Source organism: Phacochoerus africanus, chromosome 11 (assembly GCF_016906955.1).
Source record: "Phacochoerus africanus isolate WHEZ1 chromosome 11, ROS_Pafr_v1, whole genome shotgun sequence".
NCBI lineage: Eukaryota > Metazoa > Chordata > Mammalia > Artiodactyla > Suidae > Phacochoerus > Phacochoerus africanus.
In genome coordinates, this window is record NC_062554.1 from 22583384 (window position 1) to 22726965 (window position 143582).

At 41.3% G+C, this 143582-nt stretch overlaps 5 protein-coding genes and 2 pseudogenes across 6 annotated transcripts; 4 read left to right on the plus strand and 3 right to left on the minus strand.

Annotated features, from left to right (window-relative positions):
* Positions 1 to 11765: 11765 nt before the first annotated feature.
* Positions 11766 to 13367, plus strand: LOC125111932 (E3 ubiquitin-protein ligase MYLIP-like; annotated as a pseudogene).
* Positions 13368 to 23958: 10591 nt separating this feature from the next.
* Positions 23959 to 82761, plus strand: LOC125111284 (Putative N-acetylated-alpha-linked acidic dipeptidase). 2 transcript variants are annotated; one of them, XM_047753193.1, is made up of 19 exons: positions 23959 to 24225; positions 26495 to 26603; positions 32001 to 32187; positions 40516 to 40617; positions 49569 to 49694; positions 50688 to 50874; positions 54498 to 54591; positions 56500 to 56598; positions 56963 to 57048; positions 59129 to 59248; positions 62483 to 62565; positions 65770 to 65833; positions 69627 to 69694; positions 72491 to 72582; positions 74083 to 74173; positions 76842 to 77106; positions 77366 to 77447; positions 80585 to 80677; positions 82453 to 82761. In XM_047753193.1, exons 1-19 carry the CDS (start codon positions 24108 to 24110, stop codon positions 82640 to 82642), a joined length of 2256 nt encoding a protein of 751 aa, XP_047609149.1. In that variant the 5' UTR covers positions 23959 to 24107; the 3' UTR covers positions 82643 to 82761. The 2 variants fall into 2 exon arrangements, with proteins under 2 accessions (XP_047609149.1, XP_047609150.1); XM_047753194.1 differs by lacking the exons at positions 80585 to 80677; positions 82453 to 82761 and having other exon boundaries at positions 76842 to 76952; positions 77366 to 77442.
* A 4450-nt stretch (positions 82762 to 87211) lies between these two features.
* Positions 87212 to 92980, minus strand: LOC125112082 (tripartite motif-containing protein 43B-like). The gene is made up of 6 exons (XM_047754336.1): positions 92570 to 92980; positions 91672 to 91767; positions 90179 to 90409; positions 89457 to 89479; positions 88848 to 88945; positions 87212 to 87711 (listed from the first exon to the last, which is right to left on the minus strand). Exons 1-6 carry the CDS (start codon positions 92978 to 92980, stop codon positions 87212 to 87214), a joined length of 1359 nt encoding a protein of 452 aa, XP_047610292.1.
* Positions 92981 to 99390: 6410 nt separating this feature from the next.
* LOC125111016 (upstream-binding factor 1-like protein 1) lies at positions 99391 to 103441 on the plus strand. The gene is made up of 2 exons (XM_047752763.1): positions 99391 to 100050; positions 101548 to 103441. The coding sequence occupies exon 2, from the start codon at positions 101666 to 101668 to the stop codon at positions 102872 to 102874; it is 1209 nt and encodes a 402-aa protein (XP_047608719.1). The 5' UTR covers positions 99391 to 100050; positions 101548 to 101665; the 3' UTR covers positions 102875 to 103441.
* Positions 103442 to 112985: 9544 nt separating this feature from the next.
* LOC125112083 (tripartite motif-containing protein 43-like) lies at positions 112986 to 120927 on the minus strand. The gene is made up of 8 exons (XM_047754337.1): positions 120523 to 120927; positions 119457 to 119552; positions 118659 to 118889; positions 118186 to 118208; positions 117256 to 117353; positions 115639 to 116030; positions 113599 to 113635; positions 112986 to 113206 (listed from the first exon to the last, which is right to left on the minus strand). The coding sequence occupies exons 1-8, from the start codon at positions 120925 to 120927 to the stop codon at positions 112986 to 112988; spliced, it is 1503 nt and encodes a 500-aa protein (XP_047610293.1).
* Positions 120928 to 130336: 9409 nt separating this feature from the next.
* On the plus strand, positions 130337 to 137145 carry LOC125112084 (tripartite motif-containing protein 64C-like). Its single transcript, XM_047754340.1, has 7 exons — positions 130337 to 130750; positions 131008 to 131010; positions 131265 to 131360; positions 132353 to 132583; positions 133973 to 133995; positions 135537 to 135634; positions 136643 to 137145. The coding sequence occupies exons 1-7, from the start codon at positions 130337 to 130339 to the stop codon at positions 137143 to 137145; spliced, it is 1368 nt and encodes a 455-aa protein (XP_047610296.1).
* Positions 137146 to 140982: 3837 nt separating this feature from the next.
* LOC125112085 (histone-lysine N-methyltransferase NSD2-like) overlaps positions 140983 to 143582 on the minus strand; it is a 3684-nt pseudogene continuing 1084 nt past the window's right edge.

Below are 143582 nucleotides of genomic sequence, written 5' to 3' on the forward strand. Positions count from 1 at the left end.
TATTTTATAGTATTTTCTTTTTATAATAACAGCGAATTAGTGCCAATATTGTGCCCCTTGAGCCTAAATGACATAGTCTCTTCTGTTGGAGACCACTGAACAGCTGACCTCTGCAGAAGGCAAGTGTCTGTGGACGCAGAGTTCTAAAGTGCAGGGTCTCCTTCGAAGACAAGGATTTATTCTATAAATCGCTTTACTGCTCCTAAGGGTACCCATTTCGATATCCCTAAGAAGATAACACGTCACTGCCTGTGCCTGTTCTTGCCCATCAATCTTGTCACCTTCCTTAATCCCACTATACTAATCTCCTTCCCCACTAACCTCAGCACCTTCCTTAATAAAAGGCATGTGGGCCAAAGCCTAGGCACCTTTGGTTCTGCAGAATGAGTGCCTCCTGATCTCCCACTTTCTAAACGTAAAGGAGTCTTGTGTGTTTCCTTATTCAGCGCTGACCCGCTTCCAGGATGCCCCGTTGCCCTGCAGCGCTGGACGCGGCGCTATTCAACAAAAGCTTGTGAGAACTACATGACAGAAACAGTTCCGGTGACAGGGCATGCTAAGATAGATATCTATTAGCCTTTTTTTTTTCAGGAACCTCACTGCCTAGCTGGAGAGAGAAACTCATCACAAGGAACTATAATACAGGTAATAAGTGTTAAAATTAAGATATGCTCCAAACATACTGAAAAAGGAGAAACTGACTGGGAAGCCAGGAAATCTTCAGAGGAGAATAAGACTTTTTTAACTTAATTTTTTAAAGGCTTTGGAATCCACTAGACTTTAAAAGCAAAAGGTCTTGGAGTTGCCCTCATGGCTCAGCAGAAACAAATCTGACTAGTATCCTTGTGGACGTAGGTTCCATCCCTGGCCTTGCTCAGTGGTTTAATGATTCGGTGTTGCCGTGAGCTGGGGTGTAGGTCGCAGACACAGCTCAGATCTTGCTGTGACTGTGGTGTAGGCTGGCAGCTACAGCGCCGATTTGATTTGACCCCTAGCCTGGGAACCTCCATATGCTGTGGCCGTAAAAAGGCAAAAAAAAAGTTCTCAATTCATTCTTTCTAAATATATTTTTATTAAATTTCATTTCATGAGTACAACTGTTATTGGTGTTTCTCTAGTATTGATCAGCTTGGTCCCTATAGAGAAAAAAGAGTATGTCACTGCTTCTAGTCAATAAAACAGGAGTGTGCCTAGTGGTCTCATTATTTCTTATTCCTATAGCAGGTGAGTCAGGGAGCTGGGGAGACAGAAACCAGAGTTGTGTGACTTTGAAATACTCAAGCATTATTCACTGAGTGCCTACTAGATATCAGATATTCTCACCAGTGCTGGAGATGAAACAGTAAGCAAAAGCCGTAGCCTCATTGTACTTATATTCTAGAGGGGAGGATAGTTGAAAAATAAATAAGTAAAATGTACAAGTCAGAGGCTATAAATATTATTAGGAAACAGATCAGGGCTAGAGGATATATAGTGATAAGAGGGGTTTAATTTTAAGTATAACGGTCAGGGAAAGCCTTCCCGAGAAACTAACATTTTAGCAAAGACCAGAAGGAGGTAATAGAGGGAGACAATGGGGTATCTGGGGACAAGTGCTCCCAGGAGTGGGGACAGTGAAACTCTGTGTTGGGTGCATGGGTTGAGTGTGAAGAACAAGGAGGACATGTGACTAATGAATGAGGCCTAGAAAGAGAATAAACTAGGTCTGCTAAAAAAGGGGGTGGTGAGGGGATCCGGATCACGCAGGGCTGTTGGCTGTTGTAGGGAGGATGGTGGGAAACTGTTGCAGAGTTGAGAGCTCTAGGGGGACCTGACCTAATCTGGCTTAGCTGCTATGTGCAGAACAGACCATAGGAAGGAGGCAAGTAGTGAATCAGAGACACAACTAGAGTTTTTTGTTTTTGTTTTTTGGGGTTTTTGTTTGTTTGTTTGTTTGCTTTTTTTGCTTTTTAGGGCCAGAACCACAGCATATGGAAGTTTCCAGGCTAGGGGTCAAATCGGAGCTACAGCTGCTGGTCTACGCCACAGCCACAGCAACCTGGGATCCAAGCCACATCTGCAACCTACACCACAGCTCGTGGCAACGCCGGATCCCCAACCCAGTGAGCGAGGCCAGGGATTGTACCCACATCCTCATGGATACTAGTCGGATTCATTTTTGCTGAGCTACAGTGGGAACTCCCACAAGTAGAGTTTTATATCTACCCAGGAAACGGATGAGGGCCATCTCAAGGTCTTAGCATTGGGAGAGGGATAACCAGGTGATTTATACCTTTTGAAGGTATAGTGAATACAACTGATTGATGGATCAAATATGCATAAGAAAAAAAGTCCCTTGGGGTGGTGACTCCAATTTGTTTAAGCAACTGAAAGAAGTTGATGTGAAATAGGATCAAGAAATGTGCAGGCAGGTCAGATTTGGAGGAGATGAGTATCAAGTCCAACTTAGAATACATTACATTTGAGATGTCTATTAGCTGTGCAAATGAGGATATTTGGGAGCTCGGTGGAAAGAACCTGTGAGCCTCATCAACATACAGATAATATTTAAAGCCATAAGATTGGGTGATATTGGGAATGAGTGTTGATTGAGAAGAAAAGTGATGCAAGAACTGAACCCTGGCGAAGCCCAGGGGAGACATGAGAAGCCAGATCACAGAGCATGCAAGTCCTAAATTTGTTATTGATATTTTTATTTCAATGGATATTTATTGGAATGCCAACTATATTCAGGTCAATAAATGAAGACCTCTTAAATAAGGGCTTTAGCACTATTTAATCCTGCTATTTATTGTAACATTTCATACCCTTCATATGTATCAGAATCCAGCATGTTTTAGAGAAGATGGGGGCACTTATATCTCTGTGTTCTAGCCAATTTCCAACTCAGAAAACTGTATTGTGCCTCCCTACAGATCCTCCTGCTATTTCAATGGGAAAAAAAAATTGTTCTCTGCTTCCTCTCTGTGGCATTTAGCAGAAAGAACACTGCCCTGCATGTTTCCAGAGCGGGAGGCTCTAATCAAGTGGTGCTTTATATTGTCTCCTAATGGTGACATAGTCTCTTCAAAGTGCTTTCAGACACAAAACCTGTTAGGAACTTCATCATGTACTCTAAGCAGCAGATCTCTCAAATATAATTGGCTAGAGATTTCACAGAATCGGTTTTTTGTTGGTCACAGGTAACCATCCCCGGACCCCACGTGTTCTCCCTCCCAGACTTACAAATTGTGTTTTCTTGAATTGGTTCTCTTTTTCGATTCATACAATCCTAATGATTCCTCTTTGACACGTCTTTCACTCCGACAGTTCAATTCAATTCATCCACATGCTTATTATGAGCAAGATCTTGTGTCCTAAGGGGAAAAGAAATGAAAAGATGAATGAATTCTGGTCCCTGCAGGCCCAAAGGTTGCTGCAAAGAAGGAATTTTGGTTCACATTGTTTCCCTGATCTTTTGGCTAAGTGAGACCTGAATATTGTCTCAAGCCTCCTACATTAGCAATTCCCTGGGGTAGTGCCTGGAAATAGGAATTATTAACAGGCACCTCGGATGCTTCTTGGCACACTAAGCCATCCTAATAATACACCTTTATATCTCATCTGAGTCTTCCCTTTTTTAAAGGCTAAGGGATTCTACATTCCCAATTTCTTCCTGCTTCAGTGTTTTGACACATATATACTGAAATGCATTTCAGGTCATGCAGCTGCTTTGCCAAAGTTCTACTTCTCCCTTTGTTTACTCTAAAGTAAACTTTACAGTCCTTGGCTAGGAATACAAAATATTCTACAATCTGCCTGCAACCTATCCTCTGACTCTATGGGTGGGGATCACCTTCTTTTACGGAAAAACCAGTTGGTTAGAGTCAGAGATGGCCTCCCAGATCACAGTGATTCCTGTGAATCACTCTTGGCAGTGTGTAGTATGGTATACTGACATGATTTCAAAGTAAATGTCGACATCCTCATCTGTAAATTGGGACAACTACAGGCCACCTCAAAAAAAAAATGTGAATGTAAATAAGATAGGTAAATCTTTATTTCAGTTCCTTTTAGGTCGTAAGGGTAAAACAATTATACTAGTGTAACTGAGCAGGACCTTGTAGGGCTCGTGACCACACAAGCCTTTCCGTGTCCTCCATTTCTTGTTCTTCAGCCTTCATGACCGTCCTTTAGTTCCAAAGGGTGGGTCCAAACAGTTGCTAATCACGGAAGGGAAGGAATGCAGAGACCAGGGAGAAGCAGTCCATCAACAATAGTGCAGCCTTGGGGCAGGGGCCTGGTTCTTCCTCAAGGAATGTATATAAAGATATCTTTGAGCCTTTCTGCAGAACAAAACCCCCAACAAATAGAAGAACTACCTGATGAAGCAGTCTTCATTTGGGGAAGAAGGAGGACCATCAGAACCAGTCCTGCGGCCACTAAACACAAGCTTTCTAAGACAATGCAAGCTTGCCTCTTCCCTGACCCTCATCTAGGGCTCTGTTTTCCACTCCCCCAACTATAAAACCACCTCCAAGTCTCTCCCAAAGGGAGTACAGTCTTTCAGGCATTGGCCTGCTGTGGCCCTCTTTACCTGGCAAAGCAATAAAACTACCCTTTTCTCCTTCACCCAAAACTGTCTCCATGTTTGAATTCGGCACTGGCAGACAGAGGCCAAGTTTTGGCAACAATAGGTATCATTACCATATCATTCTGCTTATTCTACTTCTCTATGCTCTGGACATATAACTACTAGTGACCCAGAAGTTCTTCCTTCTTCCTGTCTTGGGAATCAAGTGTAATCAAGTATACATCAAGTATAAATGGGCTCTGCTCCTACCCTCTCTCGAAATCAACTGCTCTTTGGAAGCCTAGCTCAAATGCCCTCCCTTGGAGGCCTTCCCAGAGCATCTCACAGCCAAGGGTGATCACTGTTCCCTTTTCCTTATACACAGCCTTTTCTACTTGGCAATTATCACATATTTGTATGTGTTACAAATTGAAATTGTATATGAAATTGCTATTATAAAAATACGGGACTTCCCATCGTGGCGCAGTGGTTAAAGAGTCCGACTAGGAACCATGAGGTTGCAGGTTCGGTCCCTGCCCTTGCTTAGTGGGTTAACGATCCGGCGTTGCCGTGAGCTGTGGTGTAGGTTGCAGACGCAGCTCGGATCCCGCGTTGCTGTGGCTCTGGCGTAGGCCGGTGGCTGCAGCTCCGATTTCGACCCCTAGCCTGGAAACCTCCATATGCCGCGGGAGCACCCCAAGAAATGGCAAAAGGACAAAAAAAAAAAATATATGGTTTGTCTTCTTTCCCTTCAAACTATTTATCATAATGTGTGATTATTTTATTTTTGTGTGTGTTCTTAATGCCTCACCCCATTGCCCTCTTCAGACTGTTTCTTCCATGAGGGTGGGGACCACCAGCTCTTGTGCTCACCACTGTGTGATCTGTACTCTGACTGAATGCCTGTTACATAACAATATCTGAAACCCAATAAATATTAACTAATTTCACATTTTAAGGCAGGAAGCATGTCTTATATTTTCCATCCTTGCAAAACTACCAAAGAATAAAGTATGTGACAGGTGACTTGACTTCCCTTGATGAATGCTACTCCAGTATGGAACAGAAATACCAAAGAAAAATCCTCTGTTAACCAGACAATTATTTTAATAGAGACACTGTATTAGTTTCCTAGGGCTGCTATAACAAAAAGCCCGCAATTGGGTGGCTTGAACAACAGAAATTTATTGACTCATAGTTTTTTTTTTTTCATTTGTTAAAGTTTTATTGATATATTGTTGATTTACAATGTTGTGATAATTTCTACTCTAATTTCAGTTATACATATACGCACATCCATTTTTTTTCAGATTCTTTTCCCATATAGATTATCATAGAATATTAGGTAGAAGGATGCACAGTTCTGGAGCTAGAAATCCAAAATCAAAGTGTTGGTAGAGTTGGTTCCTTTTAAGGGGTGTGACAGAAAAATCTGTTCCATGTTCCTGCTCCTGCTTCTGTTACTGATGGTCACTGGCATCCTTGGCATTAGAAGCATCGCCCCTACCTCTGCCATCTTCTTCATAAGGCATTCTCCCTCTATGAATGTCTTAAGTCCAAATTTCATCTTCTTGTAAGGACTGCAGTCATATTGGATTGGGCTCCCCTCTGAGGACTCATTTAAACTTGATTTCCTCCATAAAGACTCTCTCTCTCCAAACGAGGTCACATTCTTATGTACCGGGGGTTAGGACTTCAATACATAAATCCTAGGGAGACACATTCAACCTACAACAGGCACATACAAATTTGGCTGGAGCATAGAAGCAACACATTTCAAGACTTAGTCCAAAAAAAAAAAAGGTTTGAGGTGGCTTATAAGAATTCACAAAATACAATAGAATGAAAAATAAACAAGAAAAGGGGAAGTTGTGTTAATTTAACACGCTTCCCTAACTTGTTAAGGACCATAAAACAGTTAATCAATAATAATTCCAAGCTGTTTCAAGCAAAAGAAGATATTCAATGCTATTTTATTTATTTATTTATTTTTGCTTTTTAGGGCCACCTCTGCGCATATGGAGGTTTCCAGGCTAGGGGTCGAATCAGAGCTACAGCTGCCAGCCTATGCCACAGCCATAGCAATACCAAATCCTTGCTGGGTCTGTGACCTACACCATAGCTCACAGCAACGCTGATCCTTAACCCACTGAGCGAAGCCAGGGAATGTGGCTTCTAGTTGGATTTGTTTCCGCTGTGCCACGAGGGGAACTCCCCAATGCTATTTTATAGGAAAGTGCCAAGTTATTCACATTCTTGTCCAGTGGGAGGGACTTTTTCATGTGAGATGTCCATGAATAATACACTCTTCCTCTAAAGAGAACTGCATTTTAAATGGAGCAGGCAGAGCAGTGATCAACACACACAGGGAGAAACAGAGACAGATGGGGAAATAGAGGTACCCTGCACATAAACACCTGGATACGCACAGTGAATTCTGAAAACTGTGGTTACACATATGTACAGTGAATTTCAGTACAAGGATCATCTGAATGCAGAACAGACTGTGAAGACATACAGAAGAAGATTTTCAGCATGTAGGCCAAGCAAGAGAGAAGAATTCAATCAAATCAGAATAAAGAGGATTCTCCTAGCTACTTTTTGTTAAGGGATTACTAAAATGGAATTAAATATTTAAACCAAGCCAGGGGCCCAAGATGAATGGCTCCAGGGTGCACAGTCCACATTATCACCACGTGCGTCCCAAGGGCAGCTGTGCAAAGTCTGGCTCTGAAAGAATGCCATCATTTATCACTGGTAATGTATTGCCCATAATGATATTTAAACTAATGGTCTTAAAAAGTACATGACTTTTCTTCTTTTCTTCAAAGGAAAGGGATTCTTTAATTAGTCTTTTAAAACTGCTTTAATTGAGCTTCAACGTTCTGAGTTACAGAACTCCTCATTATTTGCAGTTGTGACAACCTCACCTTCCTCTTGCTGTCAAAAAAAAGTCAGAACCCTTGGAGTTCCCTGGTGGCCTAGCAGTTAAGGATCTGACACTGTTATTGCTGTGGCTCAGGTCACTGCTGTGGTGCTGGTTTGATCCCTGGTTGGGGAAATTTGCATGCTGCGGGTGCAGCCAAAAAATGAAAAAAAAAAAAAGAAAGAAAAATTCAGTACCCAGAAGGTACAAACCCAAAGCTATGATGATGATGATGGAGGGGTCCTACTACTGAAATGCGAGCTAGCACAAGCATCTGTCCCACTTCCTTATTAATCTAAATTACCTTCCTCTGAGCAGAGTTTTAATTGAAAGATAGAGTTTATCTGGGACGACAAAGTCCAGAAAGAGTCTTTTTGTCAATAATTTACTCCATGTTTATGTAAAGTCAATAATGAAAATGGGAAAGGAAAAAACCTTTATGACCTCAAGTCTCTTCAGTTGAAGGGAGGGAAAGAAAGAAACTTCAAAAATAAGAAAACTGGGAGTTCTCTTGTGGTGCAGTGGGTTAAGGATCTGGCATTGTCACTGTAGAAGCTTGGGTTGCTGCTGTGGCATAGGTTTGATTCCTTACCCAGGAACTTCAGGCACAATCAGATTTAAAAAAAACGAAAGAAAGAAAAGAAAAAGAAAACCATTCTGCCCTCTTAAAATATTGGATTCATATCCTTAAAGAAGTTATACTTGCTCTGTTCCTATTTTCCATTTCACCCCTTATACAAAGCCATTATGCAACTGGGGCTTCTGGAGATGGGTATGAGTCAGCTGTATTAATGAACCTATGATAGTAGATATACTGCTCTTGCATTCCCCAGGCTGCTTTCTAGTGGAAGAAAGACATTCAGCTGCTTCAGCCTGACAAAAATTAACAATAACAAGGCAGACTTCTCTTCTATTGAGTTACTTGGTTTGATCCTAAAAATTCTGTAAAACATTTCCCACTATGCCTAAATAAAAAGCACACTAATGATTAGATGTATCCCATCGATAATTATATCTTATACTTTGTAACCAAATGAGATATCATCACATATATCTAGTATGTTGCTCACTTAACATTTCACTTTTTTTCAACTGTCCATGGAAACCATTTATCACAGTCTTAGGAACATAGCAAATAAGTAGTAACTGTTAGTTATTATTACATTATTACTTCTTTTTAAATGAATCTTTATCATGATTATGTGCTGTCTTATTTACTCAAAGATGATTCCAGGATTTTTACAGCTTGTTAAAGTAATTAAGAAGGAACGTACTAAGAATAGTTTTATAGCTGTTCTAAATAATTTTAAAAGTTAAACAGTTACCAAATAAAGGAACTGGCATTGCTCTATTATTTTAAGTGAGCAAGTCCACAGGTCTTGATTCATGGTCTAGTGTTATTGCCATTAAATAGCAGAATCCAGTTGAATTATATATGGATAATACATTATAACAGGAAAATCATAAGTGCCCAGTATCCAGATAGAAATATAGATGGAGCTGGGCAGCTTCCCCAAGAATCAGGAAGGGTATCTAAGAGACAGGAAGGATGGTCTAAGCAGAAGCTAAGCTCTAGAAGGGTATTTTGGCAACCGATGGCAGGAACCCCCACCAATCTGAAACTATGTTGCCATTCTCACTTGTCCTTGTCCAGAGACTAAATATGTTCCCTCATGATTAGCTGGAAAATCCTCTGAACATTGTAAATAATAACTTTTTTTTTTTTAATGGGCAGAAGGGTAAAGCATTATTTTGCCAAGAAACTTCTGGTTTCTACTTCATATCAACTTACTTGTTACTGGGCTTTCCAAAAAGTTTCCTCCCCACTGGCTTGCCTTTTAGGGATAAGCTGTTTCCCATGAAGGTCTGAGATCTAGAAGCATTCCTTATCCTGTCTGTTCCGCTAGGACAAAGGGGGAGTGTTAAAATTTAATTTGTACTAAACACACGTTTTTAAAAGGAAACCTTTTAAAACCTGGAGCAAAAAGACATGGAAAAAGAAATTCTAATCCAAATTCAAGTTCAACATGAATTCCAGCTGGCTGGTATAACTCCTGTCTTTCTGGAGAATGTCACCTTGAAAACCTTCACTCTTAGGTCTTTGTCACTCTCCCCCACTGTTTCCTCCTCTCCTTTGACTTACCTGCTGTGAAGGGGAAGAGCTGGAACAGGAGAACAGATCAAGTTCCTCATGAGAAAGAGGAAGAAACAATGAACTGAATTCTAAAGCCTGCATTGATATTCCTTCATGTGATCATGCCAAAGTCACAGGCAGAGAAGCCAATTCTGAGGAACAGCTTGATTTTCCTGCTACTTCTGAAGGGTTAAGAGGTCTTTCTCCTCCCAAACCATTCTAGCTAGTAAACTCATACCACACAGAAAGTTTCTCTATATGTTATTGGCCCGTGGCTCAAAAAATATCTTGTTTTGTTCAGCTCTAAGCAGAAGAAAAGGTAGAAATTCATGAGGAGTTTCTTAACCAAGATACAGTACATACTGGAAATGGATATAATCATAGTATAGACATTTCTGAAGAACACTACGAAATATTTTACAGTAGGAGGATGTTGGGTACCCCAAATCAATCAGAAAAGTGTGAAATATCTCACAAACAACCTTTTCTAAGCCCTCAAACCATTGTTTGATAAACTCCTACTCCAACAACCACAAAAAAGTCCTTATCAACCTAAATAAACAACTTGCATTAGAGATATCATTGGCAAGAGACCCTTGCCCAATACCCACTGGACTTGTGAGCAAATCCAAAATCCTGAACTGACAGATGAACAGAGTTAAATTAACAAAACCAGGAAACCATAGACAGGTGTGGCCCTGATGCCATGGTGTAAGCAAATCAAAATCTAAGCTTACAGATGTTAGGAGATCAACATGCTAACAATAACTAATCACAAACAGCGAACTTGGCTTTAAACTATACCCAATCAATAACTTTCTTCTTTTCTCTAGAAAAACCTCTCCCCGTGCCCCTGTCAGTGGAATGTTTCTAACCACTTCTGGTTTGGGGCTGCCAGACTCTTAGTGATTTTTGCTCAAATAAATTTTAATATACCTCAATTTATCTTTTAATAGTTCTGCTGTCTGAAGAGGGAACCAAAGGAGACTCCTGCCACACCCCTCTTGTGGCCCCCAGGAGCAAGGAGCAACCAGGTAAATGCCCTCTGATTTCACAGTGCCTCTGGGTATAGTAGGTACATGCCTCTCACCTCCTAGCTCTGCAGCTTTTATATTATTAGCTTTCAGACTTTATCTGTGCATTTCCTTTTCTAGACTGGCTCTAGAAACTGACCAGAGTCAGACTAGGTTCGACTTTGACTCCGGACTTGGCCTGGGATTGGATGGAGTCCAGTGTAAGCTGGACTGGATCCAGTGTGAGGCCTCCAGTGAATAAAATTTCGTCTTAAGGCTGAACAAGCAGTTAACCTTAACAATGAAAATGCTGAATTATAGTGGCCACAGTGGAGACATTTTAAATTAGATAAGCTTATGCATTTATATGTCCCAGGGAAAAGGTGTGTCAGCCAAGCACTTATGGTAAAGGGTAGAGGAAAAATTATTTTTCCTCCTTTGCTCTTTCTGGTGACCAAGATGGGACCTGCTGGGACATCCTACTTGTTTCAGAACCTGCAGATAGGGTGGCGAGGAAAACTGGCAAAACTGTCAGGTTGGGGGCCCTCAATTAAGGCCAGACAGAAATGTGGGTTATACCCTATTTGAGGCTAGGTATGTATGAACAGAAATGTGGACTGTACCCCATTTGCAGTTAGGGTCTTATCACTGTTGTCAGCTCTCAGGATAATTGTCTAAGTCATTCTTTCCTTTGGAAGTGGCTCTGGATGTTGAGACAATAGTATCTTTTGCTTCCCTTTGGGTCATTGGGAGTTAGGAGGACATTGAAAAAGGTGGTTATAGAGTCCGGCTGCTGGAATGGGGCTGGCGAGGGCAGGGAGGGCGCAGGGGCTTTGGGGTGCAGGGCAGGGGTCTGCAAGGCTGCAGCCTTCTGAGGGCCAGCCTTGCCAAGCCAGGAGCTGGGTCTGTGCCCTGAGCACACCAAAGACGGGGTGGTTGTGACGGCGGCGGCAGCCCCAGCCATGCTGTGCTAAGTGATGAGGCTGGACCCGTGCTGGTGGAGGTAGAGGTGGAGTGAAAGCCAATGGCGAGGACTGCCTTAACCAGGTGTGCAGGCGATTGGGAATTACAGAAGTTGATTATCTTGGACTGCAATTTACGGGTAGCAAAGGTGAAAGTTTATGGCTAAATCTGAGAAATTGGATCTCCCAGCAGATGGATGGGCTAGCCCCTTACTGGCTTAAACTGAGAGTCAAGTTCTTAGTGGAGCCTCCTCTCATCTTACAGGAGCAGACTAGGGATATCTTTTTCTTGCATCTCAAGAAGACCCTCCTGGCGGGCCACCTCCAGTGTTCCCTAGAGTAGGCAGTGGAACTCAGTGCCCTCTTGGCCCAGACCAAGTTTGGGGACTAAAACCAGAACACGGCCAAGTACAGCTATGAGGAGCTATGTGCCAAGGAGTTCTCCAGTGCCACCTTGAACAACATTGTGGCAAAGCATAAAGAGTTGGAGGGTGAGTTCCTGTCTGGGAGCAGCCGAAATGAATCTGAGTAGGCACCATGAGGTTGCGGGTTCGATCCCTGGCCTCGCTCAGTGGGTTAAGGATCTGGTGTTGCTGTGGCTGTGGTGCAGGCTGGCAGCTGTAGTGATGATTAGACCCCTAGCCTGGGAACCTCCATATGCTGCAGGTGCTGCCCTAAAAAGCAAAATAAATAAATTAATTAATTAAAAAAAAAAAAAGAAAGAATTGGATGGGACCACCCAGGCGTCAGCTGAATACCAAGTTTTGCGGATTGTATTGGCGATGGAGAACTGTGGAATAGAGTGGCATTCCACGAGGGACAGCGAAGGGCAGAAACTCCTCTTTGGGGTTGGACCTGAAGGAATTTCAATTTGTGAAGATGACTTTAGCCCAATTAATAGGATTGTTTACCCTGTGGTGCAGAGGGCGACTCAGTCAGGAAAGCATGTGTACCTGACTGTCGCCAAGGAGTCTGGGAAGAGCATCGTGCTCTTGTTTGAGATGATCGGCACCAGGGCAGCCAGTGGGCTGTACCGAGCTATCACCGAGGCACAGGCTTTTCACAGGTGCGACCCGGGGACCAGTGATGTCATGATGCAGTACAGCTGAGACCTGAAGGGCCACCTGGCTTCTCTGTTTGCCAGGAGGGCTCTGTAGAACGAAGGCGTGATGGACCTCTTCTTTTTTTTTTTTTTGTCTTTTTTTGCCTTTTCTTGAGCTGCTCCTGCGGCATATGGAGGTTCCCAGGCTAGGGGTCCAATCAGAGCTGTAGCCGTCGGCCTACACCACAGCCACAGCAACGCGGGATCCGAGCCGCGTCTGGGACCCACACCACAGCTCACGGCAACACTGAGTCCTTAACCCACTGAGCAACGGCAAGGATTGAACCCGCAACCTCGTAGTTCCTAGTCGGATTCATTAACCACTGCGCCACAACGGGAACTCACGATGGACCGCTTAATGAGAAGCAACCACAGCCCCCCGAGCTTTTCCCTGAAGTCCTCTGAGAGCAGCAGGAACTGCGGCAGCTTCGAGGGTCTCAGCTGCCAGCAGACCCGGGCCCTCCTGGAGAAGCTGCTCAAGCCGAAGGAGGCCATGCTCTGCATGCTGTGCCCCGAGCGCGAGCTCAACTCAGCCTTCTGCCCCGCGGCCACACTGTGTGCTGCGAGGGCTGTGCCACCCAGCTCCAGTCGTGTCCCATTTGCAGGTCAGGAGTGGACCATGTCCGGCACGTCTACCTGCGGACCCACACCAATCTCCTGAACCTGACCGTGATCTGACCTGCTGTGCACTTACCAGACGTGCCCTGTTTACATGAACTATGAAACTATGAAAATGATAGACTGTGGAGAGAATAAATACTCCACCACCCATCTGCCATGCAACGTTTAGGGACAAAACAAAAGGAAGAATGGAAAGAATACAGTTATTCCTCACTGCCCACTCGTAGAATCAGCCCATCCAGGGTGACTACGAGCAAGAGCTCTGGGCCAGAGACACATTCCTTGAACTTTGCTTCTTTTTTTATGATTGAGCGAAGTAATCCGGATCAAGTTAAGGAACTGAGTCAGTTCAGAGGCACCACGGCCAAAGAGTGGGGACCTTTTAGAAAATAATGTTGTAAGTCTCTCTGTGTTAGAACATCCCCAGGTAAGTTTCCTACCTGCAAGCCAGTTTTGTAAGAGTTCGTTTTAAGAATTTACTTGGGTTTTTTAGTACGGGTTACGGAGTGCCAGACATTTTTAATAGGAACATTTTTCTTAACAAGATTGTCATCATTTTCATGTCATTTCTGTTTTTCTAACTTGTTCAAGAATAATTGGGAGGCAAACATTTAAAAATCGATTGGGGAACTTTTTAAAGGTGGACAAGTTGTCGGATTTAAACCAGTCTGGCTAGTAGAGAACAGATCACCACGTGGCTGGTTTTCTATCTCTTCTCCCTCTCCCCTCCCCCAAGCCTTTCACTAACCAGTTTGGTTAGATGAGTTCTATGGAGTAGTCAGCACTCCTTGAGCTTTTTGAGTTGGAGGAATATTTTACCTTTGGGGAAGGGAGCGTGTGTTTTTTGGGAAGAGAGAGCATTCCGTAGTATACAAACAAGGGTGGTTGGTGAGTTCTCCCATGCACCCTGCTCCAGCCTCACCCAGTGGGGTCGCTTTTGCTTGAGCCATCAAGCCTTTTACAGCCCTATCCTATATATATCTTACATATTGTATGCTTTTTTTAATATACTATATGCTTAAGTATTAACTTTGAGTTGTCCCTCCATACATTTTGGAGGGGTTTCAGGGTCTTCTTGTTTCTCTCTTCCTAATCATGTTCTCCATTCTCACTTGGGCATTTTGGATGCTGGTCAGCTTGTGGATTTCTAGGATGTCGGGAAACCTAGATGACCTGCTTGGGTACAATACTAGCTGAGTTAAAGCTAGAAACCTACATTGTCACTTTACTGAGATTTCTAAGTATACTTTTCATATTGCCTTAATGCAGCAGTAATGTGTTTATGCAGTTGTTTCTTTGCACAGACATTTTGTCAAATATTAAAATTCTACTTTTCAATGGCACATATTAGCATATAAGCCTTTATTTCAAGAGGTACTTATTTTTTCACTTGTAAAAAAAAAATAATGTTTCCACATAGAGAACTCTGTTATATCCTAAAGGACTTCTGTCTTTTATATTCAGGATAATAAAGACTTTAAAGCAAAAAAAAAAAACAAAAAAGAAAGAAAGAAAGAAAGAAAAAGGTAGTTAGAGGCTGGAAAACACTTGACACACTTAAGTTTTTGTCACAATCTTTTTTCCAATGTCCTGGATCTTTGCAAAAATAGCAGAAATTATGAGGTCTTTGGTTTTGTTTAGGTACCTTCATTTGCTGGAGCTGAAAATTAAGAAGGTTAACAGTCTTTCTTTTCGATGACTCATCCAGGGTGCAAGCAAGCTGATTTGCCAAATTAACTAAATCTGGAGTGGATATAATTTCTTATTCCACTCTAGTCCTTTTAACTAAAAGAGAAAGACACAGCACATTAACAAACATGGCGTTCAAGGCTACCCAAGTAGATTCAACATCTGAAGGACGACTAGAATTTTCTTTGAGAGAAATGTGAATTGATTATAATAGACATGAAGAGATCCTTCAGACTTTTGTGTGCAAGTCTGAATTTTGTTTTAATCAAGAGGCTTAAGAAAAGCTACTGTGAGTGCTGGGACAAGTTCTCCAGGGAGTGCTCTAGCCTCTTGCCAAAAAGTAAGAGGTCGGGTTTTTTTTCCCCCTCTTCCAGGAAGTTCCAATTATGCAAGTTTTAGCCAATGTTTGGTTTGACCCTCACCAACAAGCATGTGAACTAATTGATTTAGATCTGAAAGACCAGGCTGGGAAGTTTGAATAACTATGCTAAATTCTTCAGCAAACCTATTGGGGGAGGGAGGGCCTCAGGAAACTCTTTAACTAAGGCTCACAATTTGCCTTTAGCCCAGGAAACATAAAAAACTTGAGGTCAAGAAGACTTTAAAGGGACAGAGGAGGGAGTGAGGAGAGGTTTAGAAAAAAAGGGAAATATGGTGCGAGATTTGGAATGGAGAAACAGAGGGTACAGAGGAGGTGGAGTCAATGTAGAACAGAAGGAGGATGGCCATGGAAGTGGGGACCAAGCACAGGAAGGCTTTGCACATCTGGATAGAAAGACTTGGGGGGGGGAGGGGGGTGGGGGGTAGAAGCGAGGAGGGTCGGGGGAGAGGCCAGAAGCCATTTTGTCTTCAATTGTTTGTTTGTCTCAGTAAATTTAAATAATGTACGAGTTCCTTTCGTGGCTTGGAGTTCCCATTGTGGCTCAGTGGAAATGAATCTGACTAGCGTCCATGAGGATGTGGGTTTGATCCCTGACCTCATTCAGTGGGTTAAGGATCCAGCATTACCCTGCGATGTGGAATAGGTTGCAGACATGGCTCAGATCCCTCATGGCTGTGGCTGAGGTGTAGGCCAGTGGCTACCACTCTGATGCGATGACCTCTAGCCTGGGAACCTCCATATGCTGTGCGTGCGGCCCTAAAAAGACAAAAAAAAAAAAAAAAATGCTGTGAGAGGCAATTTTAGACTTCTGATAACATGTGGAATACCAATCAAAATAGGCATCCTGTTCAGTTTGGACAATTTCAGAGCCATGGCTGTCTAATTCAGTTTTAAGGAAAGTAAATTTGGGGAGTTCCAAAGTTCCCCATAATGGGCATCAGTGTTTTAAGTTCCTTTTGCTTATGTAGGTCCTTTTAGGTAGAAATGCGCATGAAGGGGGAGTGTGGTTTTTAAACGAAAAGCCAGCTGGGGTCTCTGAAGGGAGGCGGCTCCCTTGAAACATTTAGATAACTTGGATCTCATTTCTTAGAGGTTTTTCTCTAGAGAAAAGGAAAAAAAAAAATCCTAAACAGCACAATTTCAATAGAAACTGCCTGATTCCAAAAGAATCAGACCAAAAGCTTAGCCGCACATTTCCAAAAGGAGCAGTCTGATTTCAAAAGAGTCAGGCCAAAGTGCCAAATGAGTCCTCACAAGAAGGACAAAGCCCTTAACAGAAAGGACAAGTCTTAAAAAAGAAAGAAAGAAAGAAAGAAAGAAAGAAAGAAAGAAAGAAAGAAAGAAAGAAAGAAAGAAAGAAAGAAAGAAAGAAAGAAAGCAGATCGTGAATAAAGCCTGAAAAGCTTGAAAATGCAAAAAGAGCAGAGCTTGAATCCAAGAGAAAACTCACCCTTAAACTCTGGAGACTGCAAGAAAGCAGTGAGCTCAGTGTGCTCTGTGGGTACCAGAACCTGTTTGCTCACCAGCCTCAGAGTTACTGGGGGGTCTTCCCTGGATCCGACTTCTCTGACACTAAGTAATGTTGGCTTAAAACAAGAAAACAGTTATTTAATCTGTAAAATGAGTTTATTTGAGAACAGAAAAAAAACCTGCAATTTGGGACATACGATCTAGAGTGGTAAACCACAGGCAATTCTGGAGAACAGGAAAGTTCTCCAGAGAAAGAGCTAGGTGGGAGGAGCTGTTATAAATAAAGAATCTCATTAGAGGAACTGGGAGTTTTCATTGCTGAGCTATGACAGTATCTCATTGGTTGGACTGTTTCCAGGCAAGGAGAAATTCTATATTTCCTATGCTGGGTAGTAAAATAGTAATCTTGGAGCTCTCTTTTGGCTCAGCAGTTAAGGAACCCGACTAGGATCCATAAGGATGTGGGTTTGATCCCTGGCCTTGCTCAGTGGGTTAAGGATCTGGCTTTGCCCTGAGCTGTGGTGTAGGTTGCAGATGAGGCTCAGATCTGGCACTGCTGTGGCTCTGGTGCAGGCTGGCAACTGTAACTCGGATTAGACTCCTATCCTGGGAACCTCTTTATGCCATGGCTGTGGCCCTAGAATAGCTAAAAAAAAAAAAAGTGATCTTCTTGCTGTTGGATCTGTAATTGATTGTTCTTTTAAGACCATTATAATTAATAATCTGAGACCGATTCAAGGATAAGCATTATGGCACAGCTTAGATCAAAAAAGGGCTTAGGCCAAAAAATGGCTTGTCTTATGTCTTTTTTGTTTTGTTTTGTTTTTGTTTTTTTGTCCTCTTTAGGGCCGCACCTGCGGCACATGGAGGTTTCCAGGCTAGGGGTCTAATCCAAGCTGAGCTGTAGCTGCTGGCCTACACCACAGCCACAGCAACACCAGATCGGAGCTGTGTCTGTGACCTCCTCCACAGCTCAGGAAACGCCGTATCCTTAACCCACTGAGCGAGGCCAGGGATCGAACCCGCAACTTCATGGTTCCTAGTCGGATTCGTTTCCGCTGCACCACGACGGGAACTCCTGTCTTATGTTAGGAAAGCCATATCTGGTTCTCATTCTCTGTGGACCCCTTACCTTATCTGTATACAATACCTGATTTTTGGGTAAATTTTTAGAACTGTTAAGTTCTCTGATGGTGTCTCTCTGTATGTTTATTTATGTCTATGTATGTAAAAGTGTGTATTTTTCTACTTCCAGTCGTTTTGCCAAAGTTAACTTTTAAAGAACACTATTTAGTTTGCTTAAAGACAAACTAAGCATTTTCTTTCTTTCTTTCCTTCCTTCTTTCTTCCTTTCTTTTCTTTCTTTCTTTCTTTCTTTCTTTCTTTCTTTCTTTCTTTCTTTCTTTCTTTCTTTCTTCTATTTTGTTGGGACAAACTAAGCATTTCTATATATCAAGTATACTCTCAGAAATGTAGAAATAACCCAAATGTTTTTCAGAGTTAAAGATCGTTGCTGCACTTGAGTTTCGTCTAATGTAGAAGAAAATCTCTCACTAGTGATTGCATGTTCTGCATGCTGAAACATGTGTGTGAACGGAGTACTATGGCAAAACAGAAGATGAAAACATTTTCTTGCCAAAGTCCAGAAAACGTGAACTGCAGAGGTGATACTTGAGATGAACCTTAATACACAACTAGAATATTTCCAGAAAATTAAGTGGTAAGGGGGATTTGAGGCACGAGACATTTAACAAAAGCCTCATGCCACAACACAGCCAAGAGTGTTTCAGAAACCATTTGAAATTCCATGTAACAAGTTTTTATGATAGCTGATAGGAGCAGGGAATCGGACAGCAGTGCTGAACAAGAGATGAGGGTAGAGAGTTTAAATATTCAGGAGTCAGTGTTGCAAGTAAACTAAAGTTAGTTTAAACAAAAGGGAGAGTGGCGAGGGGACTGGAGTTTATTACAGGGACGTAAGACTGTCTCACAAAACCCAAGAGCAGGAATAACAGTGAGTGTCAAGAAAACCCAGAATCAAGATCTTGAAGGTCAAATACCATATGATATCACTTATATGTGGAATTTAAAATATGGCACAAATGAACCTACCTACAAAACAGAAATAGACTTATGGACATAGAGAACAGATTTATGTTTGCCAAGGGGGAGGGGAGAGAAAGTGGGATGGACTGGGCATTTGGGGTTGGTGGGTGCAAACTGTTACATTTAGAATGGATAAGCAAGGAGGTCCTGCTGTAGAGCACAGGGAACTATATTTAGTCTCTTGGGATAGATCATGATGGAAGATCATATAAGAAAGGGAATGTATGTGTGTGTAAAGCTGCGTCGCTTTGCTATATAGCAGAAATTTGCACAACACTGTACATCAACTATAATAATTTTTTTTTTAATTAAGGTAGTACTCCATTTCTAATACTGTCTGTGCTCTTCTCTGGACACCTGCTTTGCTCTACTTTCTGCTCAATCCTGGTTCTCCCTTATTGTATCCATTTGGAGGCAGAAGCTAATTGGCCCCATGTGTAACACTTCCATCCTCTTCCAGCTCCAACACCTCAGCAAGAAAGACTTTCCTCTAAGCTGAGTCAGGTATCTCTTCTTTATCCAATTAACTGTGCCCAGAGGCATGAGGTTTTCAAGTGAAATATCCACTGTAGGAATAGATTTGTATAAGACCTTGGGAATATGTGCATATCTTGATGAAAAAATGTAAACCATATTTTGTAGGGAGGGGGAAGAGTAAAGGCAAAGGTTATAGAAAAGAAAACTATTCAGAGTTTTACTTTAATTTTTATAATCAATATTTGGTTGATTGAAGTTAGATATTAAAACAAAAAACTTGTTCTTAACTTCTTAATGTCAGCATATATGTATTATTCTATTTATATATCTGATGAATTTTTTATTTAATAAATTTAAACACTGGGATCTTTTATAATTGGTCTCATTTTACATACTTAATTAAATATGGTTAAACATTTTAGACAGCATTTATACATTTAATGTATTCTGTTAATTTTTAGGCAATTCAATTGTCTAACAAACTTATTAAGTACTTAAAATAATTCTTAAGTCTAAAAAATTTAACATAATTTTGGGGTATCTTAACTTCTTTTACATGTATTTCAGTAAAACTGCATGTACGTGTGGTAATTTCAATTTAAAGCCCAAAAGATTAAGTGAATTACTCAATTATACGGCTTATATTAGAATCGAGGCTAATTGAATAGGCCAAATTCTCTTAAATATCACACGTCACAATTTTTTTTTTTTTTTTTTTTTGCTTCTCAGGGCTGCACCTGCAGCATAAGGAGGACCAGGACAGGGGTTGAATTGGAGCTATAGCTGCCCGCCACAGCCACAGCCACAGCCACAGCCACAGCAACACCACATCTGAGCCGCACCTGCAACCTACAACAAAGCTCATGGCAACGCCAAATCCCTAACCCGCTGAGTGAGGTGAGGGATCGAACCCGTTTGTTTTACCTGCGCCACAATTGGAACTCTTCACACTTCACACTTTTGAAATATTAATAATTAATGGCATAATAAATAATTTGATTACCTAAATATTCCTATGTTTAAATGTAAATATTCTAGGAGTTCCTGTTGTGGTTCAGTGGGTTAAGAACCCAACTAGTGGAGTTCCGGTCGTGGCACAGTGGTTAACGAATCCGACTGGGAACCATGAGGTTGCGGGTTTGATCCCTGGCCTTGCTCAGTGGGTTAAGGATCCGGCGTTGCCGTGAGCTGTGGTGTAGATCACAGATGAGGCTCGGATCCCTCGTTGCTGTGGCTCTGGCGTAGGCTGGCGGCTACAGCTCTGATTAGCCCCCTAGCCTGGGAACCTCCATTTGCCGCAGGAGCAGCCTAAGAAATGGCAAAGAGACCAAAAAAAAAAAAAAACCAAAACCCAACTAGTATCCATGACAATGTGGGTTCAGTCCCTGGCTTTGTTCAGTGGGTTAAGGATCTGTAGTTGTTGCAAGCTGTGGCATAGGTCACAGATGCGGCTCAGATCTGGCATTGCCATGGCTGTGGTATAGGTCCCAGCTACATCTCCTATTTAACCCCCAGCCTGGAAACTTCCACATGCCACAGGTACAGCCATAAAACAAAACAAAACAAAACAAAACAAAACACCCGGAGTTCCCATCATGGCTCACTGGAAACGAATCTGACTAGTGACCATGAGAACGCAGGTTCAATCCCTGGCCTTGCTTAGTGGGTTAAGGATCTGGCATTGCTGTGAGCTGTGGTGTAGGTCACAGATGCAGCTCAGATCTGGAGTTGCTGTGGCTGTGGTGTAGGCCAGTGGCTACAGCTCCAATTCGACCCCTGGCCTGGGAACCTCCGTATGCCACAGATGCAGCCCTAAAAAGTCAAGACAAACAAAACAATATTATGCAACAGATTTCTAGAACTTTCTCATCTTGCACATCTAACACAGCCTTGATCAGCAACTCCCTGGCAACCACCGTTCTAATCTATGCTTCTATGATTTTGACTGCTTTAGATACTTCATATAAATGGAAGCGGGCAGTATTTTCCCTTCTGTGACTGCCTATTTCACTTAGATAATGTCCCCAAGTTTCTTCAATGTTGTCACACATTGCAGGATTCCCTTCTTTTCTGAGGCTGAATAATATTCCATTTTGTGTATATACCGCATTAAAAAAAATCCTTTCACTGAGTGATGGACATTTAGGTTATTTCTACATCTAGTCTGCTGCGAATAGGGCTGTAACGAGTATGGAACTACTAGTATCTCTTTTAGATCCTGCTTTCAATCTTTCTGGATAAATATCCAGATTTGGGATTGCTGGATCACAAGGTAGTTCTTTTTAAATTTTTGAGGATCCTTCATGCTGTTTTCCAGACCGGCTGCACCATTTTGCACTCCTACCAAGAGTGTAAAAGATTTCCAATTATTTAAAAAACAAACAAAACCAAAAACACCCCAAAACAGACTTTTCTAGTTTGAAGTAAACAATGGAATCTCCCTCCAATCCACACCCCTCCCCTCTCCATTAAAATGTCATTTAATTTAATCTTTGGTTTACCATTCCCCATATTTTCTCAAGAGCTTTGAAGAGGCTATTTCTTTTAATTTTCTTTTTTTTTCTTTCTTTTCTTTTTTTTTAATGGACACACCTGTGGCATATGGACGTTCTCGGGTCAGGGATTGAATTCAGGCTGCAGCTGTAACCTAACTCGCAGCTGTAACCTAACTCACGGCTGTAGCAATGCTGGATCCTTTAACTCACTGTGCCAGGCTGGGGATCAAACCCAGAACTTCTCAGTAATCCAAGCTGCTGCAGTCAGATTCTTAACCCAGTGCACCACAACAGGAACTCTGAGGAAGATATTTCTTTAGACATGTGCTAACTCAATTCACTTTAGGTCTTAATAATTTTTTTTTTTTTTTTGCTCAGAGTTCTCATTACAGACCTTCAAAACTGTGACCTTTGCCAAATGTATTCCTGATCAGCTTCTGGCTGAGCTCATACTTTTATATTCCAAACAAATCTCAACAGTTTTCACTTTATCCCAAAGTGCCTCCTCTAGAATTAAGGGTTCAGGACGTATTATTTTTCCACAATTCCTGGTTAGATTTGACACCAGGCATATTAGGAGACATTTAATAAATATAGGACATTATTAGAAAGGGATTAAGAAACTCCCTCCTTGTCTGTTCTGGGCCATCCAGTAGCTGTCCTGGTTCACTGGTGACATTTTAATATTCCCACCTCTTCTCGCTTAGCTCAGAAATTCTTTATCAAAGTACTCAAGTTTCTCTACGATCTAGCCCTGCTCTCCTCACTTTCTCCCTGTGGCTTGACTACCCCTCCAGCTCCCAGAACCAAAGTTTCTTCTCATTCTCCCTGTTTCAAACTCTGCTGGTACTTTAAGGCTCTGTTAAATTTGATGCTTCCATAAGTCACTCCAAGTTAGAAATCTCCCTTATCTATTATAAGAATATCACTGATTTTATAAAGCATGTGATTATCACCCCACTTTAGGTATCATTGCTAAAAATTTTTAAGAATTGATAACAGGTAGAATTATGTATGATTGATTCTCCAGGGTAATTCACCAAAGACTGATTTGATACCTACAATGTAAGAGAGTGTGCCAAGTGCAGCTGGGTTATAGAAAGAGATGCTGTCTTTGCCTTCAGCAAGTGCCAGTGTTATTTCTTTTTCTTTCTTTCTTTTTCTTTTTCTTTTTTTTTGTCTTTTTCCCATTTCTTGGGCTGCTCCCATAGCATGGGAGGGAGGTTCCCAGCCTAGGGGTCAAATCGGACCTGTAGCCACCAGCCTACGCCAGAGCCACAGCAACGCGGGATCCGAGCCTTGTCTGCAAACTACACCACAGCTCACAGCAAGCCGGATCCTTAACCCACTGAGCAAGGCCAGGGATCGAACCCGCAACCTCGTGGTTCCTAGTCGGATTTGTTAACCACTGAGCCACTACAGGAACTCCGTGCCAGTGTTATTTCTTTAAAAATGGTTATGTTATGTAAAGGAGGGGAATAATTTCCTAAGAGTTTATTGGTAGAACTTCACTGGCAGAAAGAGCACAGTGCTAACTCACAATGACACCAAAATGCACTCCCTGACTTTCCAAAACAGTGCCAGAACCGGACACCACCGTTTTCTACTTGATTTTACTCATATAGAGCTACGACAGTATTTAATAGAATTTCAGATCTGAAAAATGTTCTTGAGAAATAATTTAATTCTAGCCTGGAATATGTATTTTCCTAGACAGACAAAAGAGGAGCATTCTAATGAATTACTCATGAAACAGAGTTTTTTGTTGTGTATGAAACGGATTGCGGTCTGGGAGTGGAGTAAGGAGGAGAGCTGGTTCTTTCCTTCTTTTCTCCCTTTCTTCCTTCTTTTCCTCTCATTTTTAAATACGATCTAGACATTTTCAAGCGAAGTTCTTTTTTGTGTTGGTTTTTTTAAAGCCCCTCTCCAAAGGGGCCGAGGAGTTTCTTCTCGTAGCTACAGTTACCGCCTCTCGCTCGCTGCGATTGGTCCAGAGTAAAGTAGAAATAGTTCCAGGGGCGGAGAAACTGGAGCCCTGGGCTGGGAGAGGACTCAAGGCTGCGTAAGTGATAAGCTCGGCACGAGAGGGAGCAAGTCTCTACCCGGCCGTCCGCTAGGCCGCAGTGGGGCCACCGCAGAGGCTCGGGTCCCCGGAAGCCCCGCGAGTCACACGCAGAAATGTGGAACCCCCTTCACGAAACCGACTCGACCTCTGTCGCCTGGCGCCGCCCGCGCTGGCTGTGCGCTGGGGCCCTGGTGCTGGCCGCCAGCCTCTTCGTCCTCGGCTTCCTCTTCGGTACGGGGCCCCTCACCACCCACTGCCCGGGACCTACCCGGTTCTGAGGCGGTTCGCGGGACTCCCGGGCTGGCTGCCTCGTGGGGTCCTGCTGCTGGTCTCCTGGGAGGCGCGGATGGGCTGGGGGACCAGCTCCCGCATGTTAGGCTGGAGGTGCTGGGGGCGGTGCACGGTTAGTTTTCGGGCAGGCTACTGCAGGACAGTCACCCAGGGTCAGGAGTAGAATGGAGAGACCCCGAAACTTTCACCCCTTGAGAAAGTTCCACCTGCTGGAGCCCTGAGAGAAACAAGTTCGTTTTAGCAGGAGCGACTTTTGCCAGGTCGTCCAAGGAGTTGTGCAAGATACGACTCGGGTCTTACCTTTTGGAGCTCTTTATCTAGTCTTGTGCCTGTGCCTGGAACTGCTGCGTGTCTAACAGTAGGTGGAACTCTGCCTGAGAGCCCTTTTCTCCTGTTTTGTCCTTGGAGTAAGTACTAGAGGACCATTCAGGAACTGACTGGCATTATTGTCAGTGGTCTAAACAAGTCTTTCCCAGCAGTTCTTGAGCGTTTTCGCCCGGGTACTGATTTGCTGACTTAACCCAATTCTCCGAGATACGCGGGGTGGGGGGGTGGGGTGGGCAGCACAGGTAATAAGCTCAAACTCTTTACATTTCCATTTTGATTCTGCAACTTCTTATTGGTTTTGAACAAGTTACCAAGTCTCTGTTAGCCTCAGTTTATCAGTCATCATGAGAATAATATCTGTAACTTACTGGGAATAGTAAATGGAACAGCATCTAAAGCTCTTGGCACAGTAGTGGGGTGTTGGAACTTTTCTTTTTTCTTTCCTCATGAAGAGATGCTTTAAATTGGACATTAAAGCACAGGACTAACCTAAGGTATTGCCGGATAGTTGGCCCCTATTCTGAATTCTGGGTTGCCCTTCTTAGATTTAGAAAACAGGGCATAACGAAGTTAGGTTGGCTCAGATTCAGTCTCTTCTTAATTGCTGTGTGACCTTTAGGTCAATAAAGCACTTTGAGCCGCACTCTGCTAGTAACTAACATGTGGATATTAGGACTGTTGTGGGGCTTAGATAAGTACTCTCACTAAGAACACACTTGAACTTGAGTTTCAATTTTCTCAACTGTCAACATGGGAAAAACACTTGGTAGGCTGGCATGAGGATTAAAAAATCTCATGTGTCTTTGAAAAACATTTTATTCTTGGTATTGCCCTCGGCCCCATCCTTATATTCATTGCTGAGTGACTGACACAGTGGGTTCTTTATTAATGTTTATTAATTTTTTTCCTAGGATGGAATTCTCTGTTCTCTTTTCCTTCCATAGTGTCCCCCCCATCCCGTTCATTTTTCAGATCTCAATTCAAGCATTTTATCCTCTCTTTATCCTTCCCTGATCCTACAGTCTAAGTTCCTTCATTTTAAGTATGGTGGAACTGTATTAACATTTACCACCTACCATTTATTTCAGTATGCATGTATATATGCTTGTATGTGTGCACATATGTGATTAATAGCTAGAAAGCTCCATGAAAGCTGACTGGGTGATTTTGATAACCATTTTATGCATAAATGATATCATTTCTCTAAATAAACCTTATAATGAAGCTAACTACAAGTGCTAGTGGCTCCATACCCATTGCCTCTAGGCTTTTATGTGCATTGGATGTCTTGCAAGAGATGTTGGGTGAATTGTAGCTTCATTGTCGCTATGTCAAGTTGAACGTCTTTGTAAGTCTGCTTCAACTGGAAAGACAAAAATCTCAGCACATTTTGTTAGTTTCAGAACCAGAACAAATTATAGGTCTGAATTGCCTTCACCTCTTTGAGATAGTTTATGTACTTGAAATATATTCATAATTCATTACAAATTTTTATGGAATGCTTATTCTGGATCAGCAGAGCACTGGTGATAGAAGCTTTAAAGAGAAGGAAGGTAGATCTCCTTTTGGCCTTCATTTGTGCCTTTAGTTCAACCATATTTCATTTCAGTGCTAATTTCATAAAAGCATTTCTTAGAATAACAGCAATACTTATTGAAATTGGATGAAAACATATGTTGCAATTGATTTGTCATTAAGTGTGTATGCATAATTTTTTTTTCCCCCAATGGAAGTAGGCAAGAGAAATTACACTTTGGAAAATCTCAGTTAATGCCAGGGATCATTGATAATTTATATTTTGTATATGATAAGTACAGCAATAAGGAAGATGAGACTGTCTGTAAGCTCATATTTCATTCTTTTATTTGTTTGTATTTTACAGGATGGTTTATAAAATCTCCCAATGAAGCTGCTAACATTAGTCCTCAGCATAATGTGAAGAAAGCATTTTTGGATGAGTTGAAAGCAGAGAACATCAAGACATTCTTATAGTAAGCATTGAAAGTATTGAATGTTTATATGGACAAGTTCTTGGAAAATTTTATTGTTCTATTTAGAAGTTCTAATCCAGTATTTTCTAAAGAGAAACTGACTTCTTAAAAAAAAAAGTTTTATTTGTTGAAGATCTTGTATCACATTTCATATGGAGAAGAGTATACCTTCACCTGAACTTTATTGTGATAGTTTTTTTTTTTTTTTTTGTCTTTTTGCTATTTCTTGGGGCCGCTCCCACGGCATATGGAGGTTCCCAGGCCAGGGGTCGAAACGGAGCTGTAGCCACCGGCCTACGCCAGAGCCACAGCAACGCGGGATCCGAGCCGCGTCTGCAACCTACACCACAGCTCACGGCAACGCCGGATCGTTAACCCACTGAGCAAGGGCAGGGACCGAACCCGCAACCTCATGGTTCCTAGTCTGATTCGTTAACCACTGCGCCACAACGGGAACTCCTGTGATAGATGTTTTAAAGTAGGTGTCAGCAATTTTTTTCTGTAAAGGGCCAGCTTTTGTGGACCAGCTGATCTTTGTCACAGCTATTCATTTCTGCTGTTGTAGCACCAAAGAAGTAGTAGAAAATGCATGAACAAGTAAGTGTATCAGTTCTGATAAAACTTTATTTATCGGCACTGAAATTTAAATTTCATATAAGTGGTAGGTTACAAAATATTATTCCTTTTGATTTTTTTCACCTATTTAAAATGTGATAACCATTCTTATCACATCTTATCTTTGGGTTGTACAAAAATAGGAAGTGAGCTGGATTTGGTCAGTGAAGCTCCTGTTTTAGAGGAAGATAGTATATTTTGGTCAAAAGAATATGTTTGGACTTTGAAGCCAGACATACCTGAGTTTAAATTACGTCCTTGTCTGTTGATATTAAAGTAACTTTGAGTGAATATTTAACCTTCCTAGCTCTCATTTCCACATCTATAAAAATGGGGATCATGACATTGTTGTGATGAGCATGAAATCAGAGAGCATATATTTGACCTAGTGTTGAAAACTAGCTCCCTGTTTCCTGAAATAGCTATCTCTGGTGTAGAGCAAAAGAGGTAAATGAGTAAATTTAAAAATTACTTGCAAAGCAACTAAAATGATTTTAATGAATAATTGATTAGAATACTTAGCGTTTTCAAAGAGAAATATTTGAAGTCCCTGACAATGATTTAAGGGATCCCTTAGTGAATACAAGATGTAATTTTATATAAAATAAATATATATGTATAGATGTGCATACACACAGTCATACAAACACATATGTCTATTTAATTATGATAGAATTAAAACTATGAATACAATTTGCTGGGGCTCCTATCAAATCTTTGGAAGGGGCATTTCAAATGAGAGATCCTGAAGCTTAAATTTTGTGGAAATCTATTTGCCACTTGCTATTTTTACTATAATTATGTACAATAGGTAAAAAAAGGGGGGGTCTGGCAAGATATAATTTACAATCCTAGACCGAAGGGCTATCTTGTCTTCCTTCTTCCTTTCCTACCCTGTTGCCTGGAGGGATCAGCACAGAAGAAAATTGAATGCCTTCCTTTATTTCACTCTGTGCCCTGAACAAGATAGAAACTATCAGCTTCTTGCCTGTTCTCCTTGGCCTTGGCCAAGCTCCTCTTAACTGTTTAGAACTCAAGGGTTTTCACCATTAACACGCAAAAGATTAACAGAGCCTCTGCTCTTACCCCCTAAGACTACAGAATCTCAGGAAGCCTCCTGAACTCTCCAGATTGCTAATTTGCCATTTATCCAACAGAGTGCTTTCACTCTAATTATATTCTTAGGTCAGGGATCATTAAAGCATCAGATCTTCTATCTTGAACTCCTTTATAATCCTTGATTTATTACTAAAGAGTCTCCATTACTTCTAATTTACCTGCCTCTCCACAGTGGCTGAGAGGATTAAGTAGGGTCTGCCTTTTTAGGCTCCCTTAGGGTATAGGTTTGTCCTCTGTTTTTCCTTTTGTTTTGTAACCTCTGGTTAAATTCTCTCATCTAGTCATTGTTTTGCTTGTCTTTAGAGGGCCTTCTCTACCCTGTTCTGAAAGTCAAGATAAGTTTTGATGGCTGTTTTAGAATCTCACTGATCTGCATTTGAATACCAGTTCCACCTTCCCCTGACTAAGTCCTCTTATGCCTCTAAGCACTGTTCATTTGTAAGTCAGTTGCAGTGTATTAAAATAGGAATACCAGAGTTCTCTGCAGGGCTCAGTGGTTAACAGCCTGACTAGTACCCTTGAGGACACAGGCCTTGCTCAGCGGGTTAAGGATCCGGTATTGGCATGAGTTGTGGTGTAGGTCATAGACATGGCTCAGATCCTGCGTTCCTGTGGCTGTGGTGTAGGCTGGCAGTTGTAACTGTGATTCCATTCCTAGCCTGGGAACCTCGGGATGCTGCAGGTGCGGCCCTAAAAAAAGACAAAAAAAAGAAATAGGAATACCAGTAGCTCCCTTTATGGAGATAATGTAATGATCCCTGGAACATATTTAAACTTCTGTAGGTGGACAGAGATACATGAGCTATATTTTTAAAATACGTGTTGTTGGCTCTTTTGGATAAATTTGCAAATGATTCGTCTTAAAAAAATAGTTTGACATTTTAATAGAATCAACACTTTGCTTGCAACATGCTTCCCAGTTGAACTGCTGTTTGATAGGTATTATCTAATTAAGCCTCAAATCTTTGCGAAGTAGTGAGATAGCAATATTCTCCCCATGTACAGATAAGAAATTTAAGACATGGCCAGGATTATACAAGTTGGTTTAAATATATATGTATATATATAAATACCATTTTTGGGATTAGCTTTGCTCCAAAAGAGTGGGTTCTAACCCTGATCATAGCACACTCTTGTATCCTAGTTGGTAATGACAAAACTTTTACCAGTAATTTCACTCGTAATGTTTCTGAACTGAACTTGGGTCTACTCACCTACTGGGCAGCAAAGCCCATCTGTGGGCACCTGGTTGTGCTGAAGGAGTACAGCGTTTATTGCAGAGCTCCAGAAAGGAGAACAGGAAGCCCATACTCTAAAGATTCAAAATTCCCTATGGCTTTTGGGGAAGGGATTTTAAAGGGAACGTTTGGATGAGGGTAGCAGCTCGTGGCCTTTCTTCTTCTGATTGGTTGGTGGTGAAGTAACAGGGTGATGTTTCAGGAATCTGAATCATCAACCTTCTGCTTTCAATCAGTATGAGTTCTACATGCTTGTGGTCCCTTTATAGCCACCTTTATCCACTTGGTGGCGGTCCTAGTTTTTGCCAAACGGCTCAAAGATGTGTATGTGTCAGATCGTTCTGTTATTTAAGCTATCACTACTTTGGCTTTTCCTTTGTTTTTGCATTCCCTCACTTCCCTAACTAGTAACTACTCTTGGGAATCTGTTCTTTGGAATTCAGGGAAGGCCTAGGAGGCTGAAGCATTTTTCTACAAGCAAGAAACTAGGGACTCTCTGAGAAGTTTTTTTGTACCTGGGAGGGTCCTACGAGGACCTGCTTGGCCTCAATACCCCGCCCCCTCTTCATACTCCTAGATATTCCTAATCCTGAGGGGAACAAGGGAAGGACGAGAAAGGGAAGAAAGCTTTGAACACAGAGGTTAATCATAAACTTGGCAAGGGAACTCGGTTATGGGGGACTCAGTTTCATAATAAGAAGAGTCTGATAATGATCTTGAGAGAGAGTGTGTGTGTGTGTGTGTGTGTGTGTGTGTGTATACGAGTGCGAGCAGGTTCAAGACTCCCTGTAACAATTCTTTCACACAGAAACAAAGTTACAGCTGTGAATTCAGGAAATATGCATAATCGGAATCTACTTTAGTTATGCTGCGATTTGGATTTGTGTAATATGGAAGAAAATAGCCATGTTGGCTGTTTCTGTTTTCTTTGCAAATATTCATTGACAAATGGATACATAGAATCCTTAAATTGTGCTATTTTCATGACTATGTTTTGCAAATACATATTAGAAATCCTACGTAAGGTGTTAAGCCCTAAACATTTACTGAATGAGGATTTTAATGGTATTTTTGTAAATTAAATTTAAATGATTTTAATATAATTTAAAATTAGTCACATGAATTCCATCCCTCTCTCTTTTTTTAAGATATACAATAGAGTCAAATATTTGAAATAAGGATCATCATAGCCATGTTGGTTATTAGTTGGAACTGTATTGAATTTAGAAAAAAACAAAAATTGGTGAAGTTCAGGAAGTTCATGAGCTAGAAACAAATAAGATACATGATGCTTTGTCATGTGGGACTTTTTTTTTTTTTTTTCTTGAAGAGATTTAAGTTGAAAACACCAATGAACTGAAATTACCAATGTTCTTTAGGGAAACAACAAATTTCCAAAGGAGAGAAATTTTAGAAAAGCAACCAAAAGCATCAATATCCAGACGTATTAAAGAGAAATCAGTCTATACATGAAAATATTAGTGGTAGCTAAAATTTTGGCCACATTATTTCAATTTGTTCGATATACTTGGTTAGATTAATTCTCATTATTGATTTTAAATATATTGTTTATACATGGTGAATGGGGTACAAGAAATTCAGTTTAAGCTCATGTAAGTATGTTCAGATTACTCCTTAATAAAGACACTTTATAAATGGATTCTAATGACAAGGTTTCTCACTTGTCTATAACTTTCAGAATTTAAAAACAAATGTAGGGGAGTTCCCATCATGGCACAGCGGAAATGAATCGGACTAGGAACCATAAGGTTGCAGGTTCGATCCCTGGCCTGGCTCAGTGGGTTAAGGATCTGGTATTGCCGTGACCTGTGGTGTAGGTCGCAGATGCGGCTCAGACCTGGCATTGCTGTGACTGTGGGGTAGAATGGCAGCTACAGCTCTGATTGGACCCCTAGCCTGGGAACTTCCGAATGCCGCTGGTGCGGCCCTAAAAAGAAAAACAAAAAAACCAACTCCCCCCCCCCACCAAATAAATGTAATTTTCAGTAGTGCTTGGCATGTCACAGCTTGATCTTTTGGATGGAAATATTTCTTATCTTCTAGTTATATTTTACTCTGTGAAGTAAATGGGTAAGTCTATGAAAGTTCCAAGAAGCATTGGTCTTAAGAATGATACTTTCCTCATCTACTATATAGGGTTATAGCTACAAGCTTGCACATAATGATTCTCTACAAAAATCAGTTTTTCTGATTTTTCTACTGAATGAGTGCAAATTAGAGCATGAAAATTTCAAGGAACATTTGAAAAGCTATTTGATGCAATAATAGTGCCACTTTACTTTTTTTAACATATCACATTTCAAAGTGTTTTTTTTTTCTTAATGTAAATCTGCTTTATTGGTTGTTGATTTGGCATAAAGGCTGACTAAACAATTTCTAACCGCTTTCAATTTTTGCTCAACAGTAATTTTACCCGGATACCACATTTAGCTGGAACAGAACAGAACTTTCAGCTTGCAAAGCAAATTCAATCTCAGTGGAAAGAATTTGGCCTGGATTCTGTTGAGTTAGCCCATTATGATGTGCTGTTGTCCTATCCAAATAAGACTCGCCCCAACTACATCTCAATAATTGATGAAGATGGAAATGAGGTAAAAAGAAAGAAAAAAGCACCCCTCCATCTGCTCTTTTCAAATACCTTCTGTGAAAGAATGCTCTATGCTGTCTCCAAATATTGATAGAAATCAATGTTGAAAATTACGAATGATACCCTTAATAATCTTACTACCAGGGCCACCTGAATTTAATGTGACAATAGAAACTGAGAAATTGATGCTTCATGACAGTTACTGTTTTCTATTATTTTAGCATTGCACACTGATATAAAATATGATATGAAGCAACTGAATTTGATACATTTTTGATAGGTTCAGACTACATAAGGTCATGCATAGATTTGCAGATGCTAGGAAATTCAGACAATGTTTGAGCTAGCAGGTTTTTATTGCTACGTACTATTTATATCTCATATATCATATGTTCAGCTCTTTGGCCCAGAACTTGGGTACGGGCATTTGGTGCGAAGAGAGTTTGGAGAGAAATTCTACAAAAAGGTAGATACTCTAAGGAATTTACAATCTTCTTTGTAAGTTAAAGAACATACTTAGGAAAGAAGATAATACAAGTAACTGAGATTTTTTTTTTATCGTGATACATATTCACTATGAAAAGTTCATGTTCATTCCTATTTGGCATATTTTTGTTTTAGAGTTACCATATCTAAAATAGCCCTTTTAACTCTAGGTAGCTCCCCTTGGTCCTTTAGTTAGTTGGAACTTCTAAATTGCTTATAGCTTCAAATATGTCCAGTTTGATCAGTCAACTGAAAATGCCATGTGATTTAAGTATATGTAAATTTTTAATTACCTCCTTTTACTGACTAGTGAATCAGCCTCTCATTAATGACTAATATGTTGTTTTGTAGTCAGTGATGTAATCTCATGCTAAATTTCCTAAACTGTGTTGGAATTTTCCGTATTAGTTATTTTAAATATAGTAGTTAACAGAGCTTAACTTTAAAAAAAATCAAACTATTTCAAAATTTAAAAATATTTTAAGGTAGGTATGGGGAACACCATACTTCATACGGTCCCATAACCTTTACTAAATAAGTGATGGTATATCTACATAATTAAGTGCTGATGGGTCTTTAAAAATATGTTTAGAAAAGTTATTTAATGACATTATAAAATATTGGTAATGTTAAAAAATATGCATACTTAAATCAAATATGCATACTCTATCAAAATTTGGCTACTGTGTACAATGAGGGAAGAAGCAAACTTTTGGAGTTCTCTTGTGGCACAGTAGGTTAAGGATTCACCATTGTCACTGCAGTGGCTTGGGTCAGTGCTGTGGTATGGGTTCGAGGGTTTGATTCCTGGCCTGGGAACTTCCACATGCTGCTCCTGCAGCAGAAAAAAAAAGAAGCACAACTTTGACTTCTCTTCTTTTTCACTTTCTTTTCACCTCCCAATTTTTATTATACCTTTGCTTTATTCCATTCATCATTTGTTTTTAGTAGCATTCAAAACGAAAGCATTTATGAAGTTTCTAAAGTCTATCACATAATAGAAACTTTTATCATGTAGAAGTTTCGTTTTGGAGAGTTTCCTGAATGGCATTGGCTGCCAAAAATTTACTAACTTTTTTGAAAGGGGTATCATTAATTCATTTTTATTTATATCCAAGTTATGCCTGCACGCAAAGAATCACACAGTTCTCCAAAGGTCCTTGCTTCCCCCTATTTCTCCCTTCCCTGAGGCAATCGCTATTCCACCTTGGGTAGATTTTTTGGATATTTACCTCTGTTTCTTTAAATCACATGCTTGTTTTGCTTGTGTTTCGGATCCAGGCATTATCTTTTGCTCTTGTATTCTCACCCCTCTGCATGAACTACAAATCCTTTCTTTTTGTGTCCCCATTTCCCAGTGTCGTTTAATTGTGATAACTTAGAATTTGTAGCCAAGCTATGGAGTAAACTGCAAACCTTTACTCTTCTCTATAATATTGACTAATTCCCCTTCCTGTAGGCAACAAATGTGAGGAGTAGGATTTCATAGATTCTGCCAGAAATATTTTAAATTATATATACATTATTTTACCTTTGTGTATGTAGGGATAATGTGCTATATCCGTTGAAGTGTGTATTGTCTTTTTTATTTCATGAAAATAGAAATTTGTAAACCGAGATTATTTTAGTTATACTTAGAACACATAATTTGAGGCTATATTAGCGAATTTTGGAGAGTGAGCAGTGCTCAATGGTGTATTGTCTGCCTTTGGTAGTCACCCAAAGGAGTCAATTCCTTGACCTTAAGAAACTTTACCTAGTTAGAAAAACTCATGAACTTGATGTAAAATCCATTTGCTCAGTGGTGCTGTAAAACTGAAGATTACCGTAAAGGCAAATCAAGTGAGACAAGCTTGAATACTCCCTTGGCTGAAAGACTTGCTGATATGATGACTGTTTCTGGATGGATTTTTTTTTTCTTTTTCTTTTCTTTTTTTTTTTTGCACTTTAGTTTTTCTTACAATCTTTCCCAGTGATTCAGTTGAGTTTGTATCCTATGTGGATCATAGATGGAAGATGGGAATTTTTGAAGAGTAGTTGTTGATTTTGGTTTCATTTTAGATTCTATCAGCATCAGAAGTAAGTAACTGGTGCTCTAGTTCGTACAATGGAATGTCAGCCCAGATTCACTCCCCATCTCCCACCACCCTTGCATTACTGCACTGGCCGGGACCTACAGTTGAATAGGAAATACAGGAGTTGCTGCTGTGGCTCAGCAGGTAACGAATCTGAGTAGCACCCATGAGGACACAGGTTCCATCCTTGGTCTTGCTCAGTGGGTTAAGAATCTGTCATTGCCGTGAGCTGTGGTATAGCCTGCAGACTTGTTTCAGATCCTGCGTTGCTGCATCTGGTGTAGGCCAGCAGCTGCAGCTCCAATTTGACCCCTAGCCTGGGAACCTCCATATGCCATGGGTGCAGCCCTGAAAAGCAAAAAAAAAAAAAAAAAGAGAGAGAGAGAAAGAAAAATGAGTGGTGCTGGCAGGTGTCCTTGATTTGAGAGTTTTTCATGTTGCACCATTAATTTTGATATTTATATTAGGTTACGTTAATTCACTTTCTCAGTTTACAAAGACTTTGTCATGGATTTATATTGAATTTTATAAACACTTTTTTGGATCTTTTGAGATGAGCATATAATTTTTCTTTTTCATAATGATAATTGTAATAAATGATATTCTATTATTGGACTCATTTTTGAATTGGTAATGTTAGTCTGTATTAGTTTTCAATTCAGATATTCATAATACATTTGACCTGTATTTTTGTACTTTGCTTATTGGGTTATAATTTCTAGATTATGTTTGCCTCGTAAAATGAATTGACTTTTTATTTATTTATTTATTTTTAAAATTTTTTTAGTCTTTTCTAGGGCTGCTTCCCTCAGCATATGGAGGTTCCCAGGCTAGGGGACTAATCAGAGCTGTTGATGTTGGCCTATGTCAGAGCCACAGCAACGCGGGATCTGAGCCGCATGTGCGGGCTACACCACAGCTCACGGCAATGCCGGATCCCTAACCCACTGAGCGAGGCCAGGGATCGAACCCGCAACCTCATGGTTCCTAGTCGGATTCGTTAACCACTGCGCCACAACGGGAACTCCAAAATGAATTGACTTTTTAATCTCAAATAGGTTGTGTTATCTTTTACTTTAATCTTTCAAACTCGAGAAAACTAGGTGATCTTTATGTTTTGTTTTTATGGGAGATTTTAAACTACTGATTTGATTTCTTTATTGTTACAGGACTATTTCGATTTTTAAAAATGCATTCTTAGGTCAGTTTTAATAAGTTTTTAAATGCATTTTTCCATTTCATCTAAGTTTTCAATTATTGGCATAGTTCTTCCTACTTTTTCTTATCTTTTTGAATCTGCACAGAATATATATAGATAAATACTTTTTCTCACTCCTAATATCACTTATTTGTGCTTTTCTTATATTTTTTCTTAATGATATTGACAAATATATGTCAATTTTATTGTATTTTCAAAGAATAAACTTTCAGCTCTGGCAATCATTTCTTGTATATCTGTTTTATGTCTCATTAATTCTATTCTTACTTTATAATTTCCTCTTTTACTTTCCTGGTGTTTTATTTTGCTGTTCTTTGTAGCATTTTCAGTTGGATACCTAATTTATTGATGGTCAATCTTTTCTAATATGAGTATTAAAACCAAAATTTCCTTCTAAGAACCACTTAAATAGATCTCACAAGTTTGGAAAAATATTTTAGTTCTCATGAATAAATAAATATCCTCTAATTTCTGTGTTTTTGTCTTGTTCTTGGAGCTATTTAGAGGTATTTTTAAATTTTTATTTATTTATTTATTTATTTACTTTTTTTATTACTCAAATGAACTTATCACATCTGTAGTTGTATAATGATCATAACAATCTGATTTCACGCTATTTCCATCCCACATCCCAAGCACATCCCCCCATGCCCCAAACTGTCTCCTCCGGAGACCATAAGTTTTTCAATGTCTATGAGTCAGCATGTGTTCTGCAAAGAGGTTCAGTCTGTCCTTTTTTCAGATTCCACATGTCAGTGAAAGCATTTGATGTTGGTGTCTTTGAAATTTTAAATGTAAAGCTTTTTCCTTTATCAGTCTCATCTGGTTTTGCAAATTAACTACATTATGATCAGATAATGTGGTTTGTATGGCACTAACCTGGTGGCAATTGCTGAGACTTCCTTTAAAAGCTATTAGGTGGTCAATTTTTATAAATGTTCTGTGCTCATTTGAAAAAATATATATTCTTCAGTTGTTGGGTTTAATAGTTTTGTATTTGTTCGTTAGTTCAAATTTTTTGTTTGGCTAAACCATACTTTATCCTTGATGTGTTCTAATTTTATGTGCTATCTTTTTTAATTACTGAGAAAAGAACTTTAGATTATCTGACTATAGTGGTGAATTATTTTTATTTCCCTTAGGAATTCCATCAGCTTCTACTTCTTATAGTTTGAAGTTCTCTTATTAGATGTAAACAGTGTTAGCTTGGCTTTTCTTTCTCAGCTTTGTGACTTTTCCAAACTTACTGTGACCTTGTGTATAAGTTGGCTGTGATAAAATGATACACAGCTGGAGTTCCTGTTGTGGCACAGCAGAAACAAATATGACTGGGAATCATGAAGTTGTGGGTTCGATCCCTGGCCTCGCTTCCTGGATTAGGAATCCAGCCTTGCTGTGAGCTGTTGTGTGGGATGCAGACGCGGCTTGGATCTGGTGTTGCTGTGGCTGTGGCCTAAGCTGTAGGCTACAGCTCCTATTAGACCCCTAGCCTGGGAACCTCCATATGCCATGGGTGTGGCCCTAAAAGGACAAAAAATACAAAAAAAAAATACACAGCTGACATATGCTTTTTAATCACAGTTTATTATTTTATTTTATATATTTATTTTTTTAGTTTATTATTTTAATTTGTTGTACTTATTTATAGTAATTAATTTTATTAGTTTTATTCTTTTAGTAGTTTGGAACCTAAAAAAAAAATTGATTCCTACTTAACAGTGTCATAATTTAATCAATATTTCTGCAATATAATAATCTCAGAACATTTTAACTTGTCATGCATTACCAATTTAGACCGATAATTCTAATTTAATCTTGTTTTATAAACTTAAAAAAATGCAATCTAACTGGGTCACCATGCTGTACAGTAGAAAAAAATTGTATTGGAGAAATAACAATTTAAAAAGTGCAATCTGCTATTATTATATACTATGTGTTTGTTAACTTTTCCTCACACATTTGCAATACCTTATAAGTCCCTCTTCCATCATCTTAGGGCTTCTTTTAGAGGTTTTATTTGATTTGTTAAATGATATCCTATAGAAGTTTTCTTTGTTTTAAGTGAACATCTCTTAACCCTAAGTTGTTAATTTTGGGTGGGACTTTATGGGACATAGATTTATATTTTGACAGTTATTGTATGTTAACATAGAGCAAAATATCCAACTGAATTGTGGCTTCCATTGTTAGTGTTGAGAAGTCATCTGTCAATCTAATTTTTATTCTGTTTGGATAGCTTGCATAATTTCTCTTTTTGCAACTTTTAACATTAAGTACTATATTGAATATTGCAGGGTCTTTTGTTATTATTTTTGATAGTTATTTTTGCAATGCAATATTTTTTTTCTACTGTATAGCATGGTGACCCAGTTACACATAACATGTATATATTCTATTTTCGTACATTATCATGCTCCATCGTAAGTGACTAGACATAGTTCCCAGTGCTACACAGCAGGATCTCATTGCTAATCCATTCCAAAGGCAATAGTTTGTATCCATTAACCCCAAGCTCCCCAACCACCCAACTCCCTCCCACTCCCCCTTGGCGAGCACAAATCTATTCTGCAAGTCCATGATTTTCTTTCCTGTGGAAAGGTTCATTTGTGCCATATATTAGATTCCAGATATAAGTGATATCATATGATATTTGTCTTTCTCTTCCTGACTTACTTCACTCAGTATGAGAGTCTCTAGTTCCATCCATGTTGCTGCAAATGGCATTATTTTGTTCTTTTTATGGCAGAGTAGCATTCCATTGTGTATATATACCACATCTTCCTAATCTAGTCATCTGTCGATGGACATTTGGGTTGTTTCCATGTCTTGGCTATTGTGAATAGTGCTACAATGAACATGTGTGTGCATGTGTCTTTTTTAAGGAAAGTTTTGTCTGGATATATGCCCAAGAGAGGGGTTGCTGGGTCATATGGTAGTTCTATGTATAGATTTCTAAGGTATCTCCATACTGTTTTCCATAGTGATTGTACCAGTTTACATTCCCACCAACAGGGCAGGAGGATTCCCTTTTCTCCACACCCCCTCCAGCATTTGTTATTTGTGGAGGGGCCATTCTGACTGGTGTGAGGTTGTATCTTATGGTAGCTTTGATTTGCATTTCTCTACTAATCAGTGATGTTGAGCATTTTTTCATGTGCTTGTTGGCCATCTGTACATCTTCCTTGGAAAAATGTCTATTCAGGTCTTTTGCCCATTTTTCAGTTGGGTTGTTGGCTTTCTTTTTGCTGTTGAGTTCTATAAGTTGCTTGCATATGCTAGAGATTAAGCCCTTGTCAGTTGCATCATTTGAAACTATTTTCTCCTATTCTGTAAGTTGTCTTTTTGTTTTCTTTTGATGATGGGTTTGCAAGTAAATTATTTTTTGTTTACCTTGGTCAGGGTTCATTGGACCTCCTGAATCAGAGTTCATAATTTCTATCAGTTTTGGAAAATTCTTAAGTCATTATATATTAAAAATTAGCTCTTTCACATTCTTTCTGTTAATTTCCTAATAGGTTTTCTGAACCTTCTTCCTTTATATTTTAGGTCTGTTAAAATTTCTTTTACATTTTTTTTTAAATTTCTATGAATCTGTGGGGCATTCTGAGTTAATTTCTTTAGCTCTATCTTCCGAACTGATTAATTTTCTGTGTTTCAGTCTGGTTTTATTCCCTGTTCTTTTGTCAACTCTTTTCCATTGTGCTTTGTGTGTATTTAGTAATGTGAGTTCTTCTTCCTCAGAACTTTGTGGGGATTGTTTAAGACCTGATTCCTCCCGGTAATTTCTTCTAGAACCCAGGGCAAACCAATAACCTGGTACCACTGTGAAATAAATTTTTAGCCTGAATCATTTGTATTGCATTGGTTGTGAGTGGAAAATTATAGACATGTGAATCCTCTGGGGGCAGTTGTTTCCTTCTACTCTAACCTATTGTTTTTTGAAGGGCAGTTTTTATTTCCGGCCTTTCTTTAACTATAAAGGATGTTGCTCCTTGGAGACTCTGCTTTATTCAGGGGTCTCCTGTCATCTGTATTGACTGTAGGCTTTGTCTTTTAATGCTTATACTTGTTTCAGGGGGCTCAGGGCTTTGATAGAGAAAACTGAGGCAAAAGCAGACTTTACTGTGACCTCTCAGGATTGCTGCTTTCTTGTTGGTTTTTTTTTTTTTTTTGCTGCGTATTCCTTAATTTTTTTTTTCTAATTCAGTGATATACTTAAAAAGATTATATTTGGTTCAAAGTGAATTTCACATTTAATTTGCTCCTAAGTAATTGTCTTAGCAATTATAAAAGTGACTAAGAATACTATACGATGTTATTTGCAAATTAAACTTTTCCTTCTAAATCAAAAGCTCATGTTTGTAAATCCTCTAAGGGCCTGCAGTTTATTTGTCTCATGAAATCCTCACAGTGATAGCTCTTTGATATGTATCTTCAAAATATCAAAAGCTTGATTAACTTCTACTGACAAAAGAGATTAATACTCCTTTCCTTGCTTGGGTCTAGTAATCAAACTTTAGCTGATTTGCTTCTTATTATTTTGTTTCTCTAGATTTTCAACACATCATTATTTGAACCACCTCCTCCTGGATATGAAAATGTTTCAGATGTTGTGCCACCTTTTAGTGCCTTCTCTCCACAAGGAATGCCAGAGGTAAATATGCATGCAATGTAATAAAAATAACAAACAGAACGCCCTTATACATGCAGGCAGTAACTAAGAGGTTTTGTGGTAATCCAAATTTATCTTTTTCAGCATTTAAGAAATAGAATTTCTCATGCTAATCTATATGGGAAAAAAAATCTAAAAAAGAATGGGTGTGTGTATATGTATAACTGAATCACTTTTTTGTACAGCAGAAATTACCACATTGTAAATCAACTGTACTTCAATAAAACTTTAAAAAATAAAGATAGAAATAGGATTTCTTAATAATAAAAGGAATAGACATTTATTTTGTATTTATAGTGTTTTTAAGATAAAATTTACTACATTAAGATGTAGAAATTGAAAATGTACATTTATTCTTTTGACAAATGCATATACTTATGTAATTCAAACCCCATCATCATATAGAATATTACTGTCACTTCAAAAATAGTAATGTGGCTCAGTGGGTTAAGAACTTGACTAGTATCCTTTATGCCCCTTCTCAATCAACTCCATGCATCCTCAAGGTAGTCATTCTCTTTTTTTTTCTTGCTTTTTTTTTAGGGCCTTACCTGCAGCATATGGAGGTTCCCAGGCTAGGGGTCGAATCAGAGTTACCACTGCCAGCCTACGCCAGAGCCACAGCAATGCCAGATCAAGCCACGTCTGCGACCTACACCATAGCTCATGGCAATGCTGGATCTTTAACCCACTGAGAAAGGCAAGGGATCGAACCCAAAACCTCATGATTCCTAGTCAGATTCATTTCCACTGTGCCATGATGGGGAGTTGCAAAGGTAGTCATTCTTTTGACTTTATTTTTGTCACTATTGATTATTTTTGCCTATACTAGAAATTAATATAAATGGAATTGTATAGCACGTAATCATTTCTGTTTAACTTCTTTCATTAAGCATAGTCTCTGAAATTTACATTTTTGCATTTATCAGTTCCTTATTGCCATGTAACTTCCACTGCTTGAAAATATTGTATCTTAATACCATTGTATAGCTTTGACTAATTTTCAAAGGACTTGAATGAGAATTTGAAATTGTTGCTGTTTTTAAGTGAAGAGTGTGAATATCCATAGAGTTCCTGTTGTGGCTCAGTGGATTAAGAACTCGACTAGTATCCATGGGGATGTGGGTTCAATCCCTGGCTTCACTCAGTGGGTTAAAGATCCATCATTGCTGCAGGCTGCAGCATAGGTCCACAGCTTAGATTTGACACTGCTGTGGCTGTGGTGTAGACCTCAGATGCAGCTCTAATTAGAACCCTAGCTCAGGAACTTACATATGCCACAAGTGTGGCCCTAAAAAAAAAAAAAAAAAAGAGTGGTTTAGTCAATAAATCAGCATGCAAAACTATCATCTGAAATTTTATAAGAAACCCTCAGATTCCTGCAAAGTACTTTTGTTTTTCCATAAAAAGATAAATTTTGAAAGTCAAATATAATTTATTAATATCTTTCTAAAAATATAAACATAACATGGAATAATATACACCAATGAAAAATAAACTACTCCGACATAAATCAACAGATTTAAAAAAAATCTGGTTGAAAACAGTAAGAGACCAACTTAAATCTAAAGTATAATACTATTTGTGTACATTTAAAATACACCAATTACAAAACAATTTGGCCATGTTTTTATACAAATATATCCATTGGTAAGGACATAAATAGATTAGAGAGGGTGCCAAATCCATATCCCTTATTTCTATGTGTGCCAAGTAATCACAATCATTATAGGCATTCTATGGATGTGCTAATTTATAGGGAGAATTTTTTTTTAATATTATACCATTGACTGATGCTAAGTACTCATTTGGAGGAAAAATTCATACAACCAAAAGAAAATATTCCAAGTTTGTGAGGGCTTTTAAATTATAAGTTAATAAATCAAATGCATTAGAAAATAATAAAAACAGTATGTTTCTTAACCTTACTTATTAAAAAATATGGCATTGCCTAATATTAAATCATCCGTATGTTCTTGCAGTAAATTTTAACTGGTGAAGACATGTATCTTTAAATATCAATTTAATGCTAAACATAAATTTTTTACTGAAGCTGCTTCCAAGGATAGTCAAGTCCTTACCTCTCTCTATTGTGTGATATTTTAATATGCCCAGTTGTCAATTAACAACTTCTTATAGCCAAAAATTTACATATCTTTTATCAAGTTCAAAGAGCTATTAATCTAGGTGAGAAGAATCTATTTCCGTTTACTACAGTAAAGTGAGAAGAAAGGCCGTGGTATTCACACCCTGCCAAACCAAATTCTTTGCTATTTACCTGAAGGATTTTTTTGGGTGTGTTGGCTCATCTCTCATGTTCAGAAACAATAATGAAGTTGTTGCCATTAAAACAGTTTCTGTGTGTGATATATGGATTAGCCTCCTCCTTGCCCTGCAAGTTCACTGACAGTTATTTTAATGTCCAAGCCTCACATATGTTTTGCAGTGTGTATTTTTATGTCAACTCACAATAGGGCAGAATAGAGAAAAGAGTGACAGGAGAAAAAACAAAACAAAACAAAAAAAACTTCTTGGGACTATATCCTGGGCCTCTCAAACCCAAAACTGAACCACTTGATATTAACTATTTTAGTAGGAAAGCTGTTTATTATGGCTGAGTAATACTCAATGGTATATATATGCCGTATCTTCTTTATCCATTCATCTGTTGGTGGGAGTTAAGGTTGCTTCCATATCTTGACCATTGTAGATACTGATGCAGTGAACAGAGGGGTACGTTTTTCCTTTGGAATTCGTGTTTTTGTTTTCCTTTGAGAAATACCATGGAAGTGGAAATGCTGGATCATACTGTAGTTCTATTTTTAATTTTGCAGGGAATCTCCATACTGTTTTCCATAGTAGCTGCACCAATTTACCTTCCCACTAACACTTCACCAGGGTTCCCTTTTCTCCACAGGGTTCCATGGCTTTGATGATAGCCATTCTGAGAGATGTGAGATGATACCTCATTGTGGTTTTGATTTGCTTTTTCCTGATGATGAGTGATGTTGAGCATCTTTTCATGTGCCCGTTGGCCATCTGTATGTCTTCTTTTGAAAACTGTCTATTCAGTTCTCTGTCCATTTTTTCAATTTTTTTTTATGTTCAGTTGTATGTATTCTTTGTATATTTTGAATATTACCCCTTATCAGATATATAATTTGCAAATATCTTCTCCCACTTAGTAGGCATCCTTTTAGCTGTGTTCAGTTTCCTTTGCTGCGCAAAACTTTTTAGTTTGATGTAAGCCATTTGTTTATTTTTGCTTTTGTTTCTCTTGCCCAAGGAAATATATCCCTCCCCAAAATATTTCTAAGACCAATGTCAAAGAAATGGCCTATTTTTTTTTTTCTAGAAGTTTTATGGCTTCAGATCTTATATTTTGTCTTTAGTCCATTTTTTAACTTTTGTGTATGGTGTGAGAAAGTAGTCCAGTTTGATTCTTTTGCATGTCCAATTTTGACAGATTTATTCTACTCTTAAGAAATTCATGGAGATTATTAACTCATTTCTTTCAAGTAGACTTAGACTTTTCCAGATTAATGAGAGGGTAGAAAGTGCATATGATTCTTCATGGAATTGTTTGTGTTCAAATATTAAATTAATTTGCTAACTGGTGTGTTTCATTGGATTACCTGTGATCCAGCAGTGGAGTATTAATTTTGTCTTTTTAGGGCCACACCTGCAGCATATGGAAGCTCCCAGGCTGGGGGTCTAATCGGAACTGTAGCTGCTTGCCTGTGCTACAGCCACGGCAATGCAGGATCCGAGCCGTGTCTACGACCTACACCACAGCTCACAGCAATGCCGGATCCTTAACCCACTGAGCAAGGCCAGGGATTGAACCTGTGTCCTCAAGGATGCTAGTCAGATTCATTTCCGCTGAGCCATGATGGAAACTCCTGTTTTGTCTTTTAATTACGTATGTCTGTATGTGTGCTTAAGCTAATTTCACTGTAAGTAATCTTTGGATCTATATCTGAATCTTCTGGAGTGTGAAAAATACTGACTTTTGCTTTAGGTTATTTGATTTCTTTCTTTCTTTTTCTTTTTTTTTTGGGGGGGGGCACTCCTGCGGCATGCAGAAATTCCCAGGCCAGGGATAGAACCCACACCACAGCTGCGACCCAAGCCACAGCAGTGATAATGTTGGGTCCTTCATCTCCTGGGCCACCAGGCAATTCCTTGCTTTATGGTATTTGAAATTAGCCATTTGAAAATGTCTGTAAAATATAGTTTAATCAAACTCAGCATCTATCACAGTAATCCAGAGAGCTTATAAAACAGATTTCAGTTCCTACCCCCTGAATTTCAGTAGGTCTTTTGTGAAGCTTGAAAATTTATTTCTAACAAGGTTCTAGCTGTTGATTCTGTTGTTTTTAACAAGGTTCTAGGTGTTGATTCTCAAAGAACCATGCTTTGTATTGGTCTTGGGCCTCAATTCTGTCTCTATTAACAATGGCAGGAAGATAGAAACTTGAAAGAAATGGAAAATTGTAGCCTGACAGTGCAAGATTGTGTTTACTCCCATTTATGGAACAATGGTGCAGTGTAAATTTTACAAAAAGTTCATTGTCTGAAAAGGCTTTTTTTTTTTTTCCTAACTAGCAATGACAACTTGCATTTGTGACGTGCCAAGAGGGCCTGTGTGTCACGCTTGTTTTCATTTTCAGAATTTACTGTCATTTTTAAACGAAGTCTTCTCCTATCCAATCTCCATCATAATTTGTTTCGTGAGAGATACAGATTTATCAAAAGATAACCACAACTTAAATACATTTAAAGAAGTAGTTAGTCTTCCTAAAGTTGATATTAGACAGGGATAAATTTCAAGTAGAACATTTACATTAAAACAAAATTCACTGAAACCAAGTTGGTTAATGACTCTGTGTTCACAGAGTGAGCTTTAGAGAAGACGGACAATTATAATGTACTGCCTTCGACAGAACATTGATATTGCATTGGTTTTAGGAAGAAATTATAAAAACTAAATGTAATCTTTTTATTGAAGCAAAGATTCAAATATTACCTTCTTAATAGACTTTCTCCTTTTTTTGAAAATTGTACCCAAATGAGTACTAGTTCCCTGCTTGCCTACTATATTTAAACTTTTTAAAGAGCTTATCCCCTTTTAATATAGTATACAGTTTACTTAGTTATCAATTTTAATATCTTCCTGCTCTCCACTTGAATGTAAGTTTCTTCACGGACAGGGATTTGCTGAATCCTTAATTTCTAGAACACTGTGGGCACATAATAATATGTCTTCAAGTTTGTCAAGTGAATCCTAGAATCAGCTTGGAAACAACTTTATTTCAATATGTTATATATTTGGGGGGAGGCACATGTTATAAGACATGTCATCAAAGAGGAAAACATAACCAAAATAAAATGATAGGATATTAGAAAGCATATAGGACAGGGACTTCAAACTAGGATGTGTGAAGACTTTCCAAAATCAGACATAGGATCATTTTAAAGAAATCATTTGCACCATAAATGTCTCAGTGTACTCTCTGATGCAATTGAGAACTTGCCTGTGGAGAGGTCCTTCTGGTACCCTGTCCCTACCTCCCTGTTTACAATGATTTTTCTCTTATGTATGAGAGCCATCACTCATCCATCCTAAAACAATATGAAGCATATCCCTGAGTTGTGGAAAAAAAAAAAAAACTCTGGGGCTCCAAACTAAGAGGTGATAGTGAAAGATTCTAATAGCCAGGTAACACAGATTTGGCAAGTCAGATGGTTTGCAGTTGAACAAAATTAAAGATGAGCCATGGAGTTCCCGTCGTGGTGCAGTGGTTAACGAATCCGACTAGGAACCATGAGGTTGCGGGTTCGGTCCCTGCCCTTGCTCAGTGGGTTAACGATCCGGTGTTGCCGTGAGCTGTGGTGTAGGTTGCAGATGCGGCTCGGATCCCGCGTTGCTGTGGCTCTGGCATAGGCCGGTGGCTACAGCTCTGATTCAACCCCTAGCCTGGGGACCTCCATATGCCGCGGGAGCGGCCCAAGAAATAGCAAAAAAAAAGACAAAAAAAAAAGAAGATGAGCCAAATTGAGTTTACAGCTACTATCATCAGATTTAACTTGGATAATGGGTCAGTGTGAGATTTAGGGGTTGTAACTTGGAAAGAGTTTAAATAATTTGGTGAAAATTTCATAACAAATATCTGTCGTTCCCATCCCAAGTTTTCTCAGAACTTATGTCTGAAAACAAGAAATGTGAATAGAACTCATACTGAGACCTGACCCTTCTGGAAATAATTTATTCATCCGTAGATCCATGACCTAATACTTTGGCATCCTATAGCACTAGGAGTTGTATTTGAAGTAAAGTTTTTTTGTTTCTTTAATACATTTTACTGGAGTTTAGTTGTGTTACAATGTAGTGTTAGTTTCAGGTGTACAGCATAGTCAGTTCTACATATACATATATCCATTCTTTTTTCCCATATAGGTTATTACAGAATATTGAGTAGCGTTCTCTGTGCTATACAGTAGGTTCTTGTTAGTTATCTATTTTATATATAGTATTGTGTATGTGTTAATCCCACCTTCCTAATTTATGCACACCCCCCCTGGCCATGGTTTCCCCTTAGATAATCATAAGTTTGATTTTGGAGTTTATGTTCTTTTGTATTATTTTTATTAGATTCCACATATAGGTGATATCATGTATTTGTTCTTGTCTGACTTTACTTAGTGTGAAAACTTCTAGATCCATCCATATTGCTGCAAATGGCATTATTTCATTCTTTTTTTTTTGTGGTCAAGTAAAGGTTTTTTTGTTTGTTTGTTTGTTTGTTTTTTGCACTTTAGAGCCACACCTGTGGCACATGGAGGTTCTCAGGCTAGGGATCTAATTCGAGCTGAGCTGCCAGCCTACGCCAGAGCCACAGCAATGTGGGATCTGAGCCGCGTCTGCGACCCACACCACAGCTCAAGGCAACGCCAGATCCTTAACCCACTGAGCAAGGGCAGGGATCGAACCCACAACCTCATGGTTCCTAGTCGGATTCATTAACCACTGCGCCACGACAGGCACTCCCACACACACATTCTTAATCAAGGCAGGTTTGGCAGTGATTAGTAAGAGACTTTCAACCATACCCAGATTCTAGGTAACAGACGCTGAGTGGAGTTCAGTGTGCTTGATGTTAATTAAGGAGTGTTCTCTTGGGACTAGTATCTGTGGCAGGGAGGGGAAGGACGTTAGAATAGGCAGAGGGAGAAGGTGCACCTCAAGTCAGCTCAAGGAGAGCCGCAGTCATCCTGCTCTGGAATTAGGATATCCCTCCAGGATTGTCCTCAGCTGGGCAGTGATGTCCAGGTCCTCACGTTCTCACGCGGATCAGTCATTGAATATGTGTATCCTGAGAATGGGCATGACCTTGAGCAGGGGCCTGGCACATAAAGGCTGTCTTCAGAAAAGCCTTTCCTGCACCTCCATTCAAGGGGAATCTCGGCAGTGCACCCTGGTGTCCAGTGCGGATATGTTTTACTTTAGAGTAAAAAATGCTTTAGGGGAGCAGGCCAAATACAAGTTCAAGAAGAAAAAGTGATGATGAAATTCTGACTAAAGAGAAGTGTGTGTTTCTTAAATGGATGATGCCGAATAATAAATCTGTACAGTATTTAAATTCCTTTGGATACATATGAAATGTGAGGTACAGTTTGCTTCAAAAAATGTTAATGTTTCTAATGTGCTGGAAATTTGCATTCTTTGTGGCCACTTAAAGATATACATTTCAGATGTTGACTGAAAGTATATATGAGGGGTATATTGCTTTTCTTTTTTAAAAAATTTTTAAAAATTTTACTTAATTTTTAAAATTATAGTTGATTTATAGTGTTGTGTCACTTTGTGTTGTAAGTAAGCATAGTGATCCAGTCATACACATAATATACGTTCTGTTTCGCACACTGTCTTCCATCATGGTCTGTCCCAGGAGATTGGATACAGTTCCCCGTGCTGTGTAGTAGGACCTCATTGCTTATCCATTCTAAATGCAATAGTTGGCATCTAGTAACCTGACACTCCCCGTCCATCCCACTCCCTCCCCCTTGGAAACCTTAATTGAAGGAGTAGGTAAGGGGAAAACAAAACAAAACTGTGAAGAACACTGATCTAATCTAACAGGCCATTTTACAAATGATAATGTTGGGACTTGGAGAGGTTGTAAGAGTCGCACATAATTTTACTAATGATACGAAGCCAGATCCGTAAAGCCTTGATATTACCTGTCTTGTCTTTACTTAGTGGTGTGAAGACTATTAAGCTACTATTTGTGGAGTTCCCGTCGTGGCGCAGTGGTTAACGAATCCGACTAGGAACCATGAGGTTGCGGGTTCGGTCCCTGCCCTTGCTCAGTGGGTTAACAATCCGGCGTTGCCATGAGCTGTGGTGTAGGTCGAAGACGTGGCTCGGATCCCGTGTGGCTGTGGCTCTGGCATAGGCCGGTGGCTACAGCTCCGCTTCGACCCCTAGCCTGGGAACCTCCATATGCCGCGAGAGCGGCCCAAGAAATAGCAAAAAGACAAAAAAAAAAAAAAATAAGCTACTATTTGTGAATGTACTTCCAAGAGATTAAAGTTCTCATCAAGGGCTTCTTTACCTTGGGTAGTAGGACCCTTCCAGATTGCATGCAGCAATGTGTATATTTATGTGCATTTTTCTGAGGAATGCTTCTATAATTTTATAGCCTCTACAGAGGAGACGTGGACATAAACAAAACTTACTGGTTAATTCATAGGGTCTCTAACCCAGCTAATTGCCTTATCAATTCAAGTTTTCATTTCTCTCTTGAATCTCATGTTGCTCATGCGCACTCTTGCCTCTTCTCTCTTTCAAAGATGTGAAACAGATCTCACGCAGAGAAGCCTCTCTGTATTAAATTTCATTTGTACTAAGTCATCTGTGATCCCAACAGGGTGACCTGGTGTATGTGAACTACGCACGAACCGAAGACTTCTTTAAATTAGAGCGGGACATGAAAATCAATTGCTCTGGGAAGATTCTGATCGCCAGATATGGGAAAATTTTCAGAGGAAATAAGGTAAAAATCATCCTTTTTTTCTTTCCTCAGGAATAAAAAGTTATATTGTATCTTACATGGGTGGAACCAACTCCTCAAAACTTTCTGAGGACTCTGATCTCATATTCTGTATCCTGCTCATCTAATAGGGAGAATATATTTACTAGTTTATAGATGAGGATTTTAAATTGGGTCATTTGCAGAACAGAAACGGACTCACAGACTTTGGAAAACTTATGGTTACCAAAGGGGACATGTGTGGGAGAGGCAGGGGTGGCCTGGGGGTTTGGGATGGGAAGTGTTCTAAAATTAGGTTGTGATGATGGGTGTACATTATACGTATAATAGCGTTCATTGAATAATTTAAAAATGATTAAAAAATAAATAAAAATAAAAAAATTAAAAGCCTTAAAAACAAACCAACCAACTGGGTCATTGGAATCTGGCCAGCGCGGAAGTTCAGGGAGAATAGAAGAGATGTTTTCCGTGCCTACAAAATATGCCTGTGGTGTACAAAGAAGCAGGCACTGGGTTTGTTGTTACTCTTCAGTATCTTTGTTAATATTTACTAAATTAAATTTTAGTGTGAATTTTTGTTATATAGGTAATAAGAGAAACCAACTTATACGTGGCAGTTTGCAAGTTATTGTCACTTGATTTGCTAATTTTTTTCCCCTCTTTTGTGGGAAATTAAAATTCAAAACTATTCCCTTTCCAACCAGAGAAGAAATGGGAATCCGGTCTATGTGTCCACTTGCTTATTGCGTTTCTAGACTAGAGGAAGGAAACAGCACGTCCTCACCACTGATAACATGTACATTTTCCAAATCTGCTGCTCTGAGGGCTGATCCATTCCTGCACACTCATTTTTAGGGCTTGCAGGAGGAAAAAGTAAAAGCCAATTCTCTGTGAGGGGTCCTTTGTTGGAGGTCCAGTGACTCAAAGGTTTGACTGCGTATTTAAGTGTGATTTTGAAAGACCGACTCGAACTAAGAAACACATTGCGTTTTCCAGGTTAAAAATGCCCAGCTGGCGGGGGCCAAAGGCATCATTTTGTACTCAGACCCTGCTGATTACTTTGCTCCTGGGGTGCAGTCCTATCCAGATGGTTGGAATCTTCCTGGAGGGGGTGTTCAGCGTGGAAATATCTTAAATCTTAATGGTGCAGGCGACCCTCTCACACCCGGTTACCCAGCAAATGGTAAGTGATCAGGCCTTAATCATCACAAAAACACTTCACATGTTTAAGGGATTTTATCAAAAGGTTTCCTTTGGCAAGAGTTTATCTTTTTCTTATTCTCTTTGCATCTTAGAAGTCAGTCAAAGCATTTCGGCAAGAGTTTTGAACCCTGGAAATTACCAATTCAGGTCCCTTATCCCTTATTTGGAACCCATGGGTGTGATAAGTTTTGAAATGCAGGCATATTCAGATATTTAAAAGTATTGTGATGCATATACCATTTCTTGCATCACATTTATGCAGAAGGCTGGAACAGAATATCGGAAGCAGGCATGTAAATATTTTTGTGGTAAAATGTATGAATAATCATATTAATTTGAAGTAGGTAAGTAATATAAGCAGCCTTGGGTTTGTGCCGCCAAATGAGTTTACATTAGATCACACATTCTGTTGCCAAGTAAATTCTCCCAAATTAATGGATTTCACTTTTTTTTTGTCTTTTTGCCTTTTCTAGGGCTACTCCCTTGGCATATGGAGATTCCTAGGCTAGGGGTCTAATCAGAGCTGTAGCCGCCAGCCTATGCCACAGCCACAGCAACGCTGGATCCGAGCCGCATCTGCAACCTACACCACAGCTCATGGCAATGCCGGATCCTTAACCCATTGAGCAAGGCCAGGAATCGAACCCACAACTTCATGGTTCCTAGTCAGATTCGTTAACCACTGCGCCACGATGGGAACTCCTTTTTTTTTTTTTTTTTTTTTTTTTAATTTCTAAGTTGTAGACAAGGGATGGTAGAACAGAAGAAGTTCTATAAATGTGAAATGGCACATTTAGAGTACAGAATCCAGAAAATGCTTATTGCAGCATTGTTATATAAAGACGGGGGTGATCACTTCCTTATTTACATGCGTTAACTACCCAGTAAGCTTCGTTGCATTATTATCTCTATTTGACAGAGGAGGAAAGTAAGATCTGAAGAAAGCAACCTGCCATAGACCATCACACCGCTCACTGAGGAACAGGGATTCAAATTCAGATGGTCTGGCTCCATCTGACCTTGTTTATCTCATGCTGCTGTAAAGCAGTAGCTCTGCTGTAAAAACAGTAAATCTTACAGCTCTGCTATAAAACAGTAGATCATTAACAGGGAGCTAAACTTGTTTTGAATGTACTCAGCTATGTAATGACATCTACAAAAGTCTATGATCGTTTAGTTCGCGTGGTTTAATGCTAACAAAGGTGTGTAACTTGGATATAGTAGGTTGTCAAAGTATCAGTGGCATTTCCATATTTACTTTTCATCTGCTTTTCCTATCAAATTGTAAACTCCTGTAAAGCTTATGTGTTTTGGCTTTATCAATCTTCTTGGAACACAGTATATGTAAACAGCTTTTTTTTTAAGCAAGACGAATATCTTATAATAAAATCACGTAACTCTACCTGAACTTTACTTTTTGTAGACTTTTTTCCCCCCAAGTTTTGAGAAAATGCAGTTTATCCTAAGCTCTGTTGGTTGTACAAAGCTAAAATTATGAACATAAAATCAGATTTGACAAGCCAAAAAATTTTTGGCTTGTGCCCGCGTCATACAGAAGTTTCCAGGCCAGGGATCAAGCCTGAGTGACAGCAGTGACCTGAGCCACTTCCTTGACAACGCCAGATCCTTAATCTGCGGAGCCACAAGGGAAATCCTATCCTCAAATTTAGAAGATGACATCGTAGAAAGAAAAATCATGTTATCTCTATGGGGCTTACACTTGCTGAATTCCCTTTTGTGCCCTATTTTATCTTTTCCTTGTAATTTTACTTTTTATTATGGAATAGTTCTACTGTAGACAAAAATAGAGATAATTATCACCATTTTGTCAATCCTCGCCTTTTTGATTATTACCCTAGAGAATTTTAAGACAAATCCCATACAAAATATCATTGTCATTTTAGCCATAAAAAGAATAGCTTTTGCAATAGCCAAAAGTTCCTATAATTTAAATATTTGGAGAAAAATGGGAAGAAGAAATGACAGAATGTGTTTTACCTGTAATTACAAGTAGAGTTTACATGTAATAAAATGCACAGATTTCAAGAGTTAATTCAATAAGTTTTTTAAAGTGCACACATCAGTGTCATTCAGAATAAGATATAGGACATTTCTATGATTCTAGAAAGTTCTCTGATGCCCCTTTCTCGTCACATTTTACCATACCTTCCTAGAAGCAACCACCTTCTGATCTCTATAGTCATGGATTAGTTCGGTTTTGAACTTTATGTAAATGGAATCAGGCAGTATCTATTCTTTTGTGTGTTGATGGCAAATCAAATAACAGTCAAGCCAAGAAGAAAGAAAATAATTTTAGGAGTTCCGTTGTGGCAACGCAGTGAAAATGAATCCGACGAGGAACCATGAGGTTGCGGGTGCCTGGCCTCGCTCAGTGGGTTAAGGATCTGATGTTGGTGTGAGCTGTGGTGTAGGTCGCAGATGGCAGCTTGGATCCTATGTTACTGTGATGTAGGCTGGCAGCTGTAGGTCTGATTCGACCCCTTGCGTGGGAACCACCATATGCCGCCGGTGCAGCCCTAAAAAAAAAAAAAAAATAATAATAATAATAATTGTTTTTAAGCCCAAATGAGGACTACAGCTTGGGAAGCAGATTCTCCAAAGCTCTAAGTGTTCCAGTGGTCAGGAGTTGGAGATGCTGTTCTGTACATTTTGAGACAAAGAATTTGTGTATTATATTGGCAAGTGAGCGGTGTACATAAAGCTGATCAAAGGTGTTTTGGACACAGTTGTGCATGTATAGAGCCAGCCTTTGGTCAACGTGATGCCCTGTATGGGGTGAAGAGGAAGTAGTAACCTTAGCATTGTAATGCTGGTGTCTGAAGCAAAGGGTCATTTTTCTCGAAGGCTGATTATATCCTCCTGTTTTGATGGGGTCTGGTTAGCGTGTAATGCAGGTGCACATTGTGCATTGGGAAAGGCCTACCTCAAAGAAGACATGTTATTTTTTTTTCTTTCTGTCTTAGTTTGATTTTTTCCCCTCATCCTTTGCCTGGCTGCTTTCACTCAGGATAATGAGTAGAGATTAGTCATGTCATTGTGTGTATTAACAGGTTTCTTATAGTTGCTGAGTGGAATTCTATGGTGGGATTGTTCTTCAGATTGTTTATTCATTCTCCTATTACAGACAGCTGGACTGTGTCCAATATCGGCTCCCCAGATTCGGCTGCTCTGAACAATTTTGTGCATGTCTTTGTGTGGACATAGGCTTTGCTCTTTCTTGTATGAATACCTCAGAGTATAATTGTGCCACCGGGCATAATTCTGTATAACATTACTTTTCAAAGAAGTTATCAGAATAACTGTGTAATTATCTACTCTTCTAAGAAATGTATGAAAGTTTCAGTTGCTCCACATTCTTGCTAACATTTAAAGTTGTCCTTCTTTTTCGGGGGGGGGGGGCTGTGTCCTCATCATGCAGAAGTTCCCAGGCCAGGGATCAAACTCACCAGAGAACTCCCTGTCCCTCTTTTTAATTTTACCAGTTCTAGTAGATACAGTTTAAGAGTGTGGTTAATGTGATCTATAGGGAAGGTTTTGAGGGGGACGCAATTTTTACTAGAAGTATGTTCAACCTTTTTTCAGAATACGCTTATAGACTTCAAATCGCAGAGGCTGTCGGTCTTCCAAGGATTCCTGTTCATCCGATTGGCTACTCTGATGCACAGAAGCTCCTGGAGTAAGTGTGTAAGAAACAAACAGATGGCTATATGTGTAATTCTCTTTATTGACAGTCTTCAACTTTCATGCTCTTATCTCCATTATTTCAAACTGAAGTTCTCTGTGGTAGATGGAGCATATAGTTTTATCATCATTTTCTAGAACAGTGATTCTAATCTGGAATTTGCTTTAGTACCTGTATCCAGTGTGTGACTTCCAGGAATGTGAGCCTTTTAGCTTATCAACTGCAGGTAACATAATTGATCCGTTGCTCCACTGTGCTTTGAAATCCATCACCCTATTGGTGTCAAGGCCATGCTTCTCACATAGATGCTCCCAGGCAATGACTGAATATAGCAAAGATGCTAGATGAGGCCTATCACTGGGAGGCATGGGGCTCCTCTGATGAGAGACTCTGGTTTAGGACTCATGGCAGCATTGCTGATGATTTGTTAATTTTGTTGATCTTTTTGGAGAATGAGCTTTTGGTTTCATCTCTATTTTTTTTTTCTAGTCTCTATTTCATTATTTTTGTTCCAATCTTATTTCCTTTCGTATGCTTAGTGTGAATTTAGCTTGCTATTCATTGTTGAGTTTCTTTAGGTGGAAATTTAGTTTTGTGATTTAACGCCTTTCGACTTTTTTTTTTTTCTTTTTAGGGCCGCACCTGTGGCATAGGGAAGTTCCCAGGCTAGGGGTCGAATCAGAGCTTCAGCTACCGGCCTACACCACAGCCACAGCAGTGTGCGATCCGAGCCGTGTCTGTGACCTACACCACAGTTCACAGCAATGCCAGATCCTTGATCTGCTAATCAAGGCCAGGGATCGAACCCACAACCTCATGATTCCTAGTTAGATTCGTTTCTGCTGTGCCACAATGGGAGCTCCTGATAGAGCATTTTAAAACAAAATATTATTTATCCTTAGTTTCCCATGAGAAGATAATCATACTGCTTGTTTTAGTTTTGCACATGTAAGATTCTAGGTCAAGTCGAGCTATTCACATTCCCTCAAATGGATAGGCAGGGAATAAGCACCCATGTGCAGGTGAAGAAAAAAGGAGGAAACTATAGAAAATGTTTCACTGTGAAGCATGGGATGCGTGCAGCCTTGTGGACCAGAGATAAAGCCATAGAGATCAGATTGATGTTTTGCACTCACTCTTAAGTTTGTCTGGAGCCACTTTCTTCTATCTGCTTCAGTTCAGCAAGAATACATGTGGTTTCCAAATAATAAGTTAATCCATGCTCTTAAAACAGTAAAGAAACAGAGGTGGAAGTGAAACAACCAGAACCCGATCATTTCATAAATATTATCGTGTTTTCTTTCTCCGTCACCTGCTGAGAGATACTCAGGGCTGGTGGCAGGTACAGGCTGATCCACATCCATCTTCATACCTTTTTGAATTAACAAGCAAATAACCAGCGTGATGCTTTTAGGGGCTGCTGGTTGAAATTCTTGCCTTTTCCCTTCCTTCCTCCTTAATAATGGGTGTGCATACTTTGTAAAGGATCGCAATAGAGGTACTTGGGAGTGTATTTATCAGTGGGAGAAATAACATAATGGAAAATTCCAAAGAGTTTGACACCAGCTGTTTGAATCTTCAGAGCAATTTTCACGTGGTTTCCTGTTGCAAGCTGGTAACATGGAGTCCAAACTCTTACCAACTGTTTGAATCTCAGCTATACCAGTAGTCAGCTGCCTGGCTTTGGGCATGATCCTTAATCTCTCTCTAAGCCTCTTGCTCCTTAGCTTATCCTCATAAGGCGTGTAGTCAGGGTTAAATGGCATAGCCTATGCAAAGCACTTTGTACTGCCCGACTCAGAGAAGCTATTGTGGGCAGGCACTCAAGGATGCAAGTTCAATGACATTTCCACTTACAACTACAGTTTTCCTTCAGCTAATACTTCTTTTTGTGTTCAACAGAAAAATGGGTGGATCCGCACCCCCAGATGACAGTTGGAAAGGAAGTCTCCACGTGCCTTACAATGTTGGTCCTGGTTTTACTGGAAACTTTTCTACCCAGTTAAGAGACTATTTTTTATTGTAACTCTCTTTAGGGGGAGAAAACCTTTTTTCAAAACACCAGAGGAGGACTGAAAAGTAAAATCTATCCACTAACTACCAGCAGAAAGAACAGGTTGAAGAAGGGAATACACATAAATCCTTCCAATTGGACAATTGGGCGTTGTAATTCTTACCTATGTGAGTTTAGAAATCTTCAGAACAATGTAAGATTTGAAAGTTGTGGGTTGCAAGCTGTTAACCAGTATTTTTAGACTATTTCCTTTATTTTTTAAAGTTTTATTGAAATGTATTTGATTTACTAGGTGTGTGATGATTTCTGCTGTACAACAAAGTGATTCTGTCTCCTTTATTTTTGCATTAGAAAAGTCAAAATGCACATCCATTCCGACAATAAAGTGAAGAGAATTTACAATGTGATTGGAACTCTCAGAGGGGCGGTGGAACCAGGTAAATTAATCGTTTGCTCAGCAAATATCGATCTGGCAGTTCTTTGGTGCCTGGTACTGCTCTGAGCTCTGGGAACATAGGGTGAACAAAGCAAAGCAACTTTTTGTCCTAATGGAGTGTACATCAACATGAAATAGATCAATGGGAGGTCGTTTTGCATTGTGATGCATGTTGTGAAGAAAGTTTTTGTTGTTGTTGTTGTTGTTGCTATTTCTTGGGCCCCTCCCGTGGCATATGGAGGTTCCCAGGCTAGGGGTCCAATTGGAGCTGTAGCCACCGGCCTACGCCAGAGCCACAGCAACGCGGGATCCGAGCCGCGTCTGCGACCTACACCACAGCTCACGGCAACGCCGGATCGTTAACCCACTGAGCAAGGGCAGGGACCGAACCCGCAACCTCATGGTTCCTAGTCGGATTCGTTAACCACTGCTCCACGACGGGAACTCCCAGAAAGTTAATGTTGATTGGTTAGATGGCCAAGGTTAGTGAAACACTACGCATGCTTCAATGACAGGGGCAAGGGAGGGAGTTCCCATTGTGGCTCAGAGGGTTAAAAACCCAATGTTGTCTCTGTGAGGATGTGGGTTTGATCCCTGGCCTCGCTCAGTAGGTTAAGGATCCAGCCTTGCTGCAAGCTGTGCCACAGGTCACAGGGGCAGCTTGGATCTGATGATGTTGCAACGGCTGTATGGCTGTGGTGTAGGTCAAAGCTGCAGCTCCGATTCGACCCTAGCCTGGGAACTTCCATAGGCCACAGCTGTGGCCGTGAAAAGGAAAAAAAAAAAAAGAGAGAGAGAGAGAGAGAAAGAAAAAAGAGAGAGAAAAGAAAGGATCAGAGAGGAAGGTCAGGGAGAAATGGTTTACAGGTGTTTAATCTGAGCTTTCTGATTTGTTTACTGCATATTTGCATGGAGAAAAATAGCTTCTTGATAATGATAAATAACACTCTTAGAAAATTAAAATAACCTTAAACTAATAAATCCTTTATATAGTGTTATTTTACATTGAAATCCTTGAAATATTTAGACAGGTGTCTTCCATATGATTGCAGAAGACCTGCTCATTAATACATTTTAAAAATAATTTAACGGGAGTTCCTGTCATGGCGCAGCAGAAACGAATCTGATTAGGAACCTCAAGGTTGCGACGGGAACTCCAAGAATATTGATATGCTTTCAATGAGCACTAAACAATATACAGCAGGCTGTTTTTTGAATCTCACTGAGTACCTCTTGTGTGCCAGCTCTGTGCTGAGAATTGGGAATAGAGGGTTTTTGTTTTTTTTTTTTTTTAAGAAGACAGACCAGGAGTTCCCGTCGTGGCGCAGTGGTTAACGAATCTGACTAGGAACCATGAGGTTGCGGGTTCGGTCCCTGCCCTTGCTCAGTGGGTTAACGATCCGGCGTTGCCGTGAGCTGTGGTGTAGGTTGCAGACGCGGCTCGGATCCCGAGTTGCTGTGACTCTGGCGTAGGCCGGTGGCTACAGCTCCGATTGGACCCCTAGCCTGGGAATCTCCATATGCCGCGGGAGCGGCCCAAGACCAAGAAATAGCAAAAAGACCAAAAAAAAAAAAAAAAAAGAAGACACTTAAAGGCAGGGACAGGAAGCCCCCTGCCTTTAAGTGTCATAAGTACTTAACTGCATATGAAAAGATTGCCCTGAAAGCTGGGTGGGGCTTCGTTCCCTCAGATCATGGAGGGTTAGAATCTTTGAGCTGTACCTTAAAAAATAAATGGGAGAAATAAGAAATGGAGAACTCATGTGGCCACTGTGTTTTCTTTCTCTGAAAATATTGGAAACAAAGTGTAAGTAGGAAAGAGGGTAATACAGGATAAGAGGTGCATAAGGACAGTTTTCAGCTCAGTTATCATTGCTGACATAATTACCGTCACCATTGACATATATTTGCGTACCACGTTCATATTTTCTTCATACATCAAGTTCAGAACAAAATGACCTATGTACATGTGTCTTCAGGAACCTCTCTATGTGCTTTGTTTTTAGCTGCTACTGAGTCATTTGCAGTTTGCTCTGTTCTTGACCTGGGATGGCAAGTAATTTTGCAATGATGCTTTTTAGACAGATATGTCATTCTTGGAGGACACCGTGACTCGTGGGTCTTCGGTGGCATTGACCCTCAGAGTGGAGCAGCTGTGGTTCATGAAATTGTCAGGAGTTTTGGAAAGCTGAAAAAAGAAGGTAATTGGGTGTTCGTTTGTTTGTTTGTTCGCCTTTTCCAGGGTCACTCCTGCGGCATATGGAGGTTCCCAGGCTAGGGGTCTAATCGGAGCTGTAGCCATCGGCCTACGCCAGAGCCACGGCAACACGGGATCCGAGCTGCATCTGCGACCTACACCAGAGCTCATGGCAACGCCAGATCCTTCACCCACTGAGCAAGGGAAGGGATCAAACCTGCAACGTCATGGTTCCTAGTCGGATTCATTTACCACTGCGCCACGACGGCAAGTCCAGAAGGTAATTGGTAAAAGAGAAATTTTCTGAATCTCAGTTTGGTCCTCAGTTAAGTGAGTGTGCATATGTCACCTTTTTTTGTGTGAAGGCTCAACAGAGAGGCTCCATGCAAACTGGATCATCTTAGTAGTATAGAGTGCTTAGTAGTACTTAGTGGCGGAAAGTAGCTTTTAATAACTAGTGGCTCTCTATTGCTTGTGTTGGTTATTCACATTGTTTATTCATTTTTGCATTTATTTATATACTATTAACATAATAATCTGAAATAAAGAAATCATACTGTTAGCAGTTTTTCTCAGCAACTAAAATGATGGAAATGAGGGTTTTTTGTTTGATTTTGGTTTTCGGCCACGCTCTCGGCATGTGGACGTTCCCAGGCCAGAGAGGGAACCCGTGCCACAACAAGGCCTGAGCCAGTGCAGTGGCAGTGCAGATCCTTCACCCACCACACCCCAGAGGAACCTCCAGAGATGGGTTTCTTTCCTGGAGAGTGCACACGAGAATTAGGTCATAAACCGCAGTGTCCTGGGAATTCCCTGATGGCTCACTGAGCTAAGGATCTGGCAGTGTCACTGCTGCGGGTGTGGTTACTGCTGTGGTGGGGATCCCTGGCCTGGAAACTTCCACTTGCGATGTGTGTGGCCAAAACAAACAAGCAAAACAAAACCCCAAAGAGTTGTGGTCTGAGACATGGGAGCAGAAGTTCCTTGGGCTCATCCAGCCCCAGGCCTCAAGTCAAGTACACCAATTGACTGAGAAGATGGTAGCTTATTCCGAAAAATGCTGGTCTTCTTGCCTAATAGGATGCTGTCAAAATTTTGATATCTGCATTCTCTCTCATTGGTTTCTCTCCCAGAAGTTAAGATTATAGCCTTAGCAGCATTCCTTCAATCATTTTAGAATCTTCGTATGAAAACCAAAATAACATTTGGTTCAAATGGTTGCTTTTTAAGATAACGCTCACACACTGAGAACAGAAAGGACTTTCTGCTCACTTTGTTTACTGACCCTGCAAACAAGGTGTCCGGGGACAGCAAATGTGATCCTTTTGGAACAATGAAAATGGTTAAAAAAAAAAAGAAAAAGTTACATTTGCAATGGTACTTGCTTTCTCAAAGAAACAGTTATCCCTTGTGTTATCTGTTTTCAACTGATAGGACCAAGGAGATATTTACCTGATTATTTCTGTTTTCATTTTACAAATAAGTTAACCAACGTTTACAGAATCAAGTAATTACTCAGTGTTGTATAGCTGGTGTGTGGCAGAGTCAGAGAAATCAGGATTTATTTTTTTACTTTTATTTTTTGTCTTTTTAGGGCTGCACCAAAGGCATACAGAGGTTCCCAGGCTAGGGGTGGAATTGGAGCTATAGCCACCAGCCTACGTCACAGCCACAGCAACACGGGATCCGAGCTGTGTTTGCGACCTGCACCACAGCTCGTGGCAATGCCGGATCCTTAGCCCACTGAGTGAGGCCAGGGATCGAACCCGCAACCTCATGGATGCTAGTCGGGTTTGTTAACCACTGAGCCACGATGGGAACTCCCAGGGTTTAAATTTAAATGTCTGACTCCCAGTTTGCAAAACCCTGATGTCTCTCTTTGAAATCAGATGTAAAGGTGATCTATTCTTTTTTTCCCCACACAGTAATTTATTTTTAATTTTGTGAATTTGTTTGTTACCAAAAGTACTACAAAAATTTCATGATTTTGCAAGAAGAGTACCTGTAGTAAATACAAACTTTGAAAAGTACCGAATATGCCAAAAGACTGCAGTGTTGAGGACTAATAATTAATAATAATAATCAGGGAATAATAATTATTATTAGTAAGGCTGCAGTGCTGAGGAATAATAATTAATAAGAGATTTAAATATTACTATTAATCCAGTTAACAAAAATGAAGCACTGAACTTTGGACATAGGAATGTACATTCTTTTTTTTTATTTTTCGGGTTGCACCCACGGCATATGGAGGTTCCCAGGCTAGGGGTCAAATTGGAGCTGTAGCTGCTGGCTTACACCACAGCCACAGCAGCACAGGATCTGAGCTGCGTCTGAGACCTACACCGCATCTCATGGCAGTGCGGGATCCTTAACCTGCTGAGTGAGGCCAGGGATGGATGCTAGTTTGGTTCATTACTGCTGAGCCATGATGGGAACTCCAGGATGTACATTCTTAATTAGCCCAAGTGAAATTTTGACTCTAATAATGACAGCTTACATTTTTTTGGGCGCACTTGTTCAGTGCTGCATTTATAAACATTATTTCATTGACTCCTCCCAACATTCAAGGAGTATCTTTATCTTTCTCCTGCCTCTCCTGGTATCCAGCCGAAAAAATGGCAGCTTAGCAAGTTGGGATAACATTCCCTTAGTCATGCTGCTAATCAGTGAAAGATCCAAAGCTTGAAGTAAGATCTTTCTTTAACCCCCAAATCAGTGTTTATAACCAAGACATATAACCTCCCAATTGAATTCTGTAGTTTTTAGCAACAGGAGCTAAAAATGGACTCATTCTGGCAGAGAATGGAGTGACGTCACAGCATCAGATGGTACTGAACAATTGTCCCGGTGAGGCTAGCCCAGCATGTAAAGGATTTTCTCCTGGTTGTGGTTCTATGGGTTACACAGACCACTTCTAGAACTTTCCTTCTTTCACTCTAGTCAGCTGCAGATCACAGATAGCTTCTTGTGCATAGCCAATCCTTCTAAACCTATTAGCATATTTTATGATCTCACTGGAGTTTTCCCCCTTTCAATGCAAATGAGCTGTTTTGTATGGACAGATGAACTTGAAAATCGTTCCAGAGAAATTAAAATTTAAGTAAAGATTTTCACCATAATTCCCGCATCCTAAGCAACCAGTGAATTTGTTGTTGTTGTTTGTGGGGCACGGTGGTTAAAATCTCTCTATCTTATGCATTATCCCAGCTTTTATATGGATGCATATGTGTTTCAGGATGGAGGCCGAGAAGAACAGTTTTGTTTGCAAGCTGGGATGCAGAAGAATATGGTCTCCTTGGTTCCACTGAGTGGGCAGAGGTTAGTTGATAATTTGCTACGAGGTGCATTTTCCTAGTAGTAAAGCAATTAGGATTTAAGTTGCAAGGATGTAGGAATAACAAGTCCATCCAGTGAGAAAATAATCAAACTTTTTTTCCCAGAAAGTCTGAAGCAACCTATTATTTTTTTCCTTAAAATAGCTAAAAGCTTTTTTAAAAGTATAGTTATTTACAGTGTTGTGCCAATTTCTGCTGTGCAGCAAAGTGACTCAGTCATACATGTGTATACATTCTTTTGTATATTCTTTTCCATCATGCTCTGTCTCAGGAGGTTGGATATAGTTGCCTGTGCTATACAGCAGGACCTTACTGTTTATTCATTCTAACTGTAACAGTTTGCATCGACCAACCCCAAACTCCCTGTCCATCCCATCTCCTTACCTCTCCCCCTTGGCAACCCCAAGTCTGTTCTTTATGTCTGAGTCTGTTTCTGTTTTGTAGAAAAGTTCATTTGTGCCATGTTTTAGATTCCATATATAAGTGATACCAGATGGTATTTGTCTTTTTCTTTCTGACTTAACTTAGTATGAAAACATTTAGTTTCATCCTTGGGCATTATGTGTTCACTTTTTTTGGCCACACACTCAACATGTGGAAGTTCCCCAGCTAGGGACTGAACCCTTACCACATCAGTGACCCAAGTCACTGCAGTGATAATGCCCAATCCTTAACCTGCTGTGTCATCATTCTTTTTTTATGACACAGTAGTATTCCATTATATATCTGTATCTATATAGCTATATCTATACATCACATCTTCTTAATCCGTTCATCTGTCAGTGGACATTTTGGCAGTTTCCATGTCTTGGTTATTGTGAAGAGAGCTCTAATGTTTAGTAGAGTGGGATTGATGGATCATATGGTAATTCTATTTTTGTTTTCTGAAGAACCTCCACACTATTTTCCATAGTGGTTGCACCAACTTACCTTCCTTTTCTCCACACCCTCTGCAGCATTTGTTATTTGTAGACTTTTTAATGATGGCCATTCTGATCATTGTGAGGTGGTACCTTATTGTAGTTTTGATTTGCATAAAACAGTGGGGTTTTTTTGTTTTTTGTTTTTTGTCTTTTTGCCTTTTCTAGGGCCACTCCCACGGCATATGGAGGTTCCCAGGCTAGGGGTCTAATCGGAGCTGTAGCTGCCAGCCTCACAGCCACAGCAACCTGGGATCCGAGCCACGTCTGCAACCTATACCACAGCTCACGGCAACACCAGATCCTTAACCCACTGAGCAAGGCCAAGGATCGAATCTGCAACCATATGGTTCCTAGTCGGATTCGTTAACCACTGAGCCAAGACAGGAACTCCTAAAATATTTTTTTTTAATTGAGGTATAGTCGATTTACAATATTGTGTTAGTTTCAGGTGTTCAGTATTGATTCAATTATATATATATATGTGTGTGTGTGTGTGTGTATATGTACATGTGTATATATACATATATGTATGATTCATTTATACATATATATGTATATATTATGTAAGTATGGATGTTCTTTTTCAGTTTCTTTTCCCCATGTTATCACAAAATATTGCATGTAGTTTGAAGTAATATAGTCATCAGAAATCAACAATAAAAATCCCTTAATTGCTTAGGAACTAAATTTTGTTTGAGTTTTTAAAGCCACTTAATGTCAGTTGTGCAAATAATTTAATCTTTATTTTCTGGGCGTGTGACAGTAGCTAAGTAAGTTCGCTAGAAACTGAACGTCATAAGATATCACGTTCTATTTTTTAATATTAGTTCTTAAAGCTATTCACATTTAAATGCCTCTTGAGCTTGTACTGTCTTTCTCATATCATGATGACCTATTCTAATTAAAATCATGTTAAAGATGAGGTGGAAATCTACACCACAGAATATTTCCTAGGTCCCTTGAAAAGTAATTTTACCTGCATTCATTATTGACTTTGTGTAACAGAAGCATTACCTGTAAATATATGTGAAATTGACATTTATTCCATTAACTTCAAGTCATGCTATAAATATTCACTTCGTTCCTATTACACCCTAGGAATTATGAGATGCCCTGTAAAGTTCAGTTTTCTTTGGGGAAGAAAAAAAAAATAATGCTCCTATAGACAAAGAATTATGCTGGCATCAAGAAGGACCTAAATATTTCGAGGGTGTGATTTGTCTATATTGCATATTATTTTCATAACCTAGAGCTTCATGTTTGTTCACTTCATTTCTTATAGTCAAGGTGCTTAGAAAATTGCATGTTTTGAAGATTCAGAACCTGCTTATATAAAAAACCTGCTACACGTTTCAGTGCTTTAAAACAGTGCAATGATCAATTTTGACCAGTAGGTGGTGCCATAATACAAGAGAACATAATTTGAAGGCTTTACCCACAGTGTGGTTAAGAAGTCAACTTCCTTCCATTCACCATGTTAAGGATGTGGACAGTTTCATCTTAAGTTTTATTTATTTTTATTTTTATTTTATTTTTTTGTCTTTTTGTCCTTTTAGGGCGGCACCCGAGGCACATGGAGGTTCCCAGGCTAGAGGTCTAATTGGGGCTGTAGCCGCCAGCCTCTGCCACAGGCACAGCAACTTGGGATCTGAGCTGCGTCTGTGACCTATACCACTGCTCACGGCAACACCGGATCCTTAACCCACTCAGTGAGGCCAGGGATCAAACCCACAACCTCATGGTTCCTAGTCGGATTCATTAACCACGACGGGAACTCCTTAAGTTTTACTCTTTTTTTTTTGGCCTTTTTTTTTTGCCTTTTTCTAGGGCCGCTCCTGCAGCATATGGAGGTTCCCAGGCTAGGGGTCAAATCAGAGCTGTTGCCACCGGCCTACACCAGAGCAACGCCAGATCCCAGCCGCGTCTACAACCTACATCACAGCTCACGGCAATGCCAGATCCTTAACACACTGAGCAAGGCCAGGGATCGAACCCGCAACCTCATAGTTCCTAGTCAGATTTGTTAACCACTGCGCCATGACGGGAACTCCCAGTTTTATTCTTAAAAAATGTTTTGCTTGTTATTTCTTACCAATGTCCTTTATTGAAATTCTTTCAGACATGTCCTTGAAAATCTTCTAAGTCAAATCTGGGGTGAACCTGGGCCAACTTAATTCAGAAGTGTCCATAGTGCAGATGTGCAGTTTTTTTTAAGCAGGGGATTATGGCTAAATGTTTATTTATTCATTTATTTTTTATTATAGGAGAATTCCAGAATCCTTCAAGAGCGTGGTGTGGCTTATATTAATGCTGATTCTTCTATAGAAGGTGAATACCATTGGTCTCACAGGAAAAGATAGGATCTTGGTAGTAGCATTAGTTTAGTTCATAAATTATGCACTAACAAAGATTGTAAATCCGTTAATAGGCGGTGGGGATCTGTTGCTGGTTTGTCCTACTCACAGCAGCTGTGAACCCAAGGGTGCTTGTTTGGAAAACAACCCTCTTTGTTTAGTCTGCAGGTTACCTTGTCTCTGGTAGGGATTCGGTGAATATCTGCTAAGTGAATAAGTCGATTTTGGAACTAAATATTTCTAGGATTTTAGAATGGGGTAGCAAAAACATATGATTTAAATTTAATCCCTGGAGTTCCCGTTGTGGCACAGTGGTTAACGAATCCGACTAGGAACCATGAGGTTGCCGGTTCGGTCCCTGCCCTTGCTCAGTGGGTTAAGGATCCGGCGTTGCCGTGAACTGCGGTGTAGGTCAAAGACGGGGCTCAGATCCCGAGTTGCTGTGGCTCTGGCGTAGGCCGGTGCTACAGCTCCAATTAGACCCCTAGCCTGGGAACCTCCATATGCCACGGACACGGCCCTAGAAATGTCAAAAAGACAAAAAAAAAAAAAAAGAATCTCTGTTTCATCATAATATCCTGCATACAAATTTTGAAAACAAAACAAAAAAACAACAATTCCCAAGATTTCCTCTTTCACCAAGAATTTTTCTTCTTAAATTTTGTTTCCAATTCGACAAATATTTACCAAGCATCTCTTTACGTAGTGAACTTTGTAGGATTTCAGAGGGATTAGAGGTTACTAAAGAACAGCCAAGGACTGAACAGTTTACTTATAGATGATAAAATAAATCAGTCTAGGATTCTAATATATGGAGGTACTTACTCTAAGAAAAACGTAATCAGATTTCATCTTGGAGTTTAGAGGAAAGAGAGCAACTTCAGGAAAGGCTTGAGAAATGAGGTGGGCATTGGAGTCAGGTCCTATAGAACTCTGGCTTTGCTTTGATAAACAGAGATTCAAATGAAGGGACCATCTCAAGTTGATTTCCAAGAAACTCAGACAATCCATTGCCACTCCCTCCTCTGTAGCCCCACGAATCTTTCTGTTCTTTGACCACGTGCAGCTTCTCAGCGGGGCACCTGCTGTTTTCTGTCCTCAAATGTAGGCCTCACCATCTGTTTAATTTTTTTCCTTACAGAAATGTTATTTTTCTTTCTTGAAAGCTATATCATTGTAGCACCTATCACTGCCGTTATTAATTAGTTGTTTTAAAAACTGCATCCCTTTCTAGATTATATTCTTCAATAAGGAACAGGCAGGATTTTACTTCTTCACTCCCGAATTCTTTTTTTTTTTTTTCCTTTATAGTTCCATACCTTTGACATATGGAAGTTCCTGGGCTAGGAGTTCATCGTAGCTGCAGCTGCCAGCCTACACCACGGTTATAGCAACGCCAAATCCGAGTGTATCTGTGACCTACACCACAGCTTCCGGATATAATGGGTCTTTAACCCACTGAGTGAGGCCGGGGTCAAACATAAATCCTCAGGGAGACTGTCGAGTCTTAACCCGCTGAGCCACAGCAGGAACTCCTTCACTCCTAAATTCTTAATGTCTCATTTAATAAATATTGTTTGTGTGAATGCAACAAATGAATGAATAAAAGAATGAGGGGTGGATAGCATATTTTCTTTAGTTTACTAGTAAGTCTGCCATGTCAGTAATAGTGGCTGCTTTGCATGTGTATGGAGGCACCTTGGCATCTATGTTCTTTGTCCACATATCTGAGCTGCATTGTCCCCTAAGTTAGTGCATTTCCGTTATCTTTTCCTCCTCCTAATTTTCCTCAGTTAATGTCTCAGGGCTTGGCCTTATTCCTGGCCCTGCCACTTCCGAGTTGTGTGACCTCAGGTTGTTACTTTCTGTGGCTTAGTTTTCTCACCTCTCAGTAGCGTCCCTAAGAGCATGTAACTCAAATGCTCTTGCGAGGGCAAGAGAAGTTAACATTTGCAAAACTCCCAGCCTTGTGCCTTGCATGTTCCAACATGTTAGCTTGGGGAGTTCCTGTTGTGGCTCAGTGGTAAGGAACCCGACTAGTGCCTGTGAGGATGCCATTTTGATCCCTGGCTTTGCTCAGTGGGTTAAGGATCCAGTGTTGGTGTGAGCTGTGATGCGTAGGTCGCAGACACGGCTCGAATCTGGCGTGATGTGGCTGTGGTATGGGCTGGCAGCTGCAGATCGGATTCGACGCCTAGCCTGCAAACTTCAATATGCCACAAGTGCGGCCCTAAAAAGAGCAAAAAAACAAACAAACAAACAAAAAACAAGTTAGCTTGGATCATTTTTGTTCTTACATAAACAGATGTGAAGATGAAACAACTTTGCCACAAAGAATAGCTATCCCAAACATGTATCTGTGAAAGTGGAATAATGTTCTTTCTGGTGTCAGTTCTTTTTTAAATATTTTATTTTTTAATTTATTTTTTTAAACATTGGATTTTTCTGATTATGTCATTTCCTGTCTTAAAAAGCTACATTGTGTCTCCATCCTTTTCAGGATTAAGACCAAATGACACACGTTCCTCTGTGACTGGAACACAGCTCATCTCACTTTGTCTTATATTAAACATTTTTTTTTTCCTTTTTATGGCTGCACCTGAGGCATATGGACATTCCTGGGCCAGGGTTCGAATTGGAGCTGCAGCTGAGGTTTATGCCACAGGCAGGTCAACATCAGATCTAAGTTGCATCCGAGACCTATACTACAGCTTTCAGCAATCCCAGATCCTTAATCCATTGATCAAGGTCTGGGATCAAACCCACATCCTCATGGAGACAGCATTGGGTTCTTAACCTTCTGAGCCACAACAGGAACTCCTATCTAAAAAAAAAAAATTTTTTTTTGGTTCATACCCACGGCATGTAGAGGTTCCCAGGCTAGGGGTCGAATTGGAGCTACAGCTGCCGGCTTACACCACAGCCACAGCAACGCTGGATCCAAGCCATGTCAGCAACCTACACCATAGATCACAGCCACGCTGGATCCTTAATGGAGCAAGGCCAGGGATTGAACCTGCGTCCTCATGGATACTAGTCAGATTTGTTTCTGCTGCACCATGACAGGAACTTCTAAAATTTTATTAAATGTTCACTTCTCAAATAATATAGTAAGTCATATATTTGCTTTTGAATGTTAAAATGAAAAATTTACAAATAAAAATTTTCTACTAAAACCATTCTCAAATAACTCTCTTTCAAAGGCACTCCTGCCCTCAGTTTTGTTTCCATCACACAGACATTCACATAAAGGATTTAGCTCACACCAGGTACCCACAGCAGCAGGCACGGTCTTAAGTGCTTTAAGTGTAAAACATTGCTTTAACACAATACTCTTGTGAGGTAATTACTTTTAGTATCCGTGCTGCATAGAACAGTGCCTGGGTGGAGTGGGAGGTGACGATTTGGAGAGGTGACCTGAGGTTGTTTCATGTGTGGCCCAGAGGGTCATGGTGAGGATGATTAATTTTATTGAGTGATGAGTTTGAATTTTTCTTTTCTTTTCTTTTCTTTTCTTTTTTTTTTTTTTTTGCTGTACCCATGGCACATGGAAGTTCCGGGGCCAGGGATTGAACCTGAGCCACAGCAGTGACCATACTGGGTCCTTAATCCCCTGAGCCACTAAGGAACTCCAAGTTGGAGAGTTTTGATCACACTTAAGGTTTTAAAAGGATCATTGTGGCTAAGGAGTTTGAAAGAGTCTTCGAATGGATGAATAAAATAAAGACATGAGATAGAAAACAAACCATCTTCTCCTTGTCTCTTAGGAAACTACACTCTGAGAGTTGATTGTACCCCCCTGATGTACAGCCTGGTATACAACCTAACAAAGGAGGTAAAAATTATTCCATGGACTTTTAAGTTCTACAGATGATGTTTTCTTGAGGGGACATTATTCTGTTAAACATCTGTGTTGTTTCATAACATGTCCTTTTTCATGTGGAAAAGAAGCCATAGAAACATCTCATAAACTGTTGACACATGCCACACCATTTTGCCCCCACACCAAGCTGAGGCAGCCCATGAATAGCGTTGCATCTCTCATCCCCATTTGTAAACAAGAAAACTGAGCTCAAAAAACATTAGCCACCAAAGACACACACCTTGTTTGATCGCTGAACCAGGACCTGGTCCTGTGGTTTAACTCCTTAATTTGAAAACTAGTGTTTACTCTTTCATATACTGATACCAATTAATTCAGGACTCAGGGAGAGCTGCCATTCTTAAAGGGACGTTCCTGTTGTGGCTCAGCAGTAACGAGCCAAACTAGTATCCAAGAAAATGTTGGTTCGATCCCTGGCCTCGCTCAGTGGGTTAAGGATTCGGCGTTGCGTGAGCTGTGGTGTAGGTCACAGACGTGGCTTGGATCTCGGGTTGCTGTGGCTCGTTTCTGCTGCGCCAAGAAGGGAGCTCACTTTTGTAATGATTGCTGATTACCTGACTTGAACTGGGCTTTCCTCCCTGGATTTACCTTGTTAACAGAACTACCAGTTAAAATGTAATGACCAAGAAAAACTCACATTTCCCTCAGACAAGGATTTTAAATGAAACCTAAACATACTGTTAAGGTTTCATTTCATAAACATGGCTTTTAATGTATTAACTTCCCCAACAGGAATAGAAAAGTGTAATTTGGAAAAATCTATTCATATTGTTACTTAGCTCCACCCCACGTACTTATACTTTTATCAATTCCCATGAAATGCATACATAATTAAATATCTGAAACATTGTGTTTCAGAGAATTCCCCCAGGAAAGCTTGGCAGTTAAGTGTGTTTCCCAGGTGGATGGGTGGTCCCTGGACAATTGAAAAAAACACTGCTTTCTAGGTCGGGTTTGAAATTATGTGATGCTTGACAATTTGGGGTTTTATTTTGTCCTGTTTTATTTGTTTCGGGAGCGTGATTTGTAACATTTCAAATTTTAGTGACAATTTTGCACCATTTCAAAATTTAGTGATAATCTGAGAATTTAGCAATGTGTTTCTACCTTATTCCAAATTCATATTTCTGGAAATAAATAGAGTGGTACCGTGTCCTATATCAAAGTTTTGTGTAAATTTATAAGCTTGAGGGAAATTATTTTGTTGCTTTACGTATTAATATTTTACAGGTTAAGATGTTGATATAACTTCTGACTCTCTCCTGATACTTCTGTAAATTCGTGTTCCCATCGACCTTTGCTCATCCTTCTATTATAGCATCTAACATACTGAATTCTGCATTATTATTATTATTATTTACAGTTCCCACTGGTAGGTAAGATGTGTTATTAAACTTTGTATTGCTGGCATCTTCAAAAAGTTTTCTACAGTGTAGGTAGTCCATAAACTTTTTTGAATTGAATTTCTTAAAAGATAGAGCATAGGACTTTTATTAAGTATAAAATAAAAACTTTTGGAGTTCCCGTCGTGGCGCAGTGGTTGACGAATCTGACTAGGAACCATGAGGTTGCGGGTTCGGTCCCTGCCCGTTGCTCAGTGGGTTAACGATCCGGCGTTGCCGTGAGCTGTGGTGTAGGTTGCAGACGCGGCTCGGATCCCGCGTTGCTGTGGCTCTGGCGTAGGCCGGTGGCTACAGCTCCGATTCAACCCCTAGCCTGGGAACCTCCATATGCCACGGGAGCGGCCCAAGAAATAGCAACAACAACAACAACAAAAAGACAAAAAAAAAGACAAAAAAAAACTTTTTATACCATATATTGTCCCTGTCCATGGAATATTGATGGAATATTAATTACACGTCAGTGTGCTCAGTGTTTTGGCGTAACATCTAATACTCTGAGTCTGGAATTCAAGAGTAGGTCCTGTTTTACTTCCTTGGTTTTCTCATCTGTGAAACCTGAAAAGGTATTGAAAGTCCCATGTTTAATAAAATTACTAGGAATACTCAACTAATTAAATAAGATATTAGTGCATTTGTTTTATTATGTACTATATAATGACTTTGACAGCCTTGTGGGCACAAAGCAGTATTTGAAAAAACACCTTACCTAAACCAGCTTGCTGCTTTTCATTTTTAAAATAAGAGGCGGAGGAGTTCCTGTCATGGCTCAGTGTTTGACGAATCTGACTAGGAACCACAAGGTTTCGGGTTCGATCCCTGGCCTTGCTCAGTGGGTTAAGGATCTGGCGTTGCCATGAGCTGTGGTGTAGGTTATAGACTTGGCTCGGATCCCGCGTTGCTGTGGCTACAGCTCCGATTAGACCCCTAGCCTGGGAACCTCCATGTGCTGTGGATGTGGACCTAGAAAAGACAAATAAATAAGAGGTGGAGGAGTATGTTATTTTTGAGAGTACCCTCTCTTAAGTCAGAAAAATAAACCAAAAAAAAAAAATCTTATGTTGTGATCATTCATCTGAATACAGGACTTGGTAATAATTCGGTTAGGCTTCTTTTCCATACACACCATGTATTTTTTTAAATAATAATTGCATTGTACATAATAACATGAGCATTTTCCATATTGTCAGAAACTCATTGTTGTAATTCTTAATAAGTGCTCATGTTTGAATTGCATTCCTTATTTTGTTGAATATAATTTAGCTACTCATTCCCCAGGTAATAGATATTTAGTTTTTAAAACACCTGTTTGATAAGTATTCTCATTTTTTCCTTTTAAACTATTTAGCTCCAAAGTCCTGATGAAGGGTTTGAAGGCAAATCTCTTTTTGAGAGCTGGAATGAAAAAAGTCCTTCACCTGAATTCAGTGGCGTGCCCAGGTAAACAAAACTTTCTACTGAATTATGGGATTGTGTTGCAAATAAAAGGGTATTTTTTTTTTCAATAAGTAGTAACAACTTATTTTAAAATTCTCTAGCATATTGGAAAAAAAAAGTGATGCTTTGGTTCACAAATAAGATTGTTATTGGGGGAGTTTCCTGGTGTCATGGTGGGTTAAGGATCTGGCATTTTCACTGGGGCAGCTCGGGCTGCTGCTGTAGCACAGGTTTGATCCCTGGCCTGGGACCTTCCCATGCTTGGACGTGGCCAAAAAAATTGTTGCTGGAAAACTGGGTTCCCCTCTTGGTGGGTGTTGAGCCAAAAGGTACAACCACGTCAAAGAGTGGGAGAAGGAAGAATTTTTTACTTAGAGTAAATAAAGAGAACGCCAGGGATCTTTCCTAAAGCAGCGTCTCTCCCCAAATGGCAAAATTGGGGAAGTTTTAAGCTAAGGGCACAGGCATATTCATAAAAGGGCTGGAGCAGGATTCATAATAAAATTGGGACAAAGTTTGCCAAAGTCTAAGATTTAGCTGACTGAGTTCAGAAAAGGTAACATCATCATTCCTTAGGTTCCGGTTCCTCTGGCGGTTGAGCACTCAAGGGGGTTTGAGTTCTGCACAATAGCTCCTGGCTGTGGGTTAGAAGCACAGGTTTCTGAAGTGGGTGGGTGGGGTGGTGGTGGGGTGGGGAACAATCTCATGGGACTGAGCCTTTAACTTGTGGAATCTATTGCTGTATCTGGGTAGACACTGTCAGAATTGGGTTGAATTGTAGAATAGCCAGCTGTTCTGGAGAATTGCTTTGTTGGTAGTGTGGGGAAACTTCCCCCACAGGGGTCCAGGAATCCAGAAGTACAGTGATCTCATGAGGGTAGATATTTTGTGATTAGAATTGACATTCCTCTTTCTTTTCTTTTTACTTCTGCTTGTTTAAGACAATATACTTAAAAATTATATTTATAGGAATTCCCGCTGCGGCGCAGTGGGTTAAGAATACAACTACAGGTTGCTGTGGAGGTGTAGGTTCCAACTCCAGCCAGGTGTAGTAGGTTGAAAGGTCACACCTGTGGCTTGGATTCAGGCCCTGCTCTGGGAATTTATATATGCCACAGGCATGGCCATGAAAATTTTTTATTTTCAATTTTTTTTGTATTTTCTAGGGCCATACCCGCGGCATATGGAGGTTCCCAGGCTAGGGGTCTTATAGGAGTGGTAGCTGTGGGCCTTTGCCAGAGCCACAGCAACGTGGCATCGGAACCATGTCTGCAACTTACACCACAGCTCATGGTAATGCCAGATCCTTAACCCACTGAGCAAGGCCAGGGATCGAACCTGGTAACCTCATGGTTCCTAATCAGATTCGTTAACCACTGAGCCACGATGGGAACTCCTGAAAATTTTAAAAAAATTATAATATTAAGAATGGCATTCAATTAAGCTTTGATTTGTACTCAATGAAGAAGTTACTCAAATCATCCTTTATTTTATCCCTAAAAGGATTAGCAAATTAGGATCTGGTAATGATTTTGAAGTGTTCTTCCAAAGACTTGGAATTGCTTCAGGCAGAGCACGGTATACTAAAGATTGGGTAAGTCTGTCAGTAAGTTCTTCAGGATTATTTATGAAGATATTTTCATCTAAACAAACAATTCTGGATCCGAAAATGACTTAAACGCCATGCTTGTTCCACCCTTGGTTCTATTTGACCGATTAAAATTCTTTCAATTTTCGAATTGGCTTCTTCTGATATCTCTCTGCATAATAATCTGTTTGTGCTACTCTGTATTTTTCAGTTTTAAGTATTATCCATTTACCTCTTACTTGGGAAGAAAAGCATTTCATTCTTATATCACTTCTTCTCCCAACCCTGAAATACTTCCCTTAATGACATCTCCATACATGGTTGTGCTCCACTTGTTGATTAGAAGACTCGCTTTTCACCTCCATGAATCCATCAATTAACTCACACCAAACTCTTAGTATAGTCCAGCACATCAGGTGATCAGGCAGAGTTTTCATTTTCCCTGTTGGGGTTTTTCTGTTCCTCTGGGTCCTCAGTTATTCTCTCTGCTTGTGACACAGCTCTTGCCTGTGAAATTTTCCTTCACTCACTGGGATGTCTGAGAATATCTTCATTTCTCTTGTACTTTGTATTTTTTATTTCCTGGATTTTGTGTCTTCCTTTTTCTTATTTACTCTCCAATTCTTTTGGAGTGTATCCTTCAGGCACTTCTTGAAAAGGATGAATGAAAGCTCAAGACCTTGCTTATCTGAAAATGACATTTATACTACATACAATTATTTGACAGTTTGGCTGACTCAAAATTTTGGTTGAAAATCCCATACCCTCAGAATTGTCTACTCATTGTTCACTGTCGTCCAGCCTGTTGGGAGATGTGGTTCCATTTGTTCCTTGGTCTCTTAAGGAAGATTTTAGTAACTTTTTTTTTTTTTTTTTTAGGGCCGCACCTGGGCATATGGAGGTTCCTAGGCTAGGGGTTGAATTGGAGCTATAGCTGCCGGCCTATGCCAGAACCACAGCAACACCAGATCTGAGCCTCATCTTCAACTTAACACAACGGCTCAAGGCAACACCGGATCCTTAACCCACTGAGCAAGACCAGGGATCGAACCTGCATCCTCAAGGATGCTGGTCAGATTCGTTAACCACTGAGCCACGATGGGAACTCCTTTAGTAACTTTTTTTTAATGACTATGTTGTCCTTGATGTCCACGTGGGTATTAGTTATGCCATTTTTTAAGTATTCTGGGCCGGCACAAAGTGGACCCGTTGCTCCAGAAACCTATGCATTATAGTTGGAGGCGATGTTTTTTTCTTTGGATTCCCTTTTTCTTCTTTCTCAAACTATTGTTAATTTGTTTAGCATCTGGGGATTTTTTTCCAGTGTGTGTTTATGTTCTCTTCTGTCTCTATCTCTGCCTTTTTCTACTTTCTGGAATATTTTTCTCAACGCTGCCATTCTTTTTTATTTTTTCCCTCCATTCCCTGTGGTACCTCCTTATTCTGAATTGATTTTATTTTAGTTTGTGTGATTGGTCTGTACCTTTCAAGTTAAAGGGCTTTCTGCAAATGCCCGGCCTTCTTTGGCAATCTGTCTTATTTGGGAGTGAGACTGTAAAAAGCTGATTGAACTCCTGTATGCAGGGGTGGTTCCTCTTGAAGGGGGAGCTTCTCAAGAGAGGGACTGAGAGTGTCTTTTAGTGGCTTCACTGGGAGGCAGCCAACACTGAGAATCTGTAGGTCTTTTCTTCCTGGTTAGTTATTCTCTTATAATCTTCAATCTAGTAAAGAGGAAAGGAAATCGCTAATCTCGTACCATGGGGGTAGGAAGTTGGGCAGGGTTAGATGGGGTTGGTGAAGAGGATAGATGTTAATATTACGTACACTTGACTTATGAGAAAACTACAGCAAAGGGAGGTTAATAACTTTTGGGTTAATAATCGCCCCAAAAGTAGTAAGTCCTTACTGGTAGGTAGTAAGTCCTGAAGTCTAACTTCAGACTCTGGTCGGCCAATTCCAGAGTTCCACTCTAGAAACTGCACCACTATATAAACTGTTCTATTGCATCAGTAAAGTAAATAAATAAACAAACATCTTAAAATGGAGAAAAGGCATGAACCAGCAGTTCATAGGTTGGAAAGTCCTTTCCTCTGGCCTTCTGTGTATGTTCTTATTTTCCTGTACCTATCTGAGCATCACTTTCTCTGCTTAGTGAGATTTTAGACCCACTACTGAAGCCCTTCCTGCTCAGACTCTTCACTTGTCAGCGTGCTGCTTGTCAGAGAAGTATTTATTCGCCGAATTTCAGTCATTAAGCAAGTTATAGCATTGCCCTATGTAATAATGCATCATGTTTATTTACTTGCTTCTAACAATTCTGTCTTAAATTATTTTCACTCAAATGCCATGCTGTCTTTATTTCAGAAATATTTCTACATCTGTTTTCTTAAAGGCAAGAATGTTAAGTTTTTCCAAGATGATTTTTGTAGTGTCATTTATGTTATATACACATAATCTTTTTTTACTGGTGAAAACCTGGGGTGCATTTTAATATTTAACCCTTTAATAAGTGGCTTATTGAGGTACTTAAGTACTTTATTTCTTACCGACAACAGCAATCCCACTAATATTCACAGCAAATATACTATGTGTTTTATTGTAAGTTATCTAGTTATCTCACGAGGTATATTTTCTTTTTTGTGTTTTGTTTTTTTTCTTTTTTTCTTTTTTGTAGGTAACCAACAAATTCAGCAGCTATCCACTGTATCACAGTGTCTATGAAACGTATGAATTAGTGGAAAAGTTTTATGACCCAACTTTTAAGTATCACCTTGCTGTGGCCCAGGTTCGAGGAGGAATTGTTTTCGAACTTGCCAATTCTGTAGTGCTCCCTTTTGACTGTCGAGATTATGCTGTAGTTTTAAGAAATTATGCTGATAAACTCTACAATATTTCAATGAACCATCCACAAGAAATGAAAGCATACAGTGTGTCGTTTGGTATGCTACCCTTCCGCTTTCAGAATTCACAGCCTGTATGTTTCTGTTAATCTCTAAAATGTAATGACCTACCTTAGGTTCATTTATTATTAATTCTATTCCGTATGATTCAATATTTTGTTTACGTCTAGAAACGTATCTTCCATTTCACTGATGCCTGTTTTTCAATATACAAAAATACAAAAGAGAACAGCTTCTTATATTGCTCCCTTTGCCTAGACTATAGAACAATGCGATTGGGTCCTTCTTTCTATTTCAGATTCACTCTTCTCTGCAGTGAAGAATTTTACAGAAATCGCTTCTAACTTCAGTGAGAGAGTCCAAGACTTGGACAAAAACAAGTATGTTCTGTACCCTCTATCTCCATGTATATAAACAGACACACATGTATGTATATATATATCTTATGCATAATATATAAGTTATGCATGTAATAGATATAATGAATGAAAAAGAAACACTAGCTGACATCTTTGTTGCTAAATTATCTTTGGAAAGTTTTTTCTGCTTTCTGTCTCCCCATTCCAACACTTCCTGTACAGAGCTGCCGTATCTCTGAGAGATGCTTAGGACATTCTGAGTGGCATATGCGGGTCTGAGAAATGCTGGTGGCTCCTTTACCACTAGTAGTAGTTACAACATTTCCATCTTACCTTTGAAGGTCCTCCACTGTATGTCCCTTTCTTTTTCCAGTTTTACCTCTTATTCTTATATCATACTTCACCAAACTCTCCTATTCCCAAAACATACCTTCTCTCTCCCCCTTCTTAATGTCATTAACCCCAGAAAGAGTTCCTCATCTCCACTTCTGCTCATGATAATTTGTAATAAAATGTGAAACAAACCAGTCATAAAATTGTACATATACAGTGTTTTATTGAACATAGAGAAAATCTTCCTGAAAACCGATGAGTATAATAATTTTGTGTTACCTTTGGGTGAGTGTGAAGATTTTTTTTTCTTATGCTTTACAATTCTTTCCAAATATTTTATGTGAGATTAAAAAAAAACCAACAATAATAAAGAAATTTTAAGATGATGCCAAACACCATATAGTCTATGAAGCTGGTTTTCTATTATTAAGTAAATGATGTTTCTTCCCTGTGACGGACTGCCGGATGGCTTGGTGTGGTAGCTAGGACACTGGGCTTTCACTTCATTGAGTATTTCTGTATTTATCTTACAGGCTCCAGTTGATGGTTAAGGTACTGTTTGTGTTTCCATTCTGTTTACAAATCCTAAAACACCTGGAGCAAGCTATGGCCCATATTGAGAGTACATACTGGCTAAAGAAAGTTAAAATGGGTGTTGAATTTCACAACCAAAACTGAAATCTGAGGAAGAGACACTTCTTGATTCCTGCTGTTCTTAAATCAATCCCTTTAACCCATAAAAGGATACAGTGTTGACTCCTTCGTACTTTCATGCTCTCATAGTATTCAGCCTCCAAACCTAGCCTCCTCCAGTCTCTAGGGAGGCCAGCATGCTTCTGGTGGGGAAAGAAAAAAAAATCTCGTTTACTTAAGTCGGGTCCTCTGAGCATTTACCTTCCAGGGATATTTCAGATTGAACTCTGCTCTGTACGAGGAAGAGCCAAACAGTGTGTGTGTTTATGATTGTAGCGATGGTTTATGAATTCATTTCAGAAACCTAAAGTATCTTATTGAAATCATGGTTCATTCAGTCACCTCCTTGGTTAGTTTATGTGAACTGCTCGCAGGTAAAGTCTACGCTCAGTTTACCTTTGCACTATCACAGGACCTGAGTTCTTCATGCTAAATAAATAAATATTGAAAATCGCTCAGATCTAATTGTGGAGCTTTCAGTTACTCTGTTTTCCCTTTGTCAACATAGTGCAGTTGAAGGAATAGTATAGAACTCCTATTTCACGCTAAAGCTTTCTAGATGTAGCCTGGACAAGTTATTTAATTTACCTACTGAACCTGAGTATCTCATCTATGGAATGGGCCTGTTTTCCTGCTTTACTTGGAGGGTTGCTTTGAAGGTTAACATACTTTATAAACATTTAGAATAGTAATTGGCACATAGGAATTAATTGGTAAATAGTAGCTGTTATTATTTAAAACTAAAACATAACAAAACTAAGGAAAAATTAAATTTTTATACAAAGTAACTTATAACTCATTATTTTTTGTAATTTTTTTTTTTTTTTTTTTAGGGCTGTACCTTCAGTATATGGAGGTTCCAAGGCTAGGGGTCTAATCGGAGCTACAGCAGCCAGCCTATACCACAGCCACAGCAATGCTGGATCCTTAACCCACTGAGCGAGGCCAGGGATCAAACCTGAAACCTCATGGTTCCTAGTTGGATTCAGTGCCACTGCACCACAACGGGAAATCCTATAACTTCTTATTGTAATGATTATTTTTCATTAGTTAACTGATTTATGGGGTTCCCACCATGGGTGCCATAGGTTAAGAACCTAACTGCAGCAGTGCCAGTCTCTGCAGCATTGTAGGTTTGATCCCCAGTCTGGGAACTTCCATAGGCCATGGGTGAGGCCATAAAATTAAAAAAAAATTATGGTAGAATTAATACATTGAATTTAATAATGTCGTTGCCTTACTCCAGGCTTGCTGGTAAATTTTCCTTTATGTGGAGTCATTCTTGTTACAGTAAAACTTTCCCGTGCCCTTTGGAATGCGAGCTCTGTGAAAGCAGAAAGTGTCTGATACGTGGCAGGCATTCAAATATGGTATGAGATGGTTAAATTACCATCCTTTGTGTTCATAATATGTATATCTTTAATAATAATAATAAAAATACCACTAGCTGTCATTCAACAAATATGTGTATAATTTTCCACATTATAATAATGTTGGTACTAAGCATTAATAGACTCTTCCATTTCAATATCGAAATGACATCTATGAAAAGGTTAGGTGAGTTCCCATTGTGGCTCAGCAGGTTAAGAACATGACTCGTCCCAATTTGGATGTGGGTTCGATCCCTGGTCTCACTCAGTGGGTTAAAGGATCCAGCGTTGCCACAAGCTGTGGTGTAGGTCACAGACACAGCTCAGATCTGGCATTGCTGTGGCTGTGGTATAGGCTGGCAGCTGTAGCTCCAATTTGACCTTAGCCCTGGGAACGTCAATGTGCTGCAGATGCAGCTCTAAAAAGGAAAAATAAGGTTATTAGGATACCTAAGATGAAAAAGTCTAAGCTTGCTTATATTTGAATATAGGTATGTCAAATAATTATTTCAACATTAATAAAAATTACTATAATTTCTTTCATTGGCACATTGAACCATTTTGGTGGTTTTATAAGCCTCAGTGGAATAGTATTTTATAGAATTTAAAAAAATGTAACTATGCATGTTACAGTTCTTTATTTGCATGTTATATAGAAATTTAAAATATATTCTCTGTGTTTACTTTTGTTTTGAATGTTTAGTTTGCTGGGTGATGCACATATTTTCAAGAAGCTACAACAGTTTTCCTTTCCTTTTCCAGTCCAATATTGTTAAGAATTATGAATGATCAACTGATGTTTTTGGAACGAGCATTTATTGATCCTTTAGGATTGCCAGACAGGCCTTTCTACAGGTAAGGATAAAAATATGACTATTTTAATATAGAATTTTCTTAATTTTTACACTGTGGAAAAAATGTAATTGATTTCTTACAAGCAAATAGAAAATTCCAAAATACATGAGAAATATATTTATTTATATACATGTAGTGTGATTACTGTAGATCTTTATTTTAGTGTTGTTTTGTTTATAAAAGAATGTATGTTCAGTTTAGGAAATTTAGAAGGTCCATCAAGTCAAAAGTAGAAAATAAAAATCTCCTCAGTTCTATTTGGTCAGATGTAAAATTATGTTTGTACTTTGGCATACATCATTTTTGCCTTCTCTTATTTTAGATATATTTGTTTTTCTGTATCCACAGAAGATGTAGTAAATATATTTGTATTTACTCTCTCTCCTAATGTTGAAATTTAGTTTCTTTCTTAATTTTTTTGTAAGGCCGCACCTGTGGCATATGGGAGTTCCCAGGCCAGGGATTGAATCCAAGCTGCAGCTGTGACCTATGCTGCAGCTTCAGCAATGCTGGATCCTTTGACTTCTGTGCAGGGCTGCAGACTGAACCTGTACAGTAACAGGACCTGCCGCAGTCAGATTTTTTAACCCACTGCGCCACAGCAGGAACTCCATGTTTTTTTCTAATTTCTGATAGTCGTAATTATTTCTGATAACCACCAACCATGCCCGGGTAATGCAGAACTAATTAGATCCTTGACCGGCCAGAGATGATCCATCTTTCTGTTTCGGGATTGTCCATGAAAGAATTGGAATGGGGTATAAGGCCATTATCCAGGCAGGGTTGACGGCTTTGCCCTGGCAGCATGATCCTGCCCCATCCTTCAGGTCTTTACTGGGCAACTTGCCCTTCTGTCCTAGGGCAAGATCCATGCACTGGCTTAGCTCCTTCAGTAAAACATCACCTTTTTTCTAGGTCATGTTGAACATTATCAAACTGATCTTAATGACTTTTCATGCTTCCTGCTTGGTATTGTAACATGACTTTTTTAAATCGGAGAAACACACTAACAGTTTTGCTCATCACAAACAGGATCTCGTATTCACAACTGTGCCATGTTTCAGAGGATGGTGGTATTGGAGGGTTGGCACTTGTTTGAAATGTGCCTTGAGACCGATCACGTCATCTCCCAGACCTCAAATTCCTCCTCTTTGAAATGCTAATATTGGAGCTCCTGGGAAACAAATCTGACTAGGATCCATGAGGACACGGGTTTGATCCCTGGCCTCACCCAGTGGGTTAAGGATCCAGCGTTGCTGTGAGCTGTGGTGTAAGTCCCAGGCGCGGCTCGGATCTGACATTACTGTGGCTGTGGCAGTGGGCCAGCTGCTACTGCTTTGATTCGACCCCTAGCCTGGGAACTTGCCAATGCCACAGGGCGGCCGTAAAAAGACTGAAATAAGTAAATAAATAAAAATAAAAAAATGAAAATGCTAATATCAACCTTGTAGAGTTTATTTTTAAGGATTTGAAAAACTATCAGTAAATAATTTAATGCCAAGCATGATCCATAGCAGGTGACGAGCTGTCGTATCTCTCATTGTCATTATTTTCATTTCTCTGAACCACTTCAAGTCATCTTTTTAAAGTTAAAATGTAATTAATTGCAACATATATCATAGACTGGTCTTTGGAGATTGAACTTGGTTGACAAGCAGCTTTTTCAAATCATAAAATTACGATTAAACAATCCAGGAACTGTAGGGTGTCCCTCTTTTTTCCCTTGAGTATATAATTTGAGCAATTAATAGACAGCAAACTATTTCTATCACCAGGCATGTCATCTATGCTCCAAGCAGCCACAACAAGTACATGGGGGAGTCATTCCCAGGGATCTATGACGCTCTGTTTGATATTGAAAACAAAGTGGATCCTTCCAAGGCCTGGGGCGAAGTGAAGAGACAGATTTCTATTGCAGCCTTCACAGTGCAGGCCGCAGCAGGGACTCTGAGAGAAGTAGCCTAAGAAGTTTCTTCAGAGAACACATACTGAATTGCTTTGATGGCTGTCAGAAAGAATCATGATGAATGTATTGATAATCTGAAAAATAAAGTTGTGTACATATGTATACATATGTAGAGATATATAGATATTCTTTTTTTCTTCTCCGGATAGATCAAATAAGAAAGAAGGATAATTTATGTTCTTAAATTATAGTGAGGTATTCTGAAGTTGAACTAGGTGTTAAAATTAAGAAGAGCCTAAATTTTTATTTTACTTTTTTTTTCTAAAAATCAAATTCAGTCCTCCACATCATCCAGAAAACAAAGACCCTCCCTGGTGGACATTATGGTGCCAAATACAGCCACTGGTGAGTTCTCTCTTATAAAGCACATAACCTGGCTAACTTTGACAACTTGCCGTCTAAAACTGTCTTCGTGACACCATTTCTTTTTTTTTTCTTTCTTTCTTTTTTTTTTTTTTGTCTTTTTGCCATTTTCTTGGGCCGCTCTCGAGGCATATGGAGGTTCCCAGGCTAGGGGGTCTAATCGGAGCTGCAGCTGCTGGCCTACACCACAGCCACAGCAATGTGGGATCCAAGCCACGTCTGCAACCTACACCACAGCTCACAGCAACACCAGATCCTTAACCCACTGAGCAAGGCCAGGGATCGAACCCACAACCTCATGGTTCCTAGCCGGATTCATTAACCACTACACCACGACGGGAACTCCCGTGACACCATTTCTAATGCTCTTCTGTTACTATGAATCTTGTAGTTGGTGGGTTCTAATCCATCCTCCCCTTCCTAAGACTACTTGAAATTGGTCTGTCCACTGAGGATTTGAAAACATGGTGCCTCCCATGTAATAGGTGGTTTGTCTAATGCCATAGCATCTAATAGGGTAGCCACCTGTGGTTATCAAGCACTTGAAATATGACTAGTCTGAATTGAGCTATGTTACCAGTACTGGATGTCAAAAATTTAGTACAGAAAAAGTAAAGATTCTCATTAATACATTCAGCATTATGTTTTTAATGATAATTTTGAAGATATTATTAGCTTAAATATGTTGAAATTCATTTCAGATGTTTTAAATTACTTTTTATGATGTGAATGCTAAAAATTTAAAACTTCATATGTGGCTCAGATTATATTTCTATAAAATTTTTATTATTAATTTATTGTTTAAATATTTTTTACAGTAAGCACTTCAGTTGTGTTTCATTAAAGCTTATAATTGATTTAAGCTGTTTTTCCAAAAATTGTTTTGGAAAAATTACTTTGTCTTGTCTTTCTAATTGTATAATAATCTTCCTGGGGGAGAAGGCTCAGCTATCTTTTTTTGGTTCATCCATCACACCTGAGAGATAAAAGTTAAATATTTCAAATAGATTGGATGATTGTGTTGAATCAATTGAGAACACAGGTACTTAAATGCTGAGGTACTGAGCAGGGCCACGGATTGAACCTGCATCTTCCTGGATGCTAGTTGAACTTGTTTCCGCTAAGCCACAATAGGAAATCCACATTGGTTTTTTATTTTATTGCTTTTGTCCCATACTGAATTGTACACTCACCATATATCTCCATCAAAATACACTTCCAGAATTTATTTTATATATTTACTTTGTTTATAAAATACTTTATATATTTGTAACACCTTTATAGATATACCTTTAAAAATTTTTCAACAAGTTTCAATAAATATTCAAACTGGTTGATTGACAGTTCAAAGTTATGTGTTAACCAAAAACTCTGAACAAAAAAGAAGAAAAAAATTATCCTTTCCTCTTGGAAAGACAAAAAAAGTAACAGTCTATTTTGGAAGAGATTACTGTATTTACTTCACTTTCTAAGGGATAATTCATTCCTTGGAACTGATTCTCCTTGTAACTCCTGGTTTTAAGGCTTTAAAATATGAAGGGGAGGACTTACCAGGTCGGTGAGTGGCTAAAGCACACAGCATCACTGCTGTGGCTGGAGTTCGATACCCGATCGGGGAATTTTCACTCACTGTGCATGAGGTCAAAACAGACACACAAAAAACTAACCAAATAGAAATGTGATGAGGGGAAATGGATCGTGAAGAATTTAAACCCCCCAAATAAATTGAAAGCATTCTGGGCATTTAAAACAGGAGGGTAATGCAAGGAATTGGTTATACTGGTGAAATGAGAGTGGAGGATAGAAGAAATAAGAGACGGAAACTACCCAGAGATCAGCATCAGCATCAAACTAGACAATGGAGTAGACAGGGAGGTCAAGATGAGTAACCTTAGATAATTAACGTTTCTTCACACTTTGCCTGTCATTAAACCGGGAATAAGCAGAGAGGACAGGATAGTAAAGGACCAAATAGAATTCTACAATAGATGACTCGTAAGTGTTTTGACGAGAAAAAATAAATTGCTTTAACATTTTAGACATCAGTTTTTCAAAGTTTTATCATACATAGTAGACTTTTAAATAACTTTTAAAAATAAATATTGATTAAATCATATTTTTGAGTTTCTATTGAACAAGAAAGCAAGTGATGCAAAAATATGGATGATATTTAAAATGTCTAATGTAAATTTTCCAACCTCTAGATTTTTATAGACACTTTTGGTGTTGCTGCATGTATAAAAATATGCTTTTGTTCTCCTAAGACTATGATGACATGTCTGTATTTAAATAAAATGTGAGTGGCTGAAATGTTGAATGTATTTGGAAAACCATGCTGCAGATTATACCACTTCTCTGCTCAACACCGAATGTGTAAAATTCACATTAAAGGCATGATTCTTTTTAGTTCAAATGATAGATAAGAGACTCTTGCTACTAGGATGCAGTAAGGTCTATAACCTAAGCTAGATAGTAAATTTAACCACCCAGTATTAAGAATAATAAATTCTGGAAGTATATTTTGATGGAGATATATGGTGAGTGTACAGTTCAGTATGGGACAAGAGCAGTAAAAAAAAAATAAATAAAAAAACCAATGTGGAGCTCCTGTTGTGGCTCAGCAGAAACAAACCCGACTAGCATCCATGAAGATGCAGGTTCAATCCATGGCCCTGCTCAGTGGGTTAAGCATCTGGCGTTGCTGTGAGCTATCGTGTAGGTTCAACATGAACCTCAGATCCTGGTTGCTGTGGCTGTGGTGTATGCCGGCAGCTGTAGCTCTGATTCGCCCCATAGCCTAGGGACTTCCATATGCCCCAACTGTGGCCCTAAAAAAATAACCACCACCACAACAAAAAAACCCCAAATACAATGCTCTGTTGTATGATGGTAAAATGGAAACAGATAATGTCCCCTGCCCTACCATCCTTTGCATGACCTAGGCAATGATCGTAAATTAAATAGAAAAAACTTAAAAAATGACGTGAGACCACCATGATTGTAATAGACACAGTCACACACAGGCCTGGTATCTACACGAATACAGCCCCCACCTGCAGATGCACTTTTCTGAAGAAAATTAAAACTTGATTGGGCTCAAACTCAATGCGCATAATCTAATCAGGTTTTGACCTCCACCTTCAAATTCTGAAAATTTAAACTTTGGGGTTTTTTTTTTAATGGTGTGTGAATCTGCCTTGATTGTTTCTTCTAACCAAGTTTACCCTCCTCTTATCTTTTTAAAGTTTATTTTTTGCTTTTTAGGGCCACACCTGTGGCATATGGAAGTTTCCAGGCTAGGGGTCAAATCAGAGCCCTAGTCACTGGACTATCCCACAGCCACAGCAATGCCGGTCAGAGCTGCATCTTTGAACTACACCACAGCTCATGGCAACGCTGGATCCTTAACCCACTGAGTGAGGCCAGGGATCGAACCCGCATCCTCATAGGTAATAGTTGGGTTCATTACCGCTGAGCCATAACTCCTTGAAAATTTAAACTTTGGGTTCTAGTCCCTGACTCTTACTGGAAAGCTTCTTCCCAATAAGAAAACTGTCCCACCCATTAACTTTTTCCTATGAGGATTTGATCACTGTCCTTCCTGTCGCAGCCAATGTGTAACATGCTCAGAACACAGCAGTGGATACAAGAGGCACTTTATCTCTTGTCCCTCATAATACTGTAAAAGGAGAGGACCTGAAAAGTTGGGGTTCTCTAAAAGAAATGTTTATCCCATTCTCTGGAGATCAGTGGAGATTTCTCTGTCACATCATTTTTTGCCCTAAGAGTGAGCGTGGGTAAGGTGGACTAGACCCAAGAGGCAGGAGAAGTTTCAGGCTGACCTGCGTCTGGGAGGTGACCAGGTGTGTCCATGCGGTGCAAGCCCTGGCTTCCTGGATTAGGTGCCAAGAAATGGGAAGCAAACCCTCATATTTCGGTGAGTCCAGCAAGTTCACAAAACAGGTGTCCAACCATATCATATAGTCCAGACAAATGGCTCCAAGACAAGATTTTATTGACAAGAAAATGGAGGGAAACCAACAAAAGTATGCATTTAACACTCACTTCATTACAAAGAGCAATAAAAGGAAGTTACAATAGAGTAGAAAGAGCCTAAAGACCATGAGGTGTCCTTAGTTGCTGCAGGAGAAGGGCTCCTCAGAGAAGGAGGCCTGAGCCTCCAGTCTGGGTCCTGGCAGCTCTCCTTACAGGTGGCCTGTGCAAGTGAAAGGCTTGACAGGGAAAGTGAACACCCCATCCTCGTACCTCCAAATGAGGGAGCGCCTGGCCACATCCACAAAACTCAAACTTCCAGTGTGAAAGTCGAGGAACACGCCAACCCTGCCCACAGGCTTCTCTATGTACAGAGGCGTGGTCGGGGCGGTGGCCCAGAGACGGTAGTGGTTGTCTTCCTTCACACACACAAGGAGAAAGCTGTCCCTGTTGGAGTCACTCAGTAGGCCGTCATCCTTCCTTAGCCAGGAGTCCCTGCAGACACCCACAGCCCAGTCCCAGGAGCTGTCCACATGCATCTCCCAGTACTGTTTGCCAGAGGTGAAGGCCTGGGTTCCCCATGTCGCAAAATACTTCGACGGGCCGGCGTCCAAAGGCACGTACAGGCCGTCATCCCTGTACTTCAAACTTCTCACATCATCAAACATCCTGATGTGCTGATTGCTCACTTCGTTACTGAAGGAAATTTTCACTGTGGAGAGATGAGAGAACATTCCAGTCAAAATTGATGTTAAAAATAAAATTCTCTACCAGAGAAGAGAGTCTACCTAGAGTATTTCTGGGGGAAACAAAAATGACGATTAGAAGGGCAGCTCTGACTGGAAAATATTGGGTTCAAGGGTTGTCAGCATATCTACTGAAGAAAGAGAGAACTACTTTCTATGGAAAAACTTCCTAAAGGTTCAGAGATTGTAAAGGAGACGGAGGTCACGGCTACCTCTGGCTTGGTACTTTTCACGACCTCTGAAAGATGACACCTGGGCATCCATCACCTCCATGACCCGGAAACACAACCTACCTCCACCTCCACCACCCTTGCTCAGGGAAAACCATACATCTTAGACTGAAGACTTGATGGTCACTCCACCAGGATGATTGTGATTCTCCAGGTAGGTCAACAAACAGACAATGAAGAAATCAACCTAAGGCTGGTTCTTAAGACTGTGTCCTTGTAAGAATTTCCTGCCTTTGATAAGGTGGTTCCAGCCCCAGGCCTAGACTTCCACTTCCTGCTCCAGTTGCCCTCCAGGGTTAGTTTTATCACGGAGCTCCCTATGGCTCATCAACCACCAATTTGCTTTCTTGTGGTTGTTCACAATTCCTACTATCTGCACTTAATTTTTATGGCTTATGTATTTTTTCTGATTATGACAATGGAAAAGCACATCATACATGCAATTGCTAAAAAAACCTTTCAAGCAAAAATGTATTTAAACTCTAAACAACTGCATTTCAACTCTTGAAAATTGGAATATCTTTGGTTAGTAGTAATCTGTTTCCTAGGATTCAGTGAACAACTGACATTGTCTGGGATGCTATTTCTCAGGCTCAAGGAGCCATTTCTAGAGCATGTCCTTTTTTTTTCATTATACAAATTAGTTGTCACATTTCTCGCTAATTGACAAGGTCTAAATCACATCTACCTTTGCACCAGCCCGCATGAATTTTGTCCGCATTACAGTGACCCTATGACTCAATATGTCTCTATCTGCCTACTTGTAGGTTGTTCCTCTGTACAATGTGAAAATGATAAGAGGGAAAGATTGTCTACACAAACGGTTATTGAAAAAGCTAGCAAGGTGGCCCCAACAATGGGCTGACACTTACCTTTGAAGTGGTTGAGCCAATCCATCAGCCCAGACATGGGTCGTGCATGGAGTTCTGGCAGCAGAGGCCGAGGGATGTGCAGCTGTGCTGCCTCGCTCCTGCAGCGAGAAAGATAGCCATTTACACTTCTTCTGCCCAAGACTCTTAAACGCAGCCTTGAAGAAAAGCCAGGCTTCAGCTCAATATTCTTCATCAAAATCCATTAGGATCTTGCCATTTGGGAAACTTTTTTCTCACTATTCTTCTTGGCCTGATTCCACCCCCATTTCTCAGAGGTACCTGCCTCTCTCACCTAATGCCTGGGGGAAACTAGTCCTTGCACTTCAATGTCTGTATGATTTTGAAATCTAAAATCAAAAATAACTCGTGTTTTAGAAACTTTGGCACTGAGCTTGACAACATGTACCTCTGTCAGCCACAGGAGCAAAAACAATGCTAACTTCTGATTCAGAGGGAACAGGAAATCTTATTCAACAAAAGAGGCCCAGACACATGCACACAAGCAAGGTAGTGTTATCTAGTGAGTTATGTGTTCCCTTTGTTAAATGCAGCTTGATTTCTTCCACAGCCCTCACAGTTCCCCAGTCAGCATCAGAAGACCAGACTTACCGCATCAGTTTGTCTCCCAATTCCTGTCAAAAAAAAAAAAAAAAAAAAGATTAGACTTCTTCATAAATAACCAACCCATATGTGGGTTGGGAAAACTGCACAAAAGTTTTAATCGCCACTATCAGAGGACAACCTGGGAAATTTTCCTTTCCCTTCCTAAAGAAAACCCTGGCCCAACATATTGATATCATCAAATTCTTGATGCGTTAACAAACCTGAGTGTCAGAGAGAGAGGAAGAGGGTAGGGATTATGCATTGCTGTACCTCTCAGCTCTCTGTAAATTAGTCTTCCCTAGGGTTTGTCCCCAAAGGGTAACATGCTCCAAACTAAACAAAGCAACTCAAACCTAGGCTATCCCAACAGAAGGTGGAAATGTATATATGAACATTTCCCAGATTTATTTTATTGTCCAACTGGAGACCGAAAAATTGAATGACAGTAAGTAACTTGTTCCTTTCTGGTTTTTATAGAAACAAGCCACAAGAGGAAATCGTGAGAAGGGTATATTCCCCAGGGGGGCTCCATAGTCACAGTTTTGTAATACTTGCTCAGTTATAATCTGGATGAGTTACACTTTATCTATAATATTTCCAACTAGGAGAGATCTCCTCCCTCCCCATTAGATCCAAGAGATGAAGAAATATATTCCTGGTAACATCTAATGGAAGTCGAAGGTGTTACTTTCAGCTATTGTATTTTTAAACAAGTCCTCAGTACTTACCTGGAGCAACTCCACATCTGGTTTGTTGCACATGTTCATGAGCTCTTTGTAGATTTTTCTGAGGACTGTTTTCTTTCCAATCATTTCCTCTTGCCTTTTTTGGATCAGCTTATAAAACTTTTGGCCTTCTTTTATAATACTGTCAAAGTAGTAAATCTCTTCCTCCCGGAACAATGGTGGTACCATCTGATAAACTTTCCTCATCATGTCTCCACGTTGATACGCGTAAAACTGTTGGGAGATAGATGTCAACAACATTTAGTGTGCTCGATTCAGGTTCTCTCCCGAGAGAGAACATCCATCCCAATTTGTAGCCCCTCTTCTTAGACAGCAAATTCATTTCCCTCTCCTTCACTTACTTTCCATTTTTCAAAAATGAGATGAAGGACCAAACCCACCCTTTCTTCAATCCACTTCCATACATTTCATGAGTTCCTGAAACATCTCTAGAAAAGCTTTTTAGGGACCATTTCTTTCATATGCATCATGTCAAGTCTGAAACACCTCATGCACTCATGCATGCAATTGAAATTTATGGGTGACATATATATCCAATATTCTGCATCAATGTTAGTAATGAAATTTGTGTCTCATCTCACAATCCAAAGCCTGACATTCTCTCTTAGCTGCCATGTTCCATATTACTCTCAGGGTTAATGTCCTCAGGAAAAATCAAAATTCTCACTACCTGACCTCAAACAGAAGTCCATTCTCATAGCCCCTTCTTTATGCCCCCCGCCCCTTTTCTCTATGAACAGATTTCTGGCCTCTTTCCAAGGCCTCAGGCTCCTTCGCATTTTATAGGGATGGTCAATCGTCCTCACTGAAGGGCATATTCCCTCTGGGTATATATGGATCACTCTCACTCTCCGTCTTTCTCTTTGCTCTCTTTTCTCCTGAATTTTTTCTTTAATGTGTTCCATTTTGTCCTTGAACCAATGTCATGCTCTAGCTAGTGTCCTAGAATGTTTCCCCATGATGAGTACACTCTTTAAATTGCGGCTCACATTTCCTTTGCATCACCTGGGCTCCGGTACTAATCAGACAGACACTTAGGGTTCTCAATGACATGCCATTTACTTTCTGGAACATTATGACATCCAAAATCCTCTACCTGAAATGACTCATGGATTTTTAAACACCTCCTTAAGCTTCAGAACTGGAATTGACCTTAAACCTGAGGAATTTTCCCTGAGATCCTGAATGATTGGTATGGAATCTCTCATGTCACTCTTTGCGCATTTGCCTTAGGACTTATTGCACATTCTTCTAATGGACCTTTCATTGTAGCTACCAATCCACTAGGTGCTAAAAAGCCTAAGAGACAGGGAATGTTTAGGTTGAAATAATGGGTGGAATATATTTTTAATGGTGTCCAACCCATTCCCCAGAATTCCATGACACAGAAGGATTTCAGCTCAAATTATTAAGGGCTAAGTTCCTAGCATGTCTGCCTCAACCTGTTTCAAAGAGAAATATATCCTTGTACTTACCATCAGAGAGTCAGTTCCTTGGCTGTTTTTCTGGAGATTTCTATCAATTTCTTGGATCTTTTTCCATAAAGATCTCATTTGGTTTGCCAGCCTCTCCTGTAAAATAACAATGAATTTTAGGCCCAGAAAAAGCAAATAGGCTGAGGTTTCAGAGCCCAAAGGATGGAGTGTACCAAGAGATTTAAGACTTGGGTCATTGAGGGAAAACAGAAGGACCAGAACAGATCATCATGTGTCCCTGTGCTTCCTCACTAACCATAAATTTTAGGAAATTTCACACTGCAGAACAACAGCATCTGGGAATCATATGCCCAGGGAAAAGGACAGGACTTAATTGAGTTTTGGGGTTTTTTTTGCCACGCCCCAAGCATGTGGAAATTCATGGGCAGTGGATTGAACTCATCCCATAGCAGCGACCCAAGCTGCTGCGGGTGATGATGCCGGATCCTCAAGGGAACCCAGCACTTCATTGAGTGTGGCTAATTGTCAGATAGTGTGGCATCTTGCATCGGAATTTGGATTCGGTGATGCTTGTCCCCTGCTCATTCCAATGTACTCTGTCTTCCTTCTCTGTCCAGGGTTAGGAAACCTGTACCCAATGAAAAAAAAAAAAAAAAAAACCTTGCATTTGTACTTTTTAGAGCCAAAGACTCCTTCTCAAAATGAAGGGTTTTCAGCGCCTTCAGCATAATACTGGGCCATCCAAATAATAATGATTATTGCTTTCACCACCCAGCCATTGGATGCAAGTTCCGTAAAGCAGGTGTCGGCTGTGTTTTCTTCACAGCTTTATCACTACATCTGTAGCTGGCACTTAATCACCATCACGATGCTCCTATCTTTTAACCCCTCGGCTGTACTGTCCAGCTTTCCGAGTGCCCTCCGAGGCATCACTTACCCAGTACTCCTCAGCAGCCTCTTCAGTGGGGAGGTGTCTGTGATCCTCATGCTCGTCAGTCTGAGAGCAGAGGAAACAGAGCAAGCTCTTGTCGGCTTCACAGAAAACCTCCTTTATCTCCTTGTGGGTCTCACACCATTGTTCCTCTGACTTCAGGAACTGCCCGAGATTGGCATTTCTGGCAATGGACACCAAATTCTTCAGAAGCAAATTGGTCTTGAGGTTGGTCTGTTCTGATTGCTGCCTGCACACAGGGCACCTGGCAGGCTCTTCAGCTTGGTCCCAGGAAACACAGAGACAGCACCAGCAGAAGCTGTGCCCACAGCCTAGGGTGACTGGGTCTAGAAGGTAATTCAGGCACACGAGGCAGGTGAGCTCTTTCTGGAAGGCTTCTGGGATGTCTGAGGCCATTTTTCTGAGGGAAGAAAATCAGGCGTTTATTGCTCTGCCCCAAAGACAGAAAAAGGTGAAGTCGGGCTCAGGCTGTGACTCAATAATACACTGCCTCTGGAACAGAAGCAGCTGGGTTTTGCTTAAGACACAAAGAGAGTTCTCAAGAGCTTCAGAAAATGTTCTCAGCTGCTTAACCAACCCTATCTATTTCCTGTCCCCTTCCCCTTACCTAAGGGGGAACCTCAGTTTTGTGGAGGTCTTCTCTTCCTCCAGATACCTTAAAGTTAAGGAGTTTGACCTACTTTAAATTCCAGGTGTGTGTCCCAATTGCTCTAAAAAAATCAATCATGATGCTCAAGGCCAGTCATTCTGATTTAGCACAGGATGCTCACGAAGCTTGTATTTTTATTAATTCCTCTAATTGCCAGGCATTTTTCCTTGGACTTTTAAAAAAGATCTCAATCTGAATACCATCCCCAAACACTTTTCTTTCCAAAACGCTTTCTGAATATGTTCAGAATTAAGGACGTGGAAACCAAACATCATCAAATTGGGCCCTATTCCAACCAGAATCTATTTATGTAAATGTACTAATCGGTTTAATTTGCCTTCCTTTCTTATCTTTACCTCATTCATCAATCAAACCAAAACAAACAAAAACAATGAAAGAGAATGGTTTTACCTTCCAAGTCTTTAAAACTATTACCAAGCACCTCTTTCACATTGTGATAAGATGAAATTTGTGTGGAATTATAGTAATCAGCACCAAAACAAATCACGCTTTTTAATTTGCTAAAAAAAAATTGGGTCCTAGTTTAACTGTACTAGTCAAATAAGAATTTCCTCAACTTTCTCATATTTCTCTGTCTACTAGTTTCTCTTTTCTGCCTGACCAGTCATTTCCTAGTTTCTTTAAAATTTCAAAGACCTCACATTCTGAGGAGACAATGTATACGTCACTTTAAAACAATATTTTCTCCAAATTATGGTGTGCATTATTACCTAGTTCTAGAACATAGAATATTATTTCTGCTGTGTACATCATCCTACTGCACTTTTTTTCCTTTTTCTTTTCTTTCTTTCTTTTTTTTTTGTCTTTTTGCATTTTCTAGAGCCGCTCCCAAGGCATATGGAGATTCCCAGGCTAGGGGTCGAATCGGAGCTGTAGCCACCGGCCTACGCCAGAGCCACAGCAACGCAGGATCCGAGCCGCATCTGCAACCTACACCACAGCTCAAGACAACGTGGGATCCTTAGCCCACTGAACAAGGCCAGGGATCAAACCTGCAACCTCATGGTTCCTAGTTGGATTCGTTAACCGCAGTGTCATGACGGGAACTCCATCTTTCTTTCTTTCTTTTTTTTTTTTAAGGGCCACACCCGAGGCATATGGAAGTTCCCAGGCTAGGGGTCCAGTCAGAGCTGTAGCTGCCGGCCAATGCCACAGCCACTGCAATGCCAGATCCAGCCTTCAACCTACACCACAGCTCACAGCAATGTCAGATCCTTAATTCACTGAGCGAGGCCAGGGATCAAACCTGCATCCTCATACTAGTGGGGTTCATTAATGCTGAGCCACAGTGGGAACTCCAGCCTACTGCACTTTGAAGGTTGATGGTAATAGGCAACATATATGGAATTAAAGAGTTTTAAAAATTGTTTTTATGCTCTACATTAAACACAAAATTACAAGATATCAAGTAACCGCTTTCTGAGTCCTTGAAATGCATGGGAATAACTAAGAGATGGATAAAATCAGAGAGCTAAAATCAATCACATGTTAATTCTAACAGGCACGCCACGAGATGACAAAACAGGAATGGAATCACTTCACCAAGTTGGTAAACAAGGCTATTTCATTGGAAAAGTCCTCAATTTGCTGATACATGAAAGTTGGAAATTTGCTTTTTTTCTGCTCAGGGGAGTCTCTGGAGCTGCTCTGTGGTGGATTTTGTACTCACCCAAGGAGCTGTAGAAACGATCTAAGCTGGAGTAGTAGGAAGGCAAAGTCTGCTCAGGGATCAAGTCTTCCAGGTGAGGTAGTGGGAGCTTTCGAAGTCTGCAGAGCCAGGCGAGCCCCAGATACCGACTCTCAAAGATCTGGAGGAGAATGCGGTTTGGCTCCTTGAGGCTCCTTATATTGGGTTTCTGAAGACCACGCCCATTTGCTCAAGTGATTGCATTTCACCTGTCCTCCAATGGGCATTCACTTGGATGATTAGATTGCTTAAACCTAGGACAAGATTAACTTAACACCTTGGATAATCTTGATAAACACATCTCTGCAAACGTCATTTCATCAAGAGTCTTTGATTGTATCACAAACTCACCCTCAAATGTGCCTTGATATCTGAGCTTCTGGATACCACGGACTTTTTTTTTCAGCTTACCCAAGAAGTTAGGAAGACGATTTCATTGCTTCGAGAGTTTAGCAAATCTCTTGGAAAACTTGGATATGTGTTCCCTGAGGCTTGTTTAAACAGGTTCTGTCATAGAAGAAGCGCTTTATTTTGTTGATTGACTGAGAGGACCCCAGGTCTCCGGCCAGTTCCCCAGGACCAGGGCTGCACTGTCTGTGAGGCATCTGCCTTTTTTAAAGCTCTGAGAGTTGACAACAATGTCCTATTAAACACAGGCTCTGGAGGGTGGAGTTATGAGGACCAGAAGTGCAGCAGGCAGGACTCTGCACCCACACCCAGCCACCTTGGGGAGGATGGGAAACACTGGCAGTAGACTTCGGGAAAGAATCCAAGCCCTTGGTGAGGCGTAGAGTGGAACTTCAACCAGGTCTTTCTATCTGGAACCCCTGCTCCTGTCCATGAGCCTTCCACACAGCAGCTCCACCAGCGGCTCCACCATGGACTGAGGTCCAGGTTCCTCTGCTCAGGTGAGACTATGATATAGGACAGCAGTAACTACGTAGAAATAATAATAATAATAAAAAAAAGGAGTGGGAATCTGTGTTTGTGGAAATAGCAAAGTAGGTATTTGAAGAGAGGTCACCCATGCACCATAGGGATGAACACGAAGACTCCGGAAAAGTTATAATGGGACAATATGGCAATTGTGATATCCAATACCTTTAACTGTATGTCCTTAGAAGACATTTTGGTGATTATTAAATATTGAAATCAAAGAGAGGCAATTATTTTTTACCTGAATCTAGGCGGACTCTGAGAAGCTGCAGCTAATTTAGGTCTATGGTAGGTTCCAGGACTTGAACTGATTTTGATTCTGTCCAAGAAAATGTGAGACCCAGAAATTGAGGGGAAATATTAGGGAGGTCCCTGGACTTGAAACATGATAAGTCTGGAGCATTCTGAGCCAAATTTTTCCTTTCCTTTCTCTTTCTTTCTTTCTCTCTTTCTCTCTTTCTCTCTTCCTTTCTTCCTTTCTTTCTTTCTTTCTTTCTTTCTTTCTTTCTTTCTTTCTTTCTTTCTTTCTTTCTTTCTTCTCTTCCTTTCTTTCCTTCCTTCCTTCCTTTCTTTTCCTCCCTCCCTCCCTCCCTCCCTCCCCTCCCTCCCTCCGCTCCCTTCCCTCCCTCCTCCCTCCTATTCTTCTTTCTTTCTTTCTTCTTTCTTTCTTTCTTTCTTTCTTTCTTTCTTTCTTTCTTTCTTTCTCCTTCTTTTTGTCTTTTTAGGCTGCACTCGCAGCATATGGAGGTTCCTAGGCTAGAGTCTAACTGGAGCTGTAGCCACCGGCCTGCACCATAGCCAAAGCAATTTGGGATCCGAGCCATGTCTGTGCCAACCTACACCACAGCTCATGGCAATGCTGGATCCTTAACCCACTGATCGAGGCCAGGGATTGAACCTGCATCCTCCTGGATGCTAGTTGGGTTCGTTAACCATGGATACTAGTTGGGTTCACTGAGCCACAATGGCAATTCCAAATTTTTCTATTTCTTAAGGAGCAGAGTAAACAAACAAACAAACAAACAAAGCGGGTTCCCACTGTGGCTCACTAGGTTAAGAACCCAACTAGTATCCATGAGGATGCAGGTTTGATCTCTGGCGTCTCTCAGTGGGTTAAGGGTTAAGGATCTGGCATTGCCATGAGCTGTGGTGTAGGTCACAGACTCACCTCAGATCCCACGCTGCTGATGTGGCTCTGGTGTAGACCAGCAGCTGCAGGAGAAACAGTTGTGCGGGTGCACTGTGTCCTGTCTTGTGAAAGCTGCTGTGGTGAAACAAATGTCCAAGGAAGTAGAACCTGCAGCGTTCTTATGATAAGCAGCAGTTCTGACATCAATGTCTCTGTGCCCAGTTCACCGAGACTGATCCTTAAAGATTAAATATTAGCAATACTGGAGTTCCCGTCATGGTATAGTGGTTAACAAATCCAACTAGGAACCATGAGGTTGCAGGTTCGATCCCTGGCCTTACTCAGTGGGTTCAGGATCCGGCATGGCTGTGAGCTGTGGTGTAGGTCACAGATGCCTCTTGGATCTGGCGTTGCTGTGGCTCTGGTGTAGGCCGGCGGCTACAGCTCCGATTCAACCCCTAGCCTGGGAACCTCCATATGCCGCGGGTGTGGCCCTGAAAGGACAAAAGACAAAAAAAAAAAAATTAGCATTACTAACAGTTGGTCTCTAATTTGCAAAAGACCAACATACAAAGAAGATTGACATTTTCCCCCAAGAATCAGAGGTGATGACAGAAAGAAAGAAATCAATTGCTAGGAAGGATAAGTCAGACACTCCCCAAAATTACCCCACCTCTAAATAGGATGCCCAACTGGTGATGATTTTTCTTTGTGCTGAAAATTTTCTCAGTATTAGCACCAAGGAAAGCAGAAGCATCTGGATGAGACTGAACTAAATGTTCTTCTCTATGATATTTGATTGACATACATGAGTGTAAATATACATGACTGTGTGTGTGTGTGTACTGATGGACCGAGAAAAGACAAGCTTTAGGTTAGTGCTTCTCAAATTGCAGCAAGGGTTGTAATTTACTATAGGGTTGACTTCAACAGATATTCCTGGACGCTGCCAGCAGAGCTTCAAATTCAGTAACTCTGAGATGAAGCTATAGAATTTAAATTTCTCAACATGTCTCAGCTGCTGCGGCTACTACTGGTCTAAAAACACACTCGAGAACATCTCTATTAAGCATACATTATGAAACAATCCAGAAGTGTTACTGAGTTCAAGTGTGAAATCACTACAGTTTCATAGGCGATTTTTTGTGTTAATTAGTGGGGACTGCCTACTCAAGCCCATATGATGAGCCCTGCCTTTGACTAGTTTTTTTTGTATGTGTTTTTGATTTTTTGTTGGTTTGTTTTTTGTCTATTTAGGGCCACACCTGTGGCATATGGAGGTTCCCAGGCTAGGGGTCGAACCAAAGCTGTAGCCGCTGGCCGACACCACGGCCACAGCAATGCCAGATCCAAGACGCGTCTATGACCTACACCACAGCTCACAGCAACAGCAGATCCTCAACCCACTGAGCGAGGCCAGGGATTGAACTTGCAACCTTGTGGTTCCTAGTTGGATTTGTTTCCACTGTGCCATGACAGGAACTCTGCCTTTGACTACTTTTAAGTGTTCTGTCAGCAAGAATCAATATCTAATGCCTTTTTAAATTGTATTGGATGCATACTTAAATAATCCGAATTTAATTACTATTTTGAAAGAAACACTTTGTATCTAATTATAAGCATTGACTTTCATATCACTTGCTTATTGATACCCTACAGGTTCTGTTTATCACCATATGCTCTCCTTGTGCTAATGTCTTTTATTGTGGTTTGCCCTGTTCTCTCCAATTTTTGACCTATAAATGTGTTTCAAAATCTAACCTTTGAGTATATGAAGCGATCCAGAGTGGCAAAAATTGATCAGAACTGAAGGGATTTAAACTGGCCAGTCTAAAATGATGTGTTATTCGTTCCTAGGTCTGAGTGAAAAGGGGGCAGAAATGATGGAGCCATGGAAGGATGAAGTAGGATAATCAAGTGCGGAGGAAATTGGAGAAGCACATGGGACCCTCAAAATCAGATATGAAGGGGTGTTTATTATAAAAATCAATGAATAGGATAAACCAGTCCCTGGAAACTTTGGAAGTGGGTTGCTTAGGAGATTAGGAAAGGTGTTAATCCAGTCAGTGTTGATTGGGGTATGCAAGGGAACTGCGGTAACCTAATCAGGGCGGGGCTTCAGAATCCTGATGTTAAGCCATTTCCAAAGCAATGTTTATTTGGTTCAGAAACCTTTGGAGTTGGCCGGACTGTGGAAAACTCTACGTGTTTCAGCTGCTGCCCCATCTGAATAACACAGAAGTCCTGACCCATTTGGATGGACTTTCCACGCAGTATTGATGAGACCAATTCTATAATCTTCTGGTTAGTAAAGGGTTCTGAGTAGAGGAATACATGTTTCTTTTCCTTGAAAATAAAAATATATAACAGTCAGCCAACGTAAGAATTTCTTAAGCAGGTGAAATAGTCCTAGTTCATAAGAATTATGTAATTATTTTCAGTTCACTCTGGAGCTATAGAATTTTAATATCTACAAATGTCTGAAATTTAGAAATGAGTGTAAAGGTTTCTGTTAACATGATTTCTTGGCTGCAAAAGCAGACTGGTCTTCAGGACGGGAAATCCTAGATAGGCAGTTTTACATTTGGCGTGATACCTAAAACTTGAGTGCAAAAACTTGTGAAGAATGTGAAGAGTCCTATTTCTTCAGGAAAGGTTGCAACCTTGGTCTTTAAAGGTCCCAGTGACAATCCAGGAACTGATGGATGTGAAAAGATAACGCTGGTGACACACTGCATAGCCGAATGCAGAGACAAGTACGAACTCGCTCTGATCTAAAGGGGCATTTGGACAACCTTCAGTCCTGTTTTAAAGCACAGTATATTCGATGGCACTGATTTTTATTTTAACTTGGGATTTATGTATTTGCCATGTGGAAACATTTCCAACAGGACAGTCAACCTGAAATGAATGAGAATATGTTAATCTGCTGTCTAAGCAGGGGATACCCATTATACGAAGGTCACTTCAGGCAAAGGGGTCAATGTCAAAGAGAAAAGCCACTTGTTAGAATTCTCAGAAATGAAGATTGTCATTACACAAAGGTGAATATAATGTGAATTATTTTTCTTGGAGAAAGATGGGAGGGTTTTTTGGTTTGTTTTTGTTTTTTTGTTTTTCGACTGGGTGTGTGGCATGAGGAAGTTCCCAGGCCAGGGACCAAACCAGCAGTGACAAGACCGGATCCTTAACCCACTGCTCCACCAGGGAGTTCTTGAAGAGAATAAAATGGAATATTGAATGTAGCTAACTTCGTTGAGTTTAGATATAGTGTGTGTGTGTGTGTGTGTGTGTGTGTGTGTGTATGCTACCACTTTCTCTCAGGGGGTGGTAAGAAGACTATTTTGTGCCTGAGTGTAGGAGACAAAATGCAGAGGAGAGCTTTCTCTGCCAGCTCCAAAAGTACCAGCACATTTCTCCTTAATGGCAGTTTTTTTGGATATTTTATTTGTTCATATCCGTGAGCCTCTGATGAGAGAGATGTTTTCCTCATCTTTATATCTCTACCGACCAGAGTCGAGGTCTCACTGTGTATGATTGTTTTTAATATTAACTCATATAAATACTGTCCATTGACTGTTCCAGAAATGAAATATTTAGCCCTTTCCCGCACTGACCCTGACCGCACACAGGTTACACTTTTCTTCCCTTCATCACCCTATCGTACTTCCATTATGTGTTGATTAGATGTGTTGTATCAATTACCATCTTTTCATAAAAAAGCATAACTCCTCCAAGAGGTGTGCTGTGTGTACATTTCCTTTTTCTTATAGCATTTCTTCATTCTGCAGTTGACAAGTTTCTTTTCTCTGGCTTCCTCTATGCCCACCACACCCTCACCCTCAAACTCACTGAACTGAAAAGCTCTTCTCAAGATATACAAACATATTAGTCATTCCTGAATTTCATTTAAAAGTTGCTTTCCATTTCAGGTTCATCTTCCCATGGTGGCGAGACTTAGGGTGTCTCGACTGCTTGTAGGTTCCCTTCACTGGGTGATAATTATGTTAGTATTTCCTTCATTAAAATCTCCTGAGCGCTCTGTGCTGTTTTCTGCTTTTCCCACTAATGGCATCTATTTTAATACATAGAAAACTGTCATCCTACCTTTCACTTGTGTATCTCTCATCTTCCATTGAGTTTTAATTTTCCTTATGTTATATCTAATATAACATAACATTAGGAGTTCCTGCTGTGGCTCAGTGGGTTAAGAACCTGACTACAGCAGCATGGTTCACTATGGAGGTATGGGTGCAGTCCCACCCAGGTGCAGTGGGTTAAAAGATCAGGTGTTGCCACAGTTGTGGCCTCAGTGGCAGCTGTGGCTCAGATCCAATCCTTGGCCAGTGATTTTTATTTTTGCAGGAAAAAGCTTTTTAATGCTTCTTAATGTTCAATATTAATCTCAACTCAGAAGTTGGGCCAGTTTTCATTTACATTTTAAAATGTTAATTAAATAATGGAAAGGACATATTCCAAATGACATGTGCTTCTCTCAGGTATCACACTAGGAGGGTAACTTTCTTTTTCTTTCTCCCCAGAAACAGAATCACACACACTGCAGGCAATCACCTGCTGCATCTTGAGAGCTAAGAAGTGTGAGATTTTGCTGAGGTGTCTGAACTTCTGGGACCACATAAGTGCCCCAAAGACCTAGAAATGATGTTGTCTCAAGGGCAAGGTGACTGGTCCAAAGAAGACGTTGAGAAGTTACTGGAACGTATGGAGAGGAACCTTCCATCCAATGACAGCCACACATTCAAAACAGCCCAGTCACTGATGGACTGGGAAAAAGTAGCTTTTAAAGAATTTTCTGGACAAATGTGCAAACAAAAATGGTTAGAGATTTCTTATAACCTGAGGAAGTTTCGGACTCTGTCAGAATTAGTCTTGGAAGCAAAGGAAAATGTTCACAGTTCTCACAAAAGCAGAAAACTCGAGAAGCATCCTGATTTCCCCAAGAAGCCCCTGACCTCCTACATTCGCTTTTTCAAGGAGATGCGACCCCAGTACCTCCAAAGACACCCTCAGCTGAGCAACCAGGAGCTGACCAAGGTCCTGTCTGAAGAATACAAAAAGCTGCCAGAGCAGGTGAAGCTGAAATATACGCAAGATTTCCAGAAGGAGAAACAGGAGTTTGAGGAAAAAATGGCTCAGTTCAAGGAACAGCACCCTGATCTAGTCCAGAAGTCCAGGAAGTCTGATGTCCCCAAAGGAAGCCAATCCAGACTCCAGGGAAATGTGCAAAAAGTGAGGTCTCCCCCCAGAAACAATGTATCCATGACGACGAAGTTCCATGGAGAGCCCAAGAAGCCCCCGATGCATGGATATCACAAGTTCCACCAGGATTTGTGGTCCAGCTGGCAGCTGAAAGGGCTGCCCTATTGGCAGCGCATGGTGGAGATTGGTAGACTCTGGCAGCGGGTCCCCCAGAGCGAGAAGGAGCATTACAAGCAGCAGGCTGAGCAACTGCAGAAACAGTACAAGGTGGACCTCGACCTCTGGCTCCAGACTCTGTCTCCTGAAGAATATGCTGCTTACAGAGAGCGAACCTGCAGTAAGCGTAGGAACATGAGCATGCCAGGGGGCCCGGACCCCAAGATCAGAAAGATGGCTCTGCAGTCCCCATCAGCAGGGAATCTGCAAGGAGGGCTTGGAGGGGACCAGGGCCTTCGAGAGACGGAATCATCAGACACTATTGGAGAAAATGTTTCACAGGCATCAGAGGAAAAAAAGGACCTTAAGGAAAGGGAGGACGGCAGAAACTCCTCGGACAGCACCAGGGAGGAAGATGAGGATGGTGAGTCTCAGGACAGTAGCTCCAGCTCTTCTTCCTCAGAGGACTCCTCGGACTCAGATTCCAACTGAGCTTTGTTCACAATCAAAAGGGCGGCACAGAGAACTTTCCAGCCAAAGGCCATGGCATCGGCTTCAAACGGAAGGGCTCCTCTCCCTGTCCCTTTTCATTGCCTGCCGTCTTCCCTTCCCTCTTCAATGCAGAGTAGGACCTGTTGGAAAGAAGCTTCTGGTGCAGGAGTTTCTGGCTCCTCCCTATGCCCCAGGTCTCCTCCCAGAGAAAGTCCCTGCATTGAAGCTTGGAACAAACAATGCGCTGAATGGCCTGTGGGGGGCGCCCTGGACTCGACTGTGTCGCCTGGACTGAGACGTTTTGCTCTCCTCACCTTCTGGCTGCCAGAGGTGTCAGGGACCTCCAGGGGCCTGTGACTCCTCCCTTCTCGGTGGTCCTGGCCCTCAGGACTCCTGCAGGGGAACTGGGGATTGGAAGATTTGATGGACTGCGCGTGGGACAATTGCCTTTGCTGTCAACCTCCCTGCTCTCCGAAGCGAGGCGCTGTCTCTTCCCTGTCTTGCAAGTGGGCGGGGCATGGGGGGCAGCGGCTTTTCCCTTTGTGTATTTATCCTCTTAGCTGTCAATGAGAGTTTTTGTACTGTTATCGAAAATTATAAATTAAAATATTAAAATCTGAACTTTTCGTTTGAATTAGTTTCTTCTATCAGTACCCTTTGCCTCTGGGCACAATTTTTTTTTTTTTTGGTCTTTTTGTTTTTTAGGGCCGCACCTGCGGCATAAGGAGGTTCCCAGGTTAGAGGTTGAATCTGAGCCGTAGCCGCTGGCCTATGCCACAGCCACAGCAACCTGGGATCCAAGCCGCGTCTGTGACCTATGCCACAGCTCATGGCAACGCCGGATCCTTAACTCACTGAGTGAGGCCAGGGATCGAACCCTCAACCTCATGGTTACTACTAGGGTTTGCTAACCCCTGAGCCATGATGGGAACTCCTGGGCACTAATTTTTGAGGCCACGTCTCAATTTATTCTGGTTTCTGCCCCAACCTCTTCCTAAGTGGAAGTAAAACTGCAATCACATAGAATCTAATTTAAGATTAGATTTAGTGCTTAGAAAATGCCTGGCTCGCAGTTGATTCCCATTTACAAGAGTGTTACAAAAGTGTTATGTTGATTTCTCTTTTCCTGCCAAATCTAAAAATAGTTTGAAAAAACTCCCTGAGAAGAATGGGAGGCACTGCTCACTGCCGGCCCAGACGGCTTCTTCCTTTCACCCTAGAAATTCAAGTGAAGCCAGAAATCTAGCAACTCATCCCCAGAGGCATTTCTGCCTTGTTGGCTTCGGGACTAAGATGCTTCACTGAATTAGACCTTGCTTTCCAGAACCTTCTCAGCCTAAACTTTTGATTTTTTCACCTTAAACGGATCAGCGCTGGGCATTCGCGGAAAAAAATGCAGATGCCAGGGATCCACCTTACAGGATTCTCTCTTCCTGAGCTGCTCTTTCACTGGGGCTCCGATTCTAGAACAATTTGGGATGTGAGGCCTTCCTAATCTGCCTGCTCTGTCCAGGAGTGGAGCAGCCTTGTGACCCCCCCGCCCCTGTCCTTGGTACTGCAGGGACTGGAGGTGAGTGGTGTAGACTCCGTGTGTTTAAAAAAAACAGGGGAGGGGAGTGGCTCTAGGACCCCCTGCCACTCCCACCCTCCCTCCCGCACATGCACCACTGGTGACCTCTGGGTGAACAGAGCCTTGCTCTCTGCTTTCCCTGCAGTCCTGCTACGTAAGGGAGCCTGCTCGGGTTCCCACAGAAAAGCTTTCTCTCTGGAGCAAACCACATGGAGCTGTCGAAGTCTGAGCACCTGCAGAGGCAGAGGCCGGGACAGGGAGCCCAGGGTCACCACCGCAAAGGTTCCCAGGACCCTGCTGGCCCAGAAGCGGTGTCCCTCTGGGAAGCCTGCCTTCCTGCAGCTGAGCCTCCAGGGGCCCAGCCCTCCCTGTGGGCAGATTGCCTTTGTGAGGCCACCCAGATCACCTTCCTCTTGTGCCCAGTCCCTTAAGAAGCCACCAGGATCCCTTGGTACTGCCAGGAGCTGCTGCACGCACCCAGGACATTTTGTGAGCTCCCGAAAACTGCTCCTTTTAGGCCCTAAATTTCCTGCTGGTCCCGGGGCCTTGGCTACTCCTGGGGATTTTTCAGGGCTAATGGAGCAGAAGCCTTTTCCTTAGACCCTCTTGAGATGCAGTCCTTAGGAGATGGGAGCGCTCTCCTACCACCAGGTACTCTAGGTAAGCAGGTGTCTGAGGCCCTGCAGCTCAAAGGGCAGGGTGCCCAGGCCCCTGGCTCCTCCTACTAATAACTTTGCAATGCCCAGGCAGCTTCAGGGAGATGCGGATCTCAGTGTTTTGCTCCAGGAGGCCGGAAATTCCTCATTACCATGCAGCCTAGAGCTGGACTTATTGGAGCCAGGCTCCCTCGGGTAGCTAGATGCTGGAACCAGGGGCAGTACCTAAGCCTCCTGGTGAACTTGGCCTTCATCTGCCCTGGACCTGCATGACCCTAAGCCCTGAGCCAGATTATGGAGGGCCATGTGCTCCCCTCCTTTTTCTTTTGGCTGCATCTGAAGCATGTGGATATTCTCAGGCTAGGGATCAAACCCATGCCACAGCAGTGACCCAAACCACTGCAGTGACAATGCCAGATCATGAACCCACTGTGCCACAGGAGAAATCCAAGGTACATGTTCCCTTGTATGGCCCCTGTACAATCTGGGGACCAAGTCTACCTTTATAAGCACAATATTTTTCCAGGAGTTGATTTTATGTGTAGTTAAATATTTTTTTCCGAACTGGAGTTTCCTTGTAGTGCAGTGGGTTAAGTGGCTCAGGTCACTGCTATGGTGCAGCTTCAATCCCTGGCTTGGAAACTTCCGTATGCCACATGAACACTACAAAAAATTTTTTTTCCAAAGAAAATATATAAAGCTAAAGGCAATTTATTTGATTTATGTTTTTAAAATGTAACAAACGAATACAAAAGTTTAATTACGCGTGTCTAAACAAAAATATAATAAAAAGCGACAATAAAATATGAATACATTGAATAACATTTTGACAATGAATACCAGACTACAAATTTTTGCAAAAGATTGGAAGTGTTTTGATGCGGGCCACATAATCATTTATTTATTTCTGTTATTTCTTCTTTAAACCACAGCCCACCATGTAGGATGCAGAAATAAGCTCTTAGTTAAACAGCAAAACATCAATTTTCCTGTAGATCAGTTCTAACCCATTTTGTGGGCTGACGTCGAGTTTTTATGCAAAAGAAAAGCAATCTGAAGTATTAGTATTCTCATGAGGTATGAAGAAAAATTAGTTAGCTTTATTCTACAAGACCTAAATAAGAATAATAGAATAACACAGATTAATATCCTTTTCAACTGAAAGATAATTCACATGCCATCTGCAAATGCTGCAGATGGCCATCTCAACTTCTCCAGCCACGGATAGTACCAGCCCCCTAAGAACTTTTCAGGAACCTCCAGGAGCTCTGTCTGTCCCCAGGTTAGGGCCGTGGGACCCTAAGTTAGCAGACTAGTAGGCGATGACAGTGCTGAAATGTCCAGGCCACAAATTCAGTCACAAGAATTAATTGTGGTTGCCTTGGCCTCTGAAGTCAAGTCCCTGCAGGTTCACCTATCAAGTGGCTCCATGCCTCTTCTGCAACCAGGAGAGGAATCTGGAATCACACCCGTGAAAGCTGGGTGTGTGTGTGTGTGTGTGTGTGTGTGTGTGTGTGTGCGCGTGAGTGTTTGGAGGCTCGGGCACACTGGGGAAGACTGATTGGAATCACTGCCCTCCTCTCCATGCCCACCCCATCCAGGGCTCTAGTTCCTTTGCTAAACCTGCTCCCAGGCTTCCCCACCGCACTCTGATTCCTATACACCCTACTTTCTGGCTATGTCTTGCTGTGTCTGCCTGCTGAACCCCTGGTCCTAGAATTCCATTCTCCATGTGTATCGCCTGCACTCCTCATTCAGGGCATGAGTGAGGGAGCAGGATCAACCCATCCCACAGCAGTGATCCAAGCCACAGCAGTGACAATGCCAGATCGTTAACCCACTGTACCATCAGGGAACCTCAAGATATGTTTTCAGCCGCACCCATGGCATGTGGAACCTGACTATTATCCATGAGAATGGCTAGGAAAGTAAAACAGAGGTGGAAAAACTCAGAAGAAACAAGAAGAAAACATACAATAAATGGTAGACTTGAGCCATAAAATGTCAATAATTACATTATGTAAATATAAATCAATGGAACAGAATAGTCAACCCCAGAATATACCCACAAAATCTACCCACAATCAGCATGATCTGCTGACTTTTGACAGAGGTATAAAAGCAATTCAATATAGAAAAGACAATCATTTCAACAGTGGTGCGGGAACAATTGGACAACCACATATTATGGATATAAGGCTCTTGTGGAATAAATGTATTACAAATAACCTTCTCCCACTACATCATTACATGGCTTGCCTTTTTACTATTCTAATAGTTTCCTTCCTTCCTTCCTTTTTCTTTCTTTCTTTCTTTCTTTCTTCTTTCTTTCTTTCTTTCTTTCTTTCTTTCTTTCTTTCTTTCTTTCTTTCTTTCTTTTTCATTCTCTCATTCTCTCTTTCTTTCTCTTTTTCTCTTTCCTTCTCTCTCCCTCTCTTCCTTCCTTCTGGCTTTTATTTTTTGGCTGCACTTGCCACATGTGGAAGTTCCTGGGCCAGAGATCGAACCTGCACCATAGCAGTGACAACTCCAGATCTTTAACCTCTCAGCCACCAGGGAACTCCTATAATGGTTTCTTTTGACTAAAAGAACTTCTTAATTTTTGCTGTAATATACTCGAAGCCTTCATTTTCTCATCTGTAGCTAGTATCTCACTCACACTGTTGTTAAGAGGAGTAAATAAAAGAAGGCATGTCCTCAGGTACTTAGAAAATTTCAATAGATGTTATTAGCATCCCCAGTGCCACCCTTTTGTTCTCCATATAACCTTCTCTTTCCTTCCATCTTCTCTGTCCTGAATCTCTGAGAGGTCATAGTGTAGCAGAAAAAGCTGGCTAAATGGCCTTGATCAACCCCTAATCTCGCTGAGACTGTGATTCCCCATCTGTAAAATGGGGCTCTCACTCCTTTATGGTTAATTACTTTTTTTTTCACTCCTTTATGGTTAATTACTTTTCCCCTCATTTATCAAATACATATTACATATTGGACAGTGTGGAGAAACTGAGATGTCTCATAGTCAGTTGTCAATATCGTGACCCCCTCCTACTTCAGGAGAAGAGAGATTATGAGAGGGAAGCGGGCTCATTTTAGTGCCTGATGTCCAGAGAGGCTTGGTAGTTAGTTTCAATTTTAATCAGAATGATTATTATCTGACATATTACTTAAAATTTAAACGATATATTTGGAGTTCCCCTTGTGGCACAGTAGAAATGACTCTGACTGGTATCCATGAGGATATGGGTTTGATCCCTAGCCTGGCTCAGTGGGTTAGGAATCTAGCATTGCTATGAGCTGTGGTGCAGGTTGCAGAAGCAGCTGGGATCCTACATTGCTGTGGCTGTGATGTAGGCCAAAGTTGTGGCTCCAGTCGATCCCTAGCCCGGGAAATTCCATATGCTGCAGGTGTGACCCTATAAAAATAACTAAAACATATATTAAAATATAGTACCACTAATGGAGATTTTTGAGGGCAAATATCTATAGCTGTTTTTAACAAAGAGAAAAACATCTGAAGTTGCATATATTTGGGGGGGGGGGGGGCTGAGCTTTGGGATGTGGAAGTTTCCAGGCACAGCACCAACCCGAGCCACAGCAGCAGCAATACCAGATCCCTAAGCCACTGAGCCATAAGGGAACTCCCGGAAGTTGCATCATATTTAAAAAATTGGGGGCAGGCAGAGTTCCAGGATGGAGAGGGGAGGACCTCGGGCCAGGGGAAGCCTCGGCCCCAGCCCGCGTTGGGGAGCCTTTGGATTTCCTCCCTACCTGGAAAATCTGAGCCCTTCCAAACCCTTCCCAGCCCATCCGAGCCCGCCTGAGCTCGCCCGAGCCTGACCGAACCCGCCCGAGCCCGTCCGAGCTCACCCGAGGTCGCCTGGGCCCCAGCCCGAGCCCGGCCGAGCCCGAGACTAACTGGTGCCGGGTTCCCCTGGCCCTGGTCCCAGGGGCGCTCGCCGCATGTCAGAGGGAGGCTGGCACCTCTTGGTGGTGGTGACGCCTGTGACCCCAGGCCCGACGGTGATCTCGGGCCGCCTGCTGCCTGGGCGCAGCTGAGGCTCCCTGTCCGTGGTTGACAGTTCCAGCTGCCTGCTGATCAGCTGGAGTTCAGGGTTGCGTAAAGTTAAATTATTGAATTATTTACTCGATCTGGATATGTCTTAATGTCTGTACCCAGTTTGCTTGAGGGTATTTCCATATATTGCTGTTTCATTTTTTTTTTACAATAATGTGGACACATGAGTATATAAATTATTTTTTAACTTAGTGTATAGTCATCCATGTAAGTTTGTATTAGTTCCCTCAATCCTTTTTTTTTTTTTTCTTTTGGCTGTGCCATTAAAAAAAGAAAATGCATCTAACTCTCCTATTAAAAGAAAAAATTGTCAACTTAAATCATGAAGCAAAATTCAATTATAGATACATAACATTTTTGGAAAGCTTAAAAATAAAAAGGTGGGAAAATAAAAGGATGAGCAAAACAATACAGTAAAATGATGCCTTTCTCTTTGCAGTGGGTAAACACATAATATGATTTCTCATGTTTTTACACTTACACTATGGAGGTGTTTACACTTCTGGCGTGGGATTAATTGAACATGTAAGAAATGTTCATATAATTAGAAGTAGAGATAACAGTATGGGCTCTAGAAGAAAATGAGTTCCCATTGTGGTGCAGCAGAAATGAGTCTGACTAGTATCCATGAGGATGTGGGTTTGATTCTTGGCATCATTCAGTGGGTCAGGGATCCAGTGCTGCCCTGAGTTGTGGTGTAGGTCACAGAAGTGGCTTGGATCCTGATCTGCTGAGGCTGTAGCTGTAGCAGCTGTAGCTTGGATTGGACTCTTAGCTTGTGAACTTCCATATGCCATGGGTTCAGCCCTAAAGAGCAAAAAAAAGAAAAAAAAAGAAAAAAAAAGAAAACCAACAAACAAACAAAACACACAAAAAAGAGTATCTACATAGAAGTAGCACAGTATCACATTACCATAAGGCAAGCTGTTCCCAATTAAAATACCCTTGCCCTTCTGCTGAAATCCTATTGATCCGTGGAAAGCAGTGTTTGCTTCTCACAAGTACATCATCAGCTGTCTATGGCTGTCTACACAGTGTGAAGTGTCAGACTTAGGTTTAGGTATTTTATCCCTGTCAGTGTTGCGTTGCTCTTTAGAGAGGCCAGGACATTGCAATAATGTTTTGGATCCTAGGCAGATAATCTTTCCAAAATACGGACCATAGTTACATCTCAATCTCTAAGGGAAAGACCTAGAGTTTGCTTTTATTTGCAATTAGTGCAACCTCCTTGTCAGGTTGAGAAACAGATTCTTTCCCATTTCCCTGGGCTTTGAACCCTGTTAGGTTTATATGAGAGCTTATTATTTTCAAAGATTTAATGTGCATTTTCCAGACCAACTTGGAGTCAGTGGGGACGACAAGCATCTCTCGCCAAACTCCTGGAAACCGGGTTTCCCAGCGCTGCCACGGCCCAGCCCTTCTCCCTCAGTCGGGTACTCTCTGCGGTTGAGAGCAAGAGCCCACGGGATCCGGCGATAGCCCTGAACGCTCTGATTCGCCATCAGAATACGTTCTCCCTACAAGGCATGGCTTTCTTCAAGACTGTGGGCTTCTTTAGAAGGAGGCAGCTCCTTGGCGCCATCGTGCCAGAACCAAGGACAGAGCCTAAGCTCCCACGTGGACTCGGAAAGGTCCATCTCCAAGCGGGACATTGAACAGAGGAGAGGCTGGGGCTGGAAGTCTCCAAACTTGCAGGGTAAGAGGGTCTGAAGGCCGGCTCTGCTCTCACTCCCGCCCAAGTGACCGGGAATTCTGGGCTGTAGGACTTCATCTGAAGGACTTTTGCATGATCCAGGGACCAGAAGCCTTCGCAACTTATCTTTGATTCAATATGTTTCTGTCGCACCACTTACATTTTTCTCTAGACACTTTTGTTTTTTAAAAGAAAAATTCATATTGTTACTGTTAAAAAGTAGGAGCCCTTGATCTCAGAAAAGATGAAACAGTAAATGCAGTGAAAACTGTTTCTAAATGAAACATAAAAAACCCACAAATAATAAATCCATTCAATTTAAGAAAAGCATACAGTGTCATAAAGTCATGAAAGAGGAGACTAGAATTGTTTATACTAAAATGTAAATTTATTTATTTACTTATTTATTTCTCTTTTCTAGGGCCACACCCATGGCATATGGAGGTTCCCAGGCTAAGGGTCTAATTGGAGCACCAGAGCCACAGCAACGCCAGATCCAAAATGTGTCTTAACCTTCATCACATGGCATAAAAAATTCCACATTATTGCAATCATAACTGAAAAAAAAGTAAAGCTCTCAGAAAAGTTTAAGCGTAGGTCGTTTTCAGAGAAAGTTTTCCTAAGTAGTTTTCCTACGTTACTAAACAGAGAGGAAGATAAAGTGGACTGCACTAGAATTCAGAACTCTGTGCATTGAGAGACCATTGAGAATGCAAGACAGTAATGGGAGAAGGTATTTGACATATCTACATCCAGCAAATAATTCTATAGAGGAGACAGGAAAAAGCCCAAATGGCAACAAAAACACATCAAAACATAAAAAAGACAAATTGGAATTCTCTGGTGGTGCAGTAGGGTTAAGGATTCACTGCAGTGGCTCTGGCTGCAGCTGTGGGGTGGGTTGTATCCCTGGCCTGTAGGGAACTTCCGCAAGCCATGGATGAGGCCAAAAAATAAAGAAGTCTACTTAGTAGAAAAATGGGGGGAAGGATGAGTTGATCATTCACTTCACCAAAAAGGCATATCCAATGGCTGATAAATCTATGAAAAATGTTCCACTGCATTTGTCATCTGGTAAATGCAAATTAAAACCACAATGTAAACCACAAAGTGGCAAAAACTGTGAAAACGTAATGGCAAGTGGTGGCAAAAGAATGGAGGAAGCAACATAATAATCTATTGCTTAAAAGTGTCTAAACTGGGAGTCACTTTGGAAAACTCTTGGTTAAGCATAACTTATGCATTATGCCTCAACTATTCCACTCCTAGTTATACACCTAGTAGCAAAGGTACAGATGATCAATAAAAAGATATGCGCAATGTCTCCATGGTAGCAGTATTTATGCTTTCCTGATTGGAAATAAACATGTTTATCAGCAGCAGAGTGGATAAATTGTGGAATACTCATGTAGTAAAGTACTAGGAAACAAAGTAATAAAAACAATTACTACATGCAACAGAGTAGACGAACCTTACCAAAATAATTTTATTTATTTTTTATTTTTTGTCTCTTTGCCTTTTCTAGGGCCGCTTCCTGAGGCATATGGAGGTTCCCAGGCTAGGGGTCCAATCGGAGCAATAGCCGCTGATCTACACCACAGCTCACGGCAATGCCGGATCCTTAACCCACTGAGCAAGGCCAGGGATTGAACCCACAACCACATGGTTCCTAGTCGGATTTGTTAACCACTGCACCACCATGGGAACTCCTCACCAAAATAATTTTGAACAACAGAAGTCACACACAGAATAGCACATGACAAGGAAATGGAAGGACTCATCTGAGTATGAGGGAATCCTCGGCAGCATCAAGAAAGTGACAGCTCTACTTTTAACACTAAAGAACACACAAACCCTGCTCAGAAGTTTTTTTTTTTTATGTAAGCAAAAAACATTAGAAAAGAAATTAAAATTTTCCTGTAAATGTCCATATTATCATTGTGGAACACTGTATAAATGCCTATTCACAGGCTGCTTTCCTCTCCTAAATTGCAGACCAATAAAGAGGCAGAGTGCTGATGCGAAACCATTACTGAAGGACATGGAAGGACATGGAAATCGTATTCGCTGCCATGATCACTGAGGTACATATTTCCCACCAACAGGCTGCACTCACCTCAAAAGTGGCCGAGCCTGTCCATCACTGCAGCGACGGTTTCTGGACTGAATTCCGGGTACACAGGCTGGTTCATGGACAGTGGCTCTGACCGTTCCTGCAAAGAGGGTTCCTGCAAAGTTTCTCCTATGGGGGCCACAGGTTTATTATGGTGTTTGCCAACGACATAGACAGTCACCTGAATAGGTTTCATCAAAGTCTTTTCCTCATATGATAGTGCACCTGCATAAACATCAGACAGGTTTGTATCATTCCTTGGGAACCTATCCTCCTTCCTTCCTTCCTGCCCGCCTGCCTTCCTTCCTTCCCTCCCTTCCTTCCTCCCTCTTTCTTTCTTTCTCCCTCTCCCCCCTTTTTTCATCCACATCTGCAGCATATGGAAGTTTCCAGGCCAGGGATTGAATCTGAGCCACAGATGTGACCTACACTACAGCTGTGGCAGTGCAGGATTCTGAGCCCACTGTGCAGGGCTGGGAATGCAGCTAGAGCCTCAGCAGTAACATGAGCCTCCACAGAGACAACCCTTGGTCCTTAACCTGCTGTGCCACAGCAGGAACTCCACCTGGGGAATCCACCTGGGGAACTTTTTTCTTTGCTTGTCTGCTTCTACTCACCCAGTTCTCTGAGGTACTTGCCTCTCTTACCTATAACCTGGGGGGAAATTAGCCAAGGCACCTGAGTATGTTTATAAATTGAATCTTTTTTTTTTTTTTTTGTCTTTTTGCTATTTCTTTGGGCCGCTCCCGTGGCATATGGAGGTTCCCAGGCTAGGGGTCAAATCGGAGCTGTAGCCACGGGCCTACGCCAGAGCCACAGCAACGCGGGATCCGAGCCGCGTCTGCAAGCTACACCACAGCTCACGGCAACACTGGATTGTTAACCCACTGAGCAAGGGCAGGGACCGAACCCACAACCTCATGGTTCCTAGTCGGATTCGTTAACCACTGCGCCACGACGGGAACTCCTATAAATTGAATCTTAAAAATACAGAAAGCTGTCTTCCAGCAATTTATACATAGAAACCTTCAATACATAACTCTGCAGCACACAAGGGGGAGAAAATGCCAAACTAGCTGCTGATGAAGGGGCACAAGAAATCATATTCGCTGCCATGATCACTGAGGTACATATTTGTTTTCTTATTCATATTTGATTTCTTCAAACAAATAATCCAGAATTAGAAGTACTGGATCATACTGCAGTTATGAATCATAAAGATCACTTGGTAGAATGTACCATTGTATTGAAACTTTTAAGATTTGCTTAACTTTAGAAACATTTGAAGTGCACTTTTTGTCTTGAGCATTCTTCCTCTTACCCAGGAAAAACGTTTAATGTCTCATCTGCAAACTGAAAATTCGAGATTTCTGACTATAGCTTTCCTTTTAAAAATTCCTAAAATATCCAAAATATGCAATTTTCTCTATTAATGTCATTCTGTTAAGATATGTGTTCATGTATTTATTGTGTCTGTAATAGACCATCTGCAGAAACGATACATTTTAAACATAGCCTAGATTACATTTTTGTTAATAATCTCTCTTGTTTCACCTGATTTGGTTATATTTAAAAGGCTTTTTAACAGCGTTATAACATTTTAAAATTTATGACCCTGTATATCTATTAATTTATTCAACTAGATATATTTCACTTATATAGTCTTGTGCTACTTGATCAGAACTTGTCTGTGCAAACTGCAGACATAAACCTTCTTCCGAAGGGTAAACGAGATGTGAAAGCCAGTAGTAGGTGATGAGTTTTATAACGACAGGTATAAGATGTACTGCATCTGTGCAATAAGATGCCCTCATTTAGTCCCAAAACTTTAAAAACAGTAGCACAGAAAGACAGACTTTCAGACTAGGACATGAAGGCCTGTGATTTAGTTGATAAGTAGCAGGGAGAGGAGAATTTCAAGTCTACCAATGAGAAGAATCCCAGGATCTTGCTTCAGCCCATTGAACAAGGTAAACATATCCAGGAGTTATTTTACTTCCCGTTACCATCAAAATCAAGTGAAAAGGTAGGACATAAAATTAAAAAATAGGGCAGCCAAAAAAGAAAAATAAACACAGTGCACAGTATTCCAAGAAAGATTATTTTTATTTGAAGAAAACTGAAAAAACTTACATGCTTAACATATCAAGCCCCCCACCCCTCTTTTTTTTTTTTTTTCTGGTCTCTTTTTTTTTTTTTTGGTCTTTTTGTCTTTTTGCCTTTTCTAGGGCCGCCTCCTGCGGCATATGGAGGTTCCAGGCTAGGGGTTTAATCGGAGCTGTAGCCACTGGCCTACACCACAGCTCATGGCAACGCCAGATCCTTAACCCACTGAGCAAGGCCAGGGATCGAACCCGCAACCTCATGGTTCCTAGTCGGATTCGTTAACCACTGCACCATGACAGGAACTCCAACATATCAAGCCTTTAACAAAACTCAATCAATACATTTCATAAAGGAAGGTGATGTTACAGAAAGTCAAGCAGGCACGAAATGAACAATCTCAGCTATGGACATTTCTGACACCCGTGGTCACATTTCCAACTTGCCCCTGATCATGGGTGTCCAGAGCAAAGAAAAGCTTTGAGAGCAGAGGAGAAGGAGCAGGAGAGGAAACTACAAATGAGGGAACTGGTGGCCACATCGATAAAGCTCACGAGACCAGCTTCATAATCCAGAAACACCCCCACCTGGCCCAGAGGCCTTTGGACATATTGAGGGGTTAGTGGGGAGGAGGTAAAGAGACTGCACTGCTGATTCTCTTGGATACAAAAGAGGAGAAAAAGGCCCTCTGACTCAAGTGCCATGTCATTCTTCTCTGCCCAGGAATCATTGCAAAGTCCAATGGCCCAGTTGCAACAGCCGGCCATGTTCACCTCCCAGTAATGTTGACCGGAAGTGAACGACTCAGCTCCCCAGGCGAGGAAATATTTAAGTCTTGCTGGCGTGTTGTCCACACCAGGACGATCCGGACCAGACAGCCAGCGCTGCAGATCTTCAAACACAGGGACGTGACGAGTGACTGTTTCCTTATCTGAGGCAAAATATACTGCAGGACGAAGGGAAAAGTCATGTTAACAAGGAGTGTTGAAATTCCTAATGGACATGAGCTTTATCTAGTGTTTGGGTTTCCCAGCTTATTACTAGAAATAAGAGGCAGGCCAGCAAGAGAGCTCTAGAAGTCTTTTGTCCAAGGTCTACTAGTCTGTCTTCATGATTATATTTTAACCAGACAAAATAGAAGAAATCTTAATTTTTAAATATATACATCTGTGTGTGTTTATACATATGTGTGTTTATACACGCACACACACACACTATACACACACACACACACACACACACACATACACTAGATAGAAGTGGCACATTGCCACATTGTGGGCATTATTTCCCTGGCATGTTTGAAATTGGCAATTGATAAAATATTGATATTCAGAAGCAAAAGTAGCATGCCCGTCTTCTCAGAAAATGTATAATAATTAAAATAATAGTAATTATAACTCCTAAACACTGAGTACTTTTCCTTACATAAGGATTTTTCATTTCACACATGCAAAGTTACAATAAAATGAAAGAAAAATTCATATTTTTGTCGTGGTTCCTTTGTGAGAATTTTTTTGCCAGCATATCTTGAAAAAATGATTAAATCTAATGAAATAACTTGTCAGCTTACTTTGCTGATGTGTCTACATTTTAATATTATGTTTTTAATAAAATTTATCATAAAAAGCATTTGCATTATGTGAATTAAATAGGCTCTTTGTAAAAGCGATGTATTACAAACAATATTGTAAACCAAGTTAAAACGCTAAGCATCTCACAAGCAGTGGTAACTTCGATGACCCACAACTTGGAATGTACCCAGAGTACATGCAGTTACCTGTTTCATGTGAGCATTCAACACTATACCTTAGTGCCCTGTGGACCATCAGTTATCTTTCCTATCCTTTACTCTCCAGAAACCCTATTGGAACCCACCATAAATGGCTATTTTCCAAATACCAGTCAGCTCTTTTCATTATGCATTATTATGCATTACTCTTCTATAATAAGAATTTGTCTTTCATTTTATTGTAACTTTGCATGTATGAAATGAAAAATCCTTATGTAAGGAAAAGTAATCACTGTTTAGGAGTTATTTTTACCATTATTTATAGTACATTTGTTTATAAATGTTCCCAGCAAAGAATCCACAGATGGAGCAATGGGAAAAGGCAATCACAGGACCCTAACAGAGGGGAGTGAACAGCTCTCCAAGGGCTGCCTCTTACCTTGGAATTGGTGGAGCCAGTCCATCAGACCAGCGATGGGCCAGGAACTGAGCTGTGGGACTATGGGCTGGGGCACGTGCAGCTGCAACGTCTCACTCCTGCCAGGAAGAAAACAGTTACTCTTCTGGAGATCAAAGTTTTCATCACAATCATTACATCTACCTCCCTCCGAAAACTCTTTGATTTAAATCCTTATAATTAGATTCAGGAGCCAACAATGTAACGCCCCAAACTAGGGAATGCAGCAAATAGCCATTTATTTTAGGAAAATTTTCAGAAGGCTATCCTATGTCCTAGCACTGCAATCCTAGCATCCAATTCACATTAATCGAGACTGCATCTGGTTCCTCTCAGCCCATCACAGAGCTTTGAAAAAGGGCTTGAAATTGGGGACATTTGAAGAAAGGCACTGTGACTTTTAATGCCCATCCATCACCACTCAAGTGCTCAGTGTCCATAACCACAGCTAGAGGTTGAGGAGCTCAGCTTGGCAGGGATCCTCTTCCCGAGGACTGACTTGCTCCAACTGCACCACAGTTTGCCTTTCCAAGTTCCCTGTGCTGCACATAGAAACCTCACACCCTGACGATCCTCCTCATGTCCACTTTCTCCCTGATTCCACAGGAGGTTTCTCGGAAATCCCTATTTCTTGCGCATAATCTTGTCCTGACCTTGGGCATATTCTCCCTGACTTTTCCCATTTCTACAAACTAAAAGCAGGGAGGACAGTTGTGACCTCTGCATAGAATCCCTGCCCAGCTCCAATTTCGGGAAACCAACCAAGGGAGCTCTCCCTACCTTTAGAGAAATGAGAGCATACATATATGATGAAAGAGGTTATGGTGTCATGATAACTTATACTCCCAATTCAGCATCAACCGACTCATCACAGGGGCAAGTCCCAGAACTTGAAAAGAAAGGCCAACTTACCTTTTCAACATGATTTCAAAACGCTGTGAAGAGAAACAGAAGAGATCGAGTTTTAGCACACTTCACACAATTCACAGCGGAGTCTCAGTCTCTTATTATCAAGGGTGAGTGGATCCAAATTTCAGCCCATTGTAACATGGAAGCGGTAAGGGGAGGTGTGTTGTCGAGATTTCCAACTTTCTCACTATTCTTAGGTCCAGATACTGGCACACATATCCTCAAAGGAGCTTCTGTGGTTCAGCAATTGAATGTATATTAGGAGAATTTCAGAGGAATTATTCTCTAAGATTGCTTTTACCTACTTTCCACAATCCCTAGTTATTCTTGTGTGTTACGAGAAGGGCCCTTGGTCATTAGCATTCCCCAGACATGTAAACGTCATATCCCAGCATCAGAGAGCATCATTCCCAACACATGGTGGAAGCAGAGAGATGACGCATATTAATCAGGCAGCACCATTCCTCAGTCCTTACCTGGATCATCTGCATGTCTGGTTTATGGCACAAATCCTTGAGTTCCTCATATAATCCTCTTAAGAGATTCCCCATGAGGTCCATGTTGTATTGACTTTCTTGGAGTTGTTGAAAAATCTCTTTGCTCTCCTCGTCTAGTCTCTGCAAATAACGTTTCTCCTCCTGGTCAATGAACTGGCATATGTTCCAATATTCAGCAATGATAGTTGTCTTCCGTAGAGTCACATAATCCTAGATTGAACAATGAATAAATTAAGTCACATAATCAGGTATATATCATCCAATGCAGTTATCTACTATTTGTATTCTGGTATTTAGAAGTTTGGTACATTCATTTTGAGCAGAAATTTGGGGACTCCTCCTATTTTTAAGATTCAACTCATGTTTTATTTGATTGCACCTGATGTCAAAAACTTGATTACAACCACTTTGCCTCAAATATCTACATTTTCTTAATAGGTATATGTGACTTTCTAATTGAGATCTATAACATACAAAGAATTCTAGTTATTCAATCTATTTAGTTTGTCTTATATAAGATTTCACCTACAGTCTGACCTTGCTTTGAGGAACTATTCCAATGATCAAATATATTATCAAATCTTTTACCTTGGTGTTTTGATTTTAGAAAGAAATCCTAACAAAGGGAAGTACTTCATTGTACATGATTAGACAAAAGCCTTTGCTCTTGGTTAGCCACTCAGAGCAGACTGTAAATGTGATTTTTAATTCATGATTTTTTTGAATAAGTTCTACATGTCCCAAGCTAGTGCTGAATGAAACCACTTTCCTGCTTACCTCCCAATTCCTGATTTTGCTGGTTTCTCTGCGGAGATTTCTTTCATTTTGCTGTGTCTTTACCCACAGACACCTCATTTGCTTCAGAAGTTTTTGCTGCAAAAGAACCAACAATGTGTGTATCAGAGAAGCTGTTACTGAAAATTGCATACACCAACAGATGAAAGTCTGGGAATATCTCATCAACGATCACTAGAGAAGGCAAGGGGCCAACTTACTTTACTGTTAAGCCCAATTGTCTAATATGCAGGACTTCAATTTTTTTTTTTTTGCTTTTTAGGGCTGCATGTGTTGCATATTGAAGTTCCCAGGCTAGGGGTCCAATTGGAGCTGCAGCTGCTGGCCTACCCCAGAGCAAAAGCAACTTGGGATCCAAGCCCCATCTGCCACCCGCACAACAGCTCAGAGCAAAACCAGATATTAACCCGCTGAGCATGGCCAGGGATGTCACCTGAGACCTCGGGGATAGCAGTACATTTCCTTACCAAGGAGCAACAAGTCACTAAAATGAACAGTTTGGTCCATATTGGTCTTACACTGACTCACCACAATTCCAAACATGATCAATTTCATCATCACCATCAACTCAACTTGTAAGATTTTAAGATGTAAAAACCCAAGTACTTAAGATTGAACACAGGAGTTCCCACAGTGGCTGAGAGGTAAGGAATCCAACTGGTATCTATGAGTTCACGGATTCAATCCCTGGCCCAGCCCAGTGGGTTAAGGATTTGGCATTGCCGTGAGCTGTGGTGTAGGTTCTGGATGTGGCTCAGATCTGGTATGGCTGTGGCTGTGGCATGGAGCTACAGCCGAAGCTCCAATTCCCCCCTAGCCTGGGAATTTAAATATGCCGCGTGGGAGCAGCTCGAAAAAGTAAAAGGAAAGCAAAAGACTGAGACCATTTCGTATGCAATGGTTTTCTAGGTCTTGGCATGTAGTCCAGGTGAATATATAATGATTTATATTCTACACGAATGAAGACTAATTATCTTCACTTTCTTTTGCACTCTTTCCCACATAAAGAGTCCCCCAGATTCAAACGTCTCCCTCAGCCATTGCTTACCCGGTATTCTTCAGCCGTCCACCCAATGGAGCAGTGAAGGTGAGCCACATGCTCCTTTGTCTTAGAGCAGGGTAAACAAAGCACATCCTTGGTGACCTCACAGTAGAAGTTCTTGGGTTTCATGTGTATCTCACAGGTCTGTTCTTCAGGGCTTGGCAAGTCATCGGGGCCTGTTAGTCTGGCTAGGAATACTCGTGTCATCAAAACGATGTTGGTTTTCAAGTTCATTTGATGGGATTTTTCTTTGCACACAGGGCAGCGAGGAGGGTGTTGGGCTTCCTCCTCCCAGCTGAGACAGAGACAAGGCATACAGAAGCTGTGCCCACAGCCTAGAGTGACTGGGTCTATGAAATATTTATCACAGAGAGAACAGGTGAATTCATTCTGGAAGCTTTTGGAACCCATGATTCTGAGGGAAGAAAAGAAAGAGAACATGATGTTGCCATGTGTCCTGAAGAAGTGTCTTTTCAAACCCAGTAAAAATATCAAGAGGCAGGAGTTCCCGTCGTGGCGCAGTGGTTAACGAATCCGACTAGGAAACATGAGGTTGCGGGTTCGGTCCCTGCCCTTGCTCAGTGGGTTAAGGATCCGGCGTTGCCGTGAGCTGTGGTGTAGGTTGCAGACGCGGCTCGGATCCCTCATTGCTGTGGCTCTGGTGTAGGCCGGTGGCTACAGCTCTGATTCAACCCCTAGCCTGGGAACCTCCGTATGCCGCGGGAGCGGCCCAAGAAATAGCAACAACAACAACAACAACAATAACAACAACAAAAGACAAAAAAAAAATATCAAGAGGCACGAGGCTTATTTGCCTCCACTCATACTGGTAAGCTCATGTATAGGGCAGGACAGGCAAAGTATTTCTTACAACAGAGAGAGGAGGCTGAGTGCTTGTATCCTCATGATATTCAGAGGGCATACTGATGTGACCAACACAGCGTCTCCATCAGGGTTCCAGCTCTCTAGTACCATCCCAATGCCCCCCCGCCAAGAGTGTGGGTCACAGTTCACCTAAACAACCCCCCCCCCCCCCGATCACTCTGCCATTGCATTGATAGGTTATGTGGCCATTTGATTCTATTTGGCCAATCATGTTTGAAAAGATTATTCCTAGGCGGATTTTTTTTAAAAAGTCTTCTTCCATCAGTAATAGAATTATGAGCAGAGTCCACTCTTTTATGTTAATGTGGACAGTGTCTTATGAGGATGAGTGGGGCTGTCATTGTCTGCCTACAAAGCGCCCTCTTCTAGAGTCCAAAGCATACAACTGGAGGGTAACAGAGAAGTGAAGGAGCTGGGTTTTTGACAATGCCATCCACGTGATAAGTTAACTGACTCTAAGACTGACAGTCAATCAATGGAAGAGGAAATCAAGGAAATAGAAAATTCACTTCACAAACATTAGATTTAATAATATATTCAGGGCAGAATCATCAAGATGGATGCGAAGACCCTTTGGAAAAAACCGGATCAGCCCAAAGACTATCTGTGAGTAAGTTCCTCACTTTGTTACCATCTGTCATGTTAAACACTTAGTTAAATTAAACAAGACATACTTTCAGTATCTTGCATTGTGACTAAATATTTTGTTTATTGATAGGATTACTATTATTTTCCCTGTCTATGAGAACTAGAATGGGAAAGGCTGCGCATTTCTAAGGCTGAGAATATATTTTTTGTCCAGGGTAGCCAGATATTGAGCAAATGCTTAATCGAACAATTAAAAAATCATCTTTAAGGTACCTTTTGAAAAATAGCATTGATGTGGTGGTGCACAGATACATTTATAAATAAAATTTTTTGAGATAAAAAAACAACCTATCTTTATTGTCCAAGATTACCACTAAAATTTCTTCGAAGTGAAAATTGCAGAAATCAGTTTTACCCTATTCAGTGCTCACCTTTGGGTACAGGTTAATAAAGTGTTCCACTCCTGTTCAGAAGTAATTCTGTGAAATTCCGTCCAAGGCTTTCTCCAGCTCAACTCCTGGCAGCAGGAACTTTCTAAAGTCTCCACAGCCCAGCCAACTCCAAACACAGGGGCTCGGGGCTCGGGGCTCGGGGCTCGGGGCTCGGGGCTCTGGGCTCTGGCCTCTGGGCTCTGGAGAAGAATGGACCGAGCCCTTTGATTGAGGGTTTATATATACTCGAAGGACCACTCCCACTTCCTCCAAGTGATTGTGTTATCAAACTCTGAAAAGGTATAGGTGCCCATGATTGGATTTTGCAGAGTTGAACACATCAAGTCGAGGACTGAAGTGAAACTTTTTGACACCTACGTAATCCAATCACTATAATCCAATCTCTTGGTAAAAAGTCACACCTTGAGTCCACACTTGTAATCCGTGGAGATGTTGTTTTTAAAATAAAAGAATACCCAATATAACAATTTCGTATCTGCATTTAAGGAACTGTATTTCAGTCCTAATTGCAGTGACTTTTACCACCCAGTATATTTGGTTAACTGTCTGAATCTGCATGCATTTCTTTCTTGATACTTCTATAAGAAAGAGGACTCATTCATGTTCCAGTTTCAACACAGTTCTCCCAAACTGCACAATAATATGACTCACTGCTCTGAGAGAGAGACAGCCTTCTTCTCTTTTAAGGATCTTGTCAACCTTGTCCAAACAAAAATTCTCTGAAATTTTGTACTTTTCAATGAGTTCTCCATGAAATTCTTCCCTCCGAGAGTTTTTTGTTTTCTTTTTAGAAGCATACAATTGATTTGCTCCTTTTCATCTACAGCTACACACACAATAGCTGTTGCTGGGTCTTCTCTAAGATCTGTCCCTTTTCCTCGTGCCCTGCGTATTATCTCATGCACTCTCATTCTATTATTCAGTATATATGCACAATGGAAATATTGATTTTTTTTTGTTTTTTGTTTTTGTCTTTTCTGGGGCCAAACTCTTGGTATATGGAGGTTCCCAGGCTCCCGTCCAAACGGAGCTCTAGCCGCCAGCCTATGCCAGAGCCACAGCAACTTGGGATCCGAGCCGCTTCTGCGACCCACACCACAGCTCACAGCAACGCCGGATCCTTAACCCACTGAGAAAGGCCAGGGATCGAACCTGCAACCTCATGGTTCCTAGTTGGATTTGTTAACCACTAAGCCACGTCGGGAACTCCTTTGCTTGCTCTTAATTTGCCAAATTTCCTTGGCAGAATATTGTTTCACTGGAATTCCCAGGAAAAGCTTTAAAAAATATAAAGATGGAAGTCCATATATTTTCATGAGGTAATTCCCCTTTAGATGATATTACTCTGTGTTTTTCAAATTTATCCAAAGGTGAGAAAATGAAGAGATAAAAGTTCATCTGTATTTTGTTTCCAACCAAGATGGAAAAACAGGCACATCATAGTCAAAGCTCAAAATCAGAGACTAAGAGAAAACAATGTATGAACGTCTCCTTTCAGTTCACCTTGATTTTTTTTTTAATATATGAGAAGTGTATTTATTTACTTCAGTTGACAGCTTGACCCGTCCCATTTTCAGAAGCTCCCAGTGACCATGAGTCAAAGCTAGATTCTGTGATGCTTTCCTCATTTTATAAACTGTAACCGACACACACAGTCCAGTAGCAACATCTAGAACATGAATAATTCCACTGTCTCCCACGCAGTGGGTGCAAGAGCATCAGCTGAGATGGGAACAGATATTTAACTTAGCTCAATAGGGCATATGGATTCAACCCTATACCCTGTCCTGGTTGCTGACCCTGCCAGTGTGTGAATCTTTTTCCAGAAAGAGAATCCCTGCCAGATGTCACTAGGAGTGTTAGGGTCAATAGTGCATTCTATATGACGGGACTTTCTCTCATCCTGTCCATTGGAAACAGAAAGGTTCCAATTTTTAAATAATACTCGTATATCCATCAAAAGGTTAAAATTAAATTAATCATGAATTCCCCTCGTGGTCAGTGACCCTCTCCCTCTGAGGATGTGGGTTCAATGGTTTGATCCCTGGCCTTTCTGGGATCCTGGGATTGGGATCCAGCATTGCAGTAACCTGCTACGTAGGTCACAGATGTGGCTTGTATCTGGTGTTGCTGTGGCTGTGACGTAGGTCCCAGCTGCAGCTCTGATTCTACCCCCAGCCCAGGAACATCCACATGCCACACGTGCAGCCATAAAAAAGTTAAAAAGGAGTTCCTGTCGTGGCTCAGTGGTTAACTAATCTGACTAAGAACGATGAGGTTGCAGGTTCGATCCCTGGCCTCGCTCAGTGGGTTAAGGATCTGTCGTTGCCGTGCACTGTGGTGTAGGCCGAAGACATGGCTCTGATCCTGCGTTGCTGTGGCTCTGGCGTAGGCCGGCGGCTATAGCTCTGATTAGACCCCTAGTCCAGGAACCTTCATATGCCATGGGTGCGGCCCTAGAAAAGGCAAAAAGACAAAAAAAAAGAAAGAAAAACTCAACAAACTAGGAAAAGAGGAGAGCTTCATCTGCTTGTTAAAGAGTATTTACAAAAACCCTGCAGCTAGCATCATACTCAACAGTGAAAAACTAAATGATTTTCTGCTACAGTTGGGAGAAAAGGCAGAAGCATGTCCTCTAACCACTTCTTTTCAATACTTATGAAAACCCATAGAATGAACCCTAAGGTGGACTTAATTTTTTTTTTGTCTTTTCTAGGGCTGTCCCCATGGCATATGGAGGTTCCCAGGCTAGGGGTCTAATCGGAGCTGTAGCTGCTGTCCTACACCACAGCCTCAGCAACGCAGGATCTGAGGCACGTCTTCGACCTACACCATAGCTCATGGCAATGCTGGGTCCTTAACCCACTGAGCAAGGCCAGGGATTGAACCCTCAACCTCATGGTTCCTAGTTGGATTCATTAACCACTGAGCCACGCCAGGAACTCCAAGGTGGACTTAATTTTATTTTCTTTTTACAGCCTCACCTGTGACTTATGGAAGTTCCTGGGCCACGGTTGGAATCAGAGCTGCAGCTGCTGGCCTATGCCACAGCCAGGACGACATGGGATCCGAGTTGCACCTATGACCCATGCAGCAGCTTGTGGCAGTGCTGGGTCTTTTACCCACTGAGCCACAGAGGGAACTGCTGGACTTTATTGTGAAACATGTATTAATATTGGTCCATCAGTTATAACCAAAGTACCAGAGTCATGCATGCTGTTAATAACAGGAGCACCTGGGGTGGTTGAGGGTAGGAGAAAGTGGGGATCCAGAGTCATACGGGAACTCACTGAAATTTCTCCTCCATTGTTCTCCAATGCTAAAACCACTTTAAATAGAGCTAAGTAAATTAATTAAAGAAATGACATAAATATTCCCTTTATACTAAGATCAAAAGCATGTACATAGAGAAAGAAGTGAGGCTAGTGCGTATATTGAAGAGCCATCCATGGGAAAGGGCCCAGAGGAGGATTCCCCAACGTAGACAACTCTGGTTCATGTTTTTGGTGTTTTCAATTTTATAAAATTAAATTTCAGGAAAAGTCCTCATAGACATATATATACATACCTAAATAATATGTATACTATTTCTTTTCCTTAGCATCTTTAGGAGACATTACTTGAAGTATAATTTCTAGTCAAATGAGACATTAACTTACAATCCTATTCACAAAATAAAAGACCAACTAATTTACGTCTTTCTAAGATATGCTGGGGATTTTTTTAGCCATTTTCTAAAATTAAAATATAGTTGATTTACGTTGTTGTGTCAACTTCTGCTCCCAGTGTCTTAACCCAATCATATATATATATGTGTGTGTGTGTGAGTGTGTGTGTGTACACACATTCTTTTTCTAACTATATCCAATCTTTTTGTATATACTGTTTTTTATGCTTTTTTTTTCATTTTGATAATTCTTAAAAGGTGACTTGACTTATACTTTTGCTTTTTGGGGGGGGTGGGGGATGCTACACCAGCATGTGGAAGTTTCCAGGCCAGGGACTGAATCGGAGCTGTAGCCAAGGCCTATGCCACAGCCACGGTAACTCTGGATCCAAGCCGCACCTGTGACCTTCACCATAGCTACTGGCAATGCAGGATCGTTTAACCCCCTGAGCAAGGCCAGGGATTGAACCTGCATCCTCAAGGATACCTGCTGACTCACAAGGGGGAACTCCTATTTTCACTTTTCAAATTTCTAGTGAGACTCGATTTTTTCTTTCTTTCTAGGACTGCACTTGAAGGCATATAGACATTTCCAGGCTGAGGTCCAATAGAGCTGCAGCTGCCAGCCTGTGCCACAGCCACAGCCACACCATATCTGAGCCACATCTAGAACCCATACCACAGCTGGTGGCAATGCCAGATCCTTAATTCACTGAGAAAGGCCAGGGATCAAAACCTGCATCCTCACAGTCACTATGTCGTGTCTGTGTCCTGCTGAGCCACAATGGAAATTCCTAGATTATTTTTATCTATTTATAAAAATTGGACCCAAATTCCCCCAAATTAGATAACTTAGTGAAACAATGTACATGTAAGCATGGGAGATTTGTTAGACTGTGATAGGTGTCAGCAAAATACAGGTAATATGGCACCTGTATTATGTTTAAAATAATATTCTACAGTGTACAGGACTGCAATTATAGTTAACAATGTTTGGTTGCATATTTGAACAGTGTTAAGAGAGTAGGTCTTAAAAGTTATCGTCAGAAGGAAAGGAATTTGTAACTACATAGTTTGATGAATGTTAACTAAACTGTGGTGTCTTTCTTAATATATACTAATAAACATTATGTTGTATACCTGAGTCTTATATAATGTTATGTGTCAATTATACATCAATAAAAATCTGGAGTCCCTGTTGTCGCTCAGCAGTTGATGAACCCGACTAGTATCCATGAGATGCCCATGAGGATGCAGGCTGGCTCCCTGGCCTTGCTTAGTGGGTTAAGGATCCGGCTGTGGCGAAGGTCACAGAGAGGGCTCGGGTCTGGCCTTGCTGTGGCTGTGGTGTAGGCTGGCGGCCACGGCTCTGATTGGACCCTTAGCCCGGGAACCTCCATGTGCAGTGAGTGCAGCTCTAGAAAGACAAAAAAAAAAAAAAAAAAATCCTATTTTCAGAGTTCCTATCATGGCTCAGCAGAAACGAACCCAACTAGTATCCATGAGGATGTGTGCTCAATCCCTGTCCTCGCTTAGTGGGTTAAAGATCCAGCATTGCTGTGGCTGTGGTGTAGGCTGGCAGCTATAGCGCTGATTCAACCCCTAGCCTGGGAACTTACATATGCTGCACCTGCAGCCCTAAAAAAAAAAAAAAAAAGCAATAACTTCATGCATTTTGTTAAAAATAATTATTCACATAATTATAGTGTAAGTAGTTACTACATTATATTCATATTTTTATATAATTATATGTATTTATGTTACACATATATGAATTAATCTGTTTAAAGTTACTCACCAAAGTATGAGTCCAAAACATAGGTTTTACTTTTACATAAACTATTAATTTGATAATAATCATAAAACATTGAAGGTAAGTAAAATTCTAGCACATTAAATTCCACCAAATATTTATTTAAATTACATTCAGGTGCTTAGTTGGACTTCCTTTTTTTTTTTTTTTTTTGTCTTGCCATTTCTTGGGCCGCTCCCTGGGCATATGGAGGTTCCCAGGCTAGGGGTTGAATGGGAGCTGCAGCCTCCGACCTACACCAGAGCCACAGCAACTCGGGATCCTAGCAGCATCTGCAACCTACACCACAGCTCACGGCAACGCCGGATCCTTAACCCACTGAGCCTGGCCTTGGATCATACCCACAACCTCATGGTTCCTAGTCAGTTTCGTTAACCATTGAGCCACGACAGGAACTCCTAGTTGGATTTTTGTTTTGTTTTGTTTTGTCTTTTTGCCTTTTCTTGGGCCGCTCCCTCGGCCTATGGAGGTTGCCAGGCTAGGGGGCGAATCGGAGCTGTAGCCGCCGGCCTACACCAGAGCCACAGCAATGAGGGATCCGAGCCGCGTCTGCAACCTACACCGCAGCTCACGGCAATGCCGGATACTTAACCCACTGAGCAAGGCCAGGGATCGAACCTTTGTTAACCACTGCACCACGACGGGAACTCTCCAGTTGGATTTTTTAAAATGAGAAAAGTATACTCTGCTGATGCAGCATTTATTCCAATGAATGATTTATTTTGGGGCATAATCAGATAAACAATGGCTAGAGACTCCAGGAACTATTACAAGTTTTAAAAGTAGAGTAAGAGGTTGCCATCGTGGCGCAGCAGAAAGGAATCTGACTAGGAAACACGGGGTTTGATCCCTGGCCTTTCTTAGGCTTAAGGATCCAGGGTGGCGGTGAGCTGTGGTGTAGGTCGCAGGCGAGGCTCAGATCCCGCATTGCTGTAGTGTAGACCGGCGGCTACAGCTCCGATTGGACGCCTAGCCTGGGAACTTCCATATGCCTCGGGTGAGACCCTAAAAAGACAAAAGACAAAAAAAAAGTAAAATAAATAAATTTAAAAAACAATAAAAGTAGAGTAAGAAAACACATTTTAAAAACTGTGATGTCATTGCTTGAAAAAAAAATCATATCATGAAATCACTGCTTTAGTTAAAATGTACTTTCAAAGAACTTTTGTCCAGTCAAACTTCTTGCATTTACCTTAAAAGAAATGTATATTCTTTTAGGGTGTCAGCCCCCCGAGAACTGTCTTCTCCCTGCTGTAAACCCAATCAGCCATTTTCACACCTTTCTGAGTAACCTCATCAATTGTCCATTTCCCATTGAAGACGGAATCCAATCTCCAGAAGGAGGTGTGGCTTCGGTAAGTCTTAGCCTTTAAATAGCACCTTTGTCCAGAGGTGCTGGCTTCTCCAAGGTAGACGGAGGGGATTTGCAGTTTCCAGGCTTCGAGAGTTCTTGTGCACCCTGACATCCACAGACTTCCAGGACGTGCAGCCTTTCAGAGGTGAGACCCCTCGCAGTAGACTCTGCTGAGGAAGGCATTGACCGTACATATCTCCATGGTTAACGCCCATTAACTACATCTCTGGATGCTCTAGTGTAGGGAGGAACACCCCATGTTCATCCTAGCATTTTTGGTCAGTTAAAAAAAAAGTCAATTAATTTTTACTGCTTATGGTCGTTGCTTGAAGCTCACCCGCACTAGCGGTCTGAATTCAGTCTGGGGAAAAATGTTTTCCTGTATTAGAAATAACAATGTTTTACCTTCTTGTGGAGAGGAAGAGTTTTGCGATTTAAGTTGGAAGCAAAACTCAACCGTGTTTAGTTTTAGGACTCCAAGTCAGTGTTGACGCCAACACTAATTAAACAAATTTAAATTATATGTGAACATTTTGATTTGTCTTTAAAAAACTGTGTCTGTCAGGTGGGAGGCATAGAGACCATTAGCACAGATCCAGTGCAAGTGTGTGTTCCAGTCGGGAAATCATGGTAGAAGGACAAGGAGGAGGACGAGGAGGATTAGGACGAGAAGGTGGAGGAGAGGAAGGGGGAGAAGAAAGAGAGAGAGACTGAGAGTCTCTCTGTGCTTCTGTGCCCATCAGCTAATGCGCAGAACTCCGGAATCATCCCATCTTTTACCCTCTGCCCTAATTTTTAAGCTTTTCAAGTAATTTAGGTATGCTTGAGAATGCGATTTATTTGAAATAAGAAAGATTCCAAGGACACACTTACCTTATGTTATCATTTGTATCCTAGGATGAACCCAATCTGCCTATATTCTCCATTTACAGTTTTGCACTGGGGATAAGCAAATAGGTAAATTAGAGAGTTCAAGCTTTGTCCAAGGTTCTTTTTTTCTAACCAGGGTAGAAGCATGACTTTTTGCTTACTGCCTGTCTTTCTCTTTAATTTCCAGAAACATGGATTCAGAAGGATTCATGCACACCTTCCAGAATGAACTCAAATGCTCCATCTGCATGAACTACTTCATAGACCCCGTCACCACAGACTGTGGGCACAGCTTTTGCCGTCCCTGCCTGTACCTCTGCTGGGAGGAAGAACAAGCCCCAAAGAGCTGCCCCGAGTGCAGGGCAGTGTCAGAGAAACCAGATTTCAAAACCAATATTGTACTCAAGAGGCTGGCTTCCCTTGCCAGACAGGCCAGAGCTTCCCACAGCAGCAGCTCTGAGGAGCAGCTCTGTGGGACACACAGAGAAGCGAAGGGGCTCTTCTGCGAAGCTGACAAGACCCTGCTGTGTGGCCCCTGCTCTGAAGGCCCAGAACATGCTGCTCACAGCCACAGTCCCATCCAGTGGGCTGCTGAGGAACGCCGGGTAGGTGATGCTTCCAGGGCAACTTGGACTCTATGGGCTCCCACATCAGACCAAAGTTGATGCGAATGACAATGCAGTTGAAGTGAGTAGAGATGGTGGGGCTGGTGGTTGTTCAATGCGGAGCCCAAGACATCAGTGGAGCTTGTCAACATTCTGACCAGCTGCCCAAACACGTGCAATTGCTGCATCCTGGGACATGTGGCAGCACCAGGAATACAGGCCGCTCGCTGGTGGGAGCTTGACGATTTCTTAGTCAGGTTGTATAGAAGGCTGAGTCCCAACTTTTAGGAAAGGGACTCCGCTATCTGTAAGTTCCCACAGCTCTCTAGTATATGTCTTCTCATTTCTGATACCCTTAATATTAGAATCCAATTCAATTAATGTGGGAAAACATGACTACTTCATTCTAACGCGAGATGACTGGTTTCTCAGCAACTACCGTTATCATAAATGAGAGGATGGAATTTACAGTGTTAACCCTCCATGTCACTTAAAGCTCATGGGTATTTTGCAGGAGATGCTTCTAAAGAGAATGGACTCTTTATGGAAAATGACCCAAGAAATGCAAAACAATCTGAATCAGGAAACGAAGAAAATCCGGTCATTGGAGGTAAGAGTGAACTCTTTTTTTTTTTTTTGTATGGAGATACGATATCACTCTGGCTTAGAGTTTTAGCTAAATTCAAGTTCTCAGTTAAAGGATAGTGTACCTTCCCTGGAAAATTAGCAGTTTCAAGTGAACTATCAGTAGGCATAAACATACAAGCCAGTGCTAGTTCAAAGAATGCTAGGAGTGTCCATAGTGTAGTGGCTACGACGTTCGCCTGATAAGAGAATGCTAGGATATGGGGAACCAGGGCATGATAATTACTCCCGGTCCAAATTTTGAAGATTTGGATGAATCTCCTCAGACAGAGAGTATAAGACTCCACTGCACTAACTGGCTGTGAAGGAGAGAGAGGAGGAACAGAGTAGTGCCTAGAGGAGAAATCGAGAATAATTTTTAAACTGTATAATGTGAGGTTTACCTAATATTAAAAAATATTTAGAAAACTGAAGTAAGGAACAAGAGAAAAAAGATTCATGTATGAAATGTCATTCCTGTCGTGGCTCGGCCTTTACCCGAGCCACGAGCCATGCATCCATGAGGACGCAGGTTCAAATCCCTGACCTCGCTCAGCGGGTTAAGGATCCAGCATTGCCCCGGGCTATCATGTAGGTCCCAGACCAGGCTCGGATCTCGAGTCGTTTGTGGCTGTGTCTAGGCTACAGATCTGATGGGACCCCTAGCCTGGGACCCTCCATATGTCACAGGTGCAGCCCTAAAAAGAGAAGGGGAGAAAAGAATTGCTAGAGTAAAACCCAGAAGAAGCCTCCTAAAGAGAGAGCCTGGGAGCCCTCAGAGGGCTGGATTCAAACAGGGAAAGAGACTAGAAACATAGAGGAAGGGTGGACAGGAAGGACCTTAAAATACGCAAGACACTTTGAGGTGTGAGGCAGAACGTTTATCCGGAACTTTCTGGGTGACTTCAAGGAAATAATATTGGAAGTTGTCTGTTGAGAGTGAGGATAGGTAATTCTTGGAATCCACCATCTCTGCAGGACTATGTGATCTTAAGGAAGGTGATGATTAAACTTCAATACCAGAGGATGCATCTGTTTCTCCGGGAGGAGGAGCAATTCCACCTGGAGGCGCTGGAGAAAGAGGCGAAGGAGACTGGCCAGGACCTCAAGGAGAGTGCTTTCAGAATGACTCAGCAGAAAGAAACCCTGAAAGACATGTACAGCATGCTGACTGAGCTGTGCCGCAGTCCTGCCACGGAGCTGCTCCAGGTGAGAAGGGGGTTCCGTCCTCGGAGAAGGAAATATTTCTCTGGGCAGTGTTGCCCTGCCATTGAAATGTCACCCGCATGTACCCTTCCTCTCAGATAAGGGATGATGCTCCTTGATTCCCATCAGGGCATGTGTCCAGTCGCTTATTTCCTGACACGCTGATAATCATTGGGAGTTTTTTGCCCTTTTTCTATTTAACATATGACAAAAGTATTTCAGTGTGATCAGGGTTAGTATCCCCAGGGATTATCCAATGGCAGCAAAATTCTGTGAACAGGGGAAAGTTAATATTGTTGTAGTAATTTTCAAAATACAGACTTCGAATCCATTGTCATGCTCTGTTATCCTACACTTACTGAAGACATTGAGGTGTTGCCTGTTTTCTAGGTACGATTTTTAGAATTGATAATACATTTTAATGCAAACTATAATCAGTTTTCTATGGTTCTTTTATCTGCTTTTTTGTCTTTATTATTTTAACGGCTACATCTGTGGCATACCTGTGGCATATGGAAGTTCCTGGGCCAGGGTTCAAATTGCAGCTGCAGCTGTGGTCTAAGCCACAGCCATAGCAATACCAGATCTGAGCCGCATCTATAACCTATTCTGCAGCTTTATGCAATGCTGGCTGGATCCTTAATCCACTGCGACAGACCAGGGAGGAACCCACATCTTTACCACCACCATATTGGGTTCCTAACCTGTTGAGCCACCATGGAAACTCCTCTGATTTGCTTTGATCATCATAAGTAGTGCAATTGCTCTTTAGGAACAAGACTGGGTAATGAGGGCTTTGGAAACTTACCTGTTGTTGCGTCATTACATCCACTCTTCCTGACCTCCTTCCCTCCTTAATGCACCCCGAGGAAGCCAGTTATGTTCTGGTGTAGGTCGTGCTATTAAGATAGCCTCTGGCTTTCTAAAATTAGGTTGTGACGATGGTTATACAGTGACAAATATAGTAAAATTCATTGAATTAAAAAATAAGGAGTTCCCATCGTGGCACAGTGGTTAACGAATCCAACTAGGAACCAGGAGGTTTCCGGTTCCATCCCTGCCCTTGCTTAGTGGGTTAAGGATCTGGCGTTCCCGCGAGCTGTGGTGTAGGCCACTGACGGGGCTCGCATCCCACGTTGCTGTGGCTCTGGCGTAGGCTGGTGGCTACAGCTCCAATTGGACCCCTAGCCTGGGAACCTCCATATGCCGCAGGAGCAGCCCTAGAAAAGGCAAGACAAAAAAATAAAAAATAAATAAAGGGGCATGTATTTTTTAAAAAGATAGCCTCCGATGTTTCCTTAGAGGAGAATTAGAAAAAAAATAGCAAGCACCTAAAGATGCAAAAAGACAGAACTCATGATTAACATGGTCTTTTTTTTTTTTTCATTTCAGGACTTGGGAAATGTGCTGGAAATGTGAGTATTCACTAAGAATTTCTGATTTCTGAAAAGACTGCTTTCCTTTGATAACGTGGATGCACAGTCATCACTCGGTACCTTGGGCAATTGGTCCAACCCCCCTCCCCCACAGTAAACTCCAGGAGGCCCACTCCCTTATACAAAATGGCACAATATTTGCTTGTAACTTGCAAGAATCCTCCTTTACTTCATCTCCAGACCACTGATTAACCACTAATATAATGTGAAATAAGTTATGTAGATAGTTCACTTGTGTGAGGGGTTTTCAAGTTTTCTTTTTTGGAATCGCCTAAAATGTTTTGTTTTATTTTATTGACAATTCACAGATTCAGTCCATGCCTGAACCTGTATGGGTGCCACCCGAAGATATGGGTGACCAACTATACCTGTTTTGAGCTATTCATATCATCTTCGTAGGTATTTTCTATTGTATTTTAGAGTCCCCAAGGCCTCCTATGCCTTGCTCTCCAAGGTTCTTTCTCACTTGGCCAAATGCAAACACTACTTGAAAGCCAGCTGACATTCTGGGCTTTGTTCCACCCACTCACTGCATCCTTTCTAGCCTCATCACAATCAACCTTACTGAAGGGATTTTTCGGAGCTCTCACAAAGGAAGCACATACCTGAGGGAGTCAGAAGGTGCAAAAGGCAGGATAGAGGCAGAGTCCCTAAGAATGGGAAGAGGACCTGTGATTTTGTTGTAGTGGTAGCAGCAAGTGACTCAGCCTGTTCCATCATGACAAGCCCCCTTGCTGGCCGGACCGCAGAGGGAATGGCTCCCCAGTGCCCACTGGCAAGTTAGACCTTCAGGACCATGGCAGACAGGCTGGAACTGGAATCTTTTGCTGGGCTGAAGAGAGAAAGCTGTCTGGCTCCGCGGAGTCTTCCTTTTAGACATCACGGGTGACTGCTTGCTGACTCAAGTTCAAAAGTTTTGCCTGATTTTTCTGTTCTCTGTAAAATGCCTAGGATCTTCGCTTTACCCGAGATGGAAGAAAGGAGGCAAATGAATCTCAGTCATTCTAGAAAGGGAATAATGTCTAAGGGAAGTGGGGAATTTGAAATTTGGTATAATTTATATGTAGGGAAAAATATGTCAACTTGTTTTATGTCCCCGAGAGTATCGACTATGATACCTGCCCAAGGAACCCCAAATGGGAGAATTCTGATGAAACAGCTTGGATTAAAAACTGCTCATTTTGGAGTTCCCATCGTTGCGAAGCGGTTAACAAATCCGACTAGGAACCATGAGGTTGCGGGTTCGATCCCTGCCCCTGCTCAGTGGGTTAAGGATCCGGCGTTGCCGTGAGCTGTGGTGTAGGTTGCAGACGTGGCTTGGATCCCGCGTTGCTGTGGCTCTGGCGTAGGCCGGCGGCTACAGCTCCGATTCAACCCCTAGCCTGGGAACCTCCATATGCCACAGGAGTGGCCCAAAAAAATAGCAAAAAAAAAGACAAAAAAAAAAAAAACCTGCTCATTTTGTATGGTTGTGTGATTAGCCTTTGGTCCTGACGTCTAACGGATGTCATTCTTTACAGGACTGAATTGGTACAGATGCAAAATCCTCAGCCAGTGAACCCAGAGCTCACTTGCTGGCCTGTTACTGGGATGCTGGAGATGCTGAACAACTTCAGAGGTGAGCGTCAGCCCTTTGGTGATCGGGTCAGTTCTTTGGTGGTTCTTGGGATTGAGGCTTCTTTCATATTAATTTTATTTTTTCTGTCTTGAACAAGGCACATAATTTTCCAAGGTTCATATGTCTTTTCTGCCTGTTTATTCATATTAACAATAAATAAGTCTGGACTTTATAGCAGATATTTAACTGCAAATGCAAAGCAGGATACATATTTTTAGTTACATCTTACATTGGCTGAGCAAGAGAACCACCAGGTTGGTCAGGTGGTTATAAAGAGAGAGAATATTTAGTCCTCAGCCTAGCGATGAATTTGGAAGTTCATTCAGTTTTATCTCGCTCTTGAAATGTTAAATGTGACACTGATGGCTTTTAATTTGTTCTTTATTACAATTTCATTCATCACGCAATGTACAAAGTATATTTATTATCTCTAAGACTACTAGCTTTTGATTTAAAAATGACTAAAAATGCCTTCAGCAGAATAATTAGATCAATCTGAAAACAATGGAGAGGCAAAGGATATGTGAGGAGATTTTGCAAGAATTTTCTTCTCAGAAGTTTCCAAACTATTCATTGCTGGATTTCCATTAAATTTTTTACCTTTGAAAGTGTAATATGTAGAAACTATAGCCCGATCTATACCCATAATAGCAAAGTGCTCTCTCTATATTCGAAGACATTGCAGACAAAAGAGACAAGAACAATTTTGTAAAGAAGAAAATTTCACGGGTGTCCTGAAATATCCTAACGAGTAATGGACAGTCAAACAGTTTCACACAATTCACATGTCTGAAGGACTTTCTTTTTCCATATAATTTGAGGCGTTGCTGTGTGCTGTAGAGACAGTGATACCTCTTGTTCTTCACCGAAGAGCCAGTCTGGACTCTCTGCTGTCTTTTCCTTTTTTACTTCCTTGGAGGAGAGAAAAAGGAAAGACTCACCGGGGGGAGAGCCCCTGCCTCTCAGGATGTGGGATCCCCTGGCTGACCTGCTTGTCTCTTTCCGCAGCGGAGAACGTTCTGAATCAGAAGATGAACATTCACAGCGTGAGGCTCTCTGAGGACGAGGCGAGGGTGGTGTTTGAAGATGCCCCCCACGGCGCGTCCAGCGAGCCCCCAAGCGAGGAGAGATTTGTGGCCTGGGGGGCTCAGGCCTTCACCTCCGGGCGGCATTACTGGGAGGTGGATGTGACCCGGTCCTCCAATTGGATCCTGGGAGTCTGCAAAGACGTCTGGACGAGCGACACTGACATCAGTGTTGACTCTGAGGATGCCTTTCTTCTGTTTTCTATGAAAGTCAATGATCAATATACTCTCTCCACCAACTCCCCACCCTTAATTCAGTACGTGCAAAGGCCCCTGGGTAGGGTTGGAGTGTTTCTGGATTATGACAATGGGACCGTGAGCTTCTATGATGTTTGCAAAGGCTCCCTCATATATAGTTTTCTTCCTTCCTCCTTCTCCTCCCCTCTGAGGCCTTTCCTTTGCCTTCGATCCCCAGGGAACTGTTAAGTTCTATGACCATGTATTTGATGAACTTCTGCATCTAAGGAACCTACTGTCCTGCACCCTCCTGTGGAGCAACCGGATGATACCTGACTGTCTCTGAGCGCATTGTAATTTAAGGGAACACAGTTATTGTACATTTATGCAATGGCATGGCCACGTTGAATGTAAAAACTTGTTAATAAATCTTCTTTTAATAAAAATTATTCTTTACGGAGTACTTTGTAGAATATAATCAATGGCTTTTTTTAAATAATGGTTTTATTAAAAGTTACGTACAATGAATTGCCCCCTCTTTAAACTATATAATTCAGTGTTTTTTAATCAATGTGTGGAAATTTGTGAAATCATACTTATCTAATTCCAGGACATATCCATCACCCTGGAAAGAAACCAAGGCCCATTACCTTCCTTCTTGCTCTCCCTCCCCATTCCCAAGTTCCTGTCTGACCATCTTTCAGTCTTTATTGACCTTTATATTTTATGCTTTATATAAACAGAATCACATCATATGTGTCTTTTTGTACCTGGTGCCCTTTGGCTTAACACAATGCTTTCAAGGTTCATCTACATTGTAAGCGATGTGTTTTAGTTGCGTATCTGAACCAGATCGGGGTAGAAGAATGAAGTGGAATACATACCAGGTTAGTGGACTCTGAACCCTACTCATCTAGCACATCGCAACAAGTTTTTACAGGACATTTTCCATGACTCCATAGACCAGTACGTTTCCTCTAATTACCTACTCTCTGAGCATATACCACCATCTCATCTTAATACTCAACAACATTTCCTCAAATCAGTGGATACTTTTACCACTTGACCAAAAATTCTAAGACAGCAGGGCTAGTATTTATTTCTCTCTCTCTCTCTCTTTTTTTTTGCTTCTTAGGGCCACCCTTGCGGCATATGGAGGTTCTCAGGCTAGGGGTCCAATCGGAGCTCAGCTGCCAGTCTACACCACAGTCACAGCAATGCCGGAGCCAAGCCGCGTCTGCGACCCACACCACAGCTCATGGCAACACCGGATACTCCACCCAATGAGCGAGGCCAGAGATTGAAACCACAACTGCATTGTTCCCAGTCAGATTTGCTTCTGCTGTGCCATGACGGGAACTCCCAGCATTTATCTTAATTACTACTTTGTTTCCATTATCCAGTGCAGTATTTAGAACATAATATACAATAAAGTGAACCAATGAAGGAATACAAGAATCAAAGAATTACTACAAACAAATATTATTCCGGCATTGATATAGTTTCCTAATATGTACCTAATATAATAGACATAAAACACTAGAGGATAATGTCAGCGAAAGAGAAGAAGATGCACAGCCTAAGAAAATTCCATTACTTTGAGGTTTGCAGTAACTATTGCATAAATTACTACTAAGCATAAGGTAGAATAATACCCCTAGCAATGGAAAGGTGAAAACCAATTTGCATTTGAAAGGATAATTCAGATGATAGAAATACAGAATTCTATGATATAATGCAATATGTAAAAATAATAATGCTTATTATACACTGATCACCTGGAAGCAATTATTTCTTTAATAATGAGTAATTCTAAATAATACTGCTGAGGCTTGCATGCGAAGAAGTTCGAGATCTTGTTGTTACCCTGTATGACTGGGACCTTGTAAGTTACCCCAAATCCTACAAATGCTGCTGCCAAATGGTCAACACCATTGGTCCAAAGATGGCAGTGTGAAATTACTGAAATAGACATAGAGTGACCTCCTGCCCAAGAGCTGCCATACATTTAAAACAATCCAGTCACTGATGCGATGGGAAAATGTCGTCTTTTAAGACATTTCTGGAGAAATGTATAAACTTGAATGGTTAGAAACTTTCGATAATGTTCAAAAATTTTTCACTTTATGGTGCTGGGAAAACTGGACAACCACATGTAAATCAATGAAACTGGAACACACTCTCATTCCATACGCAAAAATAAACTCAAAATGGCTTAAAAACTTAAACATAAGACAAGACACCTTCAAACTCTTAGAAGGGAACATAGGCAAAATATTCTTTGACTTCAACTGTACAATGTTTTCACAGGTCAGTTTCCCAAGGGAACAGAAATAAAAGCAAAAATAAGCCAATGGGACCTAATCAAACTGACAAGCTTTTGCACAGCAAAGGAAACCATACACACACAAAAAGACAACCTATGGAATGGGAGAAAATAGTTTCAAATGATGCAACTGACAAGGGCTTAATCTCTAAAACATACAAACAACTTATATAACTCAACAGCAAAAAATCCAACAACCCAATTGAAAAATGGGCAAAAGACCTGAATAGACATTTCTCCAAAGAAGATATACAGATGGCCAACAAGCACATGAAAAAAATGCTCAACATCACTGATTATTAGAGAAATGCAAATCAAAACTACCATGAGGTACCATCTCACACCAGTCAGAATGGCCGTCATTAATAAATCCACAAATAACAAATGCTGGAGAGGGTGTGGAGAAAAGGGTACCCTCCTAAACTGTTGGTGGGAATGTAAACTAGTACAACCTCTATGGAAAACTCTATGGAGGTACCTCAGAAAACTAAATATAAGACTACCATATGACCCAGCAATCCCACTCTTGGGCATATACTAGGCCAAAATTTCCTTGAAAAAGACACATGCACCCGTTTATTCACTGCAGCACCACTCACAATAGCCAAGACATGGAAACAACCTAAAGGTCCATTGACAGATGAATGGATTAAGAAGATGTGGTACATATACACAAAGGAATACTACTCAGCCATAAAAAAGAACAAAATAATGCCATTTGCAGCAGCATGGATGGAACTAGAGACTCTTATACTAAGTGAAGTTAAGTCAGAAAGAGAAAGACAAATACCATATGATATCACATATCTGGAATCTAATATATAGCACAAATGAAACTTTCCATGGGAAAGAAACTCATGGACTTGGAGAATAGACTTATGGTTGCCAAGGGGAGGGGGAGGCAATGGGATGGACTGAGCATCTGGAGTTAATAGCCGCAAACTATTGCCTTTGGAATGGGTAAGCAATGAGATTCTGCTGTCACACTGGGAACTATATCTAGTCACCTATAATCGAGCATTATGGAGGATAATGTGAGAAAAAGAAGATATATATGTATGCGTGACTGGGACTCTTTGCTATACCGTAGAAAATTGACAGAACACTGTAAACCAGCTATAATGGAAAAAATAAAAATCATTTAAAAACCTTTTTTTTTTTTAAACTTTAAAAGAATTAGTCCTAGAAGTTAAGGCACAGGTTAAAAGTCCTTACAAAAGAAATAAGAAAAAAAAAACAACACCTCAAAACATCCTAACTTACTCAAGAAGTTGCTGACAACTTGCAACTACTTTTTAAAGGAGCTGTACCCTTGGAGTTCATGCTGTGGTGCAGTAAGTTAAGAAGCCCACTGCAGCAGCTTGGGTCACTGCAGAAGCATGTGTTCCATCCCCAGCCAGGAACTCTATTCAATACTCTGCAATAATCTACATGGGAAAGAATCTGAAAAAAGATGGATATGGATATATATATTAACTGCATCACTTTTTTTTGTATAGTAAAAATTAAAGCAACATTGTAAACTCATTGTATTTCAATAAAACTTTAAAAATTAAAAAATCCCTATATTCATTGATGGAATATGAAAGAAAAAATCAGAGTAAGAGGGAAAAGTGAAAAAAATGAAAGAAGAAGGGTAGACAAATGAAATGGGGGGGGGGGCAGATGGGGCTCTGACTCCTGTGCCAAGGGCATGGGGCTCACATACATCTCCCTGGTGCCTCAGCTCTAACCCTGTTCTTTTGAATCTTCTTTCTTAATTAGCTGGGGGAGGCTTCCACAGTGAGGGCCCAGCGGTGGCCCATGCCTCTGTCATGGTGGCTTCCACCTGAGTTCCCTAAGGCCAGTCCTGTGATAGACTCTCTACCCACAGGGCTAGCTAGACTCCTGAGGCCGCCCTGATCGGATGGAGCCCTGGCCTGGCGCTCTTTGCCTTCTGTGACCTTCCACCAGCACCTCCTTCTCTTCCTCCTGCCCTTGGACTTGGCAGGCTTCGAGCAGGCCTGCCCAGTCTTGGCACTTCTAGTCGGCTCTGCCCTCAGGTCACGCTCCCTGCAGTATGACCGCCCATCCTGGGTGGATCCATCCTGGGTGGAGCTGAGGGCTGTCCAGTCCTGGTGTTCTTTGCAAACAAATTGGGGCAAAAGTGACAAAACGAAATAGAAGGTTTGCCCACACACCTAACAATGATGCCAAGGATATTCCCACTTCCCGAAGGGCCCCTTGCTCAGGTCCCGGCAGGGTGGGAGGTAGGCCTTGGTGCAGGACTCGTGGTGGTGCAGCACCGGCTGACCACCATCACCACAGAGCAAGCAGTCCTCTCAGACTGCTGCTTCCCCTTGCTGGTCCTGAAGCACCTTCTGGTTTTCTTCTTGGCCTTTTTGCCCTTTTCCTCGGAGGAAAGTGATGCTGAGGTCTTTGGCCTGTCCCCAGAGAACCCACTGCCGTTGGAAGCAATCTGGTGCTTCATTTTCTGAATATTTGGGGGGCACATTTGAGGGAGGGCAAACTTCAGCCGACCACCATCTGTTATTGCCAAGCTTCACCCAGATGATGTCCGGAAGTGCAGCTTCTTCCAGGCCCTACAGTCGTTGCAGAACCAGCTGCCATCCAGCATCTCCATGTTGAGGCAGTTGGGGTGGAGGGTGGCCAGGCAGGACTCAGGGCACAGCAGGCGTCCCACGTTGGAGCCCAGGAAGCACCAGCTCATGCTGACGGGGACTTGGTGCCTCTTGTCCTTCCAAGCAGTAAAGCGGGACTTGCAGATGCTGCTGCTGGACCCAATCACCGAGCGGCCCGCTGCCAGACACGCACTGCGGCTGTGGTAGGCGACCGGGCAGCAGACGCACCGCATCGTTTTACCTTTGCATGGCCTCACCTTCGCAGGGTTGGACGCGTGGCAGCTCACAAAGGCGGGGGTGGGGGTGGGGTGCAGCGGAAGCCCCGGCTCTCAAGCACCATCAGCAGGAACCTGCGCGCGCAAGCCTCGTGGTGGACCTTCCTGCGCTGCTTCGCCAGACAGCACCGGACGTCCGTCTCACTCTCCTTGCACACCAAGCACAAGGGAGCCCCTGAGGCGCTCTCGCCGCAGGTGAGCCTCCGCTCTGGCCAGCGGGAGAGGCCCGGGCAGGGCAGGTGGAACACGCTGCAGCAGGGGCCCTGGCACAGCCCCAGGCTGCCCTTCTTCTCCACAACCTGACACCCATGCTCCTTCTTGGCCCTGACTCCTCGCTCAGACCTTGTAGAGGACAAGGCCATCTCAGTCAGTTTTATTCGAATTCTAGTCCGGGGACTCCAAGGGCTTCTCTCCCGGACCGTCCATGACCTCGTTCTCAGTTAGCGATTCAGAAGGAGAGGAGGTTTTTGAAGCCGCCCTGGGGGTGCAGGGCCGGTGCTGGGGGCGCGCGGGGGTGGAGCCACTTCTTCAGGGGTTTGCACACTTTGCGTGGACAGTTTGCGGCTGCCCGGCTCCTCAGCGAGGAGGCTGCCTCAGTGGCCTTGCCAGAGTGTGTGCGGCCCTCTGGTCGGTGACCTTCTCTCTCTGCTGAAGACTGTGCCTGTCTGTCCTGAGTCTCTACCTGGAGATGTCCTCAAAGGAAATGTCTTCTGTAGGGTCCTGGGTCCTCTTCATGTGTGTATTCCCCCTCCCCCCCCCAATTTAAGTTACCAGATTCTTCCTCCGACTGGAAGGAGGCCACAAGGCCAAACTTGGTCCTTTCTGCTTCTCCGTGAGCCCGTCCCACTGCATCCCCAGCAGCTCTTCAGTCTCCTCGGTGGTGGTGTCCTGGTGCTTGGTGACAACCTGGTCCCTGTGCTTCTGATGGAAGACCAGGAACTGGGCTGCCTCCTGGCTCTCCCTGCTTTTTGGAGGGGAGGCCAGGGCCCTTGTGCCCCAGGGAGGAGCCCCCACTCCTTTCTAGGGGAGCGGCTTCTGCTGTTTTTTGTGGAGAGGTCTTTCCTGTCCCAGGGTCGCAGTCTGGGTTCTCAGCAGTGCTAGAAAGCTTGGCTGTCCACCTCCTCTTGACAGGAATGCCCTGCTCTCCTGGTGGATGTGGGGTCATCAGCAGCTTCTTCTGGGACTCCTGAGAAATCCACGGCAATGCCTGACTCCTTAGCCACGTGTGGTTTTAGACGGAGCTGGTCTCCCATGTAGAGGTGGGTGAACTTGGCTTTCTGCTCCTCTACCAACATGCTCACAGGTGCTTCTGCCTGAAAGATTGCCCATTTCCCCACTGGGCCCTCAGTTTCCCTCAATTAAATTTTTTTTTTTGACTTTTTAGGACAGCACCCATAGCATACGCAGGTTCCCCAGCTAGGAGTCAAATTGGAGCTGTAGTCTCCGGCCTATGTCACAGCCACA

Excerpts from the sequence above, each read along its gene's own strand:
- LOC125112084 (XM_047754340.1), top strand. The coding sequence starts at position 130,337 with ATGGATTCAGAAGGATTCATGCACACCTTCCAGAATGAACTCAAATGC. Across the intron at positions 131,361-132,352 it reads AGAAAATCCGGTCATTGGAG|GACTATGTGATCTTAAGGAA; the intron begins GTAAGAGTGAAC and ends CCATCTCTGCAG. Across the intron at positions 132,584-133,972 it reads CTGCCACGGAGCTGCTCCAG|GACTTGGGAAATGTGCTGGA; the intron begins GTGAGAAGGGGG and ends TTTTCATTTCAG.
- LOC125112082 (XM_047754336.1), bottom strand. The coding sequence starts at position 92,980 with ATGGCCTCAGACATCCCAGAAGCCTTCCAGAAAGAGCTCACCTGCCTC. Across the intron at positions 90,410-91,671 it reads AAGGAACTGACTCTCTGATG|TTTTACGCGTATCAACGTGG; the intron begins GTAAGTACAAGG and ends ATCTCCCAACAG. Across the intron at positions 87,712-88,847 it reads TTGGCTCAACCACTTCAAAG|TGAAAATTTCCTTCAGTAAC; the intron begins GTAAGTGTCAGC and ends ATCTCTCCACAG.
- LOC125111016 (XM_047752763.1), top strand. The coding sequence starts at position 101,666 with ATGATGTTGTCTCAAGGGCAAGGTGACTGGTCCAAAGAAGACGTTGAG.
- LOC125112083 (XM_047754337.1), bottom strand. The coding sequence starts at position 120,927 with ATGGGTTCCAAAAGCTTCCAGAATGAATTCACCTGTTCTCTCTGTGAT. Across the intron at positions 113,636-115,638 it reads TGGATTATGAAGCTGGTCTC|GTTATAGGTAAGAGAGGCAA; the intron begins GTGAGCTTTATC and ends ATTTCCCCCCAG. Across the intron at positions 113,207-113,598 it reads CAAGTACCTCAGAGAACTGG|GTGCACTATCATATGAGGAA; the intron begins GTGAGTAGAAGC and ends ATGTTTATGCAG.
- LOC125111284 (XM_047753193.1), top strand. The coding sequence starts at position 24,108 with ATGTGGAACCCCCTTCACGAAACCGACTCGACCTCTGTCGCCTGGCGC. Across the intron at positions 26,604-32,000 it reads AACATCAAGACATTCTTATA|TAATTTTACCCGGATACCAC; the intron begins GTAAGCATTGAA and ends TTTGCTCAACAG. Across the intron at positions 57,049-59,128 it reads CAGAGGGGCGGTGGAACCAG|ACAGATATGTCATTCTTGGA; the intron begins GTAAATTAATCG and ends GATGCTTTTTAG.